Source organism: Peromyscus maniculatus, chromosome 6 (genome assembly GCF_049852395.1).
Source record: "Peromyscus maniculatus bairdii isolate BWxNUB_F1_BW_parent chromosome 6, HU_Pman_BW_mat_3.1, whole genome shotgun sequence".
NCBI classification, from domain to species: domain Eukaryota; kingdom Metazoa; phylum Chordata; class Mammalia; order Rodentia; family Cricetidae; genus Peromyscus; species Peromyscus maniculatus.
The window spans coordinates 56644442-56788620 of NC_134857.1; the positions used below are offsets into that span (position 1 = coordinate 56644442).

General features: G+C 40.2%; 1 protein-coding gene across 4 annotated transcripts; it reads right to left on the minus strand.

Moving 5' to 3' along the window:
• Positions 1 to 29624: 29624 nt before the first annotated feature.
• On the minus strand, positions 29625 to 111816 carry Golim4 (golgi integral membrane protein 4). Of its 4 annotated transcripts, none has more exons than XM_076574270.1 (16): positions 111625 to 111816; positions 67828 to 67902; positions 66377 to 66426; positions 64478 to 64531; positions 62701 to 62851; positions 59927 to 60009; positions 59107 to 59190; positions 53403 to 53558; positions 50545 to 50784; positions 48003 to 48259; positions 47118 to 47200; positions 45732 to 45841; positions 41930 to 42097; positions 41523 to 41591; positions 31733 to 31804; positions 29625 to 31328 (listed from the first exon to the last, which is right to left on the minus strand). In XM_076574270.1, exons 1-16 carry the CDS (start codon positions 111809 to 111811, stop codon positions 31179 to 31181), a joined length of 1989 nt encoding a protein of 662 aa, XP_076430385.1. In that variant the 5' UTR covers positions 111812 to 111816; the 3' UTR covers positions 29625 to 31178. The 4 variants fall into 4 exon arrangements, with proteins under 4 accessions (XP_076430385.1, XP_006972726.1, XP_076430386.1 ...); XM_006972664.4 differs by having other exon boundaries at positions 50545 to 50865; XM_076574271.1 differs by lacking the exon at positions 59107 to 59190.
• Between the last annotated feature and the right edge of the window lie 32363 nt (positions 111817 to 144179).

Here is a 144179-nt window from a genome sequence, read left to right on the forward strand (position 1 = left end):
TGTGCCACCACCGCCACAGTCTGTCTATGGCTCTAATAGCTCTGACCCCCAGGCAACTTTATTTATTAACATACAATCAAAATCACATTTCAGTACAATTAGAATACCACCACACACATACATACACACACACAGGCACGCACGTACGCACACACGCATGCAGGCACACACACAAACACATATCACCCAAAATAACTTTGTCCTGTTCTTAGCCACCTCTAATATTTCATCATCACAACAAACTAATGAGACAAACAACTTCGTCCCTGTCAGTACAGATTACCTGTCCAGTTTTCCTACCAAGAGTGACAGGGAAGGTTTATCTGCCTTCGATGCTCAGGGATCCTCTCATGACAGTTTTTTGTTTCTCTCAGGAAAGATTACTGGGTCATAGAAGAGAAGATAAGGGTCTGCACTTAGTTCTGCCACTGTCGGGTGATTTGTCCTGATGAAGGTGTTAATCTCCCTGAACTTTAGTTGACATAGTGGTCAAAAAGGAAGGAGAGTAGCTGTCTCTAAAGACAGTTAAAACTGGCAAGGTTCTCCATCAATTTTCCCACTGTGCCCTTTTCTCCATATAGAAATTCTTCATGGAGAAATCTCTTGTTTGTCCTTCACATTCCAATTCTACAAGTCTTTAGGAAAATAGATCACAGATAAAGCTCAAGGTCCAGAAGAAATGTAACATCAGTCTGTCAGACCTGGGTTCACAAGCAGACCTAGAGTCACAGACAGACCTGGGGTCACAGGCAGTCCTGGTTGACCTGTGTCTCACTTGCCCTCTGCACTGTGCCTCTGCCCTTGTGGAGGCTCCTATACCTTTTTCTCCCCCTCATTTTGCATCCCAAGCACAGATACTCCGAGAACCATTTTAGTTGCTTCTTCATCTATGAATCTTCCTCTTCTCATACTTGGCATGAATGATCTACCATCCAATCTATTCCTTTCCCTAGAATGACAGATGCCAAAAGCATCATTGTTTATTCTTGTGTCATCATTCTAAGAATTTCTTCATTATCTCAAGTTAATGTTTTCTGCTACTCTGGAAACACATTCTTTTTATTTGTTTATTCTTTAGATTTTTGAAACCTATAAACAGTTTTTTTTTTGTTTTTTGCAAAAAATGAAATAATCTAAGCCCTTTCCTTTTTAGAAAAAAATCTAGTCTGTCTCACATAGCCCAGACTAACTTCAAACTCACTAGTCAGGCAAGGACAATTCCAATGTCCTGATTCACACTTCTGCTTCTCAAGTGCTGGGATGACAGGTGTTCACCCTAACATGTGACCCCTTGAGCCTGCCTTCAGGACACATACCACCCTCCTTATTAATGTGGTTGCTTTCTCTGTCTGAGAACTGTGTGTATGGATTTTACTGGCTCTTTGTCCTTTATAAACAAATTCACTTCAATTGACTAAGTTATTTTGAAGTCCAGCTATGTACAGAAGTCTATCATGGATTTTATGAGAATTAAGTGTTAACAAGTTATTTTTCCCCCTCAAGGAATTCATAAACTATTCAGATGGAAATATGTAACAATTAATTGTAGCAGAGTATAATTTAAGAAGTGCTTGGGGAATGGGAGATTAATCTTTATTTAAGACAAATGGTGTGATGCACATGCAAAATGCTACCTGATACCAAACTCACAAGGTTATCATGCATTTTAAAAATATTATTAATTTTAATTAAAAACTCAGGATGAAAATTAATTATAATTTGAAAGTTTTTCCAACTGTAATAAACTGAAAAATGGGACACTGTTACTGCCATCATGAAAGCTAATCAGATTCATATGTGCCTAAGAGAACAAGAGACACTGCAGAGTTGTTTAATAAATGATAAGCAAATTTTTCATTATAGAACAAAATTCCTTTTTTGTTGTACGTTGCTGAGCACCTATTAAGCAACACCAAAATGAACCTCAAATGTTCCATGTCAGTATTTACTAAGTGAATGACAGTGTCATAGGGAAAACTTTCAAACAGGCCTCTTCAGTTAGATAATGGGAGGTATTTAGCATTCTGGAAAAAACACCATACACTTTTTTACTGAAACAGGCCAGGGACTGTCTTTCTCCTATCTTCTATTCTGATGTTCTACATCAAGTGGCCTTAACATACTGGATTCTACGTTATGATGATGAATTAGAATCATGTATTTCAGCCCTGCCCTGCTGATTTGTTGTTCTACTGTTGCAGCCACACCCTCTTTCCTTGGAAGGACCCCACTCAAAATGCTCTCAGTCTTAAATAAGTGGCTTTGTATTTTGCAGCCACCACCATTCTTATAGGTACTCATTTGCCTCTTACTGGATTAGTGAATCCCACCATCATTTTTTTAGACATTTACTTATTTTATTTATGTGCAGGTAGGTGCTTTGCCTACTTGTATGGATGTACACCATCTGAATGCCTGTGCCATGGAGGTTAGGTTTCATACATTCTGGAACAGGAGTTACAATTGTGAACTGACATGTGGATGCTGGGAACTGAACCTGGTCCTCTGCAAGACCTGTAAGTGTCCTTCTTCTCTTCTTCTTCTTCTTCTTCTTCTTCTTCTTCTTCTTCTTCTTCTTCTTCTTCTTCTTCTTCTTCTTCTTCTTCTTCTTCTTTTTCTTCTTCTTCTTCTTCCTCCTCCTCCTCCTCCTCCTCCTCTTCCTCCTCTTCCTCTTCCTCCTCTTCTCCTTCTCCTCCTTGTTCAGTTTCTTTTCAGAACACTGGATTTATTTGGAGCTATACACATTTTTAACATAATTTCTATATTGAATCTTGGGGAAATTCATGCGCCCTAATTCCAGGTACCTCCCAGTCTCTCCATATCCTCCGCTCATCCCTCCAGCTGCCCCCACCCAAAGATAATTAAAAAGACAAAACAAAAACAAACAAAAAACACCTCATTGCTCCTCCATCTTTCCTGACTCTCCAAGACCTCTACATTCTTTCTGATGGAATTGGGAACCACAATGTGTCACATTTCGTCCAATCAGTTTCACTTGCAGTGAGTTCATTTCTATGAGTCATTGGTCTGTTTCAAGGTCTGGTAGTACCACAGCCAGGGTCTGTGTTGAAGTCCGAGGCCAGTGTTGCCACCGAAGTTTACGTGGATGCCCAGGCTGGGGCCTCAACCTGTGGCCTTGTTGGTGTCAAGGGGCCATGCTGCCACTGGAACTATCATCTGAGTGGCTTGTGCTTCTAGCCAGAACCAGGATGTCCTCTGCATCCAAGCTGCTGCTGGGAGCCATGTCTGGTTCCTTAGTCCTGCTGCAGTTGGGGTCTGTGGCACATGTCACCTCAGGGGTTTCTGGTACATCATCATCCTTGGATCCTCACAAAAATTCCTCTTGGACATCCCTCAGTTTCCCTGAGTTATGGAGATCCTGTGGGTATTGTTCTACAGGATCAATCCCTTCAGGAGCTCCAGGAGTTCCTAGATAGGGTAGCAATCAGGGTGGGCCAACCCCAGGCTCCACTGTGGGCCTGGGTGGTAGTTGAGCTAGTCAGTCCAGGCCACTGGGGCTACCCCCCTCAGGTGAGGGGTAGAGACAACTCCCCTAAGCCCAGACCATCAGGTTCAGTTCTCCTTCAACTATGGTGAGGGGTGGGTCCATCTCTTCCCAGTGTGGGGAGCCAGCTCTCCCATGAGCTTTGGGGCCAGCTCTCTTGCCTCAGTGTCCAGGGAGGGGCAGCTATCCCAGGTACAATAAAGGGTGGGCCAGCTAAGCATGACCCTCTGATTTCTTTACACATGGTTCCTATGGCCCCTCTCCTCTGGAAATTATAGCACTGGCAGAAGTATGGAAAGCTTTGTCTGTCTGTCTGTCTTGTAATATGAAGACATGACCACTGCATGTTTGTTTTTGACTGGTCACTCTTGAATGTGTGAGTTTACTGCGTTCTGTGTGTCTTAGTTGTAGCTTAGCTTAGTATTGCAGCCAGCCTTCTGGGCTCAGAGTTTACCCCTGGGCCTTCTCGCCACTTGATCTAATGTAATAGTCATTCAAATGTCATTTGGGTATGGATATATTAGAGTTATTTTTATGCTATTCTACTTTATTGAAAAGCTGGCTCTAAATTGGGTTATGGCTTGCCCTTTTCTCAGACCCAGGCATGCTTTTAAAGTCTCTATGTCTGGAGTCAAGAGCTGAGACAGGGAAGAAAGAGCAAAGCAATACAGCTAAATGGATTGCTGGTTTCATTTAATTGCCTAAACCTATTATATAACATTTCTATGGTTAAAGGCCTGTAAGATCTGTAACAAAAAGTTAACTTAAAATTTGTAACATGGGTTCGATAATTGAAAGTCTGTGTAGAGGTAATTTTAAAGGAACCAAGTGGCATGATTTCATTTTGGGATATAAGCAACACATGGCTTGCCACCATCTTTAGGCAGCCAGGTAGTTGACTGCCATATTTACTAGGATTAGAGAGGGCAGATGTCATGTGACTTCACCACCATCTTTGGCAGCCATGTGGCTGGCAGCCATCCTTCCTAGGGTTAGAGAAGATAGATGTCTTATAGCTTCACAGAGATCTTAATTAAGGGCAACCTTGTGGTATGGGCTGACCAAGGAGACAATAGGTCTCTGAAGTTACTTTTCAATTGGGATGGGATTTATTTATGATCCTGTCTTAAAACAAGGTTTACAAAATATAGAACAATGCTTGTTCTAGGCTGTATTAAACCTGTACCTCCATGCATTCATATACAAGAATGTACCTTGCTGACAGCTAAGCTATGTGACATAAAAATCACCCAGAAGGTATTGAATCTAGAGACACTAAATTGTTGCAATGTTGGAACTTGGTTTTGCCTCCTACAGATTATTGTTGGGCCCTGTATCTTCACTCTTGAAATTAAAAAAAAAAAAAGGTACTTTATTTTGATATTGCAAGCACACAGAGTTGAGAGATTTTAAATTTCTTTAAGAGGAAATTTTAGAGTTTTACAGAAAGTTTAAATTAAAAAATAACGATATTTAAAAAGATTTATTTATTTTATTTATGAGTGCTCTATCCGTATGCAAGACTTTATGCCAGAAGAGGGCATTAGGTCTCATTATAGATGGTTGTGAGCTACCATGTTGTTGCTTGGAATTGAGCTCAGAACATCTGGAAGAGCAGCTAGTGCTCTTAATCACTGAGCCATCTCTCCAGCCCCCAAAATAAAGAAGAGCTTTTAAAAATATTTAAGTTTATGTTATGGGACATTTTAAAGTTTATAATCTCTTTTGTTATAATATCTTTATTAACATGTGATCTTAATAATTAGATAAATAAAGGTTAAAAATTAGAGCCACAGCTAAACACCAGAGACCGAGGTATTCCTATCTTATGAGGCAGCAAGACAGTGAACGAAACAATCTTTATCTAAGCTCTATTCAGGCTAACAGAGACTGATTTAAGAATGTATGTCTATCTTCTCTATTTTTGCTAACATTGTTAAATTGTCACTATTTTGGTAAATTAAGTCATATAAGAAACTGTTATATTCTGTAATGGTATATTATAAAGTGACAAAAAAAGTTCCCAGTCTCTTTGTGGACTGTGTTTATGAGTTAAAAGTCTTATCTTGATACAAAAAGAGCTTCAGAATTTGCTATTTTTATTATAAACTATTAAAGATTATTAAGCTTTGAGATGTTCAGAACTATACTGATAGTCAAGTTAAGTACTAATATAATAAATTTCAGAAAAAAAGTTTTATTTGGCCTTCTGTATAAGTCTTCAAGGTATATCCTAAAGCAAATAACTAAAAACAAACAAGGGTTCTTTAGCCCAGATATACTTAATAGGTAATAGTCCTCAGAAATCTTCTGAATATGACATTCAAGATGTTTAAACTTACTATGACAGACAAAGACTCTCAGATCCTAGCTGTGATCCCCAAAGTCTCCAAGACAATAATGGGCACAGCAATGATGATTACTCCACCTGGATTGTTGTAATGCTACCCACTGGACAAGACTGCTCCAATACCTCACCTGCCACCAAGACCCAATCCAAATTGTGGACAAGAAGGACAATAGAAAGTTGACTGCCCCACTTTACGTAGACAAAGTAAGGTCAGTGCCCCAAATTCCTCTTCTGTAAGAAAAGCCTTTCATTTTCTGGACCTGGCAGGCCAAAGACTGATGTCCTGGTACCTCTGCCCCAATGCCATAGAGACCACAGGCAGCTAGGATGACTGTCTAGGTAATGTAATGGATCTGCTTTTGTCATTTTGATTGATACATAGGCCATTTGGATAATACTTCATGCAATAATTTATCCTCAAATCTCTGATGACATTGATGACTAGGATAACCATAGCTTTGTCAGCTAGTCAACAGCAGACAATCACAAAGTGGCTGCAACCACCTTGTTAGTTCAGTAAGCAGTTCATTAGTTAGTTAACACTACTAGGTTTCTTGTTTAAAGAAAAAGTAGGCATATTTGCCTTACTCACAGGCTTCATATTGAAGGATAAGCAGGTATCATGTATAACTTTCCACTAAAGGGACATATTTTATAATGATTGTTCTCAGTAAGAACTACTTGTGTCTCTGGTAAATGATTAGATGAAAAAAAGCTTTCAAAAGTCCATACCTGAGGATGTAAAAGATTAAATAAATTCTGAGAGTCTTGGGAAATGACTTAAGATATATAAATACAAGTTGTAAATGTATAAAAAATAATTTAAGATACATAAGTAATGGAAGATATTTTGATTTTCTTTTCTCTTCTATGCTATTTTCTCACTGATATTTCAAAGGTTGAGAGTTTTATCATTGACCAGTAGAGTTCTGATAATCCAGTAGAGTACTGATTACTTACTATTCAGTCAAAAGCTCAGATTTTAAGTTTCCTTTGGTTTTTCTTCTAAGTATAGACTTAAAGCTGCTTTTCATCAGGCTAAAATTATATATCTGGCTTTTTGGAAACAGAAAAAAAAAATGTTCATGCTTTTTAACACAAAGCCATAGCTTTTGCTATGACTCCAAGGTATAAATCAGTTTCAACTGTTTTACAGACACCCATTAACTGCTTTTTCTACCATGTAGATTTTAGTGCAGTGTTAATAATAATATATCTACAACATTTATCTCTTTCTGTAAACTAAAAAATCAGGTAAGCTTCATGGAGTTAAAGAAGTTGTAAGACTTAGATTCACCTGTCACAGGTCAAATTGACTCCAGATAAGTACAGCCTGTCTATTCCTGAGGATGGGATATATCTCTCCCCTGGTCTTTGGATTCCTCTCTTTTCCCAATTACTAGGACTATGGACCTGAAATTTCCAAATGTAAAGTTTTCTTTTAAGTTCCTAAATTTTGACTTCTGTCCCTAGTTTATATTTGTCTCAGCATATTTTCATGTGGCTGACAGACACCATCCAGAGATTACTTAGCAAACTGCTAAGCTCTGGACTTGCTGATAGCTGGATGAATCAGTCCAGTTGATGTGATTACTCCCTCTCTCTTCATCTGGATCAGCTAATCAGATGTTTCTGATAAATGGCCCAATGCTCATCTTTTGACTAGCCTTTCATCCTTCTTGGGCCCTGACAACAATGTCCTAGTTTTAGCCAAAAGTAGTTACAGAAGAGAAACATCATCCCTTGCCTCACTGGCAGGATGAAATGTTAAGTCAAACAAAACTCCCTGACATGGGGAACAAAATGGCTACCTATAATGCCAATGACATAATAGGAAAGTGGGCCCAGATTTATCAACTGTTAGATTTATTAACTAAAATATTCTACAATATGATAGGGCACTTGGCCTGCTTTATGCAGAACAAAGAGATATTATATGGCTTTAAAAATGTTTCCACAAAACCATTTTGGGATTATAATCTGGCCATACTCAAAGAAATATTATAAAAAGTAGACCTGAGATAAAATAAATGACTGGTACCCAGTCCATTTCCAGGTTCTTTCTAGATAGTAACTCTGATGTCAGCTGTCCCAGGGCCTTTGACCCTACTGCTTCTACTAATTACTGTTAGCTCTTACATCACTGATATAATAACTAGGTGATAATTCCTATTTGGGTAACATTAAGCTCATGGTTATTAGATCCAAACATAAACAAGTACCTACCATAGAGTCAAGGATTTGACCCAGGATACAACTCAAGTGGGGAATGTAAGACCCAAATTTAACCTGTAAGCCCTGCCTGCACAAGGACAAGGTAACTTCCTGGAACACTGGAAGTTATAGTTCTTGGAAAATAACAGCCAAGCCACATGGGAAAAATACAGTGACCTTATGGGTTTGTCTTTAAAAGGCCCTATAACACTTGTCTCTGGGCTACTCAGGTAGGAATTCCAGGGAGTAGATCTGGCCAGAACCCATCTACCTGGCCAGTATTTAATATTTAATAAAGCTTGTTTCAAATTTGACTCAAAATGGTGGAATTGGTTTTTCTCTTCTGACTCTCAGGAATAACACTCCCTCTCCAGTCATACACTACCAACTTTTAATAATTTGTGTCTATAATGAAGAAATAAAAATAGTTCAGATGGCATTATCTAGGTAGCACAATGTAATCCTAGCAACTGGCATTTTAACATTATCATTGTGCTTAAAACAAAACAAACAACAAACAGACAAAGAAGGTCAGAATAAGTGTAAAATACCCCCAATTATTGCTAAATTTCTTTCCCTAGAGGAGGTGTGAACACTGTCTATTCTGTCTTTCTAAGGTCTTAATAACAAGGATCCCACCACAGTTTGCTCTGTTTATGAGTCTAAACCATGTTTATGAGTCTAAATATAGAGCACAAGTAAAGGGTTATTTACAGATTAATGCATTTCCCCCAAAGCAGGTGTGCTGCAAAGTCTTCATCTTTTCGTGAAAGATGCAGATGATGGCTTCCATAGTGCTCCCCAGTACAACTGCCCCCCAAAAGCCTCTCAGGCAACCAAGTGTGATTATGGCAAAGTTGCATGCAAATTTAAGAGACCTGCCTGCAGCTTTGGGGCTTCTTTCTTTTTAAAAAAAAAAAAACAAAACAAGCCATTTAAGGAAGTGATGAAGCCTCACAGAGTGATGAAGAAATCCCTCCTGCTCCTGCCTCACTCTTTTGAAATGTATCTCATTTTTCTACACTTGCTAGGGCTTCTTCTTGTGAGGACAAGCTTCAGGAACTGATGGGACAAACTGACATGCTGAGCAATAAGAAGTTGGACTGGGAAAGAAAGAAGCAGGTGTTGGTGGCATGGTTAGACCTTTGGGATAAAGATTTGCTTGGACCAAAAAGGGTAAGAAGTATTAAGCACACGTCAGTGAAATTTTCGCACACCAGATTCTTGCAAATTATATTGTGACATCATGATATGTTTTTCATTACAGACATTTCTCAGGCATAGTATTTTCAATTTATAATTTTGTCAGCAAATATCTTGTTAAATTTATGCTGTCAAACAGAATCAGAGGATAAACTAAAACAAGCATTTACTGACAGAAACTAACTTACAACATCAATGCTGCCAATAAATGTAAACAGATATTTAAGATACATGTACAATATGTGTGTGCATGTGTGCATATCATGTGTGTTTGTTTGTGTGTATGTTATTATAACCTACATTGGGGTTTCCTCTTTCCTAAATAAAATTCTCAGGTAGATAGTGAGCAGGAGATATATAGCAAGCACGTGAAAAAGACACTTTAAATATCGAAATAAGTGAGTTATTTTGGGTTTCAGATGTGATCTGGGATGAAAAAATTTCTCTCCTGAGTCCCTACAGACTATAAGAGCACATTCATTCAAATATCACTAATAAATATAAACATAAAATTAAAAAAGGTATATGTGAAATAATCTTGTTTGGAAACAATGGTATAAATGTGTTTGATGTTATAGAAATGCTGGCCCAGTGACCAAAGCTATCTTTGTTCAAAAGGGTTCAGGAGCTCTTGCTGCTTCTACACTGCTACAAAGTATTTCATGAAAATGCATATCAAGAGTTGACTGTCAAAAAAAAAAGTATATTCGGTAAAGGTGAGCGTGTGCGCACGTGTGCGTGTGCGTGCGTGCGTGCGTGTGTGTGTGTGTGTGTGTGTGTGTGTGTGTGTGTGTGTACCTATAGTGCCTATTTAGGAAGGGTTTCTTCTACTCCTATGGCTACTGACTGCTGAGCCAGTGCTCACAGGAGAATCTTGGGATGCACAGGCTTTGGGGGTTTGGAAAAGCAGACTTACATTTCAGGACTCGTCAGTGAAAGTTCTACAGTGAGGAATTACACAGCATACACATTTTCATTCGCCACTGTCCAGCTCTGTTGACTTCTGGATGGAAGTTGGTTTTGGCCAACCTGAGCACGTTAGTGTTTGGCAGGCTGATGTGGCTGATGGTTCTGGTCTCTGTTTGCCATAAAGGGAGGTCTACTCATTCTAGCATGTACAAGGACCTGTGTTGACTCATACATGCAAGTATATGCCTTGTCTACCTTCAAACAGAACAACCCGAATCCTTAACAAGTGCTCTTAGACATCTTTTTCTCTTTACTATGTTAGTTCCTATAAAATGCAACAATTATCCATGGAGCCAGTGAAGTGGTAAGGAATGGAAACCTAACCAAAGGAAATTCTTTAGTTACATTAGCAGAGTTTTTATGTGAATAATGATGGCACAGTCTCCCAAACAGATAAAAACAGGGAATTCTAAGTCTTAGTTTACAATGTGACAGTACCAAATATCTCTGGTTAAACACCCCTCCACATTGTGTACTGTCTTAATATACACCAAGGAGACAGCCTGGTTAGAGGTTAATCTCTAAAGAGAGAGAAAGATAATTTCAGAGCAGACAGTGAATTTATATTTATCTGGAAAAAAAGTTGTGTTACTCATGTTACACAGTGAGTTCCAGACACTTATCTAAAAAGAAAAAAATCAAATCTTATAAACAAACAAATACCATCTTTTTAGAGTTTGTCAGTCCTAGGGGATATGGTATTCTGAAAAAAAAAATACTAAGAGTCTAGGAACCTATGGCTTTACAAGTAAGAATACATACAGATGGACATCTGTGACAGCTCAAGGGGCTTCGACAGATGTGGCTTAGTTCTTTCAAACTATTTATATCATAGTAGTAAACATCCATATTTTGTTTCTATAGATGAAAGGCTATACCTGTAATGAAATAACCACAGAAAGTAATTCTGTGTTTTGCTGTCTTTATAGACAATTGCCTCTAAAGGGATGGAACTTTGTCTAGTCCAAGTCACAGTGAGGCAGAGCAGATGATATCCCAGCTGACCATCTAGTTAGAGAGACAAATCAAGACACACACACAATAACAGAAGTCAGGATACACATCCAATTAAGGCATAAGAATATTGCTTCTAAATAAAACAATTTTTAAAAATTAATATGATTTTATGGGTTAAAACACTTATCAAGATATCTAATTATATTTTAGAGGTTCTCTAACCCAGGGTTTTAGGGATTGTATCTATCCTTCATAGTTCTGAGTCATTACTAAATTACATTTTTCATGATTGTCAAACATCTGTCCAAGCAACCCCACCTGCATTAAGAACAAACTTAAATTATCTTTTTGTGAATGTTACCTGAAGAAAAATATCAGAAAATGTTCAAAGAGGAAGCTCAGTTCAAGTAAAACTGCTGTGTTGAGCCAAGAGTAAATGTTTGTTCTGCATTCTTAAAATAGCTACCAATAAGTAAGTTCACAGAAGCCAACATCTGGAGGAGAGGCTGACTCAGATAACCCTTCCCATCCCCTTAGGAGGGACTGTCAGCAGTCCACAGACCTGACTATGATGTACACTCACAAGAAAGTGTAGATGATTTCATGAAGTTGGTCCCAGTGTGCATTGGGATATAATGCTTGTTCAACACAAATACAACTCAATCACTCATATGTGAATGTAGATAATTTCCATATGTGTTAAGTGGAGAGAGACAAACAGACAGACGAGACAGAGAGAGAAACAGAGAGAGACTTTCATTCCACCACCCTTTACAAACAAAATACACCGGCTTTTCCTCCCTAACATACCCAAAAGCCAACAAACTTTAAGGTATCTCTCATGTCAGAGAATAACTCAGTAGAAAGCTGAGTGAAGAACTGCTCTACTGAAGACAATTTCAGAAAATGAGCACCACTACACAGGCTGTTTATCATAATGTCAGTCATACGCATATTTATCACCTTCGGATTCATCAGTTTAAAAAACCCAGACAGCATATAAGTGAAGCATACTGGAACATTTCCATTATTAACAGCAACAAGAAAACATAAATATAACCTCCTCTTCCACCCTGGGTGTGCTTAGCAAGATTTGTAATGCCTTTTATTATTGTGTTCACAGAAAATATTCAAAGGAGATTTAAAGTAGAACACAACAATTTGATTTATTTCTGTTCTTTTTCAACATTACTTCTGATGCAGCATTGAAATAACAGCATGCTATTTTAGTGAATAAAGCCAATATCCTTTTTTTAAAGGAATGAACTATAAAAAATTAAAAATGCCCAAAAACAGAATAGAAATGTGTTGGCTTGGATTCCCTGCATCCCACAATGTTTGTGTACATAACATAAACACGTTAAAGTTGGGGCACACGAGTGATTTGGCCCTAGAGTGCTGTTATCTTCATGTTGTCTATGCTGAGGAGCACCATAAAAACAGCTTGTCTCAGCCAAAAGTGATTTCAAAGAGGAATCAAAGTTTAGTATGCTGTCTTTAGATTTCTCTAAAAGCATAGAAATTGGTTTGGTGATGTTTATTTCTTAAGGCTATAGTGATACATTTTGATATCTTGTTTTAGGTGCAAGGAGAAGGCTTCTAGGACACTTAGACTCCTGTCCGAGCTCTTCTTTTCTTTTTCTTTTTCTTTTTTTTTTTTTTTTGGCATCTAGATAAATTACTCCTGTCGCTAAGCCTTAGATTCCTCATCTACAAAATAGGAAAACTGCTGATAGTTTTCTACTAGTAACTTCATCAGCTGTAGCATCAACTTGAGTTCTCCATCAACAAGTGAGCAAGAAAAGACAATGTGATACATATGTGTACTGTCCATCATTAAACAAGAAGGAAATTCTGTCACCTCCAAAAACATAGATGAACCTGGAGGACATTATACTAAATGAAATGAGCTAAACATGGAAAGATAGTTTTTCTTACATGTGTAGCCTAAATAATGTCAAGATTATATAAGCAGAGACCAGAATGGGGCTTGCAGGTAATGTTTATACTAGGACTAATGAGATGTTGGGCAAATTTACAGCATTTTAATCAGATAGGAGTAAGTTTAGGAGATTTATTTTATAGTATGCCAACTATAATTACTATCGGTGTCTTATACAGGTAAGGATTGCTGAATATAGATCATGAATGTGCTTGTCACACACAAAAAAATGATGAGCATGTGGTATGATCTCTTAATTTAATCATTTGTAGTGTAAACATATATATGAGTATTGTATTGTGAACAATAAGCATATGTATTTAATTTGTCAATCATACTTTAACAAAAATGAAGCAACAACAACAAAAGTTTTATTTATCGTCTTTCAAAGTAGAATATATGGTCAAGAAAGACAAAACATTTGTGTGTGTTATTTATCAATGTGACCCATTCCAGTGGCTAGAACTTTAGTTTTTGGATATTTAGCAGATATTTGACAAAGAAATAAAGGTTTCTTTTTATATTCTTTCCACTCTATCTTTGGCCTATAATTAATTCAATAATTGAATTATCTAGAAAGAATTTTAGAATTATCCACTAGGACCATGGGGCTTTAAAAACATACCAATGCCTTAAGCCTACCATGACTAGCTAAATCAATTTCTTGAAAGAAATAATAGACAAAAATAAATGCTATCCAGTCTACTCAAAAATCCACTGAGAATCAGAATCTCCCACCCATGCAACTCTATGAAGAGCCAACACACATGCAATACATTGCATCTGAGAAAGGCAGCATCTCCTTCATAAGTAGATGTTTCATTACTTGCTCAATGAGAATTAGGTTTGCAAAGGAAATCACTGGTATTTCCTTAAGGAATAATAATCCAGCATGCTTGCACAATACATCTAAATGAACTATATCATTTGTTCCTCAGTCTGCTGAGGAAGGTAAACGAATTACAATTGTCTAAAATTGGAAATAATCTGAATCTTGATGGTTGGCTTAAGGGGAAAGAGATGACTGTATATATTCATTCTTCACAGTTTTATGATTTAAGGAAAAAATAAACTATTTTAGTCTGTCATCTCTCCATATTCAGATAAAATTTGCCACTCAATGTGTTAGCATTGGCAGAGTAACAAGGATCAACTAATTGATGTGAACCTTTCACTGTCTTAACAAATTCTCACTAAATAGTGAGCCACCCGTGAGTACTGCTAGACCTTAGATGCTATCCTAAGATAGGCTGCGCTTTACCTGTTTCTTTCACTCCCACCTGCAGGACCTTTTCACATCCTTCTAATGGCTACCACTCTGAACCTTCCTGTATCTTCATTGGCTTAACCCAGTGACCTAAATAGAGCAGACAACAGTCTGTTCAGAGCACTGTATCACTTGAAAGATTATTGATTCTCTTGTGAACTAGTGTCCTCTTTGATTCAATACTTCATTTAAATCATGATTCTGTCCTATTCCCCCTAAGAAATTTTAATTAGTGAATTCAGGCTCTCTGGAAACAGATTGCAACAGGCTAAGAAATAATGACCTATTATCTACTGGATAACAATGGCTTGAGAACTGGGGTCAGTTTTGTTCTTTATCTTCTAAGGAAAGCCATCTCAGCATCTCTAATATGCTAGAAAATATCTTTTCCTTGAGGGTGAAGAGGTCTATTAAGCTCACATTCTCATTTGGTAAAGTTGAAAGTACTCACTAGAATTAGAAGGGGCAATTTCTGCAGCCAGGGAGTCTGCATTTAGATGGTCTTATGTCTACACATGGGAGGACTTTCAATAAAGCATTTCCCTGAAACAATCATTGAAGATTCTTAGAATCAAAAGTCACCATGAAGAAAATGTAGGCCAAGCAGGCCTGATGTTTCAACAGCTTTAAGAATAAACCTGATTTCCTCCTGGTGTATGTCAGAGTTATTAAAATGTTAATGACATCAGCCATCATAAAAAGCCTTAATTCCCAAGGATTTATTTTACATCATTATACTCCTCATTAAAGAATTTAGCATCATCCATAGGCATTTAAATTTATAGAGAGATGACAATTTGCCTTTATGTCTTTATGAAGTTCCTTTTCACATTTGAGCCAAGAATATGAACACAGAGCCTTGTGTCCTAGGTCCATTTTTTAAAGCAGTGTTCACTCAGTTCAATCCAGACCCTTGACACATCGCAAATGTATTATGGGGAAATGCTGTCCACTATTTCTTTGCCAAGAAAGAATTTATCATCATCTAAAAGATTCAAGGAGGATATATAATAAACTGGGTATGAAATAAATAGAACCATCCATACAAAACCGATCTTACTCCAACGAGAATATGATGGATCATTAAGGAGTCAGTACGTCTGACTGTGTCCAGGAACACAGATTCAGATCACTCCAAATTCCATCTTCCAACTTCCTAATAGCTTCACAAAGTTTTTGTGCATACAGAGCTAAAGACACTTTTCATATACTTTTGGTGGAAACATCAGGTAGTTGGGTTATAGCTAAGTGAAGAAATCTCTACTGTAGATTTCAGATGCTATGTAACATAACATCCTTAGGTTTGGGATTGGTAGAAGCTAGTAGTCTTTTACATTAATACATTGCAGTGGTTTGAAAGAAAATGGCCCCCAAAGAGAGTGGCATTACTAGGTGTGGCTTTGTTGGAGTAGGTACGGCCTTGTGGAGGAAGTGTGTCACTGTGGGGGTGGGCTTTACGGTCTTCTTTGTTCAAGCTACCCTCAGTGTGGTAGACAGTCCACTTCTGGTTACCTACAGATCAAGATGTAGAGCTCTCAGCTCCTTCTCCAGCACCATGCCTGCCTGCATCTCACCATTTTCCCATGATGATGATAATGAACTAAACTTCTGAAACTGTAAGCTAGCCTCAATTACATGGTTTCCTTTAAAAACAAAGTTGCCATGGTCATGGTGTCTCTTCACAGCAATTGAAACCCTAAGACATACATCTAAAAACCGATGTATTTCATCTGATAGTCTCTAGGATATTATGTCAGAAATACATGGGCAATGGGTGACTATTAAGAAGGTTAAAGATAACTCATGATAATTTGACTCTAGATCTGCAACATTCTACCTCTCTCCAATGACAGTTCAGTCAGCCAATCAATCTTGTAGAATCTTGTAGCACAACTGTGGCTTCTTTTATACTCCTTTAATACTTGCCAATGTAGTGACTTGAATGTGAGTTATCCTTCATAGTCTCACACATTTGGACACTCAGTCCCCAGGGGATGATGTTGTTTGAGAAAGGTGTGAAACTTTTATGAGTGGAGTCTTGCTGGAAGAAGTGGGTGACTGGCAGATGGCAGTGAGATTTTATGGCTACCCCTACTCCTGTCCTCTCTCTGATTCTTGACTGAAAATTCAGTGTGAGTAGCCAACTCCATGTTCCTGATGCTATATGGAAAGCATCCCCTGGGCCCTAAGTCAGAGAAAACTGCTCCCTTTAAATTTCTAGTTCTCAGTCATTTGGTCACAGCAATGCAAAATATAGTGAATACAACTGGGGCAGCCTTGAGTTCTCATATCTTTATCTTTACTCTGGAGTCATTATCAGTATGTGCTGTGGGATGTTCTATATGTTAAATGTGTTGCTCTGACTGGTTAATAAATAAAATGCTGATTGGCCAGTAGCCAGGCAGAAAGTATAGGTGGGACAAGGAGAGAAGAGAATTCTGGGAAGTAGAAGGCTGAGTCAGAGAGCTGCTGCCAGCCGCTGCTATGACAAACAAGATGTAAGGTATCGGTAGGCCACAAGCCATGTGGCAACTTATAGACTAATAGACATGGGTTGATTTAAGATAAAAGAATTAGATAGCAAGAAGCCTGCCATGGCCATACAGTTTGTAAGCAATATAAGTCTCTGTGTGTTTACTTGGTTTGGGTCTGAGCGGCTGTCGGACTGGTGGGTGAGAGAGATTTGTCTTGACTATGGGCCAGGCAGGAAAACTCTAGCCACAAGTATGTCTCCCATGTCTCCAACAAGTATCCTCATCACACCCCAATAATTTCAGCAGCATGGTTTAAGCTACCGTCTTCCAACCTTATTTCACCAGGGAAACCACTCTTCTCTCAGTGTTCACCAACCTCCCGGGGACGTGCCATTTAGAGCTTTCCTAATTAGTACTTAAGGTAATATCTCCCATTACTCTAATTTTATGAGAATTTATTGGCATCCTTTTGGCAATGACTATAAAACTCACTTTCAGATAGCACATGTGAGAGAAAAAGTTTGAACACACGTGGGAAAGGAACGTGAGTGTGCGGCCTTGTCTGGGCTGAGGACATTGTTGAATTGGAGTTAAGGAACATCTGGTCCACCTTGTTGTAGTGAAGAGTGGAACCCTCCAAGGGACAGCTGCACGACAACAAATAGACTGGCTGGATTACAGCTGAGCTCTGCAGCAGCAAGGTTCAGCAGCTGCTTCCTTTCCTGTGGAGGTCATCCAAATTTCCTCAGCCCTTTCCTCCTCTTCATCACCCTTACATTGCTAATCAACATGAACAGCGGAGTGGATTGGAGTGCTGACCAGCACTGAATGGTGGAGTCGGGGAGTGTGCCATCCTCCATCCTCCTTCCATTATGCACGCCAGTTTGTCTAGGTTAGAGAAGTACCATCAAGGCCGCTCACGCAAGACCACTCATGCGTCTGCTCTGGGTGGTCTATTTTTGTCTGTCGTTGCAGATGACCCAGGAAGTACCACCAACCGTGGCAGAGGATTTCTCTTTCGAAACAGAAACCTATACTGAAGTGTGTTCAAGGTAACTGTAACATTTTATTTGAGACAGTATCACTTTGATGTGTTCTAAGAGGAAGAATCAGACAGCTGTTAGGACCAGCTGTTAGGTCCTATGGGACCTCATGTAGGGAGCCATGCCAACCCACACATGGCAAAACCATACCAATACCATTAATATCCAATATTATATTATTTTCTGTATGCTTACTGTTTCTGCTTCTGTTAAAATGGGTTTTTACTCTGGAGTCCAGGCTGGCCTAGAACATACCATGTAATGCAGGCAAAATAGCCCAAGCAAGCTCTTAAACTTTAAAACCAAAGACAATAATAAAATACATACTTATACTATCCAAGCCAAAAACAAACAAACAAAAAACAAAAACTGGTCAGTACGCTTATATTGGTACATGATTTCGCTAATAAGAAAATGAGTTGCAGGGCTGGAGAAATGCCTCTGTGATTAAGAGCACTTGTTATTCTGCTAGAGAACCTGATTTCAGTTCCTAGCCCTAACATGGAAGCTCATAACCTACTGTAACTCCAGTTCCCAGGGATGATGCCCGCCCTGTTCTGGGCTTCCTCAGCACTACAGGCACATTGTACACAGACATCTACAGAGGAAAACACTTATAAATACAGAAAATTTTTAACAAAGCCTTCTATAAAAAAGAAAAGAAAATCAATTGCGGTTTCCAATAGGTTGTAACTACCAAGTTACTTAGTGTCCCTAGAAGCCACCTGGACGCCAATTTTGTTTCCTCACGAACTTTCCAGTTTTTTCCACATTATCATCACTGTTAAACACTGCCAGGGGCTGGTTTACTTTTCCATTTTCTTGTTGGTGGGGGATCCCCCTCCTCTATCTTTATGGCAGTTTTGAACAAAATATGTTATAATAGGCTCTCCTTCCTCTCCCCTCCTTGCTACCCCAAAGTCTCTTCCTCCTTCACATCTCACAGGTCCTTTTGGCCACCCCTGTCCTCCATATCACCTGTTCTCACCCCTCACCCTCTCTTTGCCTCTTCTCTAATTTTATCTGTTTGGCCTCCATTTATACCCACTTTCTTTCTTTCTTTCTTTTTTTTTTTTTTTTTTTTGGTTTTTCGAGACAGGGTTTCTCTTTGTAGCTTTGCACCTTTCCTGGAACTCACTTGGTAGCCCAGGCTGGCCTTGAACTCACAGAGATCCGCCTGCCTCTGCCTCCCGAGTGCTGGGATTAAAGGCGTGTGCCACCACCGCCCGGCCTTATACCCACTTTCTATGTGCCTGTATATTACAGACTTAGACCCACATGTGAGAGGAAATGTGGATTTTGTCTTTCTGATCTTTCGTCATCTCACTTAATATACTTACCAAATCCACCCACTTTTCAGCAAATTATGTGATTTGTTTCTCCTTTCAACTGAGTAAAATTCCCTTGTGTACATGTGCCACACTTCCTCATCCTTTCACCAGCTGATAGACGTTTAGGCTTCTTTCCTTGCTATCCAGAAAGGAGCAGCCCTATGTATGGATGTGGCTTTCCCTGGATATGTGCTCAAGAATGGTTTCAAGATTTTTCTTTCATTCAGTGGCTGTCCCTTTCTTTTGCTGTGCAGAAACTTTTTAGAAAGTTTCTTTTTTAACCTTTTAAAAAAAGTTTTTGAAATAGTATTCAACCTTTATACCAAGTTTTCAGACGTCTAGGCACCATTTGGAACACTTTTCACACATCTTATTTAGGCCCTTTAAGAGTCTTCTGAGATAAGTACAGACAGCACCACGCCATTTACACATGAGGGAAGAAGAAGTTGACCCATTTCTGAGGTGATTATTGGCCTGGTAGGTGGCAGAAGGGTACAGTTTGTCCCAAGACTGCTCTTTCTGCAGTAGTGTATTTCTTTGAGCATTTCCTATGAGCACTGACTCTTATGCCTTGCTGTCTCCAACATCACCCGCCTTTCTCTTGGCATTAGTAGCAGTCAAAGCAGACACAATTACAAAGTCATCAGTAGTCATTGTTAAGACAACTAGAAGATCAGTAGTCTATGAAAATATATTCCAGACACACTAAAATCAATAAATACTTGGGGCAATTATTTCTGCTATAAAATATAAAAATGTTGCAAGCATTCTCAAAGACTTTTTAGTATTGAGTTTTTTTCTACCCCTTTGCCAAAAATTTACATAAAAGTTGGGCAGCATATTACTTCAATAAAGCTGACAGTTCATTTTAAGTAGACTATTTTTAACTGTTTTAAACCAAATTCATTTTAAATAGACTATTCTTAACAGTAAATTTTTTTCATTGTAAAAGTTAAAACACACATCTGGGAAGAAAAAAACAAAAACAAACAAACAAACAAAAAACATGTGTTGGGTTGAACATTGTTTCTCCAGTTTAGTGTTCAGCCAGATCCTTAGTATGTGATCTTTCTTGGAAAGACTTTGCAGGCATACCTGGCTAAGACTAAGTATGAATGAAATCCACTGAGGGAGATTCCTGTAAGGCATCTGTAAAGAAAGGCACATAGGAAGTATGGCCACAGCCCCCAAAATCTAAGGCAGAGGACTCCATCTTGCAAATGCCTGGTTTTTAGATGTCTATCTTTCAAAACTTTGAGGGAATAAATAAATAGGTATTGTTTGAGTCACTATTTGGCTAAGTAGTCATGGAAATGCTTGAAAGGGGACACAAATGTCAGCTTTCAACACTTGTCCATCTGTAGGTGGAAATTTTTGAAGACATTTGTTGTTTAAGCATTAGCAAAACATATAGTTTTGAAGTGTCACTCTTTTTTATACATATGTGATCTTAGGTTATCTAAAGTGAGCTTGTTCAAAGCACGGTTTAAACATCTTATTCAGGCTTTTAAGTAAACAATTCCATCAATGAATTCCTGTGCACAATGGTATGCAGTTATATTTGTTCCAGTAGCATTAATGATGGATTGCTGTGTTGTTCTCTACCTGGCTGGTAGTAACATGTTTTCGGATTCTCCTACCTTACCATAAATTTCATAGAGCCCTTGATGAAGGGCACGGCAGACCTGCACACTGACTTTCCCAAACAATGACTTTGCTCTCTCCATTGTTCATTCAAGATCACAGAACAGCTTGTTAACAATTTCCAAAGCTGAATTTAATCCAGTCATCAACTGAGTATGAAATTATTGGATGATGAGTTCAACAATCGTTTTATTAAGGAAACAAAAGAAATTGCTACATCAGTCCTGGTCACACAAGGCCCTCTAGTAGCTACACAAAAACATTTAATTTTCTGATACATGTCCCTCTTCTTCACTCTAAAATTTTTACTTTGAAATGATAGGCTAAACATGATATTCATATAATTATATTTTGCTTTTAATATAACTTGAAAACCACATTAAATTACAAAAACGTAGTCTAAAGACACTAACCACAATGGCAACTTTAACTAGCACTTATAATTACTCAGCTTTTTCCTTGATATTCTTTTAAGAAGTATTAGTTGAGAGACTAAATATATTCCCACGTAATAGGGAGAAATAGGTCATTTTCCAATTAGTATAAAAGTCATCTTTACTATTTGAGTATTTTTGGCGACTGCATTTGGGATGACATATGCTTAAATTCCTGGAAAAGGCTATCTGTTATTGGTATCATCCACACAAATGAAGATAGTCTATAACTGTGTCCCTGATGGACAATAACAGGGAAAGAATGCAAAGAAGAACATGCAATAGACTCTGAATGGTTCCCGTTTTAGCTCTGAAAGTATAAATTTTTTATTTATGAGATCATTACAATAAAATTTTTAAATATATATGATATTTCATTAATTTTTCAGATGTAAGATAATGGTATGACTATAATTTCTCAGCAGCAAAAAGCACTTGATGATACAGTATAGTGATAAAATGATTTCCTCTTCAAATTTTAGGCTGGGGGCTACATGCAAACAAATTCATCTTCCTCCATCCCATATTCAGATGGGGTCTGTTGAGTCTCCTTTTTAGTCCAAGCCATCAGTGCTTCTCTCGGTTTTCAGCTACATGTCACAGTAATCATGCATGATGAAGTTTTTATGGGACTAGTTTAACAATGTCTGTAGAAAACAAACAAACAAACAAACAAAAAACCCAACAATGTCTGTGACTATCCTTAATGGCTACCAAAAGCTCCACATACACAAGTAATTTCACTATAATGATATTATGTAAAAATTATTGATTTCAGATGTTTGTTTTCCTAAGTTGTTTAAAAATAGAAAAAGAAGTAAATTATGGCTTACTATGGACTTTGTTTTTATTGTTACTCTTATGATGCAGAGGAGGAGTGGATGGGGGAAGGGGAGGGCCTGGGAGGAGAATAGAGAAGAGAAAAGGCATTTAGTATGTAATATATGACAGAAAATAAAGTATATAAAAAAATTGAAAAAGAGCTGGAGACATGGCTCAGTGGTTAAGACTACTCTTCCAGAGGGCCTGAATTTCACTCCCGGGACCCACACGACTTTTTACAAAAACAACTATTTATGACTAGTTTCAGGGGATCTGATGTCCTTTCCTAGTACCCATGGGCACCAGGAGTGTAAGAGGTCCACAGACATACATGCAGGCAAACCCCTATATGCACAAAAATTTAAAAAATTAAGTTAAAAATTCTGAAAAATAAACACATTCAGGAAAACCCCTGGTACACAAAGTGTCTTGAGTAAAGACTTAGTAGAAGCCGGACCGGTGGTGGCACACGCCTTTAATCCCAGCACTCAGTAGGCAGAGGCAGGCGGATTTCTGTGAGTTCGAGGCCAGCCTGGTCTACAAAAGTGAGTGAGTTCCAGGAAAGGCACAAAGCTACACAGAGAAACCCTGTCTCGAAAAAACCAACCAACCAAACAAACAAAAAAAAGACTTACTAGAACTGTCTAGGAGAAGGGGAGGAAGGGTGGGCAGCAGAGGGCCACAGCCAGTGTTGCTGGAAAGTACAGATCACACGTCACATCAGTGCTAAGACTAGGCCAAGACGGGTGCCAGAAGGCTAATCTCACATGTGTAATCTGCTCCATGTACAGATAGATGTACAGGTATTTGTTAATCCAGTGAGTCTATTATAAAAAACCAAGGACATTTATAGACATGGAGCTGAATGGAGGAGAATTATCGGTATCCTGGTCTCCCTTCCGTTGTTCCGGCCTCTGCCTGTGTGACTTATGACAGCAACGAAGAAATGGAAATGAAAGGCTACATTCAACAAGGGAGGGCAGAAGGCTCAAGGGCTGTGGATGCCTCCTGTGAAGTAGAAATGCAGAAGAACATTGTTGAAACCTGTAAACATCCAGATCAAAATCATGTAACGGGATGGCTTGAATGGAAGTAACCAGAATTGGCAAAGGCCCACAGTCTTTGAACTTCAGCACCAGATAGCTTTGTAACTCTTCATTGCTCTGGACAAACAGGTAGAGCCCCTAGGCCAACCAGCTTGACCCAGTTGTTAGCTTTATGTCTTCTAATGTTAATGACCACTCAAGAAAATTCTAAATCTCAGTAAGCTCATTAACAAAAAGAGAAAAATGAAAAATGGGCATATAGGTTATTGTGGTTCACTGACATTTGCAATAATCTTCTGTGATATTACTCATAAGGCCAGGAAAATGTTCCCGGGGCATTTGGACATAGATGAACCTGACCCCGACTGTCTTATGATGTAACTAACTTGTATTATCCAAAGGTCAAAACTTTAATGAACGTGTGCATATTAAATAAAATGCATGTTCTAAGACAGAAGCCAATATTTTATCATGGAGTCCTCTCCATTGCCCCAAATTGAATAAACTTAACTGATTTCAAGTTAAATCCTGGCATCACTTCCCTTTCTAAATGTATAACTTAAGCATTTATTTTCCCAGGGTTTTTTACTCTAATTCTTATTAAGCAGACATTGTGCTTTTGGCTACCTTAATATATCAAATTCTGCATGTGCTTTTACAACCTAAAAACTGCCATAGAGGTTTCCCTTACTAAAATAGAAACTTAACCAAAAACTTTTTTTTTTCACACAATATATGCTGACTATGGTTTCCCCTCCCCCAAGTTCTCCTAGATTTACACCCTTTGCATTAAAAATCAGGATGTTTTCTTCCATGTCCCAAAATAGTGTCTGGTTCGAGCTTAAACAGACAGATGTTGGACTGAGAGCATATGCTTGTGAATTTGACCTGCTGTTAATGTGTGAACAAGCAGCAGCAAAGACTGCTGGGAGAAAGGCCTTCATTACTCTCGCCAGAAATAACAGAATCAAGAGGCCAAAAACACAGCTGCTAGTGACTTGCAGTTTTACTTTCTGATATTTACCTATGTTTGCAGTGATTTATTTTCATAGGTGCAGAGCACATTTTTGCATGCCTTTAAAGTTTTTGAAGTTCCCTAGTAAATAATCCAAATAAACTGACTTTGCTAACTCCAGATTTGCCCCAGAAGCCTCCATAGGGAACAACGGATCAGGAAAGCAGCCAGGGCTATTGGAGTGTGTTGTCTTTCCATGGAAACTGTCTGATTTTACTTAGCTCAGAGAGTTATTTCATTCTCCCTAATATATGCTCTTAGTCTGTCACAAGTGAAAACCATAAAAGCAAAACTTGCCTGGTTATTTTAAGGTTAAGGGTATGAATGGGGCAGGTTTGCATGGATTATTTATTCTTCAGCTTTTGTCCAACAAACTACCTAGGCTTTTCTTACTCTTCCAGGCAGAATACCTCAAATCATGAGAGCAAAAAGAATCTCTACTTCTTTTGAAATCTTTCAGTATTTTATACATTCTAAGGAGGCTTCAACTATCACATTTCCTTACACAGGAAGAGGACATAGCCAGATTTGGGTCTGGGGCCTTTAAAACAAGGATTTGCTTTTGATTTCCAGCTTCTTGCTCAGTAAGAATGTGAAAGGAGGGAAGAAAATGAAGGAATTAAGTGAGTAGGTCAGATGATTTGGTAGCCAGCCTCTAACCCGTATCTGAACGAAGCCACAATTATGCCAAAATTATACTTGATAAGGCAAGCACAAGGGACCAAGGAGTTTGTGCAAAGTTCACCAGCAGGGCCTGGAGCCACTTGTGATAAAAGTATTGCCACCTTACTCTACACAGGAAGAAGTGAAGACGTCCCAGGGAATATTAGATTTTCCAGAGATGTGTTACAAGATTGGATGAAATACAGAAGGCCAGAGTATTGGTTCTTGAAATTTGTATCTCACACATATAATACATACTTACATATTTTACAGCTTTGTTATAAATTTCTTTCTTTCTGTTGTTCTAGTCAGAAATAAGATTAGACATCTAAAATATTCTTCTTTGGGAATTCTTTGTTGTTCTCTGAAAGCCACAGTTTACGGACCTGCAAAGCAATGTTTGGAGGCAAAGCAATTATGTGATGAGGTTTTCCGTTTTGTGTTTTTCCTCTAAGAGCAGAGACTAATAGGACTTTTGGCTCGAACATTTCCCCCATGCAGTATTCTGAAATTCCCCAGTGTGAATCTCCACCAGACAGCTACAGCTCAAGTTTACAGCATTTGTAATTTACTGTAAGATACTTGAGCATAGATAATTCGATACATCCATATAGGAGGTTCGGGGTGTGTGTTTAGACACAGGCAGTTTGTTAAGGGGGCGGGGATGTTAACACAGGTGGGCCCTAGCTATGAATGCTTACAGCAGAGATGGTTGATCACCCCTTGAAAGCACAGATCCAGGCAATTGATCCTGGCTGAACATTAATCATCTGGGGGCTTTCAAAAACAATGTACAGGCTACATTATTTCATTTTCAATTACCATTCAGTAAAAGAACCATTTATTTTCTTTGTTGTGGGCAATTCTATGAATTTTAATACACGTATAGATTTGTATAACCACCTCTACAGTCAGAATTTAGGCCCCCACGAAACTGCCTTGTCTGCTGTATTCACCTAGAGTCAGTGCTCCTGCAATGACAATTTGTGGGGATAAATTAAAAAAATAAATAGTAGTGTCTAGGCTTTTCTCTTAGAGATCTTGATCTCATTATATTGAGAAAAGGCTTGAAATCTCTTGAGCAAAACAACACAGAAAAACAAAAAATAAAACAAACAAAAAATTACTGCGTGCATAGACAAGCTCAAGAGGCTATCAACACCTATTAATAATTTTCAACAAATAAATTGGCTTAAACTTGTTCGGTTCGTTGGGTTAAACGCTACCTTCCACACTAACACAGTGTGGCACCTGGTTAGATGGCCAGAGGCACTGGTAGGGCAGCCATACACTGCCCTCTCTTGACTTACAAACTGCTCAGAAAATGGATGCCTTAGCTACTGCTGTGTACCCAGTTCTTCAAGACCTAGGGGAGTCTGTAATGACTTTTCTGGGATGTTCTGCCTGAGTTTCTCATGACATACGATGAAATTGCATCATTTGAAGGCTTGACAGGATTTTGAGGATTCACTCGATCCAAGTTCTCTCATGTTGCCGTTGTCAGGAAACATCAGTTCCATTCTGTGTGGAATGTAGGGCATCTCCAAAGGCTGTCTGAATAGCTCCCGAGTTGTGGTGGCTGGTGCTTTCATAGGGAGTGATCCAAAAGCCAGAGCAAGGAGGTAACATTATCTTTTACGATCTGACCTCTGTGTCCCACATAGTTATTGCTCATAAATTTTATTTTTCTTAAGTCAATAAACAAATCTTTTACACACTCAAGAGAAGGAAAGTTAGACTCCAGAGATTTCCTCAACACCTTTTGAAACCATCACAGAAAGTAATTGGCTAGGGTTGAGGGTTATAATAGATATCTTGATTGCATGTATTGAAATGTTTAAGGCAAGGAAAGAAGGATACCTCAGTAGGTTACATGCATGTTGCACAGGTGTGAGCACCTGAGTTTGATTATTAGACCCATATTCTAAAAATGCCAGGAATAGTGCTACTCACTTGTAATCCTGGTGTTAAGGATATAAACAAGGGCAAGTCTCTGAGACTCAAGGTCCAGGCAACTTAGCTACTTGGGTGGCAAGTTCCAGACAAATGAAAACACATCAAAAGATCCCCTTTTGAAAACAGAGGCGGAGAACTCATGAGCAATGACATCTGAGGTTGGCCTCTGGATTCTACAGCATATATATATATATGCTTATGCACCCCCATACTGCCATGGACCTACAGATGAACATGTGCATACTCTCACACATATACTCAGACCCAGGGTTTGCAGACCATTAACTCCAACTACTAGAGGATGAAAGCTAGGAGAACTGAACCTTCAAGTCCATCCTGGGCAACTTAGCAGGACTGTGCGTCAAAATTAAAATAAAAAATAAATAAATAAATAAAATCTTAATGACTAATTCTAGTAGAGTACATGAACTTAACAAAAACCCATAAAAACCACTTTCAAAGCTGTAAGGAGTGAATGTGCCACCCAGTATAATTGGTTCACATATATTCAGAGAGGAGAGAACACACCAGATAAAAAGACATCATCTCATCTTGCTCAAGCCCATGTTGTCCAATGAACCAGGTCTTTAGAAGACATGTACTTTCAGGACAATGCTGTATATGTGTTAATATAAAAACAGAAATGTGTTAACAGATAAACAGAAATGACATTTAATTTCAAGCTCCATTAGTAACATACAGGGAATGGGGAGAACAAGGTCAGCCAAGATGGTAAAGGACAAAAATATTTCATTTCCAATTACTTAAAATCGTGTACAGATGTAGCAGCCCAAATACTGTTGAGTGCTTGCCAACTAAAAAATGAAAGGGATAATAACAAAGGAATAGAAATCCATAACACTTGAAGACCTCAAAATCTTGTTTACTACTGAAATACTGTTTTTTACTGTATTTGGGCCATGTAGATAAGTATTCTGTAGTTGTAGAGGCACCCTGCTTTGCTCACATAAAGTTTTATGAGAATACAGCCATGCTGAAACTTCTTTGTATTGTATCTAGCAGCTCTCACTTTGTGGTAGTGACTCCTCATGACAGGTCTCTGTGAGTCTCAACTGTTCATTAAGCATATTCCAACTTGAAAATCAGTTCCTGAAAGAACTGTTAACTAAGGTGAGACTCAACTAAATCATCCAGAGAAAGACAGAACTCTGCAAAGCTGGATCCAAGGCAGCACTGGCTTTACCTTTTCACCTCCACATCAGTCTCCTCCTTTCTAAGTGTCATGGGATGAGAGCATATTGCACCCTTGTAAGCTCCTGACATAACGTGTGATGCCCCATCTTAGGGAACTCTCACTTTATAAAGGTTCTTCTAGCAAACTTGTCCAAATCTTGGCCTGAAGGCAAACCAGCCAGGTGGGAAATCCAAAAGAGATACAGGGAGAAGAAAGGCAGAGCTGGACAGGCGCCATCCAATCACCCAAGGAAAATATTCCAGCAGACTGGTAATGCCATGGCTATGTGGCAAAATATAGTTTAATAGAAATGGGTTAATTTAAGATGTTAGAGCTAGCTAGCAACAAACCTGAGCCATAGACCAAACAGTTTGTAATTGATATTAAGTCTCTGAGTAATGATTTTAAAAGTGGCTGCATGACTGTGGGACTGGAGTGGGAGAGAGAAAAGTGTCTGGCTATGTAACCCACTCCTGTACAACCTGCCTTATTATGAATGGATCATGAAGTATCCAAAGAGCCAAATACACAAAATGATAATGGATCACAAAGTGTCCAAAGAGCCAAACACACAAAATGATAAGCTCGGAGAGGTAAACAATGTCAAATGTTCCAATGGCCACTCCATCAACCTTAAGGGAAATGCCCTCAGTGTCAAGAGGGCACTGGGAATTGAAGAGTCCAGGTCAAATACTTCTCACACTGTGAAGGCATTCAATAAGTGTCAGTCCTTTTCCTTGGTAAGAGTGAGTCATTGGTGCCTGTGCCTAAGGTTATGCTCTACGTTGCTAGATCTTCTCTGATCTCACTTGCAAAGACCCAGTCATCACATCTGTGCTCCTTTGTTTGCACACATGCCCAATTGAGTGCTTTCTTGTCCTTCTAATAAATGCACAGGCATGGAATACTTTGACTTCCACATTCAGTATCTTCATTTCTCATTCTCTTATTTATTGAGGCAGAGTCTTTCTCTGAACTTGGAACTCACTTTTTTGGCCACCCTGCTGGCCCACAAGCCCCAGAGATCCTCTTGTTTACACCTTCCCAACGCTAAGATGCTAGGTGCTAGGGATGTAACTCAAGTCCTCATACTTGGGCAGCCAAGTCCTGAAGCAACTGAATCAGCTCCCAGCCCTCCTCTCACTCTTGATCAACCCAAAGTTATACACTAATTGGCAAGATGAATTTAAGTGATAATTTACATCGATTCTGGTCATTAATGGAGATCAGGTCTGATTTAGTTCTCCCTAGAATGTTCTTCTAACATGGAGTTAGAAATATTCCAGAATAGTTCATGATTGGTGATTTAATAGAGAGATTTACACATAGATTGTGAAGATGATACCCCCGCTTTCTCATGTTTTTCTACATCATTCTAGGCCCCAAAGTTAGCTTAAAGACAACAAAAGTCCTTAGCTTCTTCTTTAGGTAAGAGGATGGGCTATGAGAAGTCAAGTGCCAATCAAAGTAGAAAAAGAAAGAAAATGAAGCAGTTTGGGAAAGGTATTTAATAATTCATTAATTTATATCCTTCTTATCAAGAAAAACCATAGATAACAAACCAGGAAATTATATGCTTTAGAAGACTTACCCATCACTTTTCATAGCTTTATTGATTATTACCCAAGTTTCAAATAATTAAATACTGCAACTGGGACATTAAAATACAAACTAATTTACCAAAATAATTGTATTCTGAGTATTATGTACAATATCATACATTTTACATTACATAAGGGGCTTTTATACATAAAGATGAGATTTGATTTATGGTTACTGGTTATTCAAAATACAATTGAACAGAACATTTCTATGCACACATACACAATTGCTCAGCTGGGAAAATCAAAACCATACATAAGTGTGGTTATTAAAAACTAAAATTACATTCATACAATAATAGCAGAAACTGAAACTCATTTTTATTATTTTGAAAGTAGTATCTAAAAACCACACAAAGATGAATTGTGGCCCAGTTCTACGTGTTTAACAATATTAATGGTACAAACTAAAATATGTGCTCATTTTAGGAAAAAATTTCCACTTTGAATTTTTTCCTCAGGGATGTTTATTATTATTCATAGCCATTAAAATACCTTATATATAGGCAAAGGCAGGTCAATTCTGGGTACATAGTTAAAGTCATTGAGAGGGAAATTCCTATCATAGTGCTAAAGATATTTCACTATATAGTTCTGAAAAATAATCTTATTAAACTGTAGCATTGCATGCTTTCATATCCATGACTATGATCCAAATAATTACACACCAAGGCACAGAGCTTAAGGGAGAAACATATGCTGTAGAAACTGGATACAGAAGAGCTTAGAACTAAGAGAATTTAGATAGGAAATGATGGAAACTGGGAGTTCACCCAGGAAGCACCATCACACATACTACATCAGTTTTTAAGTGTGTCAGCCCCTGTTTGGCCTCTATAACAAAAGACTAAATCCAGGATACTTTCATATTAATATTATTCAACTTTCATACTTGGTTCCCCTCAAGCATGACAGCTGTGATTTTAAGCAATGGTAAATGTTCTTCTAACTGACCTGAAAGTTTAAAAAACAACATCTTTGCTCCACCACACACACAAAAAAAGGCTTTCCAATTGCATGTCAACTGTGCAGATGGACCTCATTTCCAGACAGCCTGCAGTAGTGACATCCTATCAGAGCTGTACATAAGAACCTGCAAGAACAGCCACTTAGCTACCAGTCACTCCCTCGACATTTGCAGTGTTTTTCAGTAGGCCTTGTTTCTAAATCCAATCCTGCCTTTTATCCAATATAAACGGTAGACTACCTGGAAGCCAGAAAACAAAAAAGTAATGAGCTGAGACATGCACAAAAGCCACGCACTTTACAACATCACACCATCTCGGAAGAATGAGATTCAGACCTGAGGGCATGTCTCATTGTTTGTCTTCTTGTCCATGTTTAACTTGACTATAAAAGAAGTTCTAAGCTAAGTTATCAAAATATATTCATATAAATGTATAGCATTTCTAATATAAAAGTTAAAAAAGTCTAAACCCTCACTTTTGTATGTCATTAAATATTCTAGAATTCAGTAGGCGGGATTCGTTTTAGAGCAGCTTGAAAAAAAATGTGTTGGCTGAGCGTAGTCTAGAAATTGGGTCCGGCTACATTTCGGCTCTGCGATGGGATTTCTCAGCAATAGCAGCTCCGTCTTCTTCCTCATCTTCCTCCTCCTCATAATGCTCCTCTCTTCCTTTGGGATGGGCACCATCTTGAGCTCCTGGTTCTTCGCCATCATTATTTTTATCATCAGCCTAAAGGATAAAAGAAAAAACAAATCTAAGAGAGGATGTAGCGTTCGTGACTGATAATTCTCTTCAACAAAGATGGAAAGTTATTCATTTTGGAGGAACAGAAGGTGTGAAGAAAATGATTTCATAAACAATATTACAGCCTCTCAATATTCCAGTTATCATAACTTTCCTTTATTCTAGGTGGGCCTGCTAAACTTGTCATTGCCTTAGAGGTGCAGAGAATAGGCTGCTGGTCCCTGTCTGTGTGCATGTGTTTGATTTCTATTTGGAAATGTGACATTCCAGGGCAGAGTAGGCCAACACACACATTCCTGCATACATACATACATATATACACAGCACACACATATATACATGCAGGCACACATACACACTCATGCCCATATTCAAAGAAATCAACATACGTTTTCACCATAAGTGTCTTCAGCATTATGTTCCAACTCCCTTTTCTTCTCTTCAGTCAAATCTTCCTGAACCTAAAACACAATCACACAGACTGAGTGATGCTTTCCCATTTAAACACTTGTAAACAAAACGATCCGATTTCTAAGATATTCACTCAAAACTGCACATCTTTGCAAAAAAAAAGGAACTAAAACTCAAGTTGAAAAGTGACACGAGCCCAAAGTTGGACTTGTCCTGTGGATGTGAGGGGATGTGCGATGTGCCTCTGGAGGAGGCATTGGCAGGTGAGGGTCGCTGGAGGAACAGACGCCGTTCTCTTGGGCGCTGTAGCACCCAGAAGAAACATTCGCTCCAGTAAATGACTCCCTCTCATGCCTGGGCAAGAAACACTAATGAGACTCGGGACCACACCCCAAAGGAAGACGAGGACATAGGAAGACTGGTTGAAAAGAAGCATCTAGAGCGAGGGAGTGAGGCCAGGGAGGAGGATGGGAAAGGGAAACGGGGAGGAAAATGGTTAAAATTCACTATATAAATATATGAAACCGTCAAGAAGAAAAGTCTCAAAATCAATGTGATTCTCAAAGAAGGACCCGTGGATTTGATTTCTGTTTTGTTCAAATATGGGTGAGCTCTACAAAGTCAACCGGTAAAGGGATTCAGCGCTCTTAACAAACTGTTGTATTTCCATGTCCAAATGGAAGAAACCCAGGAATCTACAAAGCTGATGGGACAGAAGTCTTAGAAAGGCAAAACAGCCTGTCTTATTTGCTGTTATCAATAACCAGGCATGTTCCAGGCAAGTCAGAATTTTTTCTTTATTTATTTAAAACTTTTTTCCCATTTTACATATCAATCCCTGTTCCCCCTTCCTCCTTTTCTCCTACTTCTCCCATTCTCCCCTCCACCCCACCCCCATACACTCCTCATGGGGGTAAAGCCTCCCTTAGGTAGTCAACTCAGGCTAGCTAGCATATTAAACTGGAGCAGGATCAGCCCCCCCTGCATCACAGCTGAGTAAGGCATTGCACCATAGGGAATGGGCTCTAAAAAGCCAGTTCCTGTACCTGCGATAAGCGCTGGTTCATTGCCAGGGTATCCACAAACATATAAAGCCACAAAACTTTCACCCACATTCAGAGGGTCTAGTGCGGTCCCCTGCAGGCTCCCCAGCTGTCTGTCCAGAGTCCATGAGCTCCCACTAGCTTGGGGTCAGATATTTCTGTGGTTTTCCCCATCATAATCCTGACCCCCTTGCTCCTATAATCCCTACTCCCTCCTTAAACGAACTCCAGGAGCTTAGCCAAGTGCTTGGCTGTGGGTCTCTGCATTTGCTTCCATCAGCAAGTCAGAATTTAATAAGTAACAGCTGAACAATGAGGTGGATGAATAAATAAATGCAAAAATATCTCTTCTCCATAGGTACAAAAGATACCATTGTCTATGTAAAATGAGGTAGAAAACTGATGTATCTAAGAATAAATTTATCTAGCTAAAATATATAGAAAATAGGACAAAATAATCATAACTTCTTCATGAAATATTCTATTTCTAATGTTTCTAATGTTCTAGCACATTTCTGTTTGAAATTGTTTTATGTTGTGTTCACTATTATCATAGTTTCATTGATCGAAAGCATTTATCTGAAAATGTAAATCAAAGAAAGCATCCAAATACTCTTACAAAATAACCTCTAATGATCACATCTTATAGAAGTAGACGATAATGCAGTTTCTAACTTGTTAACTTCTGAAATCATATGTATGCCAAAAGACAGAAGTCATTTGCATATATTACAAAGAGTCTCAGAAGACTGTGCTGGTACCAAGCCAGTCTCTTCTAGGATCATGGTAAATGATTAAGCCCTCTTGAACGGCACGGGGCAGTAAGAGATTTGGGAGAAGAAGAGCTGGAGGAGTGGCTATTGGCACTGTGCAAAATGGGTGAGGTGCTACAGTCAAAGCATCCAAACAGGATGAGGGAAATGAGAACAGTTCAGCCTCCCGATGAGCTGTGGATAGATGTTGGCCTGTCTGTAGCCTGAAAGGATGTCTTTTCCAAGCTATCCAGGCTGGAGGGAAGTCTTCATGAGTCTAGTCATTCTACTATCAGCTGGACCTACAGCCCCTACACTGTTATTCATTCCAAATAATTAGATCAGAGGCATAGAATGTCCTCTGTATTCACAACTTCTGATAGGGTGAGCTAAATATATCTGTGTCTCACTTTACGTCTTTATCAGTGGTCCATGACATCTCTTCTGCCATTAGTCATAGACTCTCACAGTGACATTCCATAGGATACTGGGACGAGGGCAGTGGAACATATATTCTCCATTACATTCAGGGCTGACAAACAGAAGCATTATTAAATTGCTCAAGTGTTCCTGTCGATTTTGACCAACAAAGACAGAATTAAAGTTCTGTAACTTTAATGAAGAATGCATTACTTGGCTAAAAGTGAGTTAGTTGAGAATGGAAGAAGTGCTTAGAACCTATGCAGTGCAGTGAGAAAAATTCCTAAATCAGAGGATGGAACTCTTTTTTTGTTGGGGGGGGGATAGTAACTGCTCAGGCTTCCTCAACCATTCTGTCTCTGTCATGCAACACAACTCTACCGATGTAGAGCAAAACAGCTGTACACAATATGCAAATAAATAGGCCTGGCTCTATTCCAATAAAACTTTATTTACAAAACAGACTATGCTTTTGGGAGTTTTCCACCTCTTAACATATACTGTGTGGATAGACCAACCTGAACCAAAGGCTTGCCTCTGAGTATTTCTTTCTATATAAACAGTGAGGTCAATTTTGTTGTTTTGCTTTGGTTTAGACAGGGTCTCATCTCAAACTCACAATCCTCCTGCCTCAGCTCCTGGAGTGCTGTGATTACAGATCTGTTATAGCATACTGGGATAACAGTTTTCATTATGAAAACCCTCAAGTGCATGCCAATAAAGAGAATCACTTACTAAGACTCTTACAGCCACTAATGTCAACATGGCCATACTTGTATCATCTATGACATGCCTACCCTTTTCAATGAATTATGTATACACCTGTATATGTGCATGTGTGTGTGCATGTGTGTGTGTGTGTGTATGTGTGTGTGTGTGTGTGTGTGTGTGTGTGTGTGTGTGTGTGTGTGTGTGTGTGTGCAGGTGCACCAGAAGTTGGAGGTCAGAAATCAATGTCAGGTGTTTTCCTCAGGCTTTCACCCTATTTTTTTTTTTAAACTCAGTCTCTCATTGACCCTGACGATCACCTATTTCCCTAGTCTGGCCTGTGAACCCCAGGGGTGCTCCTGCCTGTCTTCTCAGTGGTGGGATTCCAAGTGTGTGCTATCCAGCTTTGATGCAGGGGGAGAGGTGTGGACCTGCTTCAGCTGAATGTTCCAGACTCTGCTGACTCCCCATGGGAAGCCTTACTTTGTCAGAGGAGGAGGGAATGGGGCTGGCTTAGGAAGGCTGGGGGCAGGAGGAGGGAGGAGAGAGGGATCTGTGGTTGGTATGGAAAATGAATAAAAAATTTCTTAATATAAAAAAATTAAAAAAAGAAAGTTACAACACTTAAAAAATTATATTAATAAAACACTTAAGAATATAACTGTTCTTGCATATAATTCATTACAGTGTGCTGTGTTATGTTAACATATGTGAAGTAACTCTGACCTCACCCATAACTACTGTCTGTAATGTAAATAACCTCATTAACCCTCATTAACCTTATGTAAATGTCTTCTGAATGTCCCAGGATTCCCATGAACACTATGGGAACAGCTACTTTATAAAAAACCAACAGCAGTAAAGAAATTCTTATCTAGGAAAAAAAACAAAAACAAAAACAAGTGTGTGCTATCATGTTTGTTAGTTTTTTGTTCGTTTGTTTGTTTTTTAATGGGAGTGCTGTTGACCTAACTCAAGCATTCAAGCTTATATCGTAAATATTTTACCAATTGAGCCATCTCCTCAGGCCTTTGCTGAATTAGTCTTAAAATTCTATACGTCATGCAATTTCCATGTAAAGCCATTTACATCCCACAGCATACATCTCTGGCAATGCATGTCTCTCTAGACGTCTGATAGCTTCCAAACCCTGTGCTATAGTCTGCTGGCTGGACCACACTCACACTCTTTCTTGACTGCCTTTTTGAAAATGTTTTTGCTTTGTTTTGAGATTAAAGTCTTACACTGCCACCCAGGCAGACATGGACACCCTCTAAGTGACCCAATCGGGCATCAACCAGTGGTCCTTTTGTCCCATAGCCTTTTGAGTGGAGGGACTACAACTGCGAGTCACCACACCTGGCTGCTGTCATAAAAGATATATGTACAGTCACTTTGTCCTAATCAAAATCTGAACAAGGATCATGCATGACACGGGCTTCCTTTCCTCCTTAAAAAATTCTAAGTTCACTTCTGTCTGCTATGCCTTCAGCCATCCCTTCAGCCATCCCTCTAGGGCCTTATATTGCGTGTGAGTGAACAAATTTCATAAAGTGTGAACAAATTCAGCTTCAACTCAAGAGCCCAGGGCATTTCAGAAGTGGTGCTGAAAACTCCCTACTTTCATCTCCTCAGCAGGCATCCTACGTGTGTTTGTCCTGTTAACAGTAAGGTTGCCCTTGGTCAGTGACAGCAGATGTTGACCGCCCCGTCACTCCGTGCTCCGTAGAAAGTTCCCTGAACTCTGTTCATGTAGTGACATCATTCATTGATGATTACGTCTTAAGTTGATGGTTTGATTTGGGGGTCACAACATGGTGACTTTCTGGTTCCATCATTCTTTCCATATTAATTTCCACCAAGAAATCTCCCACATTAACTTTCAGTTCTTGGGATGTTTAATAATGTCAACCTCATGCCAGCCCTCGGTGAGCCATGGTTAGAATTCAACAATAAATAAACAAATTATGTGATTATGAAAAACTTAACTGACCTCTCTGAAGCTCAAATTTCTCATACACGAAATAAAAATGTTGAATAAAGTCCATGACCCTTGGTGTTTATATGTGTGTTTCAGGGAGGAGTGGTCTGAGAGCTGTGGGTCCTTTTAAGCATTTAGTGGAAAAATGTTTAGCAAATGGGTGTGAGCACTCACATAAGTTTAAGAGGTCACACTTTCCGAAGACTATCTAGGTAGCTGCTTTCCCTAGGACTATTTATCTAAACAAAGGTTCCCAAAATATCAATATCTGCTGCTTGGAAGGTAGATCTTTTGAAGGGTTCAGATTTCTAGAGCCCTCAAAAGATAAATACAAATTCTGCAGGGTAGAGTTGGTCTAGGGGTTTGTATGTTTCATGAACTTCTTAATGTGACTTTTGGTCACAGCTGAGACAGGACACTACTTTTTTGAGTACAATGGATGATGGTTAAGAATGGCTGGCTGGGAAATAAACTTTCTAAGACTGTTTCTCCTTTTCTCTACTCGGTGGACCTACTGTACAAATTTTAGCTTATGATCCAGTTGTCATTCTAATTATAGTTGTGAACTGATGATGTAAATGGCTCTTTGATTAATCAAGAAATGATAGTCTGTAATATTCTAGCCATAGAGACAACAGACTCTTACATATATAATAGTAATGCATTTATCATGTTCGAGACCAAAGTAACCCAAGCTCATCTTAACTGCATTACTGAAGAAGAACAGATGATATTGTATTCTTGAGCTTTACAATATGCTGAAGCTGATAGCCCCAGATCAAAAGCTCACCTTTGATCATGTACGTCTTCCACAACAGTCTGCCTTAATATCCTGCCTCAGCTGGCACCATGCCTTATCAAAGACATCTCAACACTGCTACTTCTCATTTGTAAGCCCGAAAACTGTGCTTTAGAAATTTCAGGAAAGAATACCACCCAATGGGGCCAACCTTGCTTAACGGTTAAACAAAACAAAGCAGACCCTGGATTTGAATTTAGTGTTGGCTAGCTATCCTGTGCTAGCATATGTAGTAACACTTGTACATGTGAGAGAAACTGTACCTAGCTAGAAACCAGGAGGCTTCACTTTAAGAAGATGAGAGTGGGAGGATCCGGAGGTAGTGGCATGCTAGACAGTCAAAGGCCTTCCACAACATTAGCTACAATGGCTGATCAGCAAGGTTTAAAAGAATCTGTGCCCATTGAAAAGGCCTGCCTTCCTCCCTTCCTAGCAGGAGCTTACATCCCTTCAAGTTTGAAGGATGGCTTCAAACTTGCCATGTAGCTGAGAACAACCTTGAAGTTGTGATCCCCCTGCCTCTACTCCCAAAGTGCCAGGATTGTGGGTGTGCTCCACCACAGCCAGCTATGTGTTGACTGAGACAGAGCTGTCAGCTTCTGGCCTGCTGGGCCAGAACTCTATCACCTGAGCCCAGGCCTGGGAAAGCTGATTTTCAGGCTCTTGTGGTGTCAGGTGTGTGCCCCTCTGTCTACAGAAAGTGGACAAACAACCTTTTACTTCTCCTCCTGGAATGTTCATATTAATCTGCTTTTTTGTTGTTGTTGTACTATAGACATTAAAGTACCCGGATTTTTAAAGCAGCCATTTAATCTATTTTTAACATTTAAATACTTTAAAATACATAAACTTCTTTTTTAGATATGTCAAAATATGTCTCTTCACTCAAAAGGAAATAAAATATCTGGAATGCTAGCAATATGAGAGAAATAGTTCAACAAGTATTTTCACTCTAAAACTCTTAAATAAACAAAAAAAAATGATGGTCAGGAATCATCATTTTTATGTCTTAGAATGATAACATGGCTGAGACAAAAGAAGGTAGTGGAAAGCTGGAGCCATAGAGTAGTCACTGAAGTGTTTGCGGTGTAAGCAATTGGACCTCAAATTCAATCTTCAGAGCCCATGTGGCGTGTACATAACCCTAGTACCGGTGAGGCAGACACAGGCAGATAACTGTGCTTGTCTGGCTAGGCAGCCTGCCTACTTAGTGAATGCCAGGCCAAATGACAGACTTTATTTAAGAAAATAAAGGTGGATGTCCCCTGAGGGATGACATCCAAGGTTGCCCTCTGGCCACTACACTCACGGGTATAGACGTGAATGTGTACCCTCACTAATACCGACACAGTAATACACTAACACCTACACATCTGAGTTTTGCCCAGGAGGGAAGAAAACTGGGCACTATTGTAAGTCTGCAGCCCAGCCATTCTAGAACAGCTGGGACACTCAGGCTAAAAAGAGACCGGCGGGATGAAGGCACTCAGGATTTCATTGTTGTTAAAGTGTGTCCATGAATGCTGCCCCTCTACCCCTGACACTAAAACTATGCAGTGCATCCATGCTTTTAGTTCACTGCTCATCTCGCCGCAGGTTGCTCAGCACCTCATCTTTATTATTTGTGTTTGAAAGAAATGTGGCATCTGCTCATCTCCCCACCTCCACAGAAGGCCTTGGAATAATGGAAAGAGTTGGTAAAATTCAACACAGCCTGTGCAAGGGATGCTCAGTGGACAGGGAGGCAGTTAAGACTGGAAAGACAAGCTTTCTGAGAGTTTTAGGATTTAGTCTTAAATGTCAGGTGTTTGTATGAGAGAGAGAGAGAGAGAGAGAGAGAGAGAGAGAGAGAGAGAGAGAGAGAGAGAGAGAGAGAGAGAGAGAGAGACAGAGAGAGAGACAGAGAGAGACAGAGAGAGAAAGAGAGAGAGATTCCAGATCCAATGCAAGAGGGGGTTAAAAAAATATAGACACTTTGTTACAAGGCCTCAAGGCAGGGCCTGGGGCTTCAGGAACAGTGTTAGCAGCCTTGGAGAGGAACAACCGAACAGTGGAGCGGAAGGACCGCCTCTGGGTGCCGGCTGCAGTGGAACAGCGCAAGCCTCTGCCTTGTTGCCTGCCCTAGCCTGTCTGTCTTTTCTTACTGTCCTCCATCGCTCTCACATCTCAGGGTTTCTATCCTTCCCTTTAACTGATCATACTACCGAGCTGAGAGGGAATTGGCAAACAGTGATTAAACTTTTATGTTTACCCTTCTGAATTTTTAAAAGGAAGCCAAGGTGAACCGTTTCTCTCTTAATCCCTCAAAGCTCCCCCTGATCTGACTTGAGGAAACAAAGGACTATTGGTCTAGACATGCTGTTACAAGAGCAGTCCTGATGAATAGCTTTCTCCTGCAAATGTCTTAATATTCAAGGCTGCTACTTTCTCCAACGCTCTTTCTGAAAAGCTCATCTCTGGGTCTTCATGAAGATGAACAGCAGGAGGGGAAATGCAAGGGAATGCAATGATCAAGCCCGTTACAGAGAACACGGCTGTGGTCATAAAGGGCGGCAGGCTTTTCTCTTTTCTTGGGATAAGCACAATTCTAGCATTGGCTCTAAAAAGCTGAGTACAATCAGTAAGAATGAGGCAGTGATTCATGAAGGCAGCGGAGGGGGTGGTGTGAGTTGCAGAACACAAACTCTGAGCTTGCCCTCTTCCTGGGGGCCTGGCTTTAGGTCGTCATGTCATGACACTTGTCTGTGTCTACCATCTCACCTGTCCTTCCCCGCAGCGACAAAGCCTTCTGTTTGCAAGACTCTCGTTATGAAGTGGCCCTTAACCAGTGCTTTAACTTGGAAAATACTGACTTGTCTATAAAGGGAGTAAATGTGAGGTCTTGAACAGATGCAAACCATACATCCTGTGGTAGTTTGAGTGCAAATTGCCCCCAGAGGCTCATAGGGAGCAGCATTATTTGAAAACATTAGGACACGTGCCCTTGTGGGAGTAGATGTGGTCTTAATGGAGGAAGTGTATCACTGGGGGTGGGCTTTGAGGTTTCAGAAGCTTAAGCCAGGCCCAGTGGCTCTCTCTCTTCCTGCTGCCTGGCCATAGGGATGTAGAACTCTCAGCTGCCTCTTTAGCACATCTGCCTGCTTGCTGTCATGCTTCCCACTGTGATAATAACAGACGAAACCTCTGAACTGTAAGTCAGCCTGAATTAAATGTTTTCCTTTATAAGTGTTGCTGTGGTCATGGTATCTCTTCACAGTAATGAAACCTTAAGATACTCCCACATACAGTTCACTAGAGAGATAGATGCTAGAGATAATCCCTCACACACTGCACCACCAGCTGATTAATCATGGAAATAAGACAATGGGATAGTTTTTATATAAGATTCATTTGTGGTAATATGTCAGAAATCTACAGTGGAAAGCAAATTAAAATTTAATATTAAGAAACTCTATCTAAATACATCTTAGTTCAAATGGGATCCAGTCCTTTCCATATTTTACCTCCTCCTTTCTTTTTCTTTCCCTTTTTCTTTTGGTGGAGGGGGTGTGCTAGAGACTGAACTCAAGACCTCTCACTTGTCAGATGACCCAGGCTTCATTATTAAGCTTAATTAAGATTCTGCATTCATATAGGGAAGAGGTCAGAAGAAACAATTGGTGACTTGGAGTGGGTTAGATGGGTCCCACTTCACTCTCTAGGTTCTCCCTGAGACAGCATGGGGAATATTCCAGAGAGAAAGATACAGGGGTCAGTACACACTCCCTGGAAGTGCAGAGCCTTGTTCTTCTCTCCTGGATGCAAGAAAATGCATGCATGGATACTCTCAAAAAGATCACATGTATCTAACTAGGCCAGAGGTCTTCTTGATTGCAAACTTTTCGTCATTTAAAATCACTCTGGTTTCTTATCTTCTAAGTGTTTCGACGGCCATGATCCGTTTCTTCTTCAAGCTCCCATCCCTTGCTCACCCCCTTTAAGTCTGAATGTCAAAGTCAACAGAGCTGAGGTTTGTTTGAGGGAAGTATGCCCAGTGTGCCCGGTCGCATGCACCCAATCTTATACCTCCTCCTCTCCTTCCTCCTGGTACTGTTCATCAACATTATCCTCCTGCTGGTCTGGATTCCCTGCCATCTGTAGGAACAAAAGAAGAGGCTCACATTACTGTACCTTGGAGAAGCGTCTCTCAGGATGCGGGGTCAAAGGATGAGCACACCAGGATGAAAAGCATCCTGGCAAAGGCATCAGTAGCCAGAAAATGCTGAGTGTTCATTTCTCAAAAGAAGTGTGCGTCACTCTTTATCTCCTCTTGGAGTACAGGCATATCATCTTACCTAAGGGTCCAAAACCCGATGATGTGCTGATGTGGCAAATTGTCTCTCAACCCACATAAGCACACGCCTTTCCCATCAGTTAGGCATTTACGGAAACGCTCAGGCTGAACCCACCCTTTATAGCAGGCATCATCTTACCACCAAGTGCTCGTCCATTTCTGCATTGTCTTGCTTTGCTTCCCCTTGTTTCTGCTCCTCACTTTCCTCCGGCAAATTCTCTTCCCTCACTTGCTCAGCTTCCTCAAATTCATCTTCCCCTTGATTGTTGGGGTCATCTGCTGGGTTTATATCCTCCACAGCCGCCCTCTGGAAAATGTTCATAAAAAGCGCCCGCCGCTTCAAAACTGAGGCTCAAGTTTAAGTTCATTGCAAAGGTCACACACACACACACACACACACACACACACACACACACACACACACACACACACACACACACTGGCAGGAAAGGAAACTGTCCTTCGCCGGACAGCTCAAATTAATTTTTTTCCCCAAGACTTGCAGAGCATGGAATATCTCCATGTCCAAGATGGAGCTCCCCTCGCTCTGTCAGTAGGAGGAAACAGATTGATGGAAGAGGGGCACTTCATTTGTGAGAGTGACTCCTCCACATTCTAGTAGTAAGTAATGTACGCTTCACTACGCAGCCAACAGTGCTCATACAAGTCAGAGGGCTAAGTGGAAAATAACAGATCAGTAATAATCAAGATGGGAGAGTTAGGGGGCAAATAGTAACTCCTTTCACTGCTACATTGGCTTTCACACCCACTTCCCTCGGAGAGAAATCTGTGAGTGTGAGGTGGACGTGTTGGTTGCACGTGTACAAGTGTGTGTACTTGCACCTATTTGTAGCTGCCCAGGAGTGCACATGAGTGTGGAGGCCAGAGGTTAACTTCAGGTGGAGTTCACATTCTATGTTTAGATAGGATAAATTACAGTGAGACGTAAGGCCCATCCATTATGCTTGACTGGGTTGTTATGGAACCCTGGGCATTCAGTTTCCAGCTCTCCAGCACTGGTATTGTAAGATGCACCACCACACTTGGCTTTATATGTCAGTGCTGGAGAGGAAGCAGCCAGCACTTGACTAACTGAGGTATCTCTGCAGCTCCCTGCAAGAACATTTTAACATGTAAATAGGGAAAAAGTAGCTGATGGGAAAGAAAGCCCATAGTGGAAGGACCCAAGGGGAAAACCTACCAAAGAGACAGGGCAGAAAAGAACTCCACAGTAAATGCTTTAGGTGTAGCACGCCAAATTTCTTTTATCAACTAGGGCTACCATGAAGCAGAGTAACATTGCTTAAGAAAGGGATAGGAAGAATCAGACGGCGCACTGCCAAAGGTATTTTCACAGCAGTTCTGAGTAACTGTGTCCCACAAACGCCTTTCAAATGAATTGACATCGCAATTACTTCAGTTATCCATTTAAGACCCTAGCACACCTGTTAAATAATACCCATCCTCACAGTGACCCTGAGATGGGCATCCCCAATCCCTTGGTAAGCCATGGGACACTTACTGAAGTGGGAATTGCTCTCCATGGGACACTGGAGCCATGGAGTGGGACTCAGCCTCTCGGAGCTGTGCAGGCAAGGGGCTCTGGCTATAGCTCACCGAGCTGCCGGGGCATGGTCAAGAGCTCCCTGCAGTGTCAGGTGGCTTATTACTGCATAGCCTGGCTGGGAGCTTCAAGTGCAAATGACACTGCTCTCCATATAAATGAGAAGTCATCCCCTTCACACCCAGTTCCAATTACTTTGTAATCTCTTGCCTCATAGGCTTTCTTGTATGAATTATTGGTCATCTGTGTGGGAGATAAAAAAGAAACTGTAATCTAATCCCCGTTTAAAAAAAAAAAAACACTAAGCACCTTTTTTATTAAAAAAAAAAGTTCATAAAAATGAAAAAAAAATGTTACATAAAATACAACAGCCTGGGACAAGAGGTGGTTCACAACGTCTAGTTAAAAGGCCTATCTTTTTCAGTGCATTGGCTAGAATAAACAAAAAGATGTCAGGAGATCCCATCAGCGAGGGGTCCTGCAGCAGATCCTAAAGTGTCTGTCATACCCACCCCTTCCCCACTGGCAGCCTCTGCCTCCTCTTACACACTTGCAGCCTTCTGTGCTCCGGCTTTCTTGCTCTCAAGGGATATTGTCTCATTCCCTCATGTGTTCCTGCTTCAATTACTGGGAAAATTCAGAGCTAGGTTCCCAGCTGCAGAGTTTCCTAAATGCTGTTGCAGAAGAGGGAAGGAGAAGGTATTCTGCCCCACCTTAGTGCAAGGTAAGTCGGAAAGCCGTCTGCATCGAAGGGCTCCAAACAATGACCAGAAAGACTTTGGCACTGACAATCATAAAGGACCTGGCTCTTCCTTCCAGGTCCCTGGATTAATTTAGACAGAACTCATAAAATATCAGAGATTGAATGCTACCCCAATGCGAGTATTGATTTATTATCTCTCTCTCTCTCTCTCTCTCTCTCTCTCTCTATATATATATATATATATATATATATATATATATATATATAATTAGCAATATTTTATACACACATATAAAATAAGACAACTAATGTAGTCTGTAAACATCATCTGCACAAAACACAGGGTTGGATTCATTCCACAAATGCCTGTATTGCTCCTGAGTAGGGTTAAGGACCTAGACTGCCCAGGTTGAAAGGTGAGGGTCTTATTTTCAGCTAATGCAAAGGCTAACCTAGCGTCTACACAATTACATTCTGAATTGTGGACACTATGTTGGCACCTGAGCCCCTCTTTTCAAATCTGAAGCCACACATCCTTATTTATTGTTATTAAGATGGTCCCTGGACAGCTGTGTAGAAATCAGGTCACATGACACAACCCAACAGACCCATACAACATGCTCAGCAAACATCCTTTCTCTGGTCCTCTCTCTAACATTTATGCTGGCTTGCTCTCTCCTCTCAGTCTTTATGAGTCACTATATTTTTCAATGCTTTTCAATTTTGCTCAACCTAAAAGCTTCCAAAGTGTTTTTTTTTTTAAATCCTTAGAGCAACCTCCAGCCCATCTCCACACACTCCACACACCCCCACTGTCAGAAGCACAGCTTGGAGAAACCAGAATTGTTAAGCACACACGCAGGCCTGCTTTCTGCAACGGAAGGAAAACTGTCTCCTGTTCACTTGGAATGCTGGAGTGAAGGTGGTCAGACGACCTGGTGACCCTTGGCTACTCCTTTTGGAGCCAGCCTTCTCCTGGATTCCCCCAGATCTCGAGAACTGTTTAGGCCCTAATCCTGGGTTTTGCCTCTCAGTGAATAGAACGTACCCTTAAGAAGCCCCATGTACTCAGCATTCTCTATCAATAGAATTCAGACTTCTGTTTATTACAATTTTTCCTCTCTAGATCCTAGCTTTGAGCACTGTTGGCCAGTCAAGAGAACTCATTCTCATGATAAAGGTCTCAGGCACTTTGCCAGAGTGGTGTATTTTGCAAGGGGAATTTCTATGTAGCCATCCCTAAAGCTTTGTTGTAAGAATTGTCACATGGAGACTTTTGTAGCCATCCCTGAAGCTCTGTTATAAGAATTGTCACATGGAGACTTTCGCCATGAAGTTCTACTGTGTTTAAATGTGTTAAGGAAATTAAACCACGGGTTCAGACTTTGGATGTTTTGATCCCTTTGACTGACTGAGTCCGGCGGTTCTGAGTTTTCACTCTTACCTCTTTGCTGCTCATTTCTCTGCTGGCTGTGATTCCTGCAGGGACCTGCAACACTCTACCTCAGGGTTTTCAGTGAAACACTTGTGTTTCGTTCCTACACAGTTGGGTAAGATGTCCTCCTCTGTCCGAGGAGAAAGCACATCTGGAGCCAGAAGCCTGAGTCGCACACGTTTCTTCCTGCCTGCCCTGTGAGTTACTAACGGTTGGGACCAGCAGAGGAGGAAACTTACATCTGCCTCAGCTTCGGGGTCAGCTTCTTGAGGTCCTGGTTCATGAGGTTCCTGTCTGTTGCCTGCGTCTTCTTCAGCTTCATCTTGGCGTTGGTTCTCTCTCTCATAGGCTAACAAAGCAAAGGAACCATAATTAGCTCTAAGTAGATCAGGAAGGATTTTCCTCTCACAAAGCAGCCTACAGTGGCTTCCCTGGAGATCACATCAATCTATCTCACCTCCGTCTTGGGTAGCAGTCTCTGTCTTACTTTGTTTTTGTTTTTATTTTTGTTTTCTGAGCAGTTCTGTCCTTTTTCTGTACTGTATGTCAAATGGACGGGTGAATGTCCCATTCTATCATTGTTAAGGGATGTTGATAGCAGACTGACATTTCCCCACCAGATATGAAAAGAATAATCAAAACTCTCATAATAAAAGAAATTCTATACGATTAAATTTTTTGGTTAATGTCAGAAAAAAGGAGTTTTCCAAAACTTGGACATTTAAAAATGGACAGCAACAACTGTGAACTCAGAAGCAGACAGATTGCTGCCAGAAAAACATAACCTGTGCCTACATTGACATAAGAGTTAACTTGACATTCTTTATGGGGGGGAATACTCAGATTAACAGAATTATAAGAGCACACAAAAATTGTAAATCATTTAAAAGTGGGACATAAGAGAGAAGGTTAAGTATACAGAGAGTTACTTAGTCTGGACATATTAAAGAAACAGGGGAGCCTGCTGACGAGACACGAGAGCACAGGGGGACTTACTAAACAAGAAGGCGGCAAACAGCTCCCAGTCTTATGACTAACAAACAAGAAGTTAAAGTGACCCACGGGGGATGTGAAGGCGACAATTTCTTGACTCGTAGGGTTATAAAATACCACAATAGGCTGCTGATTGAGTAAGTGCATGCCCTTGCTTTTCTTTAGACACTTTCTAGAAAATCAAACATTTGTAAGAGTCACTGGCACCAAGCAGAGTTAACTTCAGCTTTGCCTCCACAGGAAGCAGCATTTGACAAATTTCATACTTGATGTTTGTTATAAATATAAGCAAGGGTGCAAGATTTCTAGGCTAAGTAGAAAACAGAGAAAGTTCCTGAAGAATACTAATCCTATGATTGTTTGTCAGACATAACCATTAAGCACACAATGAGATTCAACAGAGGGGAGAATGTTGTAGGAAAAAGGTGTTCTCTTCATCAGTTTTCACTAGTGCTAAATCTTTTTGCCAGGACTCAGACTAAGCGTAGTAACAGCGTAAGTGTGAGTCACAGCTGCTCTCTGTATTTGCACAGGTATGCACTCTGCCTGTGGATGCTACGGAACGTGCTTCCCCATATGGTGTGATATGACGGAGTCATTGGACGGAAGGGTCACCGTCTGAGGAGTCTCACCTCCTCCCTCTTCTTCATGGATTCCCTGGTCCTCAGCTCCATGCACGACGTCATTCTCTACAGCATTGTAATTAACTTGCTGCCTGCCAGGAACATAAATTCAGAAATAGAAATTAACAGCCACAGCTTGGAAAGGTCATTTATCTTTCAAGACAGGGATAAAAAGGCATTTTCCACTTTTAAAATGAGCCATAACTTGTTTCTGAGATTTAGATACACACTAAAGTATAGTAGTGACACCAGATACGTTTTCAAAGCATACCGTGAAGAGGTAAAATGTCATTTCATGGTGAATAATAAAGTCAGCACTAAGTTGGTTAGTCTATTTTGAGATCATTATTTTGTGGGGTTTGCGTGTGATAGGTGTGCATGTAAGTTTTGTGAGATGCTACAGCACGTGCCAGGTGGTCAGAAGAAAACCTTACACACTGTCCTCGACGCCAACCTTGTTTGAGACAACCCCACCCCCTGCCCCTTGTTGTTTGCCTCCACATACTCCAGGTTATTTGGCTGTGAGCTTCCAGGGAGTCTCCTCTCTCCATCTCCACCCCGGTGTACTAGCCCTGGAATTATAGGCTGTGCGCCATGGTACTTAGATTGACAAAGATTCTGGGGATTTGAACTTAGGTCTTCATGTTCGTGGGTCAAGCCCTTTATCACCAAGCCACCTTCTCAGCCCGTAACTGCTACAGTTAGGAAGAAAAAAAATTAGGCTAAAATTAAGTAGTTAGCATTTAATTCCCCCATATTTTTTTCCTACCTTGTCTACATGAGCAATAGGAGCCTGCCCTCCTGTCACGGGTTCAGGGGCTACACACACACACAAAGCTGATTTGACACCAGAGGAAGGACTGTCTACACCCACCCAGGGGAGGGGCAGGGTACCGTAGCTGCTGCGGGTGCTGCGGCTGCTGGGCGTCCTCATGCTCTGCCTGCTTCCGCTGAGCCATCTCTCTGGCCAGGAGCTGCTGCTGCTGCTGCTGCCGTAGCAAGTGTCCATGTAGCCTCTGTTGGTGCAAAGCTTCTTGGTGTTCTCTCAACCTCTGGGCTTCCTCATCCCTCCTTGCCGCCAGCCTCTGCTGTTCCAGCTGCTCCTCATACGGGGAGCGGAATTTGGTGACTGCCTTGGTTGAATGGTCCTCCTGGAACAAAAGGAATTGATGCTCTAAACCAGAGGGGCTGGACCCTCCGGGCACTCCCTTCGTTTTCTAGTCAGGGCAAATGCAGGAGGCAGGGTGGGCTTCTTAACACTTTACGGCAGGTGACCCCCAATTATCCATAAAGTCCAATATCTCATAATTTCCATCTTTCTCTGAATGGCCTCGGCCATCTTATAGCAGACCTGCCAGCTGGAAAGCCGTCTTTCAGGGTGTTCCAGCTCAAACGGAACAGAGCACAACACAAGAAATCAGTTCCACCCTTAATTAAATTTATGCTCAGGGGTTCTGAATCAAGTTGGCACTTGGTAACCCCACACTAATTGCACAATTTGTGGGGCTGAGGCTTTGCCTAGGAAGAGTTAGAGACCCAAGGATGCTAATTAACTCCAACAATGGACATGGCAGTCTCGGGCTAAACAAAATGTCAAATCTCAGCTTATACTGAGGAAGCGGAGACGAGAAAGAGGTAGAGCTAGAGATGTGTGTGTGTGTGTGTGTGTGTGTGTGTGTGTGTGTGTGTGTGAGAGAGAGAGAGAGAGAGAGAGAGAGAGAGAGAGAGAGAGAGAGAGAGAGAGAGAATGCCTGTGTGTTGTGCTGTTCAGATGTGAGTATGGGTTGGAGGCTAAAGAAGAACCTCAGCTCCCATTCCTCAAATGCCACCTTGTAGATGTTTGTTTTGTTTTGTGCTTGTTTAAGACAGGGTCTTCCCTTGGCCTGGGACTTGCTGAGTTAACAAGGCCCGTGAGGCCCAGGAGTCTGCCTTTCTCTGCCACCCAGAACTGGGACCGAGTTACACCTTGTTTTCTATTTGGGTTCTTGGACACTGAACCTGAGACCTCATGCTTGCAAGGTGGGCAGTTTACTGACTGAGCCATCATGCCTGCCTGCCCCAGAGAAGAGATTTTATATAAATAAACTATACATAGATGCAGAAATACATTCTGGTTAGAGGAACATCAAACACAGCAGTTCTTAAAATTCTGCTCCCCAGTGAGTTATCCAGCTTCCTTCCCTTCCCTCCCCAATTAAAATACACACATCCAATTGTCAGCAAAAGGAAAAGGGCAGAGTTGAGGACCACGGGGCTAAGGGGAAGATGGCAATGGCGTTGGGATAGAAAGTTTCCAAGGATGTGAGGGGCAACAAGAGAGGTCTTCACACCTACGAAGGCCGAAGCGTCACACAGCTTCGTGTCTCAGAGACTAGGTGGACAAATAAAGCCTCAGCGTCACAAAGAAATCATCAGCATCCATGGGCATTATCGTTGGGTATGAGTTCGAAGACGGGTGAAGAAAGGTCCCTGGCTGCACTCAGTGCTGGTTGACATTAAGTTCCTTTAAAGACACTGGCTGCTTTTGTTTGTTTCGAAGGTAGGAATGTGTCTCAGATGTCAGCGACAAGCTGAGGAAGCAGTTCCCGAGGAGAGCCTGGGAAAGGTATTCACTCACAGGCATGTGTGTAAGTGGTAAGTGTGCAGGTGTGTAAGCGGCATGTGTGAAAGTGGTAAGTGGTAAGTAAGTGGCAGAGAGGTAAGAGCTTTTGAGTCATCTTTGACAGCAATGGGGCAAAAGCTGGCATTGTAACTGGAAGTCAATGACTAGAAGGAGGACTCTTTATCACAGAAAAGTAGACGTATTTCCACATCAGGATACTCCAGGTGGGACTTAGGCTTTTCTGGGGAGGCGCCCAGTTGGGAGCTCACCTGCTGCACTGGCGGGGATATGAGGACGAGTCTCTTGTGCAGTACTGACAATGGGGGGAATATATAGGTCTACAAGGAGCATTGCTTTGATCACCAACCACCTTCTGGAGCTATACTGTGCCATTAGTCTTACAGCAGGATATTTAAATACAAGCAAAGAACATTCAGTGAAATCTTTCAAAAACATTTGTAGAGACTGATTCATAAGGAAGCCTCTGTGTGTGTGTGTGTGTGTGTGTGTGTGTGTGTGTGTGTACCTCAAGTGTCCTTCTTTAAGTGCTATTCACCTTGCTTTTTAAAAACACTATCTCTTCCAAAACCTGGACTTTCTAGTTAGGCTAGGCTGGCCAGGGAGCCCCAGGGAGCCATGGGGCTGCTTCCCTAGTGCAGAACTACAAGAGCACACCACTACATCCAGCTTTTTACATGGAATGTGGGGACCGAACTAAGGTCGCCATGCTTGCACGCCGCTGACTGAGTATCTCCACAGCCCCACTGTGGTTTCATTAGTACCGAAAACCAAAGCCAGATTCCCCATCAGAGAGAACTTTGAGTACCCACGCACCTCAGCTTGAGGGCGGCCATCCAGAAGGTGGGCTGCGTCCTGACCCTGCTGATCTCGCCACTCCCGGTCCTGCTCCTCTGGTGATGGATCATGTTCTTCCTCTAGATGCTCTGCCTGCCCCACCTGCTCCATTTCCTCCTCCTCCAGGGCCTTCCTGTGCTCCTCTTCCACCTGATGCTCCTCTGGCTCTCTGGGTTCCACTTGGTTCTGCTCTGCTGGAGCCTGAAATCCTGCTTCCTTCTGCATGGAAGAGAAAGGTTTCTCTTCTGTTCTCCTAGGCGCTGCTTCATGGTTCTGCCACACCTCATTGTTTAGAGACACCTAAGATTAGCACAGCACAAAACAAACAAAAAAACAAAAAAACTATTTCAAAAGTAGTGACATTATTCTTGTAATACCACTTTTAAAGGGCTACAGCATAAGCAAAGTCCTAGAGTGTAGAAATATACACAACTGTGACTTAAAAAAGAAAACAGGTGTGATGGAGTGATTTAATTCTCACTGTGTCATTTCTCCCTAAGACAGAAATAATTTAGGTAAAATTCTATCTCAGAGAATAGTCAGTGACCAGGAAATCGAAGCCTTCCAGCAACCATGCATCAGGAGAAAACTTACCCCAAAGGAAGCCTGACTCAAGCTTTCCTCAGAAAAGAAAGGAAATAAACAACAAGCAAAACAATAAAATCCAGAAACCCTCAATCCTCCTGCTTACAGCTTCTGAAAGTTTCTTCAAGGTCAACTGCCTTCTCAACAGATATTGGAAAGGACTAGGATACGATGTGAGATTCAGTGGATTAAATAGTAGGCTGTTTCTTATTAGCTTCATTCGCTAGTAATCAGAGGGACTTGTATTACCAATAGACATCCATGGCAGTTTAAAATAGTTTCAGCTCAACAAGACACAAAATGTTCTTTGTTACAACGTTTCAATTTATGCCAGCGTTTGTACGTGCACAGACACAGCTGATGATGTTGGAGGTCAGCCTCAGGAGCTATCCATCTTGGATGCTGAGACAGGGTCCCTCCTTAGGGTCCACGGGCTCACGAGTTAGACTAGACTGCCTAGTCAATGGGCCCCATGATCTCTGTGTCTCTGCTTCCCCAGTACTGGCATTCTAAGCACATGCTACAATGCGAGGCTTTTTAAATGGGTGCTAGGGACTGAATGTAGGCATGTGGCAAGAATTTTGCTGACTTACTTTTCCCAGCCCCAATAAAATATTAATGTTCCTTATTACATCTTCTGTAAACCGAAGCCAGTCTGTGTATTTATTTTACACTGTCAATACAGAAAACTAAACCAAGAATAAAAAACTTTTTTTAGAAAATGTCTTCTCTAAAATCTGTTGAGTCATATCAATATTTTCTGTAAGTTTCCAACCTTTCTTTGATCTATATTAGTTAGGAAGATAAAGACACTGATAGGAAAATCTGTAGTGCCTTTTCCCTCTTCTTCATCAAAAAGGAAGTTACTTCCTTGGTCAGATTAATTTCTTATAATTAAATGCCTAGGGGACCACACCATGAGCAATTTGAAATGGGAAGCCCTACTCTGAAGCTAGTAGGGATATAATTATCACTCTTGAAAAAGTCAAGAGAGTAAATCATGAAGTGGGAAGAAAAGTTCTTCCTTGAATATCTGGGAATGTCTACAAGTGTACATTTTGACAAAGTCTTCTGGCAAGTTTGTTACAAAACTGCCTTGTAGAAAACATTTCTCTCAAGGGCTCTAAGTACTTTCAAACACTGCCATTTATCCCCAGTCTGTCCCTGTGAGGAATGCTAGGGGCAGATAACTACTATCTCCAGCTCACAGGCGGAACAAACCAAACTCTCAGTCATCAGACGGTGAACCCAATGAGCTGGACGTCAGCTTAACAGGACACAAATGACAGACATGTGATCCCATCCTGCCATCTTAAACTTTTTGGTTATAAATCCCCAAGAAAGGACCAGATTGCAAGGACCTCAAGCCTGTTTGTGAAGGATTGCTCTGATGATGCTAAAAATATTCATATGAGAACTCCATCGATGTTGACTTCGTTACCGCCATAAACTGGCCACTTGGAGACAAGACTCTCAACCATTTACTGCAAACCCATCATAGCAAGCATGTGGAGGTCAGAGAACACTCCTTTACCTTCCTTCATTTGGGTCCTGTCAATTAAACTCGGCTCATTAATCCCCGAGGGAAAGGGTCTTTACCTGCTGAGCCATTTGCCAATCCATACAAGTAACTTGTAAGAATTAGTGATAAGCATAACCACACTGGTGATGCTGCCCTTTTGAAACACACTCAAGCAAGTCTTGATTTTCATGAAGAACAAGAATAAAGTGGATCATGGTCGGGTTACACAGGTGTTTTAGTATGATTTTGGCATGCTCTATACAGACCCTGCAGTGTAGCAAGTTCCATTATATTAATGCTAATAACAAAGTGGGCTGCCACATACTATTCTCATGCCATTTAAAACCTTTTCACCTACTCAACGGAGAGAAAAATCATCTCACTTTCAAATATTCAGATACCAGAGCTCCTTTAACACATGTAAATTTACATAGAGAAAAACAAAGCCAGGAAAGCCTTTCCCAGTAAACGCTACAGATTTAATTTATCAGTGTTTTTTTCCCAGACTAGCTGAATTGGTTAGAAATACAAATCCCCAGGCCAAACCTCAAAGGAACTGAATTGGAAAGTGGAGCTAGGGCTGAGAAGCCTGCATTTAAACATACTGTACTAAGGATGCTGATGTATAAGAACTTCTGGGAATCTGCATGGAAGGAAGAGTGGGCTGTACAGAGAGCATTTTTCCACAGGGCATGCCACCTATCAGGGACCCCCAGGGCACACCCCTCACCTCTCGTAGCTCTCCAGTCGGCTTCTCTCTTATGTTGTAACCTTGTGGAGTCCCGCGGGGAAAGGTGACATTTCGCTGCTCTGCTGGGTCAGGATTTCGAAAGCTCGGAATCCTGTTCAGAGTATCTTTCAGCTGTTTATATTCTGCAACTTGAGTCTGCATATAAATGGTACAGTTGAGAGAAAATTGCACAATTTGATGAGAAAAAGGAGACAACGCTCATAGATTAATAATTAGACGGGCTCTTAGGTTCACTGGATGACTAGAAAAACATTAAACCTAAGTTTGTTAGCAAAGTTGCGGACGACCTTCATGCACTAGGACTTCCTCTTTGGTCATGCTTGACCATCTCTGAGCACATGCAAATTAGAGTCAGAATTAAGAGCCAGAAAAAATATCCAAGACAGGTTAGTTGCCCAGGCTATGTGAGTCAAAATCAGAACTTTGTCAATCATTCTATTATAAACATCATTAATAAAGGACAGCTATGCAATCAATGTTTTATCCTATTTATCATATCATATCAGCTTAAGACTTACATGGTTATTCAAATTGAGACCCCTTAAACTATGTCCTGAGTTATAACTTCAATGGACTTACTATCTATCTATCTATCTATCTATCTATCTATCTATCTATCTATCTATCTATCTATCATCTATCTATCTACCTATCTATCCATCCATCCTTCTATCTATCTATCTATCTATCTATCTATCTATCTATCTATCTATCTATCTATCTATCTATCTATCTATCTACCTACCTACCTATCTATCCATCCTCCTATCTATCTATCTATCTATCTATCTATCTATCTATCTATCTATCTATCTATCTATCTATCATCTACCTACCTACCTACCTATCCATCCTCCTATCTATCTATCTATCTATCTATCTATCTATCTATCTATCTATCTATCTATGTTTACCCTCTTCTCCTTAGTTGATTTATGCTCAAGTCAGGTCCTTTACTTGCTACTTTCAAGATTGCTTTCTATACTGTGCTCAGAGGTAGCAGAGAGCAGTGAAATAGGGGGGAAATAAAGCTGGATTTTTATTCATCAATTCTGAATCCTTCAGGCTTAAATGGACGAAGGCAGTGTGTGAGTACGGGACTAGTACAGGACTGGTACAGGACTGGTACAGGACTAGTACAGGACTAGTACAGGACTGGTACAGGACCAGTACAGGACTAGAACAGAACTAGTACAGGACTAGTACAGGACTGGAATGCTCTCATACTGGGGCATCTGAGTATGTCTGATGTGAAACGGACAACAGTCTGTTGCTTATTTCTTTTTTTAAACAAACAGCTAGAAAGGTAGAAAATAGGCCAATAGCTTTAACAAAATCAGTAGATATTGCATATACACACTTCATGCACACTACCACTCTTATCCTAAAACCAGAATTACTGTGTAAATAAACACTTACACAGAACCTTTGTTCCTCCGTGACTAGGGAGAACCACTGTTTTACCTCCTTTTTAAAAAATGTGTGTGCGTATGTGTTTTTGTATACATATGTGATATGCATACAGGGTATATGCAAATATGCATAAAAGTGTGCATGCACATGTGGGCACATGTATGTGGAGGCCAAGGTCAATATCAGGTGGCTTTCCTCTGTTGCTATTCATCTTACTCATTTTTTTATGACAAGGCTTCTCATAGACCTGGAGCTCACTGATTCAGCTAGGATGGCCAGCCAATGAGCTCAAGGGTCCACCTGTCTCCAGCCAACTCATAGTTGAATTTATGTTTACGCTTCCACAGCTGATCTTTGCTGTGGGGACTGGGGATCCGAACCCAGGTCCTCATGGTTGCATGGCAGGCATTATACTGATGGAGCTACCTCCCAGGTCTGTTTTGTCTCTTCTAGTTTTCAAAGAATGAAGATGTTAGCTAGCTAACTATGCATCAGAGGAGTACTCGCTTACAATTTGTATAAAAGTGTAACATGTAGCTGACAGTGGCCTTTACCTCAAAAAAAAAAAAATCAGTCAGAACACTTAGGAATCAACGTTTGAGATCAAACAAAACAAAACCAATGGCATTCACATAGTAATGCTTTTATGTGGCGGGATATATAAAATTCAATTTCCTGCATTCTTTTTCTCTTCCTCCAAGGCAATGGTTCTCAACCTGTGGTTCATGGCCTCTTTGGGGGTTGAACAACCCTTTCATTGGGGGTTACCCAAGGTCATCTTCATATCAGAAATTTATTATGATTCATAACAGTAGCAAAAATACATATACAAAGTAGCAACAAAAATAACTTTATGGTTGGGGGTCACCACAACATGAGGTACTGTATTAAAGGGTCACAGCATTAGGAAGGTTGAGAACCCACTGCTCTAAGATGTACAATCATGAAGGTAGTCAAGTTGTGGTTTTGATATCAGTGTATATTAAGGACCATATTAAAATACGTAGAGACCGTGGCCTCCGCTCCAGAAAGTACACTTTTAAAAACATTTTATTTTTAAATTATGAATACATACATATGTGTCTCTGTGCAGATATGTGTCCAGCGAATGCAAGAGTGCCTGGTGGTCAGAAGAGGATGTGGGGTCCCCCTGGGGCTAGAGTGGTTGAAGTCTCTGAATGTGAGTGCTGAGAAATGGACTTAGGTTATCAGCAAGAGCAGTACCTGCTCTCAACTGCTGAGCCATCCCCCTAGGCCCAAGCAGTTACAGTCCACAAGGTCTGAGGAAGAGCCCACACACCTGTGCTGCTGACTAAATAAGTCTCATCAACACAACCAAGAATGTGACTTTGATACCAGGCACCGGAGATACAATTTTGGGTGGGTAGGTACTTTTCTCAGGCTAACTACTTAACTTCCTTTTGACCTCAGTTTACTAGTTTACTTAGTTATAAAGGAACACAGGGTATATACTAGATTATGAAGATTTTTTTAAAATTAATTTTATTATTGTGCAATGTGATATATATATATATGTGTTTCTCTTTGTCTCAGCCTCTCTCTCTCTCTCTCTCTCTCTCTGTGTGTGTGTGTTTGTGTGTGTGTGTGTGTGTGTGTGTGTGTGTGTGTGTGTGTGTGTGTAATTGCATGCCACAGCACATCTGTGCATGTCAGAGGACTTCCTTTCCATATCCACTGGATTCTGGGGACCAAACTCTGCTTGAAAGGCTTGTGTGGCAAGCATTTTACCCACTGAGGCATCCATAAGCCCAAGATTATGAAGATTAAATAAAATTCTCAGCCATATTTAAAAACGAACCTGTCAAGGAAGAATCTCGAAAGAGGATTTTGCATAAGGTGTAGAAGCCAGAAACAGCAATTTTCCCTTCCTTGGAAATTTGGATAAAGTTCTGATACGATGTTATTTACTGAATGTGTGTATATTTGAAGTTTGATCTCTTTTGTGATGGCAATAGAAGGTTGGTATATTAGAAGGTACTCAGGTCCTAAGGGTGGAATCCTCATCAATGAAGTTAGTGCCCTCATAAAAGGAATCCAAGACAACACAAGAAGCCAGGAGCCAACAACCCAGAGGAAGGTCCTCATAAGAGTCTGAATGTAGACATTGGAATCTGGGACTCCCAGCTTCTGGAACTATGACAACTTTGTTGTGTCTAAGCCGCCAGTCAATGGTATTTTTTTTTTTTTACATCAGTGCAAATTAATAGAGACATATGGCTCTAATTAAGGGAATTAAGGGAGGCACTAAGTTATAGCATAAGTATTAAGACAAAACAAACAAATGAAAAAACAACAACAAAAACCTCATAAGGCAGAACTTTGATCACCTTCCAATCAAAATACTTGGGAGTTACAAAAGCAGTTAAATATACTAAATAATTAAATATAAAACTATACATATTTTTTGTGTGTATATAAAATTTTTTTTTATTGTAGAATTCTTTCAGGGCTGGGGAGAGGAAACCACGTGGATTCCTGGAGGTGACTGGAATCAATGAGTTCCAGAACAACAAAAGACTGTCTCAAAATGGAGGATGTCCTGAGGAATGACACTTTGCTTGACATACATGTGTGGCTTCCACCCACACATGTATGCACACAAACGTGTATAATAATAATGGAAAGTTCAAAAACTGGCTCAGTAATACTGCTAATGTGCTTAGTGTTAAGAACTTGGTTTGGGTCATTAAACCAACCATTTTAATTCTGTTTCTGCACATTTTCAGATTGATGCTTATTGTAATATTTACAACTATTACAGCACAGTGTTCAAATCAGCTTACCCCATTTTGCTCCATGAACCTCACAGAAAATAGCACTTAAATCTTATGAAGAAGACATGGAATGCAAGTGTGTGGAGTCAACCACTTCATATATAGATAAAAATCATCATGAGCAGCCGGGCGGTGGTGGCGCACGCCTTTAATCCCAGCACTCGGGAGGCAGAGCCTGGCGGATCTCTGTGAGTTCAAGGCCAGCCTGGGCTACCAAGTGAGTCCCAGGAAAGACGCAAAGCTACACTGAGAAACCCTGTCTCGAAAAACCAAAAAAAAAAAAAAAAAAAAAAAAAATCATCATGAGCAACAGAGTAGGAGACACCCAGTTGACAAAGGTCCCCAAGGAGGGGCGGCTCACAAGGCCCTATCCCTAGCTGAGGACGCTATGGGCAGCTGCTGGCAGCCTCGAGAGGGATAATCAAAATTCTCTGAGTGTTAGGTTTCCAGTGCTCCACCATATGTCCCACACCTGTGCACATATAGAAAGCTGAAGTGGGCACAGTGAGGTAAAAAGAAAATGGAGGACATGAAGTTGGAAGGGGGATGAGTTGAGGGTTCAAGGGAATTTAAGAGGGAAATGCTAGGTAAATATCATCAAGCATTGTGTATACACATAGGCAATTATCAGGGATTAACTTAAAATATTGAAGAAAAATTAATGTGAGAGTATACTTACAAAATTAAAAAGCAAAATGAATCATTTTTATGTTAAAAAAAAAACCCTAGTCCCCTAAATGCAGAAAGAAACGAGTCTTTGAAATAGGTCTGAGCCCAATGCATTACAGCTGTTAATAATTTTAATAATAAAAGTGAGTGACTATGCCAGGCACTCCTAATTCTCTGGCTCTTGAGCTCTTCTCATTTAGATCTCTCCTTAACAAGCTCTCCATAGCTCGTATTTGATTGTCCATTCAGTTAACAGACATACAGCAAGAGCATGGCTGATGTCAGGGGCTACTCTAGTCTCTGAACAAATGGAGATGAAAACTCTTTGTTTTCCACTTTCCACTGACCCTTCTGCTTTTCTGGGCTATGAACAGCCCTATCTAAGTCTTGTCCCAAAAGGAGTCCAGACATACAGCCTGCAATACTGGGAATAAGGGAAGGAAAAGAGAAAAGGTCTGGGGATGATTGACTTAGGTAGTCAGCATCACACAGCCCTGTATCCTAAGACATGACCCGGGCCAGAGAGGTGCAAAAGACCGGATTCACGGGCCACGCTGTGAGTTAAGTATCAGAACCTTTCCTGCAGGATGTGGCAGAGGCAGAAACAGTCATGTACCAAAAGCAACGGAAAGTTTATTTAGCGGTCTCTTCGGTGACTTTGAAAAGCATGCATTGTCCCCAGGATTAGGAGTGCTGTCAGAAGTAACTCTCTGAAGACTGTGTTGTGAAAACCTCCATGCACAAAGGAATTCAGAAGTAGTAAGCAGACCTTAAAAGGACCCAACAACGGCTGCTTCCCTCCTAACCTGAGCAGCAGCCAGTGCACTCTTGTGGTCTTCCAAAGTCACTACAAGCCGTTCATGCTCGGAGAGTAAATTCTTATGCTGTTGCTACACAAAAAAGAAGTTTACACGTTGAGCTGAATTCACGTCACAAAACACAGTTCTTTGGTGTGAGCACCCAAATGTTATTTGCTTGTTGTTGTAGCAGCATTTGTTAAGTTTAAAAATCCCTAGCGAGAGGTGTGATGTATGGGGTATTCTGAAACCTATCAACAGGGCTACACAGATAAACATTTCATTAGTCATCATCAGTTTTAGTAAATGAAAAACCATCTTAAAGTGTAATCAGCCAATAAAAGAATGAGTTCAGTACTTTTTATACAAATATTCAGACACCCTAGGCCACTTTGAGTTTATGATGCTGAAGCAGCAAAAGTATCAGATATACTCCAGGTATGCAAGCCTACGGTGGTAATCTGGGTTTGCAAAGCAGAGCATTTGGTAATTAATTTAAAAGAAGAAAAAAAACTTTATTTTTATTTTTTAAGTGTGTGTGTGTGTGTGTGTGTGTGTGTGTGTGTGTGATGGTGGTGGTGGTGGTGATGGGGTACACATGTGACCACAGAGGACAGAGGAGGACATTGGATTCCCTGGAGATGGACATATTGTTGGTTGTGAGCTATGGTACTGGGAGCCAAACTTGGTCCCTCTGCAAGAGCAGCAAGCACTCATAACCTTTGAGCTAAGATAGCTCATCTTCTCAGCTTCCAGGAATGATGTTTGAAGCCATTCTGCAAAATAAAAGAGACAAATCCCCCAGCGCCCAAGTCTGATTTCACCTTACCTTGACATCTTGAAGCTGTGTGTGAATGTCTTGGTGTGCCTTTCTTAGTTGTTTATTCTCTTCTCTCAAATTATAGACAGTTTCTGTTTTATAACAAGAACAATCATACATGAACACTGGGAATAATCTAGTTTTATATGTCATTATTTGAAACCTGAAAACTTATTTAAGAATGTGTTTTGGACTTTAACAGTAAAATACTCCAAATCAACAAAAGACTGTATCATATTGGTACACAGCGTGGGTTCAAAGGCTCAATGCAAAATGACCTGGTTCATTGGCTTAAGCCTCTGGAAATAGGCTATGCATTACATATGAAGTCAACAATTTTAATCACATGGGTGTTGAAAATGAAACGTTTCTGTTAATAAACGAGCCCTTGGGACTAAATGTATGGGCAGGTGCTCTCCGATTTGAGGATCTTTACCAATGAAAAATAGTTATGAACAGAACAGATTCTTTCTCATAGCATGAATAATTTTCACATCCCCTTCACAAGGTACTTCAATTAGAGACAATAGAAACCCTCCTTAACTTGATAGCCTCTAATTTTTTTTACTGCTGTCACTGAGTTCTTGGTTAATCTAAATTCTACTCTGAGTAGGTCTTCTCAGAGATAAAATGTGAGCGTGTGGAATCAGAGTGTGGTCCTAAAACCTTTCCTCCAAGCTCTGTTCAGTTACCAGCTTCCTCTTGCAAATTCTAGATCTACCTCTCTAGTTTTAGAAATTCTATCATTCCATGTGTCTTACAAGTACTATTCAAACACACAAACTTAGTGGTTTTTGAAAATTTTGTCTACATAGTCTTTTTCCATATTTGAATATTCATCAGTGTTTAAAGACGGATCTAAGAATATCTGGCAATATTAGGCCAATGATTTTGTGGCAATACATAAATAACACAAGGGAAGCTGAATGCTGGCAGGGTGATTACATAACTTATTTTGGAAGAAGCAATGCTGTGAGAAAGAAAGGGAGCACGATTAATAGATGAGCCAGGACAACAGGCATCATATAAATCTGGACTGCCCCAGGCAAACTGTGCCCGTACAGGGATACTTCGGCAGACAAGGCTCCATCTCTGCAGGGTATGTTAAGCACGAAAGGAGAGTTTCAGTCCCCTTGGACAGTTTTACTTTCTTACAGCCTGCCCCTTCTCGACACCTGGGCACACGATTTATGACTACATTTGGGGAAAAAAAAACTAAGAACAAAGTAGGACTGGGCCTTCCCATCATCGTGGATTTTTCCAGAAGTCAAAGCAGGACACCACTGGCCATCACTAAGAACCTTTCATGTACTACAGGCTGCATGGGGCTTTCAACACTGGAACTACCTCAACTTGACTAGCTAGTTGTGAATTTTAGTTTGCAAATTTATTGGCAGTGGCTTCCATGCCTTCCCTGGGCTTCTGCCAGCAAGTTTTGCTCAGCACCCTCCAGTTCTTCATACGTTAAATAAAACGAGACACCTGGCTGCCTGCCTGCAGGTTTGTGATGAGAATTCAGTAGAACCATCCACTGGAAAAATTTCACCTGGTCCTAATACATCATACAAATGTGTTATCAGCTATTATATTCAAAATAATCAAGAGCAATTATCTAAGTTTCCATGCTGTCAGCCTTCCTTGGGAGAGAGAGGGAGAGGTCTAGATAATCTTCTTGTGTCGCATTATGCTACCCAAAATTGCCCGCACTTCATCACCTAGCCACCGCTGCCCTTCATCGATCACGAAATGCTTTAACTTTGTTGCCTAAACCTTTTACCCAGAGTCATGTCTTAGTTCCACTTTGGCTTCTGGGATAAAATACTCTAGCCAAAGCACCTCAGGGGAGAAGAGGTTCACTTTACTTCACAGTGCTGGATTACACTCCACCCCTGTTGTGAAGTCACAGCAGCAGGAGCTTGGGACATCTGTTCACATTGCATTGACAGTCAGGAAGTGGAGAGGAAGTGAGATCTATACTCAGCTCCCTCAATCATTTTCATTCAGTCCAGGACTCAACCATGAAATGATGCTGTTCACAATCAGGTTGAGACACTACTCAACTCAGTTTCAGATCCCTTCAGGAAATTTCTTCCAAAAGTTGATTCTGCAAGTGTGGTTTTTCACTTTCTGTCTCTCCTAAGTTGTGTGTGTGTGTGTGTGTGTGTGTGTGATGTCTTTTTTTAAGGATGACCAGCTCTCTAAGGCATCTCGCCTTTCCACTTTTGTCCTGGGTGCAAAGTTCTGAGGCTGAAATAACTTAATAGTCAGAATCACATATATGTATCCTCCTATTTTCTGTAGCTCTGATTTCTTCCATATGGACTACCAAAATTTTACTATATATGTATCTTGCTTTAAAAATAATGAGAAAGAAGATGGAGAGATGGTTCAGAGTTTGAGAGCACTTACTGCTCTTCCAGAGGATTCTGGTTCAATTCCCAGCACCCACAGGGCAGCTCACAACCATCTGTAACTCCACTTCTGGGAGATCTAATGCCCCTTTGGGGCCTCCAGAGGCATGAGGCATGCTAACAGGCTAGCATTGCACAGACATATACATACAGTGCACACAAAACACCATAAAAATAAAACAAGAACTAAAAAAAAACCAAAACAAAACCAATGGATTATGCGCATAAGAGAGGCTGATAATCACTGTGACTTCCAAAGTTAACTGCACTACATAATACAAAGACCTCCAAGGAGCCCAGCATCTGTGTGTAGCCTCTGTGTGTGCTCCTGTTGAGACGGCGGACAAAGGCATCTCTAACCCTATCAAATACCTTTCAGCTTAGAAAGCTCTTGTTCCTTTTCTTGCTGAAGCTGCAGGTATCTCTGTTTGTGGTCATTGAACGTTCTGCTGAAGTCTTCCCCTTGCTTACGATGTTCCTCTTCCAAGTCACTGTGCTGTTTCTTCAGCTCCTCATGCTGACTCTGCAAGATGAACACTTGAGCAAAGATGCATTCTCGAAATCACGCGAGAGTCTATTTCTTGGCACATGGCCTTTCTCTCACCAGAAGGAGAGAGTGAATGAAGGCGTGAGTTCAGGTAAGGTTGTGTTCTGCATGGCCTTTCTCTCATCAGAGGCAGAGAGTGAATGAAAGAGTGAGCTCAGGCAAGGTTGTGCTCTGTTTGTGTAGTTCCTTTTTGTTTCCATTCCTCTTCAATTGAGACCATGGGGAAACACAAATCTCCTCTTACTTTTAAACATCACTAAGAGGAAGAAGCTAGCATCAGAGATGAGAAAGGGTGGGGTGGGGTGGGGGAATCTGAGGGTATTCCTTGGATTCAAATTATTGTAGAAATACAGTAAGGTAACAATAAAACTTAACCTTAGCCATTTTGTGTATTTTCTGGCCTTAACAGGCAAGATCAATGCTCTACAGTATTCATGGGACGATTCAGGGCAACTCTAAGCTTAAGCTACTTAAATCTGAAAATGCTCAAGACTGTTTATTGGATAGTATTTGTACATATTCACTTCCATGTTTTCAATCATTTCTAGATTGCTTGTGCTACCTAATTCACCATAAATACTATTGACTGCAATACCAAGAAAAGGCAAGAGACAGTCTGATTATGTTCAGTATGCACTCAATTCTCTGCTAGACATCTTAGAAATATACAAAGGCAGGTCTTTTGACCCCAAAGGACCACTTTATTCAGCATCTCTTTGATTTTCAGTGTTCTAGTAATCCAGTTTGAGAGAGTGGTGGGTGTAGAGGATATGGAGCAGGAGAGGGAACTGACTCTCTTCCCTTTGGGGAAAGTAATGAACTGTTTCTAGAATTAATTTTTATTTATTTGATTTTATATTATAATTCTACACAGACATCACGAGTTATTTAAATTCTACATTCTCCAAATAGTTATGTGGAAGATGCCCCGCCTTAAGTCATGTACCGCACTCTTGAATGTGGGAGAGGCTCTGGTTTCAGTGGAAAGTGTGTGCTCTGCTGATGCAAAAACATAGAAAACACTGAAGTAATACATGGGCGGAGACCATGGCAGGATTTGCACAAGGTGCTCTGCTACTCCTCTCTCCCAGCTTGATGTAATCAATGACTCTCTCCCTTCACTTTTTTGTGGTTTTGATCTTCTTGACACTTGATAGTGAGTTTTACCCAGGGCCCAAGGAAGATAATTGATAATAAATTATGTTCTTGGGGTAGATAAAAGTACATCCCTTAAACATTAGCAACACAAAGGAAGCTTTTGAGTTGTACACACTCCAGTCTGTCTAAGATAAAAGAAAAACCACCACGAAAGACCATGTAAACAATGAACTTCAAAGATACCAAAGAGAACAACGTTGAAAAAGTAGCTAGGCAGAGAGCCCAATTATTAAATAAGAAAATGGGCAATATATTAGCCACCTTTTTTGTATAAAGGTAATAATCATGTTGAGGAACTAAAACTACAATTTTTAGCCAACTATGACTCTATACACTAAGTCAACTTTCTACAAACCTTCTCTTTTATTACATTAATGATGGTTAATTAGTTCAAATAGTGCCTGCTCCTTTCTTCATTCATCTAGGACACGTTAGGTTACTTACTTTCAGCATCTGATGCTGGACATTCAATGCACTGTATCTGCTATTGGAATCTTGCTGTAAATAAAAAGAAAATCAAATCAACAAAAGATAGCTGATCTGGGTATTTTGCCAAGGACAGCTTGACTCGCTTAGTAAAAGATTTTCAGTTTTGCTTGGTAAGCTAACATAAATTCTGTGATAGAGACGGTATATCTTGAGGGCCATCTCTTTTCTTTATTTATTTAGCAGGATTGGAGATTGAACTCAGGGCCTTGCAAATACTAGGCAATCACTCTACCACTGAGCCACCCCCTGAGAACTCCTATTTCTTCATTTAAGAGCAGAAACAAGGTTTCACCTTTCTCCTGGGTTTGTTAGAGTTTAGTCACATAACGAATGGGAATAGAATTATAACGTGATGAGTGGACAGTGGTTCTTAAGAGATAATTTGGCTCTGGTTCTTATGATCTAGAGAAGCCTAGTGGCCCAGGCACACAGTGCACTTCTGAAAGTCACCGTTCTGTCTAAATACACAGTCTAATGCCCAGGGTGGTGAGGAGGGATGGGGGACACGCCAGTTAAGAGCAGGCCTCACAAACTCAGCATGTCTTAAGGGAGGAAGAGAAGGACCCTTCTTCTCTCAACTGCAGTGGGCGCTCACATAATCTTCATTTTACCAACACCAGGGTGAAAAGGCAGAACTGGAGCAAGGAGTCCACCAGCAGCAGAGGGGGGAATGGAGCCCAAGTTCATGGTGGCTGAACTCTCCCTTCCCATCCCATGTTCTAGACCATCCCTGCAGCCTAAGGGAGCAGAGCGGCTGTCCACACCCGCCTCCTGGTTTCAACATCCTAGGCTGCCACTCTCAATCAACATCCTGAGGACACCTGGAACCTTCGGGCTCCCTCGTTCCCTAGGCTGATTTACCTTTGCAGGGCATCCCCCTGCTGTGCGCGGTCACCACATAGGTGCGCACGCACCTGTGTTTTCTTTTCATAGCTCCTAAAATAAGCCACATTTTTGCTTTATCATCTCATCCTCTGACTTCTTTTCTCTTTTTTTAGTTTATAAAGAAATTACATTACAAAATGCACAATCATATGATCGTATGCACACAGGTCTGGTTGGGGCTTCCAAAAGCAAGTAGGAGTTGAAAGCTGAAAGCTTCTCCCAGGAACTGACTTTTCTTCGTTTTGAAATCCCTAAACACTAATGTTTTATTCAGCTAACACTCATACATTTTTCTAGTGTTAAGAGAAAGATTGGCTTTTTGCCAGTCAGTTTTAACTTTAAAATATTTTTAAATGCCAACATCATTCATTCTGTCCATAATTCATTCTTCAGGTATTTGCCAATGTCAGCACTAAGGCAGATCTCCTGTTTGATAGGATTTTGTAAAGGCAAACAGAAGTCTTACATGTCATAGAAAAGAGACACCTCGAGCAAATAAAAATATGAATAATAATCCCCCCCACCCCGCTGGCCACACAGACTAGCACCTATCTGTAATTCCAGCACAAAGGAAGTAGAGGCAGGAGGTAGAGGCAGGAGGATCAGGAGTTCAAGGTCATCCATTGCTACACAATGAGTTTAAGACTTTCTTGGGGAAAAGAGAACCTATCTCAAAACTCCAGAACCAAACCAATCAACCAAACAAAGCCTTCACTTTATATGACACAGTGAGGCTATCTCAATTTATCACTAATCATTGATGTGTCCAGATGCAAGAAAAGGTAGGTTTTAAATGAGCAATGCTTCAAGTTTTCCTCTTAGGATTTCTTTATTATTTTTTTTGTACCAAAAATGCATGTTCAACTTACAATGCTAGTGATCGATAGAGAAAATTTTTCACAGTAATATTTTCATCTCTCTCAAGGTGCATGAAAATAAATTAAAAGCCAAAATAGAGCAAAGCCTTACCCTTCCTTTGTTTAGTGTTTCTTGTGCTTCTAACTTATAAACAAGGAAATCTAGGAAAGATAAAAATGCAGAGAAAGAAAGCAATAAGTTAATCCACTTAAAAATTTTTAAACATCCATGAGAAAAAAAGGTATACTTTACTCAGACTTGCAAAAATGATTCCAATTCAAATTAATCTATTTGGTGATTTATGTATTTCATTTTATCTCTCAAACTTTGGAAAGCGGATGACAAAGCATGCAGTCTTCCGATTTCCCTTCTCTCTGCGAAGCCTGCATCCGCAGAATCCATGTTTGAATCAAGTGACTAATAGCACTCTTATAATAGCATTGTGAAAAGCTGCCTTGGAAACTGAGAGGCAGCGGGTGCATGTGGAGACAGGGTGATTTATTGCTACCCACTAGAGGGCACACTAAATTCCTTCAGGAACTGAAAAGACAATCAAGCCATCTAAGCCATCTTCAATGCTCTGAAAACTTTATTATCCACTAGATGGCTCTATAAAATCACTCTGCAGTGGAAGACACGGCAAAGATAAGTCTCAGAGCATCTCTCAGGATTCTGAAGTCTGCTCAACCCAAGAGTCAGGAGAGCATTGCATGGTATCACACATCTACCACGGCACCTACCCTTTTATTCCACCAAGGGAGTCAAGAGCTTAAATTCTGAGACTCATCACAAAATGTAAAATAAAAAATAAGAATGCAGATAACTTTTAGTAGCTAGCTGTTGGAATGCATGCTTTCTTAATAAGCTCTGACAGCATTTGACAGTATTGCCAGTGTTGCCTGTTAATTTCTGACTGAACAACTGTGTCAGTGAAATTTTTTATGAAATAATAACAACTGCTTCATTCAAGGTAGTGGGTCAACTCACCATGTTACAGACGTAAGATGGCGTGTATGAAACATGTTCTAAACAATGCATGTTCTAAACAATGTCCCAACGGTGGACAGAGGCTTGATGCATTAGAAATACACGTATGTAATGTAGAAGGGAACTTGTGTGTTATTTCTGAAATAATTTGTGTGCTGATGTGCGACCGTCATGAAGGCTGCCGAAGCAGAAGCTTCTAAACCTACACCTGAGCCTCTGATGCAAAGGCTTCTCTGTGGGTTGGAAGGAAGTGAAGACCCTTGAGTCGTGACCTGGACGATAAAGCTTGCGCATCTTCCACTTACTATCTGACTTGAGCTCCAAAAGGAGAAGAAACGGCTACTTCCCCGTCACTGAGACTATATAAAATGTCTGCGCCACGCCTGACACATTTATTGACAGCTCTTCCTCTGCCCACCTATAGTACTGACTTCAGGCTCATTTGAGAAACAACTCAGCAACAACAACAACAACAACAACAAAAATACAAAACCAAAAAGCATCCTAGGGCAAGTAATGGTGCATCAAAGAAGGGGTAGGCGGAAACCAAAGGGCACAGGCTCACATTGTCTTACCTTCCTTTGCTTTCTTGTGTTCGAGCCTTTCTTTTTGCAAAGATTTCTCTAATCTTGATCTGTGTTCATATACAACTGGAAAAGATAGAGTTAAATTTGTCAGAGAACTAAGAGGTCCAGGGTAAAGTTAATAACAATTTTAAAAACATAAACCAATAGAAACATAAACCAGTGCCCACATCCAATTAAGGTAGAAATATAAAGTTTCACATCTGGGGTAAAGAATAAACAAGTGGATGTATTCAAAGATCCAGATTCTGTGCAAATAATATGCACAAGTAATACATATGTTATTGGGCACAATTCCAGGGGGACTCCCTAGCCAAAGCTGATATGTCAGTTAGCCAGTAACTCCTTAAGATGCCTGCTGCCTCTTAAATACGCATTACGTCTCTAGAAGGCCCACCACATCTCTTCCTGGGCAATGGTGTCCACTCGCAAGACTTCATCCACAGTCCACACAGGAGTTGCACCCTCATACAAATCCCCTGCAATCACTTCCCTGGCAAGTGCCAGAAGAGCATTTCCCTGTCAGTATCCCTCATCTGCTAAGTCAGTGTGCCCTGCATCTCAACCAAAAGCAGCTGCCACAGAAGGCAGCACGCCACTATGATTCCACTAAGAGGAGAATCTCTTTCCACTTCCTTCATGATGGAAGAGAAACACAATGAAAGAGGATGGAGAGACTCCACTAAGACCCCCAAAAAGTGCCCACAAAGAAAGAGTCAGTTCACTATCCATGAGAGCAAACTGATGTCCATTCTGGAAAGTCTTCCTGCCTTCTCTGCTCTCTGCTTATTCATACACTGTGAAGAAGTCAGACAAGACGTTCTTGGAGACTATGGAGGAAGATGGACCTGTGGAGAGAACAATGCTCACCACAGCTCTTAATGCAGTGGTGGATATATGTATATATATATATATTTAACTGTCTGTTAGAGGGTCTGCGTTTGAACTTGGTCCAGTGAGAATATTTAGCCCATTTGTTAACAGATATATATATATATATATATATATATATATATATATATATATATATGTATACATATATATATCTGTAGCAAGCAGAAGCTGAAAGTGAGAGACATTTCACCTTGGAATGAATGAAACATGATCTATTAGACTAGACTAGATCAGACATAACAATCAACAAACTAATGCCATGTATACAGGTATAAGCTATTGAAAATTTCAGGGGCATTTGATTTTGTTTTAATTCCCAGTGGAGCCTGAAGAAACCACCAAATGTGTCTCAGACTTTATCTGGGAACAGAAGCCTCAGCTGCAGAGTGGTCTGAACAGGCAGTGAGGGCTGAGAAGAGGATAAATTCAATTTCAGATGTACCCTCCAACTCCTGTTTGTCCAGCATTATGTCAACTATGATCTCATTCTCCGGCAAACCAAGCCAATTCTGTTATTCCATTCTTCGATCAGACCCAAGCGCCCCTTGGCTACATACAGTTCCATCGTCTTTGGTCAATAGCTGTCTATCTACAACACAAGAACCGTCTCCACACAACTGGCTGCTGCCAAAGTTGTCAGGATCCCAGCAACCCCCCTCTTCTTCCTCCTCCCATGAGCCCTTGCTGCTGACGGGACTGCCTGCCCCTCAGCCCTCTCCCAGTCACAGCTTCCTGTTACTAGTGACGGCTGCTCTCCTTCCTCTGTGGCCTTGATTTGAACTAAAAACCCCACCCTGAGGGATTTCTGGAACCAGAAAGGCAGGAAAAGCTAAATGTTATAGTAGTAATTATGATATGCATATTGTTTATCCACTGGCAGTAATATTGGCCTATTTCTTTTTACCTGAAAAATCCCCCTGCAGAGATGGCAAGTAAGCATTTTTCAGTTCATTAGAATCTGGAAGTCTCTTTTTCCATAAAAACTCATAGGTAGTCAAGATAGACCAGATAGACTCTTTAAGTCCTTCTAGTAAATGCAATCATTATTACACACACACACACACACACACACACACACACACACACACACACACACACACACTTCACTAGGTATTTTCCAGGTTTGTGAGCTAGCAATTCATCCAGTGCACTTATTGTTTCTGTTAGATGAAAGACTGCTAATCAATCCTTGTCACCTGTCTCCGTTTTCTATTTATACTTCGAAGTCAAGGGCATCATTCAAGACGAACTAAAGCTCCACAATGGCATATAATGGATATTCTCACAGCACCAAGCAAGTCTAGTGAAGGAAGTTTAAAACAATGGCTCAAACCTGGCATTCAAACTCTTTAATCTGATGCAAGCCTACACAGGAATAAGATTTGAAACGTAAGAACTCGTGAAGAATAAATAAATAAATAAAACTCTGTAATGCTCGTCTCCTCCCAGGCTTGTTGAAAGAGGATGTAATATTTTCCATGCAGCAAAGAACAGAAAGAGGGTTTAGGAGTTTAAAGCAACATACGAGCTTCCGTAGCCATTTGGCATTTAAACACTGTCTTTCATCTACAAGTTACAAAAGAAATGCTGTGTGCATTTGCTTCTGGGAGAAGGTCTATTCTCAGAAGTTCAAAGTAAAACGCTCCAACTCAGAATTGAGAAGCAACTCTGGCCGGGGCTGGAGAGACAGCTCAGTGGTTAGAAGCTCTTGCCACTCTGGAAGAGGACCCAGGTTTGGTCACCAGCACCCACATGATGGTTCACAGCCCCTGGTAACTCCAGGTCCAGGGGGTCAGGATGCCCCCCTCTGACCTTCACAAGCACCATAATGCCTGTGGTTCACATAAACACATGCACACAAACACCCAGACACAAAAGATAGATAAATGCTCAAGAATGTAAAAGAAAGCAACAGTCAAAAATTCTGCAGAAAGCACGACCAGATGTCTTGACTTCTTAAACCAAGGGATGGAAAATGCTTCTTTAGCAGATCCAATAATAGCCCGTGGGTTTTTTGTTGTTGTTATTGTTTGTTTTTTGTTTCCCCTCTTTCAGATCCTACTACAGTATAACATTTTACCAAAACTTGGTTAAGAGTCACACAGTTCAACCGGTAGAATAATTAAGGTTTGTCAGTAATCCAACTTTAAATGAATAAATTTAGAATTTCAAAAATTGTGGCTATAGAAAGACAGCCAGTTAACAAAAAAGAAGAGGGGAAATAAATTCAAGGCAGTACATACAGTTCTCAGGACAGAATGTTGTAAAGGCTTGTGGGCAAGTTTAGGACTAAAATCAGGTATTTGTGATAATCTGTGTGTGTTTTATACACATTTCTATGGATGTGTTTGGGTGCACATGAGCATGTAGAGACAAGATAGACATCAGGCATCTTCCTTCACAGCTCTCCGTCTTGTACTTGAGAAAGGACCTTTCACAGCACCTGAAAACCATCCACTCAGCTAGGCCAGCCAGACAATGACCTCCAGGGGATCCACCTGGGATGCCCCCAAGTTAAGAGATGCTCCCTTGCCCCTGGCTCTTTATGTGGGTGCTGGGGGATTGAACATAAGCCTTCATGTTTGCGGAGCAGGCACCTCACCAACCCAGTTCTCTCCCCAGCCCCATGATGACAGCCTTTAAGAACCACTTTGACCTGTAGTCCTAATTCACTGTAAATGGGGTGGAGGCCAGCCCCAGAGCCCTTTCTCTAGGGTGCAGACGATGGTGACTTAACATGAAAATAGCATTACAGGTGTCTTTTTTTCTGTTATATTTTCTTCTTGCTTTAGTAATTTTACTTCATACAAAGTCTGAGGATGAATATAAAAAACCTAAGAAAATCCACAGCAAACAATAAAGGAACGGAGGACGTAACAGCCACCATCTGGTCCTCATACTGGACCTTTCTTAGAGCTCCCAGGAGAGCAAGAAGGCACCACTAAAGCAGATGCTAAGGTCCATAAGTTCAGGCTGCTACAGTTTGGATTTTGAGTGTGTTCCAAGATCCAGGTGTTACAGGCTCAGTCCTGGAGTGACACCACACAGAAGGAGGGGACTTTTAGCAGGTAAGACCTAGTGAGGGGTCCCTTGGTCACTGGAGTGTCCTGTGAAAGCGGTTTCTACCGGCTTGGCTATCAGTGAACAGATTTTTTTTCCACCACCACATGCCAAAAAACCAGGGCCAAGCATTACAAACTGGAACTTTCAAGACTGCGAGCCAAAACAAACCTTTTCTCTAGATAAGTTAATTGTCTCAGGGATTCGTTATGGTGGCAGGAACCTAACACACATATCTTCCATTACAACCTTTCCTGCTTGATTTATAATTTATACTGTAATTCAGTTATTATCTAACTCCCCTTATATTCAAGACCCAGACTTTGAGATACTGCCTTCTCCTGCCTTCCGTTCACATGCCGAATGACACCCAAAGGCCTCAAAAGCCTTCGCCTTGTTGTTCATATTCCAGCCCCACATCTTTCTTGTTTCTTTCTGAAGATGCAAGATGCATATTTAACTCAGCAGCTTACCATCCTTTTCTTGAGTACTAACTGCTTTTTCTTCAGGTACCTGCGTAAATAGTGCCTGCCTTCCCTTCACCTCCTCAGGGCTGGGGAGACGGCTAAGTAGGCAGGAGTGCTTAGAGGACAAGCATGAGGACCCATCTGGAAACCCCCTTAAAACAACAGAGACTGAGCTGGTGGACTGTTTATGGAAAGTCTTCAAAGCTGAAAGGAAAATGTCTTGCCACGTGAGAGTCTTGCACTGTCCGGGGCAAAGCGACGTTTTCAAAGACATGCATGGCTGTTCAGGCACAGGGGTTAGAAGTTTATGAGCTGCGCTAATAGAAGCAGAGCTGCTCCAAAGAAAGATACAGTGTATATAAAGACCTTATACAGGAATCTTCCTATCCAGCAGCAGGATTTCAGCCAGACCACTTCCAAGTATTTTAGGAAAATAATGGAGGAGAGAAAAAGGAGAGGGAAATAGGAGATGGACGAAGGGCGGGAGAGAGGGGTTGTTTCTAGTGTTTCATACCTGTGTGTGTGTGCAGAGATGCACCTAAACCCTCTTAAGATGGGCTAGACCTATGTCGTGGTGTGAATGTAAAATACCCCAACTAGCTGATGATGACCTTTTGGAAGACGGTGGAAGAAAAGGGCTTCACATGCCTGCCCCACGTGCTGTCTGCTCAAGGCTTCCTTACCTCACGGCCAATGTGCCCAGCTGCCTAAAGTTACTGTCCACAAGCCTTCTCTAGCATGATGGGTGGTGTCTCTTTGAACATTGGCCAAACTAAATTCTTCATTTTTCAAGTTGTTTTTTCAGGTATTTGGTCACATCAATAAGACAAGTGTCTAATGCAGTATTAAGGGTGCATGGATTTTATAATGAAATAATGGATCTATATTCTTCGCAACTGACATGCTTGAAGCAAGCCTAAAAGTCACCTAACTTTTTTTTTTCCCATGAGAATTTGTCAATTGGTAGGGCAAATAATTCTACCAAAGATGGAAAGTCAGTGTTCAAATACCAGCTCCTCAGTGGTTTCTATGTTACAAACAAATATTTATTGAGTACACATTACATGCCAGGCATTGTTCTGACATCTGGGACTATGTCATGAACAAAATAGATTTTTGTTTTTTTTTTAAATCTGCCTTGTAGAAACTAATATATGATCCATGGCTGATATGTAAAATTAAATTAAATTATAAAATAAAATAAAAAAAGAAACTAATATTTGGGTCTGACAGACACATAAAATAATAAATAATTAACAAAATAAATACTGTATTATATGGTAATCACAAGAGTAAGATAAAAAAAAAAGACTGAAGGATATTGGAAGTGTGGAAAGAGTTGGGGAGGTAGGTTTCTCTTCTAAGTACAAGGTGACATAAGTCCTCTTTAAGAAGGACCCAGGTTTACAGACACGGAGAGGAAGAGTGTTGCAGATACAGAAAGTTGATCACAAGCATGTATATACCTAAAAGACAGAAGGTCAGAGGTCAGAGCACCTGATCATGGCCAGCCTGGAGGGCAAAGGCTTGGGGACAGGGAAGGGGACACTTTCCATAGGTCTCTAACTTAGACTTTTATCCACAGGGACACAGGGAACAACTGGGTTGTTCTGAACAGAAATGTGATGGGAACATTATACGAATGAGACTACGTGGGGTACAAGATCCAGTCAGGGTGTTGTCTAGCCATTTCCCCCAAACTGAAGCATTACCTCCTGAGGAAAGAAGGAGGCCCAGGACTCAGGAGCTAACATAACTTGCAAGGCTCAGGAGCTCAGTCAGTTACAAAATCCACACGGCTCCTCCCCAGGGAAGAGCAGTAAGGGCTGTTGCAGAGAGGAGACTCTCTCCACTGAACTGCTTGTCAGTCACACAGGATGGTCTCGGAGTGCAGGTTTTGTGAATTAACGCATGTGAGAGTAGGCTGCTTGCTGATGTGCTGCCTGCCCTTCAGTGGCCCATGCTCATCAATGTTACCTTTCATTCATGTTCCTGTAAGTAGCCCCAATGATCTCACTGGACCACGAAGCTAGACCAAGACAGTCACCATTCTAGCACACAGTTGGGAAGGGGTTCATGCATGCTCATTACTGAAGAGCTGGGAACAGTTGATGGCTTCCACAGGAGGGACAGTCAGTTCTGCTCAAGTTTGCAGCTCTTGGTAGGTCAGGTACATTCAAGGGGATAGCTCTACACCTACGAAGATATGGTTACCAAAAACTCGAGTTGGTCGGTAACTTAAAAAGAAAAAAAAAAAGAAAGACATGAGTTTGGAGTGGATCTGAGAGGAGTTAAGGAGAGACGTGAGGGTGGATAAGATCAAAACATATTTATAAAGTTATCAAAAAATAGTAAAACATTTTTTAAAAAATTAAGCCAGGGAGCAAGTAAGTGATTACTAAATAATTCTATTTATAAAAGGTTCATGAGCAAGCAAACTAATGGTCATGGGCTACTGTTGATACTGTATGTGTGGTAGGCTGTGTGAGGCAGCCAGGGGAAAAGGTTTCCAGTGGTGGGGAGGTCTGGATCCTCAGTGAAAGGGCCAGTTGAACTGCTTGTTTTTCCCAAAGTCATTATGTTCTGTCTTCCTAATTCAAGTACGATAAGTGTAGAATTCGATAGTTTATCAAAAACTTAGATCATATCTATATAAATATCTAGAAAACACACACAGGAAAATACAGAATTTTATCTGAGACTGGCTTAATTGATTTACTATGGTGTTGCAGTTGCAGATACACAAAGTCAGGTATGTACACATGGCATGAAGGTGGGAGTGAATCTGTCCAGAGGAACAAATAGAAGGGGGAGGCAGGAGGAGGTAGGTGAGTTATGAGAAGATATAACAAACACACAATCTATACCTGCATGTAACACAGTACTGCATATAAGGAATATTTCAACAAAATTTTAAACAACTAAAAACCAATCAAACAAATGTCCATTTCAACAAACAAAGCCTTTGTTGGCATCAAGAGCATCATGACTTCTGACAGGGAATTTATGGAAGTGCGTCTCCAAACACTGAGAACTGAACTCAGCTCTGACATTTGAAGCTTACCTTCCTGACATACACAAACATTAGCATCAAGACTTCAGTTTAACAGCAGAAACACAGAGGAGTTCTCAAGGGCAGACAGACAAACAAAAAGACTGAGGACAGGAACTTTCACAACACTTGAAACAGAATAAAATTACCTTTTATAAAAATGAAAATAATCTTGGTAGGAAATAGAAGCAAAATTATGGCACATGCTATTGCAATCATGTGAGTAAAATTAAGAATTAAAAATACATTTGAAAGGTCGTTGGCTCTCTCTGTAAACATAATTAGATTTAAACTTGTCATACACATGAGTGACATCAATATCGACATAAGCCGAGTATTTAGTTCTCTCAGAGTTTCTAGAGGAAACAACTCTTCTCTAGATATTAACATAGGAGGATTTGTGTCTGGTGCCTTGCTGGAAACGTTGCCCTAAATCTCAGGATGACCTGACAAAAATTAGGATGACTGTCACCTCCATTTGTCCTGTAAGAGCACAGTCATGCTTTCTGTCTGGCCAACTTCTAGACGGATTGATTTTGTTTTATTTTTGTGGAAAGCTTTGTTTCCAAAGACGTTTTGTATATGCAATTGTGAGGACACATTCCTGGGAATAAATACCCACTGTTTTTAAATGTTCCTGCAGGCTTCAAAAAAAGATTCTGTCAGGTGCCTTCCATAAATATCTAACTGCATTAAATGAGGTCATTTTGAGCTCAAGTGTCTTCCTTACACAGCTCTGCCGCTTGCAATGAAGCAGTGGAGACGGTACCCAGGGACTGCAAAGGCTCCGTCCTGATTCCAGTGTGAAATGAATTCTTTCAGAGGACTGATTTTGCAAGAAGAGAACATGATCTAGTATGTGAGCATGGATGACAACCACTGACAAAGAGAGGAATATACAGAATTTAGATATCTTCAGCCAAACAAATCAAAGGGCCTGAGTGAATGATTAGAAGCGCACTATAAATATAATTCCAAGGGGCGGGGGATGCAGTGTGTCTGGCAACGTAATTGCTTAGCATGCAGGAAGCACTGGGAGGCAGAGCTCTCTGCAAGTAGAGACAGTGGAGGTACCAGAATCAGGAGTTCAAGGTCATCCTTGGCCATATACCCAGTGAGTTCAAGGTCTTGGATCCCTGAGACCTTGTCTCATACATTAAAAAAACAAGCCACTATGTAAATTTGTAAATATGTCTTTCTATGATTATCTACCTACCTATCTGTCTATCTATCTATCTATCTATCTATCTATCTATCTATCTATCTATCTATCTATCTACCTACCTACCTATTTATCTAAATGATATTAAAGTAAGTGAAATTCTCTAGAGGTACAGGAGGGGAGGGATAAGAAACAGGACAGTACCAGGGTCTGAGAGAGAAGATACTCAATATGCAATACAGAAATGCACAAAAACTTCAAGAAAAAAAATTTATGAAAGAAAATAGATCCAAGGATGGGATTACTATTTCTAGTCTAGCAACTGGATGAACTACTATAACCAGAACTAAGGATGAGGAAGGGGAGGACACATGATGCACTCAGTTTCAGTCACACTTTATGTTTGCTGGGGTATGGGCACAGAAGCACAGAGTACTCGAACTCTCCAGGTGCGTTTCCTGGTCACATTGCATAGCTGAGGCCTAGCACAGAATTCTCGGAATTCAAGCCCTGTCTGCCCACAGCAACTGCTTACTCTTCCTGGCAGTTTATGTCCCACTCTGGCCATACTGCTTAGCTACTAATGTTCACTAGTGAAGAGTCTTAAAACCCTGTTAATCAGAAGAAATTCGGGGGGGGGGTAAGCACAGGAGACCCAAACTGGCACTAGATACCCAAAGTTCATTTCAACAGCTTGACTAAAATTCCCAGTACAACCTTCATGCCTGGCTCATTTTTAGATGCAAACTCTCCTTTGGCATGACAGGCTGCTTAAGCAAACGCTTTCTAAGACTTTGGAAGGAGAATGTTCAGGTTCATATAAGTAAGTTTAATGAAAGGTACAGAGCTCTCCCACGTCTCTCTGTACCACTCTTTCTTTTGCTTAAGTTACTGCAGAAAATGGGTGTTTTCTCGATGGTTCTCTAAGGACACATGGGGCTCTATGAATAGGACTGACTTCTACACTGAGATCCCAGGCAGAGCTTGGCAAGGGGAAGGGGCACATGTCAGCCACTAATCCCTACACTGCTGGGGAAAGCCCTACAGTGTAGAAGGCGGAGATCACTCCGTGACACCCCTGAAGGTCAAATACAAGAGTTCTCTTTCTCCTTCTTTAAGAAAGGACATAGTCTTTATAGGAGGTGTGGGTTTTGGAGAGGATTAGAGGAGATTCTCCGCGATGATCTGAGGATTTGGAGGATTTTTGGAAAGCTTTCTCTGAGCAGGCTTGAGTACTTCCTTCACACTGGCATGCACAGGGTAAACCGCCAGGGACTGCAGATGCAAGATCTGTGTCAGTTTTTGTTGCAAAATATTTGTGTACACCACAAAGATGTGTCTCTGCCTAAGGTGCCTTTCGATTGGTTTAATAAAGAGCTGAATGACTGATCACTATGTAGGAGAGGCTAGGCAAGATTTCCAGAGAGAAAGAGAGAGAGGGGAAGAGGAGGAGGAATCTAGACCCCAAGCTTTCATAATTAATAATAAGTCTCCCTGTCATTATTTGGGGTCTGACGATCCAAAGACAGTCTGACAAGGAAGCTTGTTACAAGCTTGACTGGAGTTCACCCAGGCTTTGAGAAGCCATGGAGAATTCTCCTCCTCAGTCCCCTTAGGGCTCTACACATCTCTATGCAGAACCTTTCTTACAGTACTTCATGTATGTACTGGTCATTTCCACGGCATTGTGGGATTACTTAGGAAATGTCAGTCTCTACAAATCTGTACTATTGGGTAGCCTTGAGTGGAGAACAATGTAATTTTCTGCAGTATATTTGTTAAGCGGGGCCAGCAAGATGGCTCAGCTTGGGTAAAGGTTCTTGTCACAGAGCCTGAGGAACGGAGCTGCATATCTGGAATCCAAGTGATGTCTTCTGACTTCCATATGTGCCATGGTAAATATGCATAAACACACAAAAAATAAATAAGTTTTAGAATAAAAGAATGTTTGTTAAGTTACTGGACTAATACAAATGAACGAATGCCTGAATCCAAGGAGAAACATGAGCACTTCACTCTTCTTGCCAATCTTTAGCTCTGACATTTACCTGTGAAGGATACAAATGGCTGCATATCAAGACAGAGTTCTGAGTCCAACTTAAATAAACCTTAAATTTGAGACAGCTTATTTCTACCAACACAGACACTATTATATTCTGCAACTTCTAATATTTCTATATGAGAGGCAGAGAAAATCCCTCCATCCTTTAACAAAGTACGTGGGGGATTTTTGAAAGAAGTAGAATAAAATCAACAAACGGGATCCACTGAAAGCATATGACAAGACAATAAAAAAATAAGACAAATTATTTATTTGAGGACATCAGCATTCCAGCAAGACTTCCTAGTTTTCTTTTCAACTTTATTCCATAATCAGAATTCAGATAAAATTTACTGAAAATAAGTTGAAGGAGAATAAAATAGAGTAAGCTCGGAATGGAAAACAGAAGGAAAAAGAAATAGAAAAACAGACAGACACAGACAGTGCCAACAGATCATTAAGTGAGGATTTTCAAGCAGTCTATGGAAAATAACATTGGCCAGAGCCAAGGGCTACCTGACACTGATCAGTTCTGAGCACAGGGCTAAGAAATTCCACCTTTTAATGTCTGTTTTCTCTGGAATAATATTAAGTAGGTAGGCAGTTGAGTCAGCAACATCATTCTAATGCTAAAATTTGGTGACACATAACTGTTGTAATGACAAAGTGGGTATGCAGATGGTGGAACTCAGTTTAACAAAGCGTGGATTTTTCAACTATACAACTATGTGGTAGAGATACTCATTCACTGGGAAGAGCCCTTCAAATTTTGATCATTTCCCAGGCCAGTAATACCATTGTAATGCTTTCTAGAAGCCTAGAGATGAAGTTTCCCGTCATAGTCATTGTTCTATTGCTGTGAAGGGAGACTATGACCAAGGCAACTTATAAGAGAAAGCACTGAAGTGGAGACTTTCGTATCGTTTCAGAGGGCTAGTCCATGATCATCAGGGTAGGGACAATGGTGGCAGGCATAGTGCTGCAGCAGTAGATGAGAGCTTACATGTTGAGACAACAACCATGAGCCAGAGAGCGAGGGTAAGAGTTAACTAGGAATGGTGTGGGCTTTTGAAACCCCAAAACTCCTCCCTAGTGACAGGACCTTCCAAAAAGGACACATCTCCTAATCCTTCCCAAACAGTTTCATCAATTGGGAACCAATTATTCAACTATGAGCCTACGGGGCTATTCTCATTCAAACCACTGTATTTCCAGGCAGTCACATGGTCTCAAGGGTGAATGATGGCTACTCAGCAATGTCCTGTTTTGCTCAGCTGTGTTCTGGGGTAGGTGTGTTGAATGCATTATTGACTTGTAATATTTTCAATTTGTGATGAGTTTATCAGGTGATCCCATTGTGTGCTGAGGTGTTCGTACAGTAGCAACCACCATACCGATGAAACAATTCAATTCAAACTGGCTTTGAACATTCCTGATGACTTACATTTGAACAGGAAAGGAAAAAAGCCAGATTATCAGAACATTGAAGGCTCTGACAAAGGGAGACATTCTATTTTATTTGTCACCTATGATTACTACAATATAGTAACTTAAAAGCTACTAAATATTAGTATAATATTAATATAATCTAAGACTATACTTCTTAAAGTGCCCATTTATGTGTCTCTATACTACTATATATGCCCTTTCTCTATATATACATAATACTTTGTATATGTGTTTTATATATATAATTATAATTCTTTATATATGTTACACACAAACATACACACACATTATTATTTTGCTGACAAGGAATAATAAATGACCAATGCATACAAATATAACTGCTTTAATTGAAAGTAGTTTGAATAAATGGCCCCTCTTGGACTTTCCCTTTTTTACATATGAGTTTCCATTCACTCTTCTCATGAAAACTCTTTTACATACTGTGTCCTCGTTTAATTTCTGTTGTTGTAGTAAAATACCCTGACAAAAAGCAGCCTCAGGAATAAATGGGTTTATTTCCTCTTATAATTCTGTTATTGTGAGTAGGTCAAGTCAGGAACTTCAGACAGTTATATCACATTTCCTGTCAATAGTAGGAAAAAATCCATACATTCTTGAATGCTTACTTGTGCTCAGCTTAATTCTACACTCCCATACAGTTCAGGATTCCTTGCTTAGGAATTGGTGTTTCTTACACTTGGCTGTGTATTCCCACATCAATAATTAAAACAACCCCCCCCCCCCCAAAAACAATACAGTGCAGACATTCATTCTTTCTTTGATACTCTCTTCCCAGGTGATTCTCAGTTGTGTCAAGTTTAAAATTAAAGTTAGTCATCACGTGTTGAGAAACAGCCAAGTACATGAGGCAGATAGCCTAAACAGAGGACTAGAACAATGAGAAGTACTTCTCCACAGGGCAAGCAGAGATCCTCGCACATCAAATGGCAGGCTTTGTGTGCCATGTGGCATAGCACAACGTGCCGAAAACAGTAAGTCCAGAGATTTACCTTAATGTTTAATTTGCATGTAATCCAAGTATTAAAGTATTAATGCCTCGAATTTCATCACTGACAAAACAGAAGACCCTAGCAAGTGACTTCGGGGGCTTCCTCTTGCTCTATCTGGGGCATTCTCTTATTCTTTGAGATGGTCTAGCAGGCAAAGATACAGACACCAGAATTGTTAAAGGACATGGGTAAATGGTTTGATTTTCAAATTAATAGTGCAGCTCAGAAAGAACGATAGCCTAGGAAGAATCAAGGACCCAGGAAGGAAAAAAAAATGTCAAGCTTAAGAGAAGCAACATCTCCTTAGCTGCCAGTTTAAGACCCATGATGAGAGGTAAATGACTTGTGATTCCCTTTTTTCTGCAAAGTATTGTTTTAACAGCTACAAAAAAAAATTGTGGAGAAGGTGGAAACGGGAATGCTCTGGCACAAAATAAGCTTAGTAGTTCCAGATTCTGCCAGTTCAGTATCCATTTGGAGTAGCTGACATTCATTTTTATATTACATATTCATTTTCAAGCAATCCACAGTAAACCTAATTATAGCCAAGGCCTTTAAAGCAAAGGCTCATTAGAACACTAGACATTTCACCTTTATTTTACATTATTTTTCCATGGACAAGAGGTAAATGAAAATTTCTCAGTGAAAAATTTCTCCTTTTCTTCATCACCTTGTAGATAACTGTCCCTAAGAGGTTAAATATATTTGGAGATGAATGTCCATGTATTCAGAAGAAAAATATCTTTTAGTGGTAATCACAAAAATTATACTTTCATGGTCCATTTCAGTGTGTATACAAAGAACTTTTATGTCCGATTCACTCTAATTAAGGGTGGGAGAACAAGGAAGATGATAATTAGAAGTTACAACTATCTGCTCATTAGAGGATCTTGGGCCAATCTTGAGCTATTAGCTCATCTTATATTTACAGTACTTAAAAATGCAATTATTTAAAAATCATTCCATTTGGGGGCAGTGAATCAGTATGGTTTAGGTGTTCTTTTATTGCTCTCAATTTCTGCTTAAAATAAGCCTTATGGCAAATTTGGGTCATAGAGAACTTGAAAAGAAAGGGCAAACTGCCCTCCAATTTACCCTTAAATCATTTATACACCATGTCACCCAAATGATAAAGCTGCATTAACGCAAGTAAGAAAGACAGGACAATATTCAGTTAACATTCATGTTTGCCTCTTGCATCCTTACTTTAGAATTTTGAGAGTGTACTCAGTAAATTTCTGTTCGACATTGTAAACGACCCATTTTTGATTACTAATTTTAGTAACGATAAGTTTGTGGCTCCTTTATTTCTTATTTGATTATAAAATGAGAATAACTGTGCTTCCAAGTAGTCCAATCCTTCATTACCATATATTTATGAACCAAGAATCCCCCTATCCTGAATCAATTCAATGAGCCCGGGAACACACATTAAGCAGGTATCTAAATGAAGGTGCAATCAGCAATGTATGTAGGCAAACAAAAATCCTGGAAAGATAACTTTGCTTCAGAAATTAATACATTCACCCAATATAGAAATCTTAGAAAGTATGAATAAGCCCTTTCTGTAATGGTTGACTCTTTCCTCTGGAGATATGTTGGAAAGCCAATTCCCGATGCAGTAGGTATAAATATCAAGAGATTTTGGGACAAAAGTTCTAGGACCATCTGTAGTGCAAAGCATGCACTGCCCAGGACCAGATACAGATGTTGTGTTCCTCATACCTGCAGCTGAGGCTCAGAGGGGCCCAGGTTCAGCTCCAGAAGGCACATGTGCAGAACGCAAGAGCCATGGGTCCATGGCAGTGACTTTTAGACTTCAGGGGCCATATGAAAAGGCCTGTTAAAAACCTGCTCCAAAGTCACAGTCAGAATTAAGAGTCCCCACTAGAGAAGTGCCCAGCGGAGTCCGAAAGTGGAACATCCCAAGAGTCCCCAAAAATATAGAGCTATAGTACACTAATCTAGCCTAAGAAAGCTGTGGCCCAAGATTCCAATCAGATGAGCTCTTTGATGAACTGCGTGCCCTGTAAAGTCACAAGGACAAAGCCACAGGATGCCTTTGGGTCCAAGCCTCTTGCTATGTGCCCAGGATGCTGGTTATGACACCAAAGGAGATTAAGCTGCAACTTTTATTTCAAGTTGTTTCCTCTGTTGGGTTTTGAATTTCCATAGGATTGACTGCTCTTGTCTGATTTTCCCTTCAGGTGTATGGATGTCTATCTATCATTGTATTCTGTAAGCAGGTAACCAGTTCAATGTCAGAGGCTCACAGCTGGTCAGAAACATTCCTCAGAATAAACTGCACATAGAGGGTTTTACCTGTTCTTAATTTAGAAGATAGTATGAACTTTGAGCTTTGGGGTTGATGCAAGAAAGATCTAAAGGCACTGGAGACTATCACAATGGGATGAAGGCATTTTGTCTGTGAGAGGACATGAGATTGGAGTGTAAAGGACAGAATTACATTATTTTACTTTCTCCCCCAAAGCATGTGCTAGATAATTAATCATGAGTTCCATAATAGAAAAGGTAGACCTAATCTCAACAAGTTTAGGTCATACGTGTTCCCCACTTCATGCATACAGTTTTGGTGAGTATGAAAGGGTTCGAAGCTTCAGATTCAATCTCTCATTTTTGTTTGCTTATGTTCTCTGTTTCTTCTCCCCTCCACCCCTTTTCTTCCCTCCCTCTCCTCCCCTCTCTCTTCATCTCCCACTTCTCACCATCTCTGCCCTCCACTGTGGCATGCTATATAGCATGGAGTTCAACACCAGATGCGGTCCCCTCAAGACCTTTCAGCCTCCAAAACTTTAAGAAATAATTTTGTGTACCTTATATATTATCCAGCCTCGGGTATTACACTATTGCGGCACACACATACACACAAAGATGAAGATACCTTTTGATCTAAAGTAGTTGTCAAAATACTGACAGAACTCAGTAAATAAGACTGACACTAAACCTATCAGAGGATATGACAGACATTTGAGAAATCAAAAAATGAGACCAGTGCTCATAAAGAATTCCTCTAAGGCAGAAAAGACAGCTCTACATTATCAATATGTAGAATATATATGACATTTATGGATGGGGCAGAGGGCAATATTTCTATCAAATGTCCAGAGTCTCATGACTCAAAAAAGAATAGAGATGAAATCTAACAAAATATATTTATATATTCTGTCCTGGTATTTCATTAGAAATACACAAAATATTTTTAGTTCTTCTAACTACAGAACTAAAAAATAGAGGATGCTATCAAAATTTTTCATTCTTAATTTAAATATGTTTACAAAATATCACCATCAGGTAGAAAGGCATATATTTAATACTGCACCAAAACCTTAAAACAGCTTTCCCCAAATATTCATAAGGTGTGAATAATTTTCCTGCAAGGTTTATGTTCTTTGCCATGATGAGCACGAGAGAGAACCAACAGAAGGTGATGATTAAAATTGCTCACTTAACACTCCCAGCAGAGAAAACAAAAGAATTACTAAAATGTGGCTTTTGAATGGCGCCACTTTCAGAATGACTATTTTTGGAATTCTGGAAACAAGTATCATTTTTTTTAGTCTATCAACTCAGTGTGGGATCTAAGTGTCCACATCGCATTTGTTCTTTTCTCCCTACGCTGAACAGCGCGTTGCAGTACTGAGTACGTGGAGACATTTAAACCAGAGAGATGCTTTATTTCCATTGTCCTTCTAACGCTCACCATAATTTTGCTACAATTTAAACTGGAAATAAGATACATAAGTCAAAACACCACCTTGGGGTGAGAAGAAGATCTATTTATCCACTTTATTCTGGAGATAAAAAGTAGAACAAACCCTAAAATTTAACCAAAATTCCAGCTGTTTGAAGATACAGTGACAACCCTTTACTTCTTAGAACTCTCCAGATCATTAAAATTTCTATGCAAGCATAAACTAGTGCTCTGACTTTATACTGAATTGTTAATATTGTCATTCTAACTTTGCTATAGCTGATTGGCTTTAATTTTCTTGCATGCAATTTTTAGAAGAAAGAAAAAGACTGATGTCTATCTATTAACAAGGCCAGTTAAGTGTCATACCCAGGGGAAAATCCACGATGTGTTGAACCTTCCCATCTGACCTACATTAACACAACAACATGAGAACCAATGTTCCTGATAACAGCCTTTCTTACTTCCAATGACACAAAGTAATTAATAAAGCTTCTAAGGATTTTCACTAATACATGGGGGGAAAAAGGATGTCACACAACTTTCAATATAAACTCAAATGCAATAGAATTATTTAAACACTGAGACAGAAATCGTCCAGGAACAGAAGGTAGTATGTTTATTATTTAACACAGATACCAAAATTCATCAGAATATTCCACTTCCTCAGTACTCTACTTAATTGAGTTTTGTTGCTTTGATGTTCAGAATCCATGAGTAAAGTGAATTAATGACAGGAACAGCAGGCATTCAAAGATTGCTCCAAAATATGCAGCTGGAGACATCATGTGTTAGAATATACTAAACTGACTTTCCTTCAGGGAGATCTTAAGACATCATTAGAGCTCTATGAAATCTCCTAAGACGCTCTCACGCAAACCCATTCCATCTAATGGCTAGTGTTCAGCATTCAAGGGCAACTATAAAGCTCCAGAACAGAAAGATGAGGGTATTAACTCATGGGGCATTCCTAAGGTATGCCTGTTGGTTTGGCTTTTCCTCAGTTGTACTGTATGAATTAGAAGGGGCGACGGTGGGAAGGGGGCTGCTGACTGACTTTTCTGTCTATCACGTGTTATGCACAGTGTTGGTACTGTTACCATATCCAGAAGTCTAGAAAAACAAGCACAGTCTTTCCCTTAGTGGACAGTGGTACAGGCTAAGTGCATATGAAGCTTGCTAAAGGTTACAGTATACATACATACATATATATGTATATATATATGTATATATATATACATATACATACATATAGTAGAGTACACATTTGAACTCAGGTTTACATGAATTTCAAATATTGGGGAAGCATGTAGCTTCTCTGCCTTCCTTAGCTGGGCATTCATACCATGGCTTCAGCAAAATGAATCTCTGAAGTAATATGTCTTACCAGATACAGATTCAAAGATGAACTAAAAACATACACAAAAGAAACTGAGAATGAAATATTGTTACGATTCTCTTTTACTAACTCAGTTAAATAACTTGTCAGTTTTTCCACCCGTGGAAATTACCTTAAGGTGGTGGAAACATACGATGCACTAGAGTCCCTTCCTAAGGTGAAGGACTTAGTAGATAACTGCCAGAGGAATCTCTGGCCACCTCAGCTGCTGGGAGAAAGCCTAGCTGCCTGGAAGATACTCTCTGAGCTGTCTCACTGCCTGTCTGAAAATTGTGTAGAGAACTTCATGGCTGAAGCTTTGTGAATCATCGCTAGCCTTGGGGCAGACTTTTCCCCGATGTAGTTGCTTTTGAGTTATTCTTCCTCCTGTAAGGAGCTCCTCATGCAGACTTCTGTAAGTAACTCCAATAAACTCATTGGTACACAGGTTGGACTTGGAATTATTACTTTGGTCTGTTCTGGGTTTCCCATCTGGGGTGACTGGGACCTCTTTGTAACCTGTTTCCCAAGGAAAAGTTTCATGCTACAGCTGGTTTTGTTATACTTCTGAGTTTTTGAGGATGGATATTGTTATGTAGCCCAAAGGTCTCAAATACAATCTGCACACCTCCTTGGAGGTGCCTTTTGTAATTTTGTGTTTAGATATTTGTAATTTCGGACACAGACTTTCTGAGCTTTTGCTTTTTTTGTTTTGTTTTTTCCTCATGTTAGATGTAAGTCTCTAGTTCCTTCTCATTCTTTGCGCAACCCACAACAGATACACAGTGAAGTTCAGCTGAATTTAGTGTGGGACAAGAACAGAGTCTCAACACTGTCCCTAGGACACAGAGAACAAAAGACTAAGAAATGCCACGTTCTCAAGGGGGGTAATCATCATGACACATTCTGAGGGGTGATGAAAACTGGACCAAAGGGAAACCAAGGCAACATGGCAGCAGGAAGAGGGGCAGCCAGAGATGAGACTCTCGGGCAGACACGCTGATCCAGTAAGCCAGACAAATGAACCCGGTTCAGCTTGATGACCCAAAGAAAATGCTGACTTCATTTGATTTCACTCCCAAGTGAGTCAAGCGGGTGGGAACCCTGAGAAAATATGGGAAGGAGAGGGAAAATGTAGATAATTAATGGATAGTGTGGAAATTTAATTAAAAAATTCCTTCCCCTGAATGTTTTGTTGACTTTGTGGACCTGCTGTGAGCAGTAGATCCTCCTACAGAAACAATTATGGGTTTACTCTCAGAGCCTGGGATGCCTGGCCAATGCCATTGTTATTCTCGCCAGGGGAGGCAAAAGTGCTATATAGCTGTTCAACAAGCTTCTACCCTCTGAAGGTCACAGAAAGAGTGAGCCCAATGTCATGATCAGCCCTGAACTTGAAATTTTGCACAGTGTAAGATGCCTAATACTACTGCAGCGAAATTCAACTGGAGTGGCTCCTGTGTTGATACTTTTCTCTAGTTCTAACAAAACACTCAACTTAACAAAGAAAGGGTTTAATGTGGCTCAGTGTTCAGCCCAGAAGTGGAGACAACAGGAGTTTGGGGCAAGCTTCTTGCAGGGTCTGTGCCGCCAGGAAGAGGGAGGGGAAGGAAAATTCTAGTGCTGTACTTCCTTTCTCATTTTTATTCAGCCCAAGGCACCAGGCCATAAGATGATGCTGTTGTCACACTTCAGCTAACCCAAGCTAGATAATCTCTCACAGAAAGAACCAAATGAGTCTAGATCCTGTCGAGTTGATCAACATTGACCACCACAGTCTTTGGAAAGAAAGCTGCCGTAAAGAGTATTATTCTGGTCCAGCCCTACATTGCAGGATACAAAGCAGAGCATCCCTGCAGAACAAGGAGGCAAGCTTTTGGGATGCTGCTTCTGAAGGCATTTCACTAGTCATCAGGTTAGAGGGCAAAATTCAGATCACCCTGGTCGGGAACTAATGGGGAAGGAAATGAACTGCCCAGAAGAATGCTGCCCTTCACTTAATCATCTACTATTTATACCACTGGGTATTTTTACATGAAGATCAGAAATACTCAACAGTTGCGGAGGACAGACAATTGAACACAGTGCAGCTATGAGGATGTCTTACTACAAAGCTATGATACTGATCAGAGGCAAAACGTAAAACAGAAAACTTCAGTAGGATAACATCTTGTCTGTGGGGTTTTCTGCCAATGGCCAGTAGACTGTCAACTCAGGAAAGGCCAAAGAAAATGTGGTTCAGTACAACTCAGTAGCTGGTGTTGGTTCAAACTATGACGCCCAGTAGTTTATTTTAGGTATATTCAAGTGCAACACAATTTGGAAAAAGATTCCTGATGATAATTAACTCAATTCTGTGTGCACAATAAAGCTTAAGACACAAAACTCTATGTAAAGTACACGTGACAGCCTGTTTAAAGATAGGTTCTATCTGACTGGGAAAAACAAGCTAATGATAAGGGTCTGTGGGAGGACCTGGTATGATCTCAGGCACACAGATAATGCAAATATCACCAGACTATAAATTACCTCTACTCTCAGCCTTCTGGTTACACATTGTTTCTCCCTTTTAAGAGACAGCCCTTGAGTGTTTAATATTCCTGGTTCCCCCAGTGCTTGTCTGTGAGCACAAGTACCTCTGTGTCTCCTACATCTGTCTGCTAAACGATGTTGTTAAAAATAGAATAAAGGTAGATCCTCTATCCATACACATACAGGCATTGGGCTGGTTTTGTTTTTTGTTTTGTTTTTTAAGAAAGGAAGAAGACACAAAATTGGGAGGGGTATGTGGTGGTGGTAGAGATCTGGAAATTGGAGGAGTAGAGGAGATGTGACCGAAATGTGTTTTATGAATGTATACAATTCTAATAAAAACATTGTATTAAAAAAGAAATGAGTTCTACAGCAATGTAAAAATGGCCTACAAATAGAGAAACTAAAGACTACATCTCCCTTAACTTTATTTCTTGAAAGAAACTTTGAGGGGTAGTTTTGTGTGTTCTTTTATACAATTGCATCAAGAATGGTTATGTGACTTTCCAGTTCATGGCTATAGTAGACGAATCATCTTAAGGAGAGATAGCTACAATGAGAAGTTAGCGAATCCACAGAATAGTGCTAAGATCGTCACTCAGCGATCTAATTCTTAAGGCATACTGTTCTAGGATGTCTAAACCAACAGAGAAGGAACATAAACACAAACCTAGCTACAAACCTGCACAGTGGTATCTCATCTGCAAGGTACGCTAGTGCAGTGATGGTACAAAGCTTGTGGGCCTAACCGACTGATATCTGATTTGATTTAAGGCCCACCCCATCCTGTAGCTGGAGTTTTCCCTCCAGGTCCCGCCAAGCCCCGGCAGTCCGACAGCCCACTTATAAAATAAACACACAGACGCTTACATTATTTAAACTGTTTGGCCTAATGGCTCAGGCTTCTTGCTAACTATTCTATATCTTAAAATAACCCATTTCTATTAATCTATAAGTTGCCAAGTGGCTCATGGCCTTCTGGTACCTTATATCTTGCTTGTCATGGTGATGGCTGGCAGCGTCTCTCTGACTCAGCCTTCCTGTTCCCAGAATTCTTTTCTCTGCTTGTCCCGCCTATACTTCCTGCCTGGCTACTGGCCAATCAGCATTTTATTTACACAGAGTGATATCCACAACAGTCCCCATTTCTGTTGCTGCTTGGGTGACCATGAACCTGAGATTAGATAGTCCAGGGACCTAGGGAAAAACCAAGTACTACTATTCTACTAAGGAAATATAGCAATAAAAAGACTCTTAGTGACATTCTGTTATACTCATAATTCGGTGCCATGCCTAGTCATCATCAGAGAAGCTTCTTCCTGCAGTAGATGGGAACAAATACAAACATCTACAGTCAGACAATATGCAGAGAGTGAGAGACCTTGTAACATTCAGCTCTCAATGGAATGTCTCCATCAAATCCCTCCCCTCTTGACTCAGGCTACCCTACTAAAAAGATGGTGGAAAGAATGTAAGAGCCAGAGGGGATAGAAAACACCAAGGAAACAAGGCCTGAACAAAGCAGGACGGAAGCCCGCATGAACTCTCAGAGACTGTGGGAGCATGCAGAAAGTCAGCAAATGTCTGTACCTAGACCTGAAAAGAGAAAAGGGCACATAGCACTACCACTAACCGAGAAGCTATCTCCACTTGCATATGAAAAAAATTTCCAGAAGGGAGTTTCAGTGTGGCAACAAACTACTCTTACCCCATACCCAGCAAGGTAGAATCAAGAGAAAACAAACTCAATGATATCTTTGGAGAGTCTTTTTCTCATAATGCTGTATTGGCATTTTTTTAAACCTTAAAGGTCCTTTGTATTTATATTACGGCTTCCAGTTTTGTGTTTTTATGGGATTCCTCTGGCTGCAAACATGAGTGTCTCAGTATCTGTATGTGTGTCTTATGCTTCTTCTTTGCCCTTTTTTGTTTATTTGTTTTGTCCTATTCCAACTGTCTTTTTTTTTGTCTTATTATATTTTATTATCCTGTTTGTTTTATTATTGCCTATTTGTTTTTTAATGAGAGACAGAAAGGGATGGATCTTGATGGGAGGGGAGGTAAAAAGGAACTGTGAGGAGGTAGGGCAGGGAAATATATATTTGGAATATATTGTATAAAAAAATCTATTCTCAATAAAATAAAATAAAAAAGAAAACCTTAGAAATAAAAATAATAAAATTGGGCTTAATTGTAAACCTACATACATGTATTTATCAAGAGTACTAATTACCTACTATATTTTAGACATTATTCTAAATTTGATCTGTGGAAAATTGAGATGAAATATCAGTCTTCCACATTGGCAGTCCTTACAGCCTCATGAAAGCAAATAAGATAGGCAACAAGTAAGATGACCTTATGGCCGGGCGAATTTAATCCCAGCACTTTAATTCTTTACGCCTTTAATCCCAGCACTCGGGAGGCAGAGCCAGATGGATCTCTGTGAGTTCGAGGCCAGCCTGGACTACCAAGTGAGTTCCAGGAAAGGTGCAAAACTACACAGGAGAAACCCTGTCTCAAAAAAACCAAAAAAAAAAAAAAAAAAGAAAAAAGATGACCTTATGAAAATCCCTGAGTTAGGACCACTCAGAAATGCTACTTTTAGATTTATGGGAAAAACAAAAAACAAAGCAGTGCTTGAAATAACAAATGTGGTACTTTTTGTCTTTTGAAAGAACTGTATTTTGGAGTAATTGTTATGCAGCAATGGATCATTCCAGTTTCCTTTGCAAGGACGGGCCCATGTGGTGGAAATCGGAGCTGAGGGCTAAAGAACCAGTGGTTAACAGGGAAGAACATTCTAGAAAGACCACGGAGTAGGTCTTAAGATCTTGAGAAGGGCATGAGCTCTGGAAGTCCCTGAAATAGCTGACAGATTTATGTTGAGGGAATCATGCTGGTTAAATAAAACTATGCAGTAAAACAAACTTCAAAATAAATTTTAAAGACAAATGAAAAATTGCATACCTATTTTATATTTATAACCAATTGTTATAAACTCCTGGGGTACTATGTGGGAAGTAATGGAAATAAACAAAGGAAAAAAAAACTATGTGACACCTATTTGCTTAGTCTAGTTGAAAGATGATCATACTTGTCTCTCATTAACTCAGAATAAAACCTTAAAAATAGGCTGGGAAGCTGAATCCAACAGTAAAGTGGCTCACCTTCCAAGCCTGAAGACCTGAATTAAGTCCTGAAAACCTAGGTAAAAAAGTAAGATATCCTTGTTGGGGTCTGCTTTAGGCAACCATTTTATTGAGACTTCATGGGTGTAGCTTCCCTGACATTGCTAGACCAATAGACAATATGCTAACTGGAAAGAGGGGAATTTTATGGGTCACCAACCCTAGACAAAGAGCTACAGGCAACAAAACACCAAGAGCAAGTGAAATAGTCCTCCCAAGGGAAGAGTCACATAAATTGGTTATCCAATGCCAAGTGGTCAGCCTTGAAATCATATACTTACAAGCAAGATTATTAAGATTGTATTTATGTATTTAGGAATATATACCTAATTACAGGCCAAAAAGCCATGGATCTGAGATAGCAGGGGGTACAGTGGATGAGATGTAGAGAGGAAGAAGAAAGGGAAAATGATGTGGTTATATTTCAATTTCACATATATGTGAGGAGAAAGCCAGGTGTGACAATGCTTCCTTTCTATTTCAGCACCGGGAAGGCAGAGACATGCAGATCCCTGAGGTTCAGTGACCAGCCTGCCTGGCCTACTTAGCAAGTTCTAGACTAGAGAAACACACCGTCTCATAAGACAAGATGGTGCCTGAGAAAGGACCCCTGACAATGTCATTTGGCCTCCAACATGCCAGCCTCTCCCCGACCAACATATAAAATCTTATCAATAAAAATATTATAGGTCGGTAATATGCAACATATCCCTCTATTTTATTAGCTATTGCATAAAATAATGGGTTTATCAACCATTTCCATGCATACATATGATACATCTGTATTTTTAAAAAAGTGCAATATAATTATATGAAGATCTCACTCAGTAGCCTCTACCCAGCCAAGAGGTTCAGGTTTTGCCGTGACTCACTCAACAAGATAAGCCTAGATAACGTTAGCATTAGATGTCACTCCGTGAGACACACAAACAAGTTGTAGACGTGGTAATGGGAACTTATCTCTCGTAATTAAAATGTTGTAGGGCATAGAAAGAAAGACCTCTGTATACAAAAGGTTTAAAGAGAAGTGGTTTTTCGGAGTCCGTTGTAATTGGTGCCAACCAGCCTGTTGAATAAATATTTAAGGAAAAACTAGCAAAGGGAAGGGGGGAAAAGGTAAGTTAATAAAATAAAGATGAAGGATACCACAGGTGAGGCTAGATTTCTCTTTTCACATCAGCTCATTTCTAAGGAACTGAATTAAAGACAGGAAACTCCCAGGTAGACTTCAGTACCCTGAGTCCTGGGAGAGTCGCTCCTGGTTTGATAAAGGACTTAGAGTTCCACTCTGTGGGGCTTAACAAGAACAGACATGTTCCCACTCTGAAAGCGTTCTTAGAAGACAGTGTTCACAAAAAGGACATTAAAAAGACAGTTTCTCATCACATATACAAAAATCATATGACGATGACTAACAGGAAATATCCATTACAAATCAAGTCTCTATTTGTCTACCGAGAGCAGCATTGAGCTTCTGACATTCTTAGGCTGAGACATACAGACCTGAAGTTCACAAAGAAAAGGTAAAGAGACTGCTGTTAGGGTTATCCAGCTAACGTGATGATTGAAGAGCTGCCATAAACATACAAAAATGATAACCACATATTGGTGTACACACACATTACTTATACACACGAAGAACTCTCACAGAAAATGCGAAGAATAAATGTGCAACTTGAAAAGCAGAAATGCTCGAAACCAACCGAGCCCCTTCGAAGACAGACGACAGCAAGGCCTCACCATGTCTGAATTTCCCACAGTCCTTCGCCAAGGCTCCGGACATAAGCAGACACGGCTGCCTCGTTAGGTACAGAAACGATACATAAACAGCAATGATATCATTTCTTCATTTAGTTTTGTTCACAAAATAATTTAAGTGAGTATTTACTTTTAAGGGAAAGCAAAACATTTACCCAGCAGAATCTTGCATAACCTGTCTGTAGATACATGCTTTAACCTTCTCTACTGTCTTTTATCTTGTATATATCAGCATATAAAATAAACCCAGTGCCTTAGCAAACTTTATGCTAATAAAGTCAGAATACTAATTGACAGAATAATCGGGAAAAGATGTTCCACTTACTCTCTATCACTAAAAGAACTGTTGTACACTCCAGTGGGAAAAGCATTTAACTAGTTACTCTTTTTCTTCATCCTAGGATTGAGTCCAGGGCCTCAGTTGTACTAGATGAGTACTCTGCCACTGAATGATGAGTCCAGCAACTTTTGTACTTTTTTATTTTGACACAGTCTCACTGAGTCGGCCAGGCTTTCCTGGAACTCACTCCATAGCTCAAGCCATGCATAAATTCACAGTCCTCCTGTTTCAGCTTTCCAGTGGCTGGGGTTACACTCATACACCACAAAGTCTGGTTTATACTCTATTTCTTTTCTTTAAAGACCTATTCTATTATTTTTATTTATTTTATTAGTTTATTTGCTGGAAGACAGCATCAGATCGCCTGGATATGAGGTTACATGGGTCGCTGTGAGCCATCTGATGTGGGTGCTCAAACCCGAACTCAGGTCCACTGCAAGACTGAGGCCACTCTCTGGACCCTCCTCTATTCTTGCCCCTCAGCTTGGAGCTTACAAGCCTGCTCCCACATCATTAGTTTTCTGTTATATGAGTTCTAGATGATAGAACTCAGGTCCTCTTTACCAACTAAGCATTTTCCCCAGCTCTTTGAGCTCATAGATATAAATAATGGTGTAAGTCCTATAAATAATTTTTAAATGACCTCTTAATTATATACAAGTGAAAATCCACATACAGAATGAGTATGCTCAATGGTAAATAGTGAGCAGATAGGCCACTCATACCCAGGCAATCACAAGAGCAATTTATCTGTTGGCTTAAAAGTACCATAAATGCTTGTTTTGAGATTTAAGTTTTGATTGTTTTTCCTTTTTATCATATTTTAAAACCTGTGCTAATAAACAGCCCTGCACTTGTATACATAATGCATGGGGTTGTATTACTAGCAAGGGAACACTAAGATAACTTGCAAAGGCAATCCTTAAGCGGCATTATCTTCCACAAAATTGTTGCCTATGAAGACGCTGTTAGCCTTTAAAACAACAACAACACTCACATTAGCACTAGCTGATATTATCCAAACATCATCAATGGATATAACAGACAGAATGTGGCAGGCTTATACAATGGCATCCCAAAAGATACCAATCACCTGCAATTTGGGGTGGATCTCTCAGCATAAGAGATGAGACAGGTACGCGTACATGCCACCCAGTAACATTTATTTAAAATACAAAACCAGTTGTTAAGTCATTCCATATCTCTCAGGCTCACTGTCTCCATTGATAGCGAAGTTAGTCAAGACACAGAGGTTCAAATGCAGGTGCCTAGGAAGGCTCAGCCAGTCATACAAATACCCCAAGTAATGGCAGTTGGGATTTTGGCCAAGGGAAGCAGAAAGACAACTGCTTACTACACAGGAACGCAGATACAATGCTACAAGGTTATCAAGGCTTTTGCAGTGAACTTGGAAAGCCAGATGTTTGTGTTTAAAAATCTTCTTTTTCCCCCCCACATCAAGATGATATGTGAAATTTTCAGAGTACTCTAGGAACTAAACCCAAACCTATCAGTATGAATTGGCAGTTGTAACCTGGGCTCTAAGAAATATTCTTACTCTACCAATCTGACAGATTCCAGTGATAGGACTTGCCTCATCTGGAAGTTAAGAAACATACGCAGGACAATCAGTTGAAGGTGAGCTTCAAAGCACCCCTGTGAACTCAGTGTCAAGTGGAAGGTACTTGGCAGTCTACACTGTCTATAAGGAGGAGCTGAATGCCTGACCACATGACAGGGCAGACAGGTGTTTGAAAGAGAATTATGGCTCAGAAGTTAAGAACGCTGGCTGTTCTTCCAGAGGTCCTGAGTTCAATTCCCAGCACCCACATGGTGGCTCACAACCATCTGTAATGAGATCTGGCTCCCTCTTCTGGTCTGCAAGGATACATGCAAACAGAACACTATATACATAAAAAATAAATAAATAAATAAAAATAAAATAAAATAAAATAACATTTCAGCTCCTTACCTGACTTTTAAAAAAAAAAAAAAAAGAGAATTATTGTTAAAGAACAGCCTAAGCCTACAAATCCTGGATCAAGCAGAACGTACTGGAGGGAGAGGGAAAGGATGGTGAAGCTGAATTCACCAGAGGGACTCCCACCCTTCCTGTCCCAGGACCTGGTCCCTAGGAAGCAAGCTTGGATCCTAGAAGGATATGGGATCTCCAGAAAAGCCATGCACAGATGAAACTGGAAGTGAAAAGCCACGGAAGTGAGTCCTTGTTGGAAGCTGGAGTAACCATCAGCATTGTCCAAGAACGCAGCTACTAAAAATGGAAAGGGGTCTCCCAGGAGACCAGCCCTTAATGTAACTCCACATGAGTTGCCTCACGATGGAATTCAGGCTACTGCATGTAACTTATAAACTCATAACCCTCCTTCCTTCACCTTTTAAAGGCTGAGGTTATGTGTAGGTGTGCTCGGCCTATCTCACTCTGTGACTACTCTTAACCCTGGCAGATTCTGAGAAGTTTAACATGGTCTCAGAGGAGTCAAAGCTAGAAAGTCATCTCATTTTTGTGAAAACTATTACAGGTTCATTTTTAGTTCCAGGACGAGGGAGTGTTGGAAACTGGGGATTGATTCTATTAGTAAGAAACCTTGTTATAAATTAGGCAGCCTGCACAGCAGTTTTCCATTTGTCAGTATCTTGCCAGGTGTTTGCAGTTTTCCTAAATTTAAAATAGTAATAATGTAGGGGCTTGTTTTCAAGTCAAATAACATCACTTGAAAGAGTAAATTTTTCATGAAATTTCAATTCTTTTATTATTTATTTATTGTTTTTAAATTACCAAGCAGTTACTACTGATCAATTCTAGGTAGTCAGTTGATTAAATGCCATGCAAATTTTTCATCGGGATTCTTATTTAACCGAGGATAAGAATGGTAGTTAGATGGTTAAGGCTCTGAGTTAATGACTATCAGAAAACACTAACCGTCCAGTACAAACTGGGGCTCCAGAAAGCCATGTCTAATGTGTTCTCGGGCTGGACACAGAGGAGGTAAAATTCTAAGATGCACTTGAAAAACCTGAGAAGGAGGAATGTGCCCTAAAGCAGTAGGTTTTTAACCTTCTTCAGGTCACCGATGCTTTTAGGTTTTGATTGAAACATCGGTTTCTGTCTTGGACAAGGGCACCTATAGAGAACTGACACATATTTTTAGATGGTTCAAGTATTCTCACAGATCCTCCATTGAGAACGTCACCTTTAAGGGAGAGAAGGTTACAGGTCAGACACTCAGAGTGGTCTTATGCAATAGCTGTTTTGAAATAGGAGGTGTTTTGAGAACATCTGGAGGCCAAGGGTAAGAACCAAACAGACTTGCTTTATAAAGACCCAGCCCCACCCAAAAAGCCCATTCACAACATCATTCTTGTGGAGTCCTCGAGTGACTTGACTTTTTGGAATTTACATACAAGATCTCACATGCATTCACAAATACCATCATCTCAGCAAGCTAATTGCTACTTCTTCCTTGGATAGTTTCAATAAATCCAAGCATCCTGGAGTTTAAGCCAGGTGGACCCTTGCCAACTACAGAACCAAGAAGAAAAATGTCAGTCTCTCTAAAAGCCATACTACATAATCTCAATACAATATTGCAGAACATGCAGAGAATTGTTCCCAATTTTGACTTCTGGAACATAGAACAGAAGAAAGATTACACACCCAAGGGAACCTAAGTTATCCTTGTTAATACCACAGTAAGCCAAAGACCAGTGTCAGCTGGTATCAAAGCAACAATCTGATATACACAGTGCTATCTTGTAGGAGTTGAATGGTAGATACTACAGAAAATCAACCGCAACTTCTCACTGACTGGAGTACAACTCTCCTTGAGTCTTGAGTGGAATATAGCACCATACAACTTTTAACAAAATACCATCTACTCACTTCTCAAAGCTGATAGATGTGTGTGTGTGTGTGTGTGTGTGTGTGTGTGTGTGTGTGTGTGTGTGTGCATCTGTATACAGGTTTCTGTGTGCGTATACATGTGGAGACCAGAAATACATATTCAGCTATGGGATTATAATCATGTATCACTGTATCTGATTTTTAAAGTGAGTTGTGGAGATTTGAACTCCAGTCATCAGGCTTACACAAGGCAAGTACTTTATCCATTCAGCTGTCTCCCCAGACCCGAAATATACCTTAGTATTATTAAAATGCTATGTTGAAGCCCATTACATTGTGTGATGACATGAAAATTAATAAAAGAATAAATTTAGATAAAGGACGTATCAGATATTAACCTGATTAGAACAGATGAAGCATTTCAGCAGAGTCGAAAGCAGTGAAAGAGCAAAATATATTTAGGAAGTTCAACAGAGGTCAAATGGAAAGTAGAAACACTTATCTCACATGTTCTTAATTATAAAAATATGCTTAGGAGAATGAGAAAACTATGGACCTAGAATTACAACTACTCAGAAAACATCAAATGACTTTTCCCTTAATAAGCTTTTATGCTGAACTTTTGGTTCTATTAATATTATATAAGACGGTTTATAACAAAATTTTAGACTTGCTTTTCAAAGTAAGGGTAAATGAATAAACTGAAATTATCAGACATGCAACTAATGCTATTTCTTTGAGACAAAGATGTCTTTCTAAGAGCAGTAAACTGTATAACGTAAAGAGCTTCTGCTAAATCAGATCTTCACCAAGGACTGTAATCCCCAAGCCAGAAGCAGAAGATCATCCTCAGTGAACACACAAGACACTGCTTTTCCTCTCTACTGCCAAAGTAATCTAGTCACATTTAGACGTGACAAATATTCACATACGTGTTACCAAGGGACTATGGACTTTCCAGGTATGCAATGACCTCCCCTTTAATATTTACTGCAAAAACCTATCACCTGTGTTTACACTTCAAGCAATCACACAGAATTTTAACTTTCTAAGCCTGAATGTTTTAAACCTCAAATACTTGCCCTCTAAAGTGAGATTTCCCTATCCACTTATTGCTAATATGCTTCAAATTTAGTTAAAATCCACATTTTAGCACATATTAAAGTATTTTTACAAAAACGTTTGTCAATAAATCCAAGAAAATGATTTAGAACAGTGCCTGGTACCCATGTAGAGCTCTATAAACGCTATCTCACGATGGCTTAAGCTTTATTGATACTGCCAAATAACAACAAGCAATAATTAAATAAATCTCACATTATGCTAGCTTCCAAGGGCCCTGACTTTCTATTACCCACATCCTTCAGTCATGTCCCCCCGACTATAAGCAGAACTTAATAGTCCATTTCAAACTAACAGAATATGGCAAAATGATGAGAAGTGACTTCCAAGACCCAGTTCTTGAAATGCCTCCCCTTTCATCCTGGGTACCTGGCGGACACACATCCAGCACTGCTGCAGGTAGTCTGCGGTGCTCTGCCTGCAGGGGCTCTATAGTTCAGGTAAAGACAAAGCTTTGAATCCGTCAGAGGGAAGAGTTCCAGGACAAATGAGGAAGAAACAGGAATGGCCCCACCACACGCTTTTCCAGCAAAAATCAAGGAGAGTGCCTGGTTTAGACTTAAGAGCCAGCACTGATGCACGCAAGAAAGGACAGTGTGCACTCCAGTGTAGTTACAGGCTTCTTAAGAGTGTCACATGTAGACACCTTTGTACGAGCTGTATATGTGATTCTGTGGCTTAAGTTGCATGGCTCAAAGGATGCAATTCGCGCTATGGTTTAAAGATTAAGTGAAGATCGGAAATTAGGTACAAAAGTACGAGCGAGTTTACTTATTTCTCCTAATGTGTTTCCTCTGTGCAAATGTGGCTTTGGCTTCATGAGGCACATTGTTTAGAAGGAGGGATGAGAGAGGTGTGGGTATGGTTACACTTATAGGTCACAAGTACTCTAGTTCTAAACAAGCGCAGTTTTTCCGTTGTTTATAAGGTCCTGGTTGGAGGACCTTATATCTCTTGGAAAAGGGAATGCCTGAGTCTATTGGTTATGTTGATGTTCCTGACCCTCCCTATGCCAGCAGGAAACACAAACCAAGATAAAGAGTTTTGTTTTCTTCCATGTACCGTTAATTTTGCCTGTCATTTTACTGTGTCTCATTTGTTCTGGGTTTCTGGGATTTCTGTCTGCTATTATGTTTGAGATAGCACTGTGAAAGGGCCTAGATGAGCACAGATTGGAAGCGAATCTGCCAAGGCCTTTAACAACCCAAGTGAACCCTGAAGCAGGTCCCAATCCCAGTAGAGTTCTGAGATGACCCATGTCTTGCTTAACAATAAGGCTGCGACTGACTCAGTCACTTCCTACAGAACTCCTGGGGCAATGGTTATCTTTTAGAACCAGTTAGTTTGGGGATAATGTGCTTTGCAAAAAGATAATTACTGAAGGTTTTAGAGTACAGTGCCACCATAAAAAACTAAAGATAGGAGACTGGGCGTGATGGTGCACGCCTTTGATGCCAGCACTTAAGGAGGTACAAGCAGGCAGATATCTACGAGTTCCAGGTTAGCCAGGGCTACATAGTAAGACCCTGCCACCAAAATAAGTAAATATAAATGTGAGGGGGGCTTAGAATTGTGTATGCTAATAAGAGTGCTAGTTTGAATCACATGGTTTAGAGAAGTTTGAAATTTAAGATGATATATTGGTAGATAGATGATGGATGGATGGATGGATGGATGGATGGATGGATGGATGGATGGATGGATGGACAGACAGCCATTTTTTTTTAAATGTAAGAAAAAGTTCAATGGAAATTAGAAATGATGTAGCATAGAATTTTCAGCAAGGCCCACACTTCCATGTAGTTATGTGATCCAGTCACTTGCAAGTATATTGGGAGTAAAAACTGTCAAATGAGTTGGGTGATGCAATTAAAGAGATTTCCTAGAAAAAAAAATTGAAATGTCATTAGGTTTCTTTTTACTGTGTTACAAGACACTGTAGGAAAAAGGTAAATTGAAAGAAGGATAGTTAATAAAAAAAATCCATGACTTGATGAATTTAAGATTCTCGGTCTCTCTAGACAGCCAAATAGTTGTAAAAATAAAAAAGATTAACACCAGAGTTGGAGAGATGGCTCAGTAGTTAAGAACACTTGCTGCTCTTGCAGAAGACACAGGTTGGCTCCTCATACCCATATAGCATCTCACAACCATCTCTAGCTCCAGTTCCTGGGGACCTGGCTTACTCTCTGCCCCCCTATAGATCCTGTACACATTTGGTGTACATATATATATATTCTAGAACACACACACACACACACAGAGAGAGAGAGAGAGAGAGAGAGAGAGAGAGAGAGAGAGAGAGAGAGAGAGAGAGAGAGAGAGAGAGAATGAAATGAATACCTATTTTTTTGAAAGACAGGATCAGAACAAAGGTCATACCACACATAGCACTACAAGAAAACCATTACATTACATAAAAGCCCAACTTGTAGCTACAAAATCATTCTGCTAAGGTCATGGAAAGGGTAAAAAAGAATGCCATACTACATGACCTCCCAAAAGTGTCACAGATCCTCTCAACAGAAGTGTAACGAGCTTGGATCACATTCTTCCCAGATGTTTGGGTTTTAAGAAGTTTTGTGCACTATGGATGAGCTCAAAGCAAAGGCAGACCTTTAAAAGAACTGCCTCTATCTGTCCCGGTGTGAGCACAAAGCCAAGGACTCCTTTCTAGAGGCTACACAGATGGGACAGGCTCGAGCGAACAAAACTTTACAAAACGTCACAGGACACTCACAAAGTCTTGGATAAGATTTTATCAGGAGCAATACTGCCAGCTTGGAGGGAAGGGGAAAGAGACAGGGCCTGATGAGAAGACACTACAGACCCACCCACCTCTTACTGACAGGGAATGCTGTGGTAAAGCCAGAGCAGCAGCAAGCATGAACAAGTTTAACCAAGAGCCTCCGGCTACAAAACACCTGGAGAGTGATGCGGAGGCCCGGGGACCTAATTCAGGATGTCAGCTTGGGTTTCAGGATTGCTAAGATTTCCTAGTTTCTCACCTCTACTGACACTTCAGATGCAAATATCTCAGTGTCTCCTGCCTGTCTTCTGAATCTTGACGGGGTTAAGAATTGGCCATTTTTCAGTTTCGACACTCCAGAGGAGAGGAGGACTAAACTTGTAGGCGTTGCACTGAAGAACTGTATCAAAGGATACCCAAGGAGCCTCATCCATGCCAAGACGGAACTCGATGGTTTCTGAATTTGGAGCCATTACTCATTTATACAATAGGAAGGATTGCTTTTTGGAAGTTGCATGGGTGGCACATTTGCCTGGGTAAAAGTGATCCTTGACATCAGTATTACTTAATTTGTCTTACAGCATCATCTAGACCTCTAAATAGAACTTCTAGTCTGTTTAAAAACCTCTCTCCACGTTAATGAAACGCTTGAGCAAAGAAACTATATATATGACTCAGTCGGTAACATTCATGAAGACCAGAGTTTGATCCTCCAAAACCCATGCAAGCAAACAAGACAAGGACTAGATGACTCAGTGAGTGAAAATGCTGGGCACACAAGCATGAATACTCGAGTTGGACTCCACAGGAGCCACATGCAGCCAGATGCAGTAGATCACACCTGTAATCTCAGTACTGCTATGGTGAGATGGGAGGCAGAAACACGAGAAACCGCAGACGTCTGAAGGGCGGCAAGCTTAGTGTAATGCAGAGGCAAAACAAAAGGAACAGCCTCAACAAGACTAAAGTTACAGACTGGTACCCAGGGCTGACCCATGACCTCTATTGGCATGCTGTAGCATGTGTGCACCTGCATGCACACATGAACATGCACACCGACACACATCATACCCATAGATTACAAACCTGTACACACACACACACACACACACACACACACACACTTTTTTTTAAGTTGAGTACAATGGTCTGACCTCTACACACAGGCACATACATGTGCACATTTGCCCTCCCAACACAGAGACAAACACACAAAATGGCTGAGTAGTTGAATCAATGTCACAGAAACTAGATTTATAACATAAAAGCACCCTAATATACACATGATAAATTGTTGTATTCAAAGTTAAGTAACCAAATAATTATCATCTGCCCAACTGTAATTTGTTTATATTCATTTTTAGCATTGCACCTATATTTAAGAGAGCTCATAAGCCACATCAAAGCTCTCTTGGAGATCATTATTTATAAAAGATTCTGTGGTTTGTAACAAAAACCTCAATTAAAAAGTGCATGGTTAATGAAATGGAAACTGGAAGATGGAGTGTTTGACTCCCCTAAAGTGATTCTCATTTTTTGATTCACTTATCCTCAAAGGAAAGCAAATTATATCATTCACATGTTTTACAGTGCCTATCCTTCACAATGACACCACATCGTTGAGTGTTCTACTCACTATCACATTGGGGCACTTCATGTGTGAAAAATAGTTACCGAAATATTTTCAAAATGTCAGACAGTCACAGAGCAATTTATCTCATCGCCTTGTCCCTCTAGGCTACGAGGCCATTTAGTAAAGGCCTATTAGTGAAGGGCAATGACTGACAGACATGTTTTCAACATAAGCATTCATGGGCCAATGAAAACAAAGAGCATAAACATTCCATTCAGAAGCGCACAGCATTTTTTTTTAAAAGAGCAATGCGAAGAAAGTTGAAGCTGAGAAAGGGATGCTGGTGGTCCTCAGAGAGCACAGGCCAATGAAGAATGCTGCCTTCAACTAGAAGTTATGGGATCTGGCTCTGGGCTCAGCTTGAACCACAGGGTGAGTGAGTGACCCATCTCAGAATTTCGGGAATTGCAAAATTCCATGTTCCTAGCAGATCTGATCAGTTAGTTGCATTCCCAAATCTCAAGCATGAAGGCCAACTCACATGATTTCTCACCAGGACTGTGTACACCTGTCAACTAAAGAGGGTTGCCAAGTGTTTGTCTTACCCTACAACAGACTTCTGAAAAGAAAACTTTACCCATTGCCTTGTAAATGAAAACTGTGATGTACACGGCATTAATGAATGCCAATTAATAGATTGTTTAATTAAAAGATTACATATCATAAAACAAATTCTGGCTTCTAGGTTGTTATTTGACTGAAGTCCACTTCCTTTTATGAAACAGGAGACTCTCAATCTTGGAGAGAGATGCTAACATCAAACCAAGAGTTTCTCCTTGACTTGTAAAGAAAGCATTGAGTAGGAATAGTAAGTTTTGTACCATGGGATCCAGTGTTATTTCAGATAGCACTTGCTACATCTGGTAGCAACTAAAGTCAAGTGGCAGCCGGTGTCCTAAACCCTAACATGCTGCCAAGGATGGTGACGCCTCTTACTTCTTGGTCTAAATTTTATTTCAATCTTCATAGGAATGACTTTCTCAAAACACATTCATTTCATCATGAGAAGCACTAACATCATGGAGGAAGCAACCCAGACAGGAAGTTATACTAGCATTCTGTAGCTGGAGATTTCTCCAGTCCCACTGGGGCCTGCAGCCACTCACACCCAAGTAAACACACAGAGACTTATTTTACTTACAAACTGTATGGCCATAGCAGGCTTCTTGTTATCTAGTTCTTATATCTTAAATTAACCCATTTCTATTAATCTGTAAGTTGCCACGTGGGTTGTGGCTTACGGGTACTTTACATCTTGCTTCTCATAGCAGCAGGAGCTGGCAGCATCTCCTGACTCAGCCTTCCACTTCCCAGAATTCTCCTCTCTGCTTATCCCGTCTATACTATACTTCCTGCCTGGCTACTGGCCAATCAGTGTTTGCATCAATCAATCAGAGCAACACATTCACAGCATACAGAAAGATATCCCTAGCAGCATTCCACACTTGCTTTCATTAGATACCATCTTGACACAGCAAGGTACTTATCCCCCCAAATCCCAGACTGCTCCTTCAGTCTGAAATGGTGCTCAACGGAGCACCTTGGCATGGTGGGCACTCAATACAGTAGAAATAGACTCTGAAATTCTATCAGAACAAATTTATGCTCAGATGCAAAGGGTTTACCATTCTTCCTTGGCCTTATGATAGACACATGAAACTTTCACTACTAAACAAGGCTATGAACCCCACAAACCAACTAAAAACAAAAGTCACAAGTACATTTAGTCCTCCATGATAGAATACAAGCACTTTTTGGTCAAAATGAAAGCAATAGTTCTTAGTCACTGTTGTATATAATACTTTCATGTATTTTTCTTCCCCTAAATAGGGTTAAAAAAAGAAGTAAAAAGAAAGATAACAAGAGTGTCATAAAGTTACATCAAAACTGGGCACCAAGTTCTGAAATTGCTCCATTTAAACTTGGACTAGTCCCACCAAGTACATGTAGTAAAAGGCAGACTAGTAAGTAAACAAAGTCCAATAGATCCAGCAACTGCTGTCCCATTGCCTAATACACGCTGCCAGTCAAATGTTCTACTGAAGTGGCCTTCACGCACCCTCCGACCGTGAAGCCCACTCTCCTTTTTCCATTCCCTATGGCCTTCTTTTCTTGCTCCCTTCCTTCCTTCCTTCCTCCTTCCTTCCTTCCTTCCTTCCTTCCTTCCTTCCTTCCTTCCTTCCTTCCTTCCTTCCTTCCTTCCTTCCTTCCTTTCCTTCCATTCTTTCTATTTTTTTAAAGAACATGAAGTTCTAAGGAAGAGTCATAATGCCTTGAACACTCACCAGCGGCTACCAATCCCTTTCCCACTCTCTCCCATATGCTGGTTCTTCTTCAAAGCTCTGATTTTTAGTTCACTTCATCTTTAGTCCTCATTTCCCCAACTCCAGCTCTCATAGTCTTTCAGCCAGTGTCTAGGGGACAATGTTCTTGCAAAGGACAGGAAAACTGAGCAACATTAAGATGAGGTTTTCCATCTCTCTGGAACTCACACTAGGATGTCTCTGGGTCATGTACAATTCTGACATACTCAACCAGTGTTTCCCTTATCACAGAGCAGGCTCACTCCCCTTCACAGGGATGGCTGATGCAAGCATGACATATGGCTGTGGATTCTTGTATCCATCATTTACGTGGGACAGAATGCTTTACTTGGGAGTTGCATAAAATATTTAAAAGTTTTATCTTTTAGTTAGGGAATGAATTTTACATGTAAAATACAAACATCTATTAATTGCTTTCTTTGTGGCTGTAGCAAAAGACCTAAGAGAAGCAACTTAAAGGAGGAAGGATTTATTTGCCTCACAGTTAGCAAGAGCATGGTCCAACAAGTTCAGGAACGCCTGGTGATGGGGTAGAGAGTCTGGGACTCCTCATATCCCACAAACCATAGATAGAGCAGGGAGACCTCCCCTGAAATCAGAGTGGACTATAACCTTCACCCCCTCCACGCAATGACCCACTTTTGGCTAGGCTGTACTCCCTAAAGTTTCACAAGATGCCAATATCACTGTCACTGACAGTGACTGACAATCCACTGTTCAGACACCTAAACCAAAGGGGCACATTTGACACTTCAGCCACATCAGCATTTTTAAGGAAAGTGTGTCTTTTTACATGTTAGATATACTTTAATACAGATGGCCATTTAAAAGAAATGTTTGATTGCTGTTGCACGCCTTAACTTTGCACACGGAAATGATTCTACCTTCCAAACATCATCCATACTTGCACACCTAAAGACTGAATCATCAAGGTCTCTCAAGGATTCTGTTGCCCAGAAGCCTTCAAGGGTAGTCCAAATGCAAGCTCCACTTATCTGGAGTAGAACACTGGGTAATGGACCACATGGAAACCTATAAGAGAGCTATCTTGATAACTATATGAGAAGAAACCAATGCCACGGAGAGGTTAAATTACTTGTCCAGGATCACACAGCTAGAAGAAAGCACAACAGACTGATGTCCTCTGCCTCACTAGGCAGTATCAAGGAACACTATCCCACCCACCATCATTAAGAATGTCTGTTGACATACACCTGCTGTTTACTGAGCACTAATTATATGCCAGGCACCAAAGAGGAAGGACTTCAAAGGCCTGAGCTTGAACTGAAGGGCTTTTGTTTTAAAGCAAATGTAGGAGCTTTGGAAAACAAAAAAGCCGTTAACACAATGTGATACCTTCCTGGTCAGGCTAGGGTGTTGTCCTGGTGGCAGCAAACTTCAGTAACAAATAGGACTCTTAGAAACACAAACTGTCAAACTCTTTTCTTTTAAGTAATTACAACATACTGGTTTGAATTTAGAGCATGTAAAACATTGGATTAATTGTCTTCAGTGGTATCTGGTCATCAATGTCATATTATGGCACAGTGTTTCGGGAGAGTACACTTAACATTCTTTTTTAAAAATTTATTTTTATTTTGTGTGCATTGGTGTTTTTTTGCCTGTGTGCATGTCTGTGTGAAGGTGTCAGATCCCCTGGAACTGGAGTTACAGACAGTTGTGTGCTGCCATGTGGGTGCTGGGAATTGAACCCAGGTCCTCTGGAAGAGCAGCCAGTGCTTCTAACCGCTGAGCCATCTCCCAGGCCCTTAATATTCTTAAACATGTGCTCCTTACATCTTATTCCGGAACTTACTGCACACAGTCACTGCCTCGGGAGCTGCACACCTCTCCTAATCTAATGTGGCACAGAGTGGTTAATCAGTAACGAAACTTGAATTCTGAGTTTAAGTTGTCAGGGAAGAGCCGTTCCTTCTTCAGGGTAGAGTAGAGTGCACCAGCTCATGTCAGTTTATCTATTTTTCTAATACCTGCTTAGAAACAAAGGAGGGTAAATAACCGAACTAAGAACTTAGCCAATCTCAAAACGACCCAGGGCCAAGCTGGGAAGAGATAAAGACATGGATGGTCTACCTCAAAGTGGGAGCCGGATGATCACATAGTTCTCCTGTATTCCAGGCTGGTGCCGAGGATTCCCTGGGAATTATTTTGATTAATCCTCACAATAACCCTAATGAAATGAGTCACTCTAATCTCCATTTGATAAGTAAGAAAAATGAGGCCCAACTTCACACACACACACACACACACACACACATACACACACACACGCACACAAATGGGGAACTAGAATTGGAACGCAGTCCAGAAGCCAGTCTGCTTTTAATCACACGCCCGGGATAAGCAATGGAAACGCCCCTGGGGCCAAGCAAGTGAAGAGGAGGATGTTTGAAGTGGCTTAGCTTTAAGGTTAGAGAGTCAGGGCTCCTAACCATGGCTGCCTGTGCAATCACCTAGGGAGCCTTAAAGACTGTTGGTTGAAGCCTGGGTTCCACCCCCCATCCCCCCTCAGCCCCCCCCCCCCCCAGATGTGATCTAATTGATGTGGCAGCTGCAAGGTGCTCCAAACAGGCAGTGTAGCCAGAGGCAGGCTGCTTGCAGAACAGTGTGGCAGGCGGCTCATCTGACAGCAGCAAGAGGAAACTTAGAAATGTTAACTAAACTGTGCACGGAACAAAGGTTGCTACTACCTCTGCTACTAGTTTGTGATCCCCGCCCCGTTCTTTGGTATAGTTAAGGTACTAATATGAGAACTAGATACATCGATGATTGATAGACACATAGATTGTAGATAGATGATAGATGAATGATAGGTGATAGATGATAGATAGATAGATAGATAGATAGATAGATAGATAGATAGATAGATAGATGATACATACATACATGCATACATAGATGCAGAAGATAGTGTCATGGATTTTTGTGGAGATGGTCATCTGGTCTCTGAGCCTTTCCATGTCATTCTCCAGTTCCAATTATAGGTCTATTATACAAAATAGTAATCTCTGTCCAAAGGACCCTGGAGTACACCCTGTTCTTCAAATGAAGATATCTCAACTGTGCTCACTTAACAAATGCGTACCATTTGATAAACACTTGCTTCGACTTTGTCAAGAGTCATGTTTTAAAAGAAGACCACTCAAAATTAACTCTGACCTTTATCCAAGCCAAATAAAGCGATCTCACTGAACTAAAGAGGTCTAAAGGAACAAAGGTGGGAGGGAGGGAGGGAGGGAGGGAGGGAGGGAGGGAGAGAGGGGGGGAGGGAGGGGGGGAGGGAGGGAGGGAGGGAGGGTATCGGGAGATGGCCCAGTCAGTAAAGTCCCTGTTGTGATGCCTGGAGACCTACCTTTTGCTCTGTAACCCACTGACTGTGGAGGAGAGACAAGCAGCTATCTCCAGCCAATCAGCCTAGCTGAGTCAGTAAGCATCAGGTTCAGAGAAAGACCCCATCTCAGGAAGTAAGGGTGGATGAAGAGTAAATGAGAAAAGGCACCTGGTATCAACTGTGGCCTCCACGCTCATGCACACCTACACATAGACATACACACCCAAACCAAAAAAGGATAGAGTGAGGTACTCTGAACTTGTGTATGAAGGTAAGATGTAGCACCACTAGATAAAATGACATTTGTCCTGGAGAGGGGAGAACAAAAGCTACATGCCACCAGAAAATGCTCACTACTAAACAGCCTGCAGAGGTGACAATGGATGTTGCTAAAGGCAAGTCTGAAGCCTCTTCTGAAAAAAACAGAAACTCCAGCCAGCTTGTGAACTAATTTCTTCCTACACAATCATTGCAACTGTTGCGCTGCCCGCCAAAAGGAAATAGCAAAAAGCATCTATTAAGAAAGATTTCAGTTGGGTGGTGGTGGTGGTGGCGGCGGCGGCGGCGGCGGCGGCGGCGGCGGCGGCGGCAGCAGCAGCAGCAGCAGCAGCAGCGCACGCCTATAATCCCAGCATTCAGGAGGCAGAGGCAGGCAGATCTCTGTGAGTTCGAGGCCAGCCTAGTCTACAGAGGGAGATCCAGGAAAGGCGCCAAAACTACACAGAGAAAATGGTCTCGAAAAAAAAACCATAATCAATTAAAAAACAAATAAATAGACAAATGAATAAATATTTCAGGGGCTGGATGCACAGCTCAGCCAGTCATTCGCTTGCTTGCTGTGCGAGCTGATGACCTCAGTTTGGATCCCTCTGACCCATGTAAAAACCCAGGTATGGTGGTGTATGCCTGCACTCTGAGTGCTGGGGGCTGAAGACAGGATCCATGGAGCTCAATGGCCAGACAGTCTGGCTGTCTCAAGAAATAAGGTGGAGAGTGAAAAACAAATACACTGGACATCACTCTCCGGCCTCCACACAGGAGCATACATATTGGCTAGTGCACACACACACACACACACACACACACACACACACACACATCTTAGGTGCTAGCTGGCTGGTCAATCTAGCCAAAACAGGTATTCAACTTTCAGTAAGAGACCCTGTATCAGAAAAATAAAGTAGAGACTCGATCAAGGATGACTTCCTAGTATCAACCTCTGGCCCTCACATGTGCAAACGGCACATCCACACATTCACACCCACACTGAAGCTCATGGGGAATCAACTCATACTTTCTAAGTAAATAAACTAAGTATCCACCCTTCTCATACCAACAACTCACGGGTAAATTCCCACATATACTTTTTTTTTTTTTTTTTTTTTTTTTTTTTTTTATCTAAGAGACTGTCAAAACAGGCTTTCCTTTTAAAAAAAAGCCCAGCCACATATTTTCATTGCCTGGGGCAGTGCAGTTTGAAGAAGCTAAAAATACTTTCTTTTCTTCTAAGTTTGGAAGAACAAATCAGACCAAGCAAATAGCTGCATATCATTTTCTCCTATCTGAAAAGTCTTACTAGAAAACGCTCTGTATAGCTGGATCAAGGCAAAAGCATCTGTTTTATATTTGTATCCACATCCCCTGTTAGGAACACCCCTTCAGCTTACATGCGCCCAGGAAGATTCAGTAAGCCATATCTGCATTATCAACAAGGACGGCTGTGGTATGACTGTTTAGATAGGGCTTTTTATTTCTTGCTTCCTTTGTGTTGGAGAGAGAGTTTCGTGAGTGTTGAAAACAAACGAGCAGGACAGGTAAAAGCATTTATAAAAAACATATACAATGAGCTTATAAAAAACATATACAATGAGTGTGTCCTTAAGGGAACCACCAAGGGTTTACATGCACTCACTCACGAATCATTTGGGCCTTAGAAATTCATAGTCAATGTGATTTTTAAAACAGAAGGATACAAGCTTCGAACCTCTTGCACAAGTTGTGTCTTCTGTGGCTGGTAATGTGAAATCTTACGTTTCTTCTTTTTGACTTCCCAAAGCTAACTGTAAAACACGCATGTGCATTCATGCATATACACACACAGAGCTCTGTGATCAGCTAAAGGCAACCACAGGAAGACAAGCCTTTTAAAAAAACAATCATCTGGAGGATAATTAGTCAAGTAGTGTGGACTTTTCCATCACACCCCATATTTCTCAAATTACCTATTAAATCAGCATAATAATAACAAAACAAGCTAGCCAGTTCCATTCACCAGCCACGAATGTATAGCCTAATTTTTTTTTTTTTCTTGGAAAGGAGACCCAGTTAAGTGTCTGCATAATTCTCCATATCTACAAACCAGGGCATGCCTCTTGGGAAAGGGTTGGCAAATGTGGCAGGAGGGCTGTTTGCTTAGATTGCAGCTGGGCCTTTGACAAGTGCTTTGGGCAAAATATCCCGTATTGTATGTAACCCCCCAAAGCCATGGGCTGGTGCTGTGGATTTCAAAGATAACTCCTGCCAGGAAGAGGAAAACCGGGATGTTACCTCTCCACACACACTCAGAGCCAACAGCCCCGTGCTGCTGTGCCAGAAGGTCAACGGATGACACCTGCAAGGCCAACTGCACATCAAAACTACTTTTCCAGCCCCAGCACTAGCGCGGAGCGAAGTTGGCCGCGCGCGTCCCCTTCCCTGTACCTTGCAATTGGGCAGAGAGTGAGTCCTGGTGCTGCTGGTACTTGAGCGCCACCGCCTCGGCTTTGCGCAGCTGGGTCTGCAGTTCCAAGTAGAGCATCGCGCCATAGAGGAAGCCGAAGACCACCGTGAGAAGCAGCAGCGTCTGGAAGATCCGCTTCTGCTTTCGGGAGCACATCCCGTTTCCCATAGTCCCTCCTGCGCCCCGCGCTGCGGCGGCGGACGCCGTCGTGTCCTCGGGTCCTCGGCTGAGTCGGGCGGCTCAGCAGCGGCCACCGCGGGAAGCAGCCGGACGCGGCATGAGCAGAAAGACGCGAGACACAAAAGCCGTGGCCAGAGGGGAAGAGGCGGCCGCTCAGCCCCCGCGCGCGGCGGGGCGCCAGGCCATCGACGCCACCCGGGCAGCGGCCACCAAACTTCTGCGACGTCGGATCTCCGCGAGTGGCTGGGGCCCCGTGGGGTCCCTTTGCATACTTCAGAGCCCGCTGCCCTTGCTGCCGGTCTCCACGCGCGCCGACTGCCCGGCTTTCCTTCCTCCTCACTTTTTGGCCTCGCTGTCCCCACTGTCTGTCCCCGCCCCTCGCGCCGGCTCCCGCTGCTGGACTTTGTGGCTACGGCTGGTAGGGGACGCGCGCCCAACAAAGGGACCTGGCTCCCGGCGGCGTCCCAGCGCGCGGTCCACCTCGGATGGTGGAGAGATGGGGGACAGGCTGTTCTGATCGGGTAAGGGCGGGGGGAGACGGAGAGCCGGTGTCACTGATCTGGAGGCTCCAGTGGTCCGCCACCTCCCACCCAACTTACGTGTCACCCACGGCCCCGCTATCATGGCCAACGGGATTCCGGGAGGAAGTCTCACTCGGGCTCCCAGCTCATTGGGTCCCCTCAAGCCGCCGCTCCCTCCTTTCGGGGAGTCAATGCTGGGCTCCATTGGACGCCAGCTTTGTCTGTCCCGCCCCGGGCCGCGCCCTCCCTCTCAGCTCTGGGCAGGCCCTGGGCTCCGTGGGCCGCGCGGCCGCCTGGCGCCTGGGTGCGCCCACATGGAGCCCGGGTGGGTGGGAATAGGCGGAGGAGCTGGGCTGGGAGTGCTGGGGACTTGTCCTGGCCTGAGACTTGGTGATGATCATTGCGCACGTGTACGCATGTGTGTGCCGGCACTTGGAATGCACGTGGAGAAAGAGTACAGTGCTTACACACGCCTAGGACAGCAAAGCAGCAGGATGTGCACTCTGCTAAGTCCTGCTCAGTTCTTATCCTAGAGTGAGCTCAGATTGCAGACAGTGTGTTCTTTGCACAGAAGGCACAAATCTCTCAAGGGCTGCCTACTGAGTCTTCAGGGACACTAGCCTGAGTTCATAGATGGTAGGAAGCAAGCTGGTACCCCGAAGCTCACTTGACTGTCCACGTGGGGTGGGGAAATCACTTTGTTGGCAGAGGGAAAGAAATGATCTCATATGTTTCCTCTGGCTTCAAATGGAATAATTTAAAAACAAATCTTACAGGCTGAAATGAGTATGCATTCATTTTGCTATGTGTATTTCTCGTAATGGTGACAGAAATGCATCAGTTACAATTTAAAATTACATTTTCAGGGCCAACAAAAAAATCCTAACTAGAAAAGCTAGACAAGCATAATAACTCCAAACCACTTCAAAGAAATCCATGGTGCATTTGTTTCTCCCATCTAATGAGAGGGCGTGTGGAATTGAGGTTACACATAAATGATAATTTTGTTTCCCCTCTTGACCTGGAGTCTAAGGGAAATACATTATTTCTGAAAAGAATCAGTAGTGCAGTTGCACTTATTACATTCTGCATAATTTTTGTGATATCCTGACTGGGTTTTAGTCATCGCCATCAATTATGGGACAGAGAATGCTTAAGATGAAGGAAGATCTGCTTAAGCCAGGTTCATAAAGATAGTCCCTGTCCTGAATGTTTTTAGGTCAACTATGAAATCATCAGTTAACAAGAGCCACACAGGCAGGCTGGGGCATTTATCTCACTGTGAAAAATAAGCAGAATTGGTATATGCACTTAACTAATAAAAAGCACGTTACATTGTTCAAAATGCATACAGGGATACTTAGGGTATTCTATTCACATGTTGGAAACAAACCAAATTTGACCAAGATGACATAAATAGTTCTAGGACTATCTAGTTCTCATAAAAAGTAGTTACTCACAATAAGAGAATCTATCAGAATCTTACCCTTTCCACCTTTTTCTTCAAAAACCAAATCGTTACTCGATTTAAATATGTAGTCAAGAACTGTAGTCTGTTAAAATGTGAACCTATGCCAGGCCTGATGGTACAAGCCTGTAATCCCAGCTACTGGCGAGATCAGGGCAATAGGATTCCTAGGTCAGCCTGGACAATTTAGAGAGCTCTTGTTTCAAATCAAAAGTGAAAAAAATCCTAGGGATGGTAGCTTAGTGTTAGAACACTTACCTAGCACATAGTAGACACGACTTCAATCCCCAGTCCCAGAAAAGAAAAGAAAAAAAAAAAAAAAAAAAGACAAGAATGCCCAATTTAAAAAGAAAGCCGACTAAAGAAGCTTAGTTTTGTTCCATGGTGATGGTGTAACTCCCATGGTCACGAGTCTTATGGAATTTCCCACTGTTTAAGGTTTCCTCTTTCTGTTTTACTCACAGAAATTGGGAGTAATTAGTAGGATTCCTTTAGAATTCCTCAGAACTAAATTTGCTCATAAGCTGTCCAAAATCTCTGTGCAAACTTCTCTAAAGGAAATGAAATGTTCAGATTTTTTCAGCAATAATCTTAGCCTGTACTCGAATATGAGACGAATATGAGACTATTCTGGACACACCGACAGAGAGAGAGAGAGAGAGAGAGAGAGAGAGAGAGAGAGAGAGAGAGAGAGAGAGAGAGAGAGAGAGGGGAGAGGGAGAGAGAGGGAGAGAGAGGATTATACAGTAGAGAGGCATGGAAAGTCTGCTCACAAGTTACACAGCACATGGTATTCAATTGTATTTCCAACCTTTGGAAAATCTTGAGCTTCTTAAATTCATGATCACTCATTTTAAAACTCGGATTTCTTAACATCAGTTTCATTTCACTTTCTTAAGGTCTTCTTTGCCTAAAGCGGACAACTGATTCTATGGAATATAATAAATGAAGGCCATAAAACACAGCTCAATATTTTAGTCATAAAACTTGAAAGAGAAGAAAGTTATTACTTGAACTTATTCATTATTTCAAATTCAAGAAGGGTTTGCAGAAGAACATAAAATCACTAATGGCAGTGTCTTTATAATATTACATTTCCAAGGTGAACATTGCCTCTGGATTCTTGAATATACAAGTATAGTGCTTTTCAGCAGCTAACATGGGAGGCATCCAGGGCCTATAAATTAAATTTGCATAGCACTGCCTTTAGGTAGAGTTTATAATATATGAACTATTTACACTAGCCTTGGAAGATCTATTGTTAGTTCTATTTTATTTTGTTTCTTTAGTATTTTAAAGACCAACCCTTCATAATTAAATATCCATAGACAATATATTTCATAGCATATGCATATAATTTAGAAATTACAAATACTGAGGAATTTCCTCCATTTAGTATTTTGCTTCTAAGTCAGGAAAAAGACAACTAGAGCCTTACATCCTAGAAGAGTTAAGACAGCGTTTGAGAACATTAGATGTTCTCTACCTTAAATGAATGGTGTTCAGATATGTTTATGTTCCCAAGAGGGGACGTTAAGAAAAATAAATTTGAGAGAAGCAGGTGATGTATAATTTGCAATAATCTAATTATCATTAGTAATGTAGTCTGAGTAGTCTCCATTGCATGAAAACTTTTATTGAAATATCTTTCCTACAAATAGAACTCAATATGCTTTAACTTGTTGGAGAAACAAACACCACCCAAAAGGAGTGCTGAGTATTCAACTTTAAAATGGTGAGCTCAGGAGATGGGCTGTTGTTAGGGGATGCTTGTCTAGCATATGCAAACCTGGGGGCTCAACTTCCAGCATTTATGTTTCCTGGTTTAGTTGGAAACTTGACATCTGAGAGGAAAGCCGACTTCAGATTGATCTGGACAGGTTTGTGGAGGATTTTCTTTATTGCTAATTGATACAGGACAGCACAGCTCATAGGAAGTATAACATCCCTACAGAGATTGTCCTGTGTTAGACAGCTAGCTAAGCATGAACCAGTGGGCAAGTCAGCAAGCAGTGCCCCTTTATGGTATTTGCTTTAAGTTCTTACCCTTTTTTCTCTCAGTGATGGCCTATGGCCTGGAAGTATAAGCCCTTTCTTCCCCAGACATGTTTTTGGCTGGGATGCTTTATCACAGCAAGATAAAGGATCCTAGAACAGTAACTAAATAACTGGTAGCTGAATCAACAAAATGTAACATAGCTTTTAAGTGTCAATAACTCAGTTTGAACTGCATCATATAACAGTTACAGGAATAACTCTCCTCTCTTTCTTCCAAGAACTTTCACCCTGTGTCTTGTTGCTTTTTTGCGGCTCCACCCATTTGTTAACACCTGATTAGTACCTTCACCTCTTGTCTTGTCACCTTTAAGACCTGTTCTAGGAACAAGGGCATTCTGTCATTTTGACGGTTCCCTGAGAAATAGGCTGAAACTCCTTTTTCTCAAGGTTTTGTTAATGACCTGGAAATAACTGTCAGTACATTAACGAAACAAGAAGGTAAGCACGGGACTGGGGGCATAACTGAGTGGTTAATCCTGCTCAGCATGTCTTGGTGCCTTTTTTGGGCCTGTTTTCTGAATGGCTATCTTTGTAATTTTCGACTATGTGAGGAGTTAAAAGAGGGAAAAGAAGTAAATGGGTAATCAGTTCTCCTAAGTCAAGTCCTTTTCAGTAGCCAACTGGGTTGGCAGGATTGCTCAGTGGGTAAAGCACTTGTCATTTAGGCATTAGGTCCTGAGTTCTGATGTCCAGAACCTACTTAAAGACACTAGGATCAGTAGCACACATCTATAATTTCTGCACTCCTGCATTGAGTTGGGATGTGGAAACAGGAAGTACTCTAGCTCATAGGCTTACCCTGGCTTAGGCAGGTACAAAAAGGAGAGCCTGTTTCAAAAATGGTGAAAGGGGAGGACCTCCACTTAACGTTGTCCCCTGACCTCTTCATGTATAGTATGGAACCCACATGCATCTATCCAACCCCACCCCACCACACACAAAGAACATTGTGGAAGTAAAAAGCTAAACTCTACTACTATGACTAAGAACAGCTAGGAAATAGACAAGCAATGGTTTTTGTATCATAAGGTTTAACGGTTTCTTACTGAGTCCCTGACAATGCTCCTTGCCAGTTGGAAAGATGCTTGGGAACATTTCAAAGGCGGCTTGAGATGCACACTGCCAGGTTCAAGCCTCATTTAGTCACACATTATCTGCCACATCATGAGTAAGTCTGTAACGATTAAGACAATTAGTTCCAGGGTTTATAAAATAAAAAGAATATTCCCATGTGCACTGCAGAAGACCCACAGGGATCAAGATGGAAGCAAATAGTCAGACTGGAGATTGAACTAAAAGCTGTAATGGCATTTATCCACATCTAGATTGTCCTGGAAATCCATATTTGATATTTTGAAAATTAAGCTCAACTTGCCAATTAAAATGATAATGCTACCCCATAACTGAGCATCTTTTCTTCACTTGTGGAAGTGTGATTTCACAACAGAAGGATTTACATGGGACTTCTATTCATAAAAGCTGGACTTCTAATTCTTAGGTTCCAGTATATGGATTGATATTTTCAGTAGACATTACATCTCAACTTTTTAAAAATAGCTACTGTGCATGACATGTGGAAGAAGGACAGAAGGAAGTGATGGATGTAGTGACAGGATGAAGTAAGGCCTTGTTACCAAGAACCGTCAGGTGTGGGGTTTATATCTTCAATGCTATATTGAAGATCTTGGGGTTTTAATCGTTCCAAGAAAAAGAACAAGAACAGAAGTGGCCTCATGGTGCAGTCAGGACTCCTGGGAAGGCAGCCTTTGAGGCATGGCAATTAGCACAAACAGTTGGTTAATTAGAGTCCGTGAAAGCCAAGGATCATTAAAGTGACATTCAGACACCTTAAAACATATATGCGTACTTTCATTAAGTTTTCCTCTAATGTTAGGCCAAGCCTTGGCTTGCAGGTTTGAATCCATCATTAGTTAAAACTCAGCTTCGCCTTCTCAGCCTTAGTGTGTCACTCACGATTTCTAGTTGTAGCTTCCTTGAGTAAGATCTTCCTAGTAAGATGATTTCAGTGCAAAATGAAGCCAGATTGAAATTATGTTTTTTGCGGTCTTATTTTTCACCTAATTTGGCTGTGATTTTATTTTTCTCCAAGTTAAGAGTTCTGTAGAGCTTTCAAAACATTCGTCTGAATTTCTATAGAAACAACTAATTTTTAACTTCCAAACTTCTTGCTTTATATAACATTGAATTGTATCACACAACTAAAAGAGAGTGAAATTACATAATCAGTTATCAGAGCATCAGCAGTCTCTACCTAGCTCAGTAGGAAAGTACAGGCCCTAAAGGTTTTAGTTGATGTGCCTTCTGTGGTCCTCAGTGGTCTTCTGGAGAAGATTCATATACCTGTTCACCTCTTAGGGAAGAACCTCCTTTAAACCAATGAGTTGCTTTGTTGGAATTATATCCTGCAATTATTCCCTTACTTTGCAAGCTAGTGAGGTAAAGGGATAAACCAGTCATGAAGAAGAAGGAAGAGGGTCACCAAGATGGTGCAGAAACAAAATACAGTTAAGATTAAGTCTTATGACCTGAGTTTGATCCCCAGGACTTATGTGACAGCACTAATGAACTGTCTCCCAATAGCTGTCCTCTGTAACCACATATTCCCCATCGCACATGCATGTAAACACACACAATCTACAAAATGTAAAAAGAAAGAAAGAGGGAAAGAAGGAAGCAAAAACACAAAGGGACTGGGAAGAGAACCATTCAGGGTAAAGGGGTGGGCATTTTGCTGATAAGAAAGAAAACACAAGCCTTTTAAAACAAAAGCTAAGTCTATGGGTGACATAGATTATTGAAATGGATTGAGGAATGAAAAGGTCAAAGGTGCGTAAGGTAGTAGGAATGGAGGGGTAGCAGAGACTCTACCTTCCCAGTTCTTGACTGAAAGGGGAGAAAACTGAGTGTGGGTTCAGGAAGAAACCAGCTCAAGAGAAAGTTTGGGGTTTTCTCTATGAGATTTGCTTTTCCCTTTGCTTTTGGCTGGTAGATAGGACATATTTGTTGACTTGGGGAAAAGGAGTAAGTAGTAAGCAGAGTTGGACAGATTAATGATGCCTTGTGCTGCATTTATACATTCTGAGGTGTCCCTGTTCCCTTGTGTCAGCTGCCTGTACCTAGAAACACTTTCTACCTGGTATCCCCCATGGTGTCTCTGGACCTGGACTCAGGTAGGCTCATCTCCTTCCTGTCCGCCATTACAGTATCTCCAGTGTCTCCCAGGCTCTATAGCAGACTGCTTGTGGGGGCCTCTCCTCTATCCCAACTTCCATCCCCCGTGACTACTCCAAACCTTGGTGTGGATTCAGCTTTACTAACCCCAGTGCTCTCTCTTGACCCCACCCCAACTCCTTTTAGCTCATCTGCTTCCTTTCTGTCAGGCCCCATACCTAGAAACACTTTCTACTCAAGATGTCTAGTGTCCACCACTGTCAGGGACTCAGGCAGGTGAGTCACACTGTCCTTGTTGTCCTCCTTTACGATCTCTCTATTCTGATGCTCAGCCCACAACAACATTCTTACAGGAGCCCCTCCTCCCACCTTAGCTCCATCCCCTGGAGACTCCAACTCTTGGTTCAGAACCAGGGTCCCCCTGGTCCTTTCATCCGCATCTCTCCAGACAATTCTGTGCCTTACCACAACCTACATGCAAGATCCTCTCTTTCTAATGAACCTCCAGAAGCACTCCTTACCAGGCAAACCATGGCCATCATACTTTCCTAAGATTCAGAGAAAGCAACGGGAACAAAGAACTGGAGCAGCTACCCAACAAAGACACGATGAGATACCAACACTTAAAATGATCACGATCATCCCAATCCCAGATGCCTAAACACCAGCACAAAACAAAAACATTACCAGCCAGGACAGTGTGTCCCCACAGAACTCAGTAACCCCCAGCAACAGTAGGCACTGAGAAATGCAACACAGGGGGAGCCCAAGACAAGGATTTCAAATAGTGATTCTGAATATGTCCAAGGACCTTAAAGAAAATATGAATAAACCCGTAAATTGAGTACATGAAAACACAATGAAACCGGAGAATGAAATAATGAAAGTAATGTAAAACATGTAGACTTTAACAAAGAAATAGAATCACTAAAGAAACCTCAAACTGAAATAAAACTGGAAATGAAATATTCAGGAAGTTAAACAAAAATCTCAGAGGTAAGCCTCATCAACAGAGTATAAGACATGGAAGAAAAAATCTCAGGAGTTGAAGACAAAGTAAACATGGATACCTCAATCAAGGATAATTTTTAATCTAAAAATTACAAACACAAACATTGAGGAAATATGGGACACTATGAAAAGAATACACCTATAAATAATAAGATTAGAAGAAGAAGGGGGCTGGAGAGATGGCTCAGAGGTTAAGAGCACTGACTGCTCTTCCAGAGGTCCTGAGTTCAATTCCCAGCAACCACATGGTGGCACATGGTGGCTGTAATGAGATCTGGTGCCCTCTTCTGGCCTGCAGTCATACATGCTGTATACATAATAAATAGACAAATCTTAAAACAAAAACAAAAAACAAAACAAACAAACAAACAAAAAAAACCCCTCAGATCAGAGCATGGAAAATATTCAACAAAAGGCAGAGATTACCAGATTGGTTTATAAAACTATTCCCTCCTTTTGCTGCATCCAAGATACACACCTTATCATCAAGGACAGACATCGCTTCAGGGTGAAAGTATGACAGAAGAAAACATTCCAAGCAAATGGAACCAAGAAGCAAGCCACTTAAGTCATTTTATGTATGAGAAAAGACTGAAAACCAAACCTAATCAAAAGAGATAGGGAAAGACACTACATACTCAACAAATGAAAAAAATCCACCAAGAGAATACTGTAATTGTAAACATATATGCACCAAACGCATGAGCACCCAAGTTCATAGAAGAAACACTACTATAGCTGAAATTACTTATTTTCCCATACAGTCACAATGGGTGATTTCAATACCGAATTCTTGTCAATTGACATGTCTTCCAGACAAAAACTAAGTAGAGAAATTTTGGAGTTAAATAATATCATAAATCAAAAGGTTCTAGCAGGTATTTACAGAGCATTTCACCCAAACAAAAAGAATATTCCTTCTTCTAGGAAGTCATAGAACTTTCTCCAAAACTAACCACATACTTGGACAAAAAGCAAGTCTCAACAGATATAAGAATGCTGACATTTTATCATGTTTCTTTCTAATCACCTTGGATTAAAGCTAGAGATCAACTGCAACAGAAATTCTTACAAATTCATGAAAACTTGAACAACTCACCACTGAATGAAAAATGGGTCAAAACACAGATTAAGAAATACATTTAAAACTATTTTTAGAATTGAATCAAAGTAAAACACAAGGTACCCAAACCTATGGGACACAGTGAAGGAGATTCTAAGAGACAAGTCATACCACTAAGTGCCTACATAAAAAGTTGGAGCAATCTCATATTAACAACTGCAGTGCACACTGAAGACTCTAGAGAAAAAGAACTAACACCCCTAAGAGTACATAGCAAGAAATAATCAAACTGGGAGATGGAATAAATAGAATAGAGACAAAAAATCAATAAAATGAAGAATTGTTTCTTTGAGAAAATCAATAGGATAGATAAACCTTTAGCCAAATTAACTAAAAGATGGAGAAATAAGATCCAAATCAATAAAATTAGAGGCGAAAAGAGGAACATAACAACAGACATCATTGAAATCCAGGGGACATACTTAAAAAAAAAGCTATGCTCCACCAAATTGGAAAACCTAAAAAAAATGAATAAATTGCTTGATATACATGATGTAACAAAGTTAAATCAAGACAAGATAAGCAATTTAAACAGGCCTATAACTCCTAGTGAAATAGAAGCAGTAATTAAAAGTTCCTCCAAAAAAGTAAGTCCAGGGTCAGATTGATTCAGCACAAAATTCTACCAGACCTTCAAAAAAAATTAATGTCAATACCCTTAAATCATTCCCCAAAATAGAAACAAAAGGAGGCTGTCCCAATTCTTTTTATGAGGCCACAATTAACCTCATACTGAAACCTCACAAAGACCCAACAAAGCAAAAGAAGTGCAGACCAGTTTCTCTAATAAAAATAGATTCTAAAATTCTCAATAAAATCTGGCAAACTGAATCCAAGAATACAACAAAATATGATCCACCATGAGGAAGTAGGCTTTATTCCAGAAATGCAGGAATGGTTCAATATATGTAAACTGATTAATACAACCCACTACATGCATAAAAGCTGAAAGACAAAAATCACATGATCATCTCATTAGATACAGAAAAGGTCTTAGACAAAATCCAACATCTCTTCATGATAAATGTCCTAGAGATACCAGGAATACAAGGAACTTACCTCAGTGTTAATACAGGCATTTTATAACAAGCACACAGCCTACATCAATGTAAATAGAGAAAAACACAAAGCATTTTAACTAAAATCAGGAAGAAGACAGGGATTTACACTCTATAGACATATTTAATATAGTACTTGAAGTGTTAACTAGAGAAATAATACAATGGAAGGAGATCAAGGAGACACAAACTGGAAAGGAAGAAGTCAATATTTTTATGTAAGTATTTGTGATATCAATTTATACATAAATGACCCTAAAAATTCCACCAGGGATTTCCTGGAGCTGATAAACACTTTCAGCAATGTAGCAGGGGAAAATATTAACTAAAAATATCAGTAGACTTCCTATATACAAATGTCCAATAGACTTAGAAAGAAATTGGGAAAACAACATCTATCACAATAGTATCAAAAATATAAAATAGCTTGTGGTAGCTCTAACCAGGCAAGTCAAAGTCTTGTATGATAAAATCTTTAAGACACTGAAGAAAGAAAGTGAAGGAGATGTCAGATAATGAAAAGATCCCCCATGTTCTTTGATCAGTAGGATTAACATAATGAAAACAGTTATCCTACCAAAAACAATCCACAGATTCAGTGCAATCCCCTTTAAACTCCAGCACAATTCTTTAGAGATCTTAAAAGGACAGTTGTCAGCTTTATATGAAAACAATACACACATTAAACACACACACACACACACACACACACACACACACACACACACACACATACACACACCCCAAAAAACAAAAACAAAGCAAAACAAAACAAAACAGGATAGCTAAAGGAATCCTCAATAATAGAAGAACTTCTGGAAATATATCATCTCTAACCTCAAGTTGTACTGCAAAGCTATAGTAATAAAATTACCATGGTATTAGCATAAAAGCAGACATATTGATCAATGGGACCAAACTGAAGAGCCAGACATAAATCTACAAAACTATGAACATGTGAAAGTTGATAAAGAAGCCAGAAATGCACATTAGAAGAAAGATAATATCTTTAGTAATTGGTGTAAGTCAAACTGCATCACTGCATGTAGAAGAATGCAAATAGTTACATATTCTGACCCTGTGTACTTCTCATCTCTAAATGGATCAATATAAAGCCAGATACCCTGAATCTGATAGAGGAGAAAGTGGAGAATAATCTTGAATTCATTGGCACAGAAAAAGACTTCCCATACATGACACAGAAAATACAAACACTAAGACCAACAGTTAATAAATAGGATCTCATGAAACTGGAAAGCTTCTGCATGGCAAAAAATGCATCTGGACAAAGTGGCAGCTACAGAATGGGAAAAAATCCAATCCAATAGAGGGTTAATATCTAAAATATATAAAGAACTAAAAATGCTGGGAATGAGGAAAACAGGTAACCTAATTTAAAAATGGGGTATAAAGAACAGAGAGTTCTAAAAGTTGGAGCACAGATAAAATAGAAATACTTAAAGAAATGCTCAACATCCTTAGTCAGTAGGGAAATGCAAATCAGAACTACTTTGAGATTTCATCTTACACCGGTCAGAATGTCCTATATCAATAAAACAAATAGAGCCCATGTTGACAAGGGTGTGGGGTAAAAGGAACACTTGTCAGTGTGGTGTTCATTCAGGAAGCTGGGAATAAACTTACCTCATTGTCTAGCTATATCATTTTTGAGCATATACCCAAAGGACTCTTCATGTTACTACAGAGACACTTGTTCATCCATGTTCATTGCTACTCATTCATAATAGCCAGAAGTTGGAAATAGCTTAAATGTCCATCCATGGATGTATAGATAATGAAAATGTGGCACATTTACACAGTGGAATATTATTCAGCAGTTTAAAAAACGAAATCAAGACATTCATAAGTAAATGGATAGAGCTAGAAAAAAATAATTCTATGTGAAGTAACTTGGCCTTCAAAAGACAAATATTGTGTGCATTCCCTGGTATGTGGATGCTAGCTTTTAACCCTTCACTAAGCCTGCTATCATTTGTAAAACCACAGAGTTTGGGCCTAGGCTAAAGAACTATGGCTAAGGGGATAATCTCCAATCGAAGGGAAATTGAATACATTTTTAGAGAGACAGAGGGAGATTGATATGGGAGTATTAAATGCAGGGGGAGCGATGAGGGAAATAACGGAGGCAATATGTGGAGAAATAGTTAACATGAAGGGCCACTTGAAGGCTCATATAGAAACCTACTGCATAGAAGTTTCTTAACATATATACATATATGAAATAAATCTAAATCAAGTCACCAAGTGGTGGGGGAGACAAAGGGCCATGTGGACATCTTTATCCACCAAGTGAAACCTCCAATGGAAGAAATGTCTTAAATCTAACTGAGTTGTTTACCAAAGTGGCCCCATGAAAAGTCTCAAACAACCCATGCTAAATACCAAGGCTATTGGTTGCTCTCTATTCTATCTTACTGATAGGTAAGGACCTATCACTGCTGGTGATACTTAACATATCTCATTGAACATGTAGATATCTAGTTAGTACCTACCTAGAGCCTTATACCAAGACTACTATTCATGATAATAAAAGGTCTTCTTCACACTAATAGAAGAGAAAGGTAACCACCAACAAAGCTATAAACTCTTGCATCTATAAGGGTAATTCGCTTGCATGATATGATAGTGAAATAATGGTGCATGGGTTGTGGGGATAACCAGCTACTATCTTATTTGATTTAAGGCCTGCTCCATGGGATTAAACCCACTCTTGACATTGCTTAGGCAGCCAAGAACCTGAGACTAGATAGGTCATGGACATAGGGGAATACTGTTCTGCTACAGTAATGTGGCAATAAAATTACTGCTAATGGCATTCTGCTGTAGTCTTATGTTATTATCTTGCTCTGCCATCATTACAGAAGCTTCCTCCTACAGTAGATGAGAACAAATACAGAGACCTACAATGTGCAGAGAGTGAGAGACCATGGACCACACTCTGCTAAGTAGGATGTCATTATCAACCCTCTCCCCTCAGGTCTCAAGAACTATGCCTAAAAGGAGGAAAAAATGTTGTAGTATCCACAGGGGATGGATGTTACCAAGGAAACAGTGTCTCCAAGACACAACAAGATTGAAACACATGAATTCGTAGGGATTGTGACAGCAGGCACAGAGTCTGCAGAGGTCAACAGATGTGCTGAGACAGGGAATTGGACACAAGCACCCATCCCTAACCAAAAAATTATCTCCAGTTGACAACTGCTTGCAACAAAAAAATTAGTTTCTCCAAAGGAGTCACACTGTGTACAAAAACCACATTTATGGGTAGATAGTCACAGCAGTGGATGGCCAACACACAAAATAAACTCTATGGTATTTTGGAGAAATTTTATTTCATATTGCTTTGTTTTGGTGTTTTTTTTTATTTTTTTTACCTTATTGGTCTTCTTGTGTATTATGGTTTCAGATTTTGTGTTTGTATGAGCTTTGTGTGTGTGTGTTTCTTGTATGTGTGTGCAATTCCTGTTCTCTGCCTTTGTGTGTGTGTTAAGAACATTTTTTCCTGTGTGTTTTCTTAAGAGAGTGAGAAAAAAGGCATGGAGTTTGAATGGTGGGGAGGTAAGGAGGATTGGGAGGAGATGAGAGGGATAGGAGGCACTGTGATCAGAATATAATGTATAAAACTATTTTCAATTAAAGAGAACCAAAGAGGAAAAAAAGAAACAAAACAAAAATTTAAGAAGTGAACACTACGATGTATGCACCATTTTGGTATGTCTTGGTTTTTGTTTTATGCTAGAAGCTCTACAAGAAGTTATTTCAAAACTATTAACAAGATGAAATTGAAGATAAATCCTAGAAAAAATGAAATAAAACTTTGTTCATTAAATATGTATACCCAATTTGAGGCATAAGTGAGTGACAGTATCACAAAGACAGAATCTGCCCAACATTTCCATTAAAGAAGAGAAACAAAGTCTGCTTTGAAACAGTGATGAGGCACTTAAATCCTCAGGTGAGACTTCTTGATGTGCAATGTATGGAAATGTTTTACCACATTAAAGGGAACAACTGCAATGTTTATTTTTATGAACTATATGATTAATAATGTAGAAAAGTATTTTCTCAATCTTAAGACATTTAGGAAATTCTATGAAGAGATAAACATGGTAATATTATCAGTAACCTATGCAAATGCACTCTGTCCAAAAGAATAACAGATTAATCTCATTTGCAGTTTAACATTATTGAGCATACCCTTGATTATAAGACCTGTTTTCTATAAGGAATGAATTAATATCATAGTATATAAATAACAGGCAAAGTTCCTAGCACCTAGGCTACTATTCCACACATTTCCCTCTTTCCCTTTCTTTCTCATTATATTAGTTATTTTCCTGGTTGCTAGGAAAAACTGGCTAACAGAAGTCAAGTAAGAGAAAAAGGATATAATTCAGTGTACAGTTTCAGAGGGTCCCAGTTCTTTAGCTTGGTGAAGGCCTGACAGAGTGTCTCAGTATGTAGCGGGAACACATGTTCAAGCGGAAATGGATCAGGAAGCAAAAAGTAACTGAGAGCTGCTGCCTGGCTATGGTCTACAAAGACCCGGCTGTAGATGTAACTGTCTTATTAAATAAGACACAGAGCCAATACAGAGATGAAAGCCAAGAGGTCAGAGCAATAGCTAAGAGTTAAAAACCTTACCCTTCACTGTCGCTGTTGTCCTAACTCGCCGAAAGCGACCTACTTGCTGTGTGCCTGTCTTTTTTATACAGTTTCTGTTTTGCCTTCTCATTGGTTGTAAACCCAACCACATGACTTTCTAGTCCCTGCCTGTCTGTACAGACCTCCAGGTCTTCTATGGTTGGTATTGAGATCAAAGGCATATATCTCCAATGCTGGCAGTATCCTTGAACACACAGAAGTCTACCTAGCTCTGCCTACCAAGTGCTGGGATTAAAGGCATACACCACTACCCAGCTTTTGCTATGGCTTGCTAATAGCTCTGACCCCCGGGCAACTTTATTTATTAACATACAAATCACATTTTAGTACAAATAAAATATCACCATACCCAGCCCTGGTGAGATCTGCTTAACTATCCAGGCTCCATTTAGATTACACAGTCTCCGTAAATACCAAGTGGGAGTAAGGAGTTTAGAATGCAAGTCTGTGGGGAGTGTTTCAAACTCTAGCCACAATATCCTTCCCGATAGTCTGTCAAGTGCACTTTTCAGATCATTTGAAATGTAATTTAGTACTTATTCCAACATCTGCCTCGAGTAGTCATATCTAGCCTTGTGTCTGATGTGTAACAAATAATGAATACATTGCTGCTCAGTAAATAGATTCTGTCTATGAGCTGGAATCTGTTTTCTACCCATGCTGAACATTAAAACCTTAAACACAAAAACAGAACCATTAAAAATAAATGAGAAGAAAAAAAGAATAAATATTAAAATTCTGCAGAGAAAAGGGGGTGAAATCTGGTTTTTACATTTAGTGCAGCTTTGTAAGTAGAAACACATTTGAAGGAATACCATAGGAGGTGAATTAATGGATTATTTTGTATTTTATTAACTGTTTACGTGTGTTTGACTATGTCTATGTATATATGTATATGTGTGTGCAGATGCCTACCAAAGCCAGTTCAACCTTCTTGAGCTGGAGCTACAGGCGGTTGTGAGCCACAGATCTAGATGCAAGAAACTGTAAGAGCGTCAAGTGCTCAGAAGCACTGAATCATCTCTCTAGCCAAGCTATTGCATTTCAAACGGTGCAGCTAAAGTTGAAATGGAAATAGAACATAAGGAAACATTTGTGGGGCTGAAGAGATAGCTCAGTGCTTAAGAGTACTTGTTGCTCTTCCAAATGAAGAGCCACATGGTGGCTTATGACTGCCTATATAACTCCAGCTTAAGGGGATCCAACATTCCTCCTCTGTTCTCTGTGGCACCAGGCACACAAGTGGTATATGCATACATGCATATATATATTACATTTTAAGAAAAGAAAACATTTGTGTAAATAAAAATATACATAGGTTTAACAACCTTATATAATATTACTTATGTTGGCAAAACACTAAGAATTAATAAAAGTCAAAAATTTCACAAATTTATAATTGATAAAATCAACAGGAAAATACTCATTTTCCCTCAATCACTTTAGTAATCAAAGAAATGAAAACAATACTGTTAATCCTTCTATTACCAGTCATATTTTAAAATTCATATTAAATTAGAACTAATGTAAAATATTTGAAAAAAGATATTAATTCAAAAAGAACTCTAAAAGAGGACACATTTTCTGGCAAGTTGGCAGTGTAACTCAAGTACCATAAAATATTCATCTCTTTTGATTTGTAATTTTCTCTTCTAAAAATGCACCCACAGGAATGCAATCTCCTCACAAACATAATCTCAAAGAAGCAATTTGCATGGAAAGAGTATCATTGCAAAGTAAGTGCTGTTCTTTGGGCATGGTTTGTTCCTCCACTCTTCATATGTTGGAAGATTTGTCTTCAAAGCAATGAGTGATATAAGAGGCAAGTGAGCCTAATGTGACATCATTGGGCATTGTTATCAGAGGAAATGAAGGTTGTTCTCCTGGGAACTTGAGTTAGTTCTTATGAATGGATGGCTAGAGGCACAGCAGGTCTGGGCCTTCCCTCACTCTTTACACTGTCTCACGATGATATTGTGCCTTCTTCCTCTCAGACATCTTTCTGCCCAAACTGCCATGGACTGCGATGTGACACAAGGCCCTTACAAGTTCTAGCATGATGATATTTGGACTTTCAGTATCAAGAACTATGAACTCAATAAACTCCCTCTCCTTGCAAGTTTCCCAGCCCCAAGTATTTTATTATTCTAATAAAAAACAAAGCAATACAATTAGTTTCTATAGAATATGAGACCCAAGTGGTTAATTCTAGCAGAATAGTTTAACAAAGTATTGCATAAACAGCATATTATAGATATATAGATATATAGATATATAGATATATATATATATAGATAGATAGATAGATAGATTGATAGGTGGAGATAGATTATCATCTATCTATATATACAGATAAATACATAATATAGATTGATAGATGGAGATAGATTATCATCTATCTATATATACAGAAAAATACATAATATGATAGATAGATGGATATCTAAGAGCACTAATGATAGATAATAGATCAATCTATCTCTAGATAAATCATTAATAGGTAGATAGATGATAGATAGTTGATAGATGATAATGATGATAGATGATAAATAAATAGTTGGTTATCAACAGATAATTATTGATACATGATAGACAGATAGATAATAACCAGACAGATATAGATAGATGATAGATTATATATAGATGATACATAGATATAGACATATAGACAGATGATATATGAGATACATGATATATAGGTGGTATACATGATTGATACATGATACACAGATAAATTATGGAGAGGTAAAAGATAGATAATGGTATATATAGTTGTAGATAAACAACAGATATAGATAGATGATAGATGACTGATGATAGATGATAGAGATAGATAATGATGATAGATATATGATTAATAATGATAGATAGATGATACGTAGACAGATGGTACATAGGTAGATGGTTCACAGTTATTTATAACAAAGCAACCAAGTGATGCTTATAATAATCTAAGTCAACATTCCAGTAACTTGCCATGTGGCTCTAGGCTCTGTGTATAACATTCTTTATTCAATTATCTAGTTTGTATTTCCTTTGTATCCAACAAACACTGCAGCTAGACATGTTTCTTTACCTGGTGCAGTGATACAAGTCTTTCTTGCCAGAGAAACTGGATCATTACTAGACTTTAATATATCATATTTTGATCTTTTTATTTTTTGTTTGTAAGGCATAGTAGTAGCAATAAAATAAAAATGTTTAGGAAACTTTCATACTCATTCTTCCTTGCCTCTACTGTTGTATATTAGGGTTTAATTTCCTCTTGGGAGCTAGGATCAATGATCACAGCCAGCATGGCAGCAACTTCCTTAGCCTGACAATTGGAGATACTTACTTGTAATACTTTGCATACTTCTGTTTCCTGATCATTTGATAGATTGTCATCACCTCTTTACTAGTAGAATAAGAGTGATTAGTATCTTCAAGTTTAATGACATCCAACTCTTGTTGTAGTCCATTCAGACTGCTGCAACAAAAATATTTCATAGTGAAAAATTTATAAACAGTAGAAAAATTTCTCACATTTTTGGAACCTGGAAAATATAAAATCAAGAAATTCAATTCTGTGGAGGCCTCATTCTCTGCTTTGAAGGTGGCATTTTCCTGTTACATCCTCAACATTTGAGAAAGATAAATATGCTCCCTTAAGTTTCTTTTATTATAGTGCCAGTAATATTTATCACTAGAATCCTCATGACTTAATCACCCACCAAAGGGCCTCATCCATTGATATTTCATATTATGATTAACTTCAAACATAGGAATGTTGAAGGAACACAGTTTGAACAAAGCAAGAACCATTGCCTACAACTTCAGAGACAATACAGTTCTCCAGGAGAAAAGAACTGAGACGGTATGCATATGTCTTTTTCACAGAAATAAATTTAACATAAGAGAGTTTCTGCATGGTTATGGAGGCTGAAAGTCCAGTGCTCAAGTCTCAAAGGATCCTAAAGACCAAAAGGGTAAATTCCCATCTGAGTACAAGTCTGAGAAAGAAGATAGAGGTCTTTGAAGGTAATGTGGCACAGAAGAAAATGTTTCTTACTCACCCTTTTATTCAGTTTAGACCTCTCTACATTATATGAACCCACTCAGCCTACTAATTCAAATGCTAATCTAATACCAAGATGAGATGTACCTATTTGGCACACTCAGAAAAGCAGCCAAATAAAATAGTACCAGTGACCTAGTCAGGCAGGCACAAAATGCATTATCACATAAAGGATAAAATAAATGACAACATCAGGAATGTTCAGGATGGTTTGGCCATAACAAAAAGAAAAGAAATGAAATGAAGGATAACTTTTTTTCTATCTTAGGTCTTTGAATGAATAGTGTATTGGGATAATCTTTTGTACACTATGTAAAGGTATGTCTCTGTCCTTCCTGACCTGCCTAAGACACCTCCTTCGGGTGGATTTTGCCTTCTAGTTTCTTCTGTAGGGTTGGATTTGTGGATAGATATTGCTTAAATTTGACTGTGTCATGGAATACTTTGTTTTCTCCATCTATGTTGTTTGAAAGTGTTTTGTTGGGTATAGTAGTCTCGGGTGGCATTTGTTGTCTCTTAGACTCTGCGAGACATCTTTCCAGGCCTTTCTGGCTTTTAGAGTCTCTGTTGAGAAGTCAGAGGTTTTTCAAAGGCTACAATAGGCTTCTTACTCTATGACCATAATGTGTTTATATACAGGAGGAAATGAAGGCTTATTACAAAGAAAGTATTTGTGCTAGTTGTTAGAGCTTTGTCTACCTGTGGTTTCAATGGGAATGACCACATAGGCTCAGATATTTGAATGATTAGTAACCAGGGAGTGGAACTATGACAAAGATTAGGAGGTGTGTGGCTTTATTGGATTAAGTGTGTCACTTGGGGTGGGCTTTGAGGTTTCAAATGTCACAGTGTCTTTCTCTCTCTACCTGCTGTCCACAGATCAGAATGTAGCTTTCAGATACTCCTCCAGCATCAAGCTTGCCTCTGTGAAACCATGTTCCTCACTATGATGACAATGGACTGACTTTCTGAAACTGTAAGCAAGACCCAATTAAAGCCTTTCTTTTATGAGTTGTCATGGTACCTCTTCATAGCAATAGAACATTAATTAAGGCACCATGTAATCATGCTTTGGAGTGCATGTAACAAAATTTGTTTTAGGCTTCTGGAAATTTTTTTTAATGTAGGAGTGATATAGGCTCTTTACCTATAGTGAACAATGGATGGTAAATTGGCATAAAAACAGCTTGCAACACAGCTACGCTTTGAGATGCTTCAAAACTATTTAAACTCACTATTTTCCAGAAGTCAAGAAGGCTACATATTAACTTACTTCCTGTTAAATTTTCAAAGGCTCAGTAGGCTTCTGTAACACTTAACAATAACATTAAATGAAGGCTTATTACTCAAAATATATTACTGTTAGTGATTAAAGTTTTGTCCATTTAATTTATTCTTTAGAGTGCAACTAAAAATCATTCTTAGGCTTCTGGCCGAATTGCTTTATGAAATACTCATACAGGCCTCTTTATTTACTATGAAAATGCATGGTGGACTAGAAGTCTAGGCTGTTTATGACACTATTTGATATACACCCAAGATACTCAGTAAAGTTGTAAAACAAATTGCTAAATGGTCGTATTAATAAAAATCTGGAGCCAGATATTGGGGTGAAAAACTGAGAGATCAGAGGAATAGGACAAGCCACAGACAACCTCACTTCACCAACACCTCAGTCTCCAAAGAGACTTACTTCCTGTATACCCATGCCTATATGCCTTTCTGTTCTGCCATCTCATTTCCTCTCTCCGCCCAGCTATATCACTTCCTGTCGGTCTGTATAGACCTCCAGATCTTTATGGTTAACTAGAATTTAAGGCATGTGCTACCAAGCCTGGCTCTGTTCCCACTGTGGCCTTTAACTCACAGAGATCCAGATGGATCTCTGCCTCCTCAGTGATAGGATTAAAGTCATGTACTTCCATTGCTTGAACACTATGTTTACTATAGTGGCTGGTTTTCTCCTCTGATCCTCAAATAAACTTTATTAGGGTGCACAATATATTGGGAGAAACAACATTTCACCACAAAATTTACTTCTTTCAATTAGTAAAAGAACAGAACATATTTAATTGATTTCTAATTGACTTTTTTCAAAACAGGTTTCTTTTCTCTTTGAAAATAATGGAATCATATAAAACAAGAAATACAGGCATATTGCTTGGAAACTGTTTTTGGTAGCTATTATGCTGTGGAATATTCCTTTACAATGTCTCTGTGATTGGTCTAATAATGAAACTGATTGGCCAAGAGCTGGACAGGATACAGTTAGGCAGATTAAACCAAACTAAGGATAGGGAAGGACAGAGTCTTGCAAGACTCTAACTAGCCGCTGAGGAAGCAAGAGATGCTAGAGGACAGGTAAAGTTATGAGCCACATGGCAATACATAGATTAATAGAAATGGGTTAATTTAAATGTAAGGGTTAGCTAGTATGAAGTCTGAGCTATCGGCTGAGTATTTACAATTAATATAGGCCTGTGCATGGTAATTTGGAAGCTGCTCCCAGGACAGGATAACTCTGCCTACACTAGAGCATTGTTCACTTATCTTCTGAATGCAACTAGTGTAACTAGTCTTAGTCTTCTTAAAGTGCTGTTTTTACCATTTAAAACACTAATGCTTCTTTACCTACAATGAAAATATAAGGTGCATTAGAAGAAAAGACTCCTAATATCACAGCTATTGAGGTGCATCCTGGAAACATAACTTACTTGTATTAGGGAGTCAAAGAAGGGAAAGTATTCACTTTTCTTCCTATCTGTTTATTTTCTCTAAGTCCACAATAGGCTTCTTCATATGTGGAGTGAAAATGAAGGATTACAACTTAGAATTTATTTTCTGGATTAGAGTTTTGAACACTTACAATCTCTTTCAGAGTAAACTAATAAAATTAGTTCTTGGCTTCTGGGACAGTTGATTTTTAAGTGGTAATATGATGGTTAATTACAGGGAAAGACTGCCTAAAATATAGCCTGTCTTTGATACATGTCCAATAATCATACTGAACTTTCATACAGAAGTCACTAAAGGGAATACATCTACTTGCTTCCAATCAACTTTCTGTTTTTTAAAGAAATAAAAAATGGTATTTTTATTAATTATCTGATAAGTTCATTCAATGTAATATATATATATATATATATCCATCTCTCTCATCTCCTCCTAGATCTACCCTAACCCACCTATCCACTAAATTTCATGTCCTCATTTTTTTTTCTTTTTAACCCATCAATTTCAATTTGAATTGTGCCAACACTCTCGGGTGTGGACCTGTGTTGTAGTGTGGTCAACCTAGCAGGAGTCACACTATTAAAGAAAATTAGTTCTTCTTCTCCCAGCAACTATCAAATATCAATCTCTCTTAAGATAGGCATGGGACTATATGTCTAGCTAGCCCCTTCCCACCCCGTGCTGAGATTTTGTCTTGTTCGAGTGTTTGCAGGGCTTATGAATGTTGTCACAATCACTGTAAGATCATCTGTGCAACTTCTGTGTGTCTGGAAAATGCTGTTACCATGCAGTTATCTACAATCTCTGGCTCTTACAATATCCCCAGGCTCTCTTCTCTGAATATCCCTAAGTTTTGCAGGGAGGGATGCTGTCTTAGAGTTTCTATTCTGGTTATAAAACATGACCAAAAGCCACTTGGAGAGGAAAGCATTTATTTTAGCTTGTACTTTGTATTCCATCATCCAGAGAAGTCAGGGCAGGAACTAAGGCTGGAACCTGGAGGCAAGAGCTGATGTGGAGGCTGTGGAGGAACACTGCTTACAGGCTTCCTACTTGTGACTTGCTCAATATGCTTTATTATAGCATCCTGGACCATCAGCCCAAGGGTAGCAGTGCCCACAGTGAGTTGGGGCCCTCCCACGTCAATCATCAATGAAGAAAATCAACTACACTCGCCTTATGGATGTATTTTCACAAATGAGAGTCCCTCTTCCTAAAGGATGGTAGCTTGCATCAAGTTGACATAAAACTGACCAGCACAGGTAAAATCAAGTCATTCTATTTAGGGCTGAGGACTCTAGAAATTCCTATTCTCTGTACATTAACTAGTTGTAGATCTCAGTGTTACTGTCACCTACTGCAGAAATAAGCTTTTATGATGAGAGTTGAAGGATGGACTGATAAATGGATATAGCAAGTCATTAGGAGTCATTTTAATGCTATGTCCATCTAGCAAAACTATTGCTAAAACTTTTTTCTTTTTTTCACTATTTAAATTTTTTCCTTTTAAAAATATTCATTTTTCTCTTATACAATACATCTTAATCACAGCCTCCCCTCCACCCACTTCCCCCCAGATCCTCTGCTCCCCCAATTTCTCTTCAGAAAAGAGCAGTCTTCCAAGGGATATCAACTGCACACGGCATAAGAAGATTCAAAATATATTAGATTCTTCCTAAGATACTATGACATATTTAGCTACAGGTTCTTGGCCCTGTTAACTCTTCCAGGTATGAGTTCCAAGTTGTGGAGTAGGCCTTAGATTCAATCAAAAAATAGTAATTTCTCCCACAACATTTATGCCATTATTCCACAGGGCATATTTTTTACCAGGCCAGTTATTATTGTAGCTCCCAATACTCATAGACAGGTAAGATCAATGGCTATTAGACTTCTCCGGTAACATGCAGAGTACCATCCTTCACTAAGAAGGGTAGCCAGTAGAGATCAAACTACCTGATTAGTATCCATCGATCTTTCTATGTTTTATGACTCAAATATGTGGTGGCTTCAGGAACAGGCTCTTATAATCAAGTTCTTGAGAGTAAAGAGTGATAGCGATAGCCTGCAGTGTTTTGAGGTGGCCACAGGTGTATAAACTTCCATGTTGGTCTTCAATTCTGTTCCCTTGATCAACATGTATATTTTTATACCAGTACTTTGATGTTTGTATTACTACCACAACTCTGTAGTGTGACTTAAAATTGGTGACAGCAATACCTCTAGCTCTTCTTCTGTTTTTCAATGTTGTTTAGGCTGCCCTGGTGTTTCTGCATTTCAGTATGAAATTTAATCCTATCTTTTTCAATTATTTTAAAGAATTGCATTGGAATTTTGATGAAGTTTTCATTAATTCTACAAATTGGTCTTGGTCAAATAGTCATATTCAGAATACTAATCTTATCAATTCAATTCCGGAGATTAAGAGGTCTTTTTTGTTTCTTTTGTGTTGTTGTTTTTTTTTTCTTTGTTTTTGTTTTGCTTGTCTTTTTTTACAATTTGAATTTTTTCTTCTTTTTTTAAAAAGTCTATTCTTTCATACAATACATCCCAATAGCCTCCCTTCTCTCCACTCCTCCCAGCCTCCTATTACCTCCCCTTTCTCCCAGATCTTCTGTTTCTCCATATCCTTTCAGAAAAGAGCAGGCCTCCCAGTGATATCAACTAAAAATAGCATAAGAAGATGGAACAAGAGTAGGCACTTAAGGCTAGACAAGGCAACTCAGTAGGGAAAAGGGATTATAAGTACATGCAAAAGGGTCAGAGATACCCCTATTCCAACTGTTAAGAGTCCCACAAAAACCCAAGCCAAACAACTGCAACATATTTGCAGAAGACCTAATACAGACTCATGCAGGCTCAGTGATTGCCTCTTTAGTCTCTGTGAACTCCTATAAGCCTTGTTTAGTTGATTCTGTGGGCCATATTCTCCTGGTATCATTGACACCTCTGGCTCCTCCAATCCTTCCTTCTCTTCTTCCATGAGGCTCCCTTAGCTCCACCTAATGTTTGGCTGTAGGTCTCTGTATCTTCTCCCATCAGCTGCTAGAGGAAGCCTATCTCATGTTGATTGGGCTAGGCACCAAACTATGAGTATAGCAAATATCATTTAGAATCATGTCATTGACTTTTTTCTTTTCTTTTTCCTTTTTGTTGGCCAGTGGTGTTTGGATTTACCTCAGGTCTCCAGGCCATCCAGCTTCCAGTTCCTGGCCATTCAGGCAGTATTGAGCATGGGTTCCCTTTTGTAGTGTAGGACTCAAGTTAGACCCAGTCATTGGTTGGCCACTCCCACAAGCTCTGAGCCACCACTGCCCCATCACATCTTGCAGGCAGGATAGGTTGTAGGTCTAAGGTTTTATGGTTGGATTGGGTGTCCCAGGGCCACCACTGAATGCCTTACCTGGTTACAGAAGATGGCAAGTTTAGGCTCCATCTCCTCCTTTGCCAGGAATCCTTGCTAGGGTCACCCTCATAGGTTCCAGGAAGTTCCCACTGCACTAGGTTTCTACATCATCCCCTAGATGCTGCTGTGGGAGAATGCTCATGTATACTGGTTTAATACAATGCTGATTGGCCAGTAGCCAGGCAGGAAGTATAGGCGGGTAAGCAGACTAGGAGAATGCTGAGAAGAGGAAGGGCAGAGTGAGGAGTTGCTGGCCAGACACAGAGGAAGCAAGATGACAAGGCAGAACTGAGAAAAGGTGCCAAGCCACATGGCTAAACATAGATAAGAATTATGGATTAATTTAAGTGTAAGGGCTAGTTAGTAATAAGCCTGAGCTAATGGCCAAGCCGTTATACTTAATATAAGCTTCTGAGTGATTATTTTATAAGTGCCTGCAGGACCATGGGGCTGGGCTAGACTGGAGAAACTCCGACTACAAGATGCCTTCCAATTCTAGTTGTTTCTCCTTGTAATCATTCCCTCCACCGCCCCCCTTACCTGATCCCTCCTGTTTCCATACTCACTTGCCCCTAGTTCATGCATGCAATCTATTCTATTTTCCCTTCCCAGGGAGATCCATGCATCCCACCTACAGTCCTTCTTGTTACTTAGCCTCTTTGGGTCTGTGGTTTATAGTGAGATTATCCTTTACTTAACAGCTAATATCCACTTATGAGTGAGTGCACACCATGTTTGTCTTTCTGGGTTGGGATTACCTCACTTAACATCATGTTTTCTAATTCCATTTATTTGCTTGCAGATTTCACGATGTCATATTTTTAACAGCTGAATAATACCCCAAGAGTCTTTCTACCTTCTGATGCTTCTTTAGATTTTTTTGTCAGTGCCTGAGAGTTTTCATTGTACAAGTCTTTCACTTCCTTAGTTAGATTTATCTCAAGATATTTTATTCATTCATTTTTATTTATTGTTTGGGTGTTTATTGTATTCTCTCCTGTTCTTCCAGTTTTTCCAGATCTACACCTTCTTCTCCATCCAACTTAGTGTCTTTAAAAAATTTCTTCAAGACAAATTTTTGCTGCACAAATATTTTTAGATGCATGATCTTGCACTGGAGGGTGTTTTGTGGTATGTGGGGGTGGGGCATAGGATGCCAAGCTGGCTTCAGGTGGAGTTAGGTGGAGTGAAAGCCATTCTGACGGTTCCTTATCTGGGGTAAGGCACAGAAGGGCTCCATGTTGTTTCCTGGGCTGATCTATGAGGTTGGGTGGATGGATGCGTGGATAAAGTATGAGGGTCCCTATCTGAAGTCTGGGCCACAGGAAACCATGTGGGACTGGAGTGTCATGGTGGATCAGGTGACTGCCAGGCAGGAAAGCAGATTGGCTCTGCTAGGAGATCCCTAACTGGTGTTCTAGGTTTCTGGACTCCATGAGGTTCCAGAGTGGCATAATAGGTCGGGTCACTGATAGGTGGGTGGATCCTCTCTGGGGCAGCTCTCAACCTATAGGTACAGGTTGGATTCCATGTGGCTTGAGTGGCTCAACAGGAAGCAGGTAGATGATTTACTTTTATGAAGGCTACATTATGTAGCTTTTCACGTTGACAATAATATATTAACATGCAACAAGAAAGGAATGCTTATTATTCAGAAAATGTTTGCGCAGGCTATTAGAGCTGTCTGCACATAACTTCTTTTAGAAATATAACTGACAAAGTCAATCTTAGGTTTCTGGAATGTTTTCTAGTAGCAGTATAGGTCCTCTTTTTTAAAAAAAATGGTAAATAAGACATAGTGTATAGGAAGAAAGACTGATTCTAACATAGCCACCCTTCAAGATACATGGAAGACCCTTTCAAAACTTACATATGTCTATCAGTCAAAGACTAAAATCTTTTCCCTTGACTTTCCAACAGCTTTCCTTTTCAAAGGCTGTAATAGGCATCTTTTTCTCTTTCATGATGTGAAGTAAGATATGAAAGATTATTCCTCAGAAAGTATTTGTGATGGCCACTTTGAGTACTTAATTTCTTTTTGGAATGGAATTAATAAAATCAGTCTGCATTTTCTGTGAGTGTTGCTCTTTTAATTGGAAACATAGGTGTTTTTTCTGTAGTCTATTCTGCATGGTGAATTGGAAGGAAAGATAACTTGTAATGTACTCACCCACAGACTGCATCCTTCATGCATGTTAAGATTGCTTTTGTCAATAAGACAGAGAAGGAAGCACATTTGATTGCTTCCTGTTTGTTTTTTCAAAGGCTACTTAAAATTTCCTTTCCCATTGACAGTAGTGTGTTCATATGCAGCAAGAAATGAATGGTTATTTCTCAAAAAATACTTGTACCTTTACTTCTCTCAAAGTGCCAAAGAATGAAACTTCTGTGTTGAAGTGCAAGTGACAAAATCAGTCTTAGACTTCCAGGAGTATTGCTTTTTGAAGTGGCAATGCTCTCTTTACTTACTGTAAATAATCCGTGATGAACAAAAAGGAAACACTGTTTATAATATAAACACCTTTGGACAGTTATCCAGGAAACTTACTAACTCTACATCTCATAAAGAGTCAAACAAGGGAGCATGTCCACTTAGCTCCTAACTGCTTGCTTTTACAAAGGCTACAATAGGCTTTTATACCTTTGCCAATAATGTACTCATATATAGCAAGCATCAAAGCCCCAATACTCAGAGAGTACTTGTGCCAGGTATTAGAGTTTGTCCTTTTAACGCTCTTTGGGGGTGCGTCTAACAATATCACCCTTAGGTTCACACAAGTTTTGATTTTTGAATTATGAATATAGACTTGATCACCCACAATAAAAATGTGTGGTGGGTTGGAAAGTTAGACTGCTGATAACACAGCCATCCTTTGATGTACATTCAAGAAATTCACTGAATGTATTTCTCTCAAAGTGTCAAGGAAGAGAACATGATAACTTGCTTCCTTCTATTTGCTATTGCAAAGGCTACACTGATAGACTGCTCTTCCCAGTGACAATGATGGGCTCATATCCAAGAAGAAACGAATGCTTATTACTCAGAAATTATTTGAGTGGACTGTTAGAGCTATCCACTTAAGTTCTCTTTGAAGAGCGTCTAACAAAGTCAATCTCAGGTTTCAGGGAATTGCCTTTTAAAGTGGTGATATCAGCATCTTTACCAGGTGTGCACAATGCATGGAAAATTGGAAGGAGAGACCATTTATAACACACTCAACCTTTGAGGTGCATCCAAGAATCTTATTAAACTTACTCCTCTCAAGGGGTCAAGGAAAGAATGATGTTCAATTGCCTCATTAGGCTTCATTTCCCTTTGTGTAACCTATTCACATGAAACAAGAAACAGAGGCTTATTACTCACAAAGTATTTGTGTTACCTGTAAGAGATAGGTTCATTTCTCTTTCAAGAGCAACTAAAAAAATGATGAAATAGAAGAACTGCTTATTAAATATGCATAAAATGAACTTATTAAACTGACTTCTGTTAGGGGCTGTAGAAATGGCTTAGCAGTTCATCATTCTTGTACAGGACTCTGTTTTTTAAAATGCTTTTAATTGGAATTAATTACATCATTTCTCTTCTCCCTTTTTTCCCTCCAGTCCTTCCTAGTTGTGCTCCCTTAAATCTTTCCCATGCCTCCTACATTCTAAAGTTGGTAGCTCTTTTTAAAATTGTATGTGTTACATATATGTATATATTTATACACATATATGAATCTATATTAAACTTTCTGAGTTCATATTTTGTTGTTTATTTGTATATGGTTTCAAGTCTGATTACTCTACATTGGACAATCAATAATGGGGCTCATCCATGGGAGAGATTTTCTCCCCCTAGCAGTCAATAGTTACCTGTAGTTCTTTGTCTAAAAAGAAAAATTTCCCCTTTGAGGTTAACATGTCCATTGATATTACTACTGTTTCATTCTGATTTATGTAGCCATTTCTTTCTTACTATTAATTTATTTGGCGGGAGGTTTTCCAAGATAGGGTTTCTCTGTGTAGTTTTGGTGTCTGTCCTGGAGCTCGCTCTGTAGACCAAGCTGGCTTTGAACTCACAGAGATCTGCCTGGCTCTGCCTCCTCAGTGCTAGGATTAGAGGCCTGAGCCACCACTGCCTGGCTTATGTAGGCATATCTAAGAGATACTGTTTATCTAGCTATTTAGAAGAGGGACTGTTTCACAGAGACTTTCTGGCATTCTCACACTTACAGTCTTTCCACCCCATCTTCTAAGATTTTTTTTCCTGAGACCTTGTTGCAGGAGCTGTGATGTATCCCCTGGGACTGGAACCCCACAATCTCTTGGTCTCTGTGTTGTGTCCTGTAGTGGTTTTTCTATGATAGGTTATCTAGGTACTGGAATAAGATTTATAATAAAACAATATAGCCCTTGTTGATGTAGCCCTTAGTTGCCTCTCAGGGGTTGAAAGTGAGCTCCTGCTGCTGGATACCATACATTTAAGACACATGATTCGGATTGCTTCAGCTGTATCTGACCTGAGAGTCCCTTTCCTGTGATCTACCTCCCATGGTTCCAGAAAATACGATCATACTTTCAAGGGAGGGAAGCAGTTAAAAAGTCCTACCTAGCTGCAACACCTACAGACCATGTATGACAATGACCATCATGGCAAGGTATGTGCAAAGGAGCAATAAATGACACTCACATGTTGGCAGTAATCAACCACTGTCTAGTTGGACTTGAGACTCACTAAATGGAGGGAAATCATACCGACAACTGGAAGCCTATCCTGGGGCTGATAAAGTCATGGACCTTAGAAAAATCAACTGCTACCACCACTTTGCTAGACAAGCATTAATTACTTAATGTATTCTAAATCTTATTTTAAAAATCATATGTTAGTGTAGCTGCCAAGGATTCTTATTTAGTTTCACGTATCTATATGGTGGCTCACAACTGCTTGTAACTAATTCCACAGGATCTGTTGCCCTCTTCTGTCTCTGCAGGTCACGAGTGAGCAATGTGCTTGCATATCATGCATGCTTGTGTGTGTGTGTGTGTGTGTGTGTGTGTGTGTGTGTGTGTGTGTGTAGACAAAACCCTCATACAAGTTTTTAAAAAAGATGAATAAAAACAAATCTTTTAAAATATTGTCTTCTCTCATAGAGTCAAAGAAGGGAACACAATCACTTATTTCCTGTCACTTTTCTTTTTCAAAGTCCACAAAAAGCTTTTTCTCTCTGTGATTATAGCATGTTCAAATGCAATAAAAGATGGAGGCTTATTACTCAGAAAGCATCTGTACTGGCTGATCCAGCTTTATATTTCTACCTTCTCTTTGAGATTTTGAGTAACAAACTCAATCTTGGGATGTCAAGACTATTTCTTTTTGAAGAGGTAGTATAGTAAAGAATGTATCACGAATCAGAAGGAAAGACTGTAAAACAATCAACCTTTGAGAGACATTAAAGAAACATTAAAGCTATTTTTCTTTGGAATGGATAAATGGGTCAACAGGTAAGAAAACTTATTGCTCTTATCAAGTGTCCAGGTTCAGTTTTCAGCACACACGTGATGGTTCACAACTGCCTATAACTCCAGTTTCACAGTATATTAGTCAGGGTTCTCTAGAGTAACAGAACTTATGGAATGACTCTCTCTCTGTCTCTCTCTCTCTCTCTCTGTATACATATATATATATATACACACGTGTTTATGATATATATATGTATAGATAGATAGATAGATAGATAGATAGATAGATAGATAGATAGATAAAGGGAATTTATTGGAAAGACTTATGGGCTGCAGTCCAACTAATTCAACAATGGCTAGCTGTGAATGGAAAGACCAAGAATCCAATAGTTGCTCAGTCCCAAGAGGCTGAGTATCCAAACTGGTCTTCTGTATATGCTGGAACCCTTAAGAAGTAGGTCCTGATGCCAGAGAAGGGATAGGTGTGCTGGCAAGGCAACAACAAGCAGGCAAAGAATGAATGATCCCTTTCTTCTTCCATTGTCCTTATAGAGGCTTCCAGCAAAAAGTGTGGCCCAGATTAAAGGTGTGCTACTTCAAATCAAAATCAAAATCTAGTGTCTTCCATCTTCAAGATCTGGATCAAAGGCATGTTGTCTTTCTGCCGCAAGATACAGATCACAGGTCTACCTTTCATTTCTGGATTGTAGCTCATTCCAGATACAGTCAAGTTGACAACCAATAATAGCCATCACATGTGAATTCTTTACTCTTTGACAGTAACATGTTCACATGCAGCAAGAAATGATGGGTTGTTCCTTAGGGAGTGTTTTTTTTTGCTAAATTTTGAGTTTTGTCCATTTCTCTCTTGTAATGAATCCAGACAAAATTAGTCTTGTACTCTCAGAGGACTGCATTTTGAAGTAATCACCCAGGCCTCTTTACTGTAGCGAGCATGTGTGATAAATTGGAAGGAAAGAATGCTTATATAGAATAGTCAACCACTGAGAAACATTCAAGGACTTATTATACCAAGGTGTCAACAAAGAAATCTTGGCCAGGTGGCAGTGGCACATGCCTTTAATCCCAGCACTGGGGAGGCAGAGCCAGGCGGATCTCTGTGAGTTTGAGGCCAGCCTGGTCTATAGAGCGAGCTCCAGGACAGCCATCAAAACTATACAGAGAAACCCTGTCTCAAAAAACAAACAAACCAAACAAACCAAAAACCAAACAAATAAATCTTGTTCATTTGATTCTTAACCATGATTTTTTTCAAAGACGCTTTCCTGTTGAGAAAACTGTGTTCACATGCAACAAGAAATTATGGCTTATTATCCTCAAAATATCTGTGCTGTTTTGGAGCTTCATTATTTACTGTGCTAGGGTCATTTAGAAAGAATGACTCACAGTTGAGTAAATGTCTTCACAAGACTGGCCTGCAGCCATGCCCAGAGTGCATTTTCTGAATTAGTGATTGATGCAGGAGGACTCCACCCATTGTGGGTGGTGCTACTTCTAGTTTGGTGGTCCGGGGTGTTATTAGAAAGCAGGCAGAGCAAAACAGTAAGCAGCATTCCTTCATGGTCTCAGCATGAAGG

What these genes read in the sequence shown, in the direction of transcription:
- Golim4 (XM_006972664.4), bottom strand. Translation starts at nt 111,811, where the DNA reads ATGGGAAACGGGATGTGCTCCCGAAAGCAGAAGCGGATCTTCCAGACG. An exon ending in ACTCTCTGCCCAATTGCAAG is followed by an intron (nt 67,903 to 111,624) that starts GTACAGGGAAGG and finishes TATCTTTTCCAG; the next exon opens with TTGTATATGAACACAGATCA. An exon ending in AAGACACTTATGGTGAAAAC is followed by an intron (nt 31,329 to 31,732) that starts GTATGTTGATTT and finishes TTTATCCTTTAG; the next exon opens with GCTGATGATAAAAATAATGA.